This window comes from Lynx rufus, unplaced genomic scaffold (genome assembly GCF_022079265.1).
Source record: "Lynx rufus isolate CCGP_SWC_20201006 ecotype Redwood Valley unplaced genomic scaffold, mLynRuf1.p SCAF_2, whole genome shotgun sequence".
Lineage (NCBI taxonomy): Eukaryota > Metazoa > Chordata > Mammalia > Carnivora > Felidae > Lynx > Lynx rufus.
The window spans coordinates 201,474,771-201,593,416 of record NW_025814834.1 but is presented as its reverse complement, the minus strand read 5'-3'; the positions used below and the strand labels follow the sequence as shown (position 1 = coordinate 201,593,416).

The window sequence follows — 118,646 nt, the reverse complement described above, 5'->3', positions numbered from 1 at the left end:
CTGGAGCGACGCTAGTGTGTGCTGTTAACCTGCTGTGCTGCTAGGCTGGCAGGAGTAGCCACAAACGTCTTTAGTATCAGGAAGTGAGTACCAGAGCCTGGGTGAAGAAAGGTCTTTTTGCTGGGGGCTCAGGGAGCAGGTCAGTGAAGAGGCAGCTTAGGGGATGTGGGTGGTCAGTGATGCCAGGGAAGTGCAACTTTAGTTGCTCTGGAAGGTTTGGGGTTTGGGGAAACGAGGAAAAGGAAAAGGGCACTGGAGAGAAGAAAAGGTGCAGTCATCCCCTTGAGGGGACCCAGGATCGTCTCAGTTCTATTCATTTTAGTGCAGACACAATAAACAGGATAAATAAAACTGTATGAGAGAGTGTAAAAGAAGGAAAGGGCACAGGGAGAGGTGAATGCATGCTGTGGGTGGGAGTTAGAATTTTATATAATGGCCAGGGGATGTGTCCCTGAGAAATGGATTCAGCCCTGAAGGAGATGAGGGTCAGAACCACACAGGTGCACTGTATCCCAGAGACCAAATCAGCAGCGACTGGTGGGGGAGGCTTGTGCGGCTACACTGGCCTAGAGCCAAGGATGCCGGAGATCATGGTTGGGGCGGGGGGAGGGCGCGGGGAGGCCCTGCTTCCTGACATACATAGAAAGGTAAGGCTGAAAGGATCTCTAGGATCAATCCGCCCAGCGATTCCCAGATTTGAATTTCACGGATCCGTAAAATGGCCCACATGGCTACCAACTTAATTTTAACAGAAGGCAGTAAAAACTACCAACCAATATTTTCATCATCTCAGGATAGGATATTAACAGCCTCAGAAAAACAACCATTCTTTTGACTACATTTAAATACACAGAAACACATCCATAAGTAAAATCACTGTGATTTTTTTCAACTCACTGGGAATATCAAGGGTTGAGACCACAGTGGGTGGGCTTAACGCCCAAACTAGTCTCCGACATTTCCTAATGGTTTCACTAACACAAATATTGTGCTATTTACTTTTCCATGCTTCTTCCTGTCATACATGGAGATTGGGTTCAGGGGAGAGGCCATATATACTCAAAGAGAAGACAGTGTTTTAGGCAATTCCCCACTTTCCCCTGAGAAAAATCCAAAAAATGTGTTTTTACCGTTTTGGCTAAATCTATAATTACTGAATGAAATTATCAAATGATGGTAATATGTAATCAAATTGAAACAACATAGTGTACTACTTAAAACCTGTGGAACGAAGCAGTCACTTCTTCATTTGTATATAGTTTACAGTTTTTTTTTTTAACATTTATTTTTGAGACAGAGAGAGAGCATGAACAGGGGAGGGTCAGAGGAAGAGGGAGACACAGAATCTGAAACAGGCTCCAGGCTCTGAGCTGTCAGCACAGAGCCCGATGCGGGGCTCGAACCCACAGACCGCGAGATCATGACCTGTGCCGAAGTCGGACACTTAACCAACTGAGCCAGCCAGGCACCCCTATAGTTTACAGTTTTAAAAAGATGACAGTGACATTATTTACAATTAGAAATTTCAAGATTCCTATTAAGATTTTTTTTTTTTTTTTTGGTAGAGACAGAGAGCCCATGTGAGGGGCAGAGAGAGAGAATCCCAAGTAGGCTCCACGCCCAGTGCAGAGCTCAACCCGGGGCCTGATCTCATGACTGTGAGATCATGACCTAAGCTGAAATCCAGTTGGGACGCTTAACCGACTGAGCCACCCAGGGCCCCAAGGCAATGCCCTTTTCTAAGGGGGAATTGATCTGGGAAAAAATACATCTTACAGTCTGACATGTGTGGTACTTGGAAGCTATACCCAAATTCTGGCCTCCTTCAATGGAATAAAAGGCAAATAGATTCTCAACTGTTTTCCAAACCAGTGAGGGACAGACTCGAATCTGAAGAAATGAAATGAGAAAAAATAGTTGATGTGACATGAAATCAGGCCAAATCAAGCAAGGTTTGGTACCAGTTTGTCAGTTTTATTGCTTTTGCATTTTCAGCTCATCACAGCAAGGTATTGATTTCTCTTTAAGTTTTAGCACATTTGACAGCAAATGAAAGCTCTGATCATTCCAGTCCTAAACTTTAAAAAGCAATAGATTTTAGAAACAATTAAGAAATAAACTTTCCATTGCAAGTTATTTTAAAATATTTCTGTTATTTCCCCCATGTACATTTATTTATACCAAAAATTTTTTTTTTTTTTTTTTTTTTTTACTTTTTTGATGAAATTAATGACTGAATTATTGAAAGGGTGCCATCATTCTAATGAGCTCTTCAGATTTTCTTCTAATGAAGGCCTATTTAGAGCCTACTTTGCTGGGCAACTGGGCTGATCCTACTCAGAAAAGACACAGGAGCAAACTGTATAGAAAATAAAAACTTTATTCTTTCAAGTTTATAAGATAGTTCCCATTACATATAACATTATGGTCAAGGACTCTACACAGCCACGAATGCCCGCAGTCACATAAATATATCCAATCCACTCAATGCCTTCTCCTGCTAAGTGAGGCATCAGAAGTCCAGAGGGTCATGTTTTGAATAGAAGTTATCCTTAATGAGATGGCTCCTGTCAGTGCATCAGGAACTAGCCAAGGAGCCTTGCTTGTTGGAGCTGACTCAGAGAGGAAGGGACAGAGGGCCTGCTAATCAGGGATGGGACAGAACTAGATTTTCCCTCATAGTTTAAGATATTTTAGAATCCCAGAATTCAGATTTGGCTTCTTTGTAAGTGTGAACATCTGGAGAGTTCCAACTTTTGGATGAAAACGGAAACCAATTTAGTGGTAAGAAGTAGAAGCCTCCTCAAGAAGGCCCCTAACTGCCCCCCTTCTACAGGAGTTAGGAGAGGAAGACCCAAACTCACCACCGTTGGCTTAGACCAGGAAGGGGAAGAATGTGGCTCTGCCTCTATACTCCTCTCCCCCATGGTTCAGTGGCACTGACACCCATTCAAAGCAGTGAACATCTTGGTGCTCCACATGCTGCAGCTAGAGTTTGCCAATCAGGTTCTACCTGGAGCTTTAAAGTTGAGTTTGTGTAAACTGCGAACAAGCTGTGGCACAAGTCTCCTGGGACACTAGCTTTGCCCCCCACCCCCAACTTGCAGAAGACAGGAACACCCCAAACCAAATAAAAGCCCAAATAGGCATCTAAATCTGGAACAGGCATCTATTCTCCTGGACACCAGCAGCCGCCCCAGGGGCATTGGGACAGAGTGATGCTAAGGCACAGTCAGTTTTACATTCGAAAGTCAAGCCACCTCTTAAACCCAGGACACATCTGACAACTTCAGATCCCGTACTAGAGACAGTCCTCACCGTGAAATGTGCAGACCCATCTTATAGAACCCACAGTGCCCAGCTGGGGGACAGACTCATCACGTGGCTAATTTCCTGGGGACACTTTCACATAAAGAGGCTTCCCTCTTGAAGAAATGACCCACTGTATCCTTTGGCCCTCAGCTTCCAAGAGCTCTTGGTGCTACCCACTTACTTTCCTTTCCAGATCTTTGTGCTGGGGAGGAAGAAAACACAGGGTAAAAGAAGAACACTGCATTCTCTGGACAACTCACTTTGGCAAAGAGGAATCAGGGAGCTCCCACCTTCTGTCTGCCTTATAAGGAGGGCAGCAATAACCAGAAAAATGCAGAGGTTGTTCTGCTCAATAGAGCTTCCTCACCTCTTTTAGCCAATTTCAAGTTCCTTTTGCAAAGACTGAAGCTGGGCAGTCACGGCAGGGAGGAGGAAATGTCATTGAAAGAGGGGTCCAAGTCATATTACAGGGATAAAGAGCTTCTCCCAAAGGGCAGGGAGAGGGAAGTGTTTGCGTGTGGACCTATGTGCACGATGGGGGTACCCACATCCACAGCCTCACGAGCCTGAAGTATAGTGCCAACCAGATGGCCTATGTCCAGTGCAAGAAACCAACAGTTATACTGCCAGTATGGGGAGAGCTTGGGCCCTGGAAGAAAGACCCATCATGGAGATTTCTAGGATCAATTATCAAGCAAGGCAGAGCAGCATCTGGACAGCTATGCTGAACATAGACCATGGAAAGTTGGCCTCAGAGTACATGCCCCGTCTCTTCCCCCACCTGCCAATGGAATCAAGGCCAAAGAGGCAGCTGAGTCATGAGAACTGACTTCAACTCCTCCCCCAAAACTGTTCCCCTAAAATTGTGAGTAATGAAGCACTTTCTCAATCAGTTCTGAAGGAATGTGTATATCAGCCTTTCTCTGCTGCTATTTGGGTGGCCTGGCATTGGAAGGAGTCTGGCCGCTTTATGCTGCAACATCTCTGGAAATGGATATGCAGTATCTTGGAGGGCAGGCAATTATAGCTGGGGTTGGTCAAGGGATGCCTCCTACTGAGGACCCAGACTGCATACCTGAGGTGCTTAGATGATTACCTTTCTCCATGCAGCCTGGGAGAGGCTGAACTTCCTCAGCTCTAGGGAGTTGATTGTGCCTGAGCAGATGCCCTGGTTGGTCTTGGAGGGATGAAGCATCCACAAACACAGCTGGGCTGTAAGGCTGAGATTAGTTGCCCGGCACCCACCGATCTTCCCAGAGGTCAGGGTGAGAGATGTTCCTCCATTTGGCCCAGGAGTAAATGTTCAGGCATAGAATAGGGCTCCAGCACCCTCATTTAAATCAGGAAAGTCTTTCTGGCCTTCTGTTTTCCCATTTTATAATGGGATTTGAGAAGCAGGCAGAGATCTGGGTAAATATATGCCCAGAATACCTTTCTTGGCTTAAGGGCTTCAAAGGAAGTCAAATGTAGTTAGGAGTCTATTCTTAGACTTGATTTAACTTCTTGGGTCCAAAGCCGAAGGATTGGCCAGAGCTGCATGGAGGTGGATGTGAGGTACAGAAGGCAGGAAAGGGGCAAGAATCTAGTACTGATGACTAAGAAGGAAGAGAAGGCTGTAGGGGTGAGCATCTGTTGGGGAAGGGTGCTTCTCTGCAGGAGGAAAAGATGGAATCTTCTTGTTCCAAGAGCCAAAGCAGCAGAAATTCATACGAAGCCTTAGTCCTTTTCCTCCAGTTTGGAGGTAAGCCCACTGGGACACAGCCTTTGGATAGAGGCAAGCTGAAGGCTTAGAATTTACTGTCTTAAGAGGGGGAACTTCTAGGGTTGTGCCATTTGGTTAAAGGGGGACAGGGATTGGAAAAGCGACTAAGGCTTCTAGGATGGGAAACACCAAAGTCTAAAGTTAATCAGTGTCCAGTGCCCCACAGTTCAGCAAACTAGGAGATGGAAGAACAGGAAGGAAACCACCCTAGAGAGCAGACCACTGGAGCAGCTAAAGAGGTGCTACTGTCACAGAGAGGTATTTTAGATATTTCAATCGCTATTTTCCAAGGAAACTTTACACACCCCTTTCTTGCTAGAAAAAGAAAGGAGGGAAAACCTGCTTCAGAGACCAGACCCTTAACTATAAAAATAACATGTACATTCCCTGGGAATATGTTCTACAGCTAAGGAGATTACAAAGACTGCAAGAGATGGTGTCACAAAAGTCTGCCACATTTATCCTGTTAACTGCAAGTTCAGAGCAGTTCTCAAACTGGTCATGAACTAAGAGCGCAACTCCGCCCCAAGAATTTCCTTTTCTTTTCTTCATTTTTTGAAACAAAATCAAACAAAACAAAAACCAGAAGAATTAAAAGCACTGTAACTGCGGTGAGTCTATTGTTCTCTCAATCCAACTGTCTCCTGCCTCTACACGAGGATGAACACGGGCTGCAGCTCACTCTTAGCAAAAATAAGCTTCATCCCTTGCAGCTGTTGGTTCTGACTGTGTTCTCACCAGTGTTCCGTGGAGAAAGAGAGAGAGACGCGCACACACAGAGACAGAGACAGAGACAGAGACAGAGAGAGTTCCCAGACAGTTTCAGTCTCCAGCTCCCTTCAGGAGTGAAAAGGAGCTCATGGGGAAGGGTCTTCATTCCAGTTCTTAGAGAAAATCAAGCTCCAAAGCCTGGTGGAGGGACACTAGGTCTCCATGGTTTGTGATTCTCCAGAAAGGCATGTTGTGCTGGAAGAGAGGGGACAGTTGATAGTTGATTAACCCAACTTCTTTTGGGAGCTCATATTTATCCATATACCCATTCCTCTCACCAAGATACTTGGTACTCCTCTCTACTTCTGTCCACCTTCTAGGGCTATTATAAGGATCAAGTGAGTCATATGCGTAAGGACTTTGTACATTACAGAACACTTTACAAAAGTGAGAGATTTTTTATTAGGTCTTTAGTGGTAACTGTGCATTTATGATATATGCTCATTCTAGCTACTACATAGGGTCTTTAGGATCAAATAAAATGACCCACATAAGAAATCAGTATTAATATTACATTGCTTTTTTATAGATGGTTAGTAAGTTTCAGAGCTACAAAGCCCATATCTTGTTTACGGCTAAGATGCAGAATACATACATCTGAGAAATAATAATCCCATTTACTATGTTGTCAGAATCCTGTGCAGAATACTGTGTGTTCTGGAAGCCACTTAAAAAAAATTATTCAGCAAAACTAAAAGGCAACCAACAAAATGGGAGAAGATATTTGCAAACGACATATCAGATAAAGGGTTACTATCAAAATCTATAAAGAACTTATCAAAGTCAACACCCAAAAAACAAATAATCCAGAAGAAGAAATGGGCAAAAGACATGAATAGACACTTCTCCAAAGAAGACATCCAGATAGCCAACCGACACATGAAAAAATGCTCAACATCACTCATCATCAGGGAAATACAAATCAAAACCACAGTGAGATACCACCTCAAAACAGTCAGAATGGCTAACATGAACAGCTCAGGCAACAAGAGATGTTTGCAAGGATGTGGAGAAAGAGTATCTCTTTTGCACTACTGGTGGGAATGCAAACTGGTGCAGACACTCTGGAAAACAGTATGGAGGTTCCTCAAAAAACTAAAAATAGAACTACCCTACAACCCAGCAATTGCACTACTAGGTATTTATCCAAGGGATACGGGTGTACTGTTTCAAAGGGGCACATGCACCCCCATGTTTATAGCAGCACTATCGACAATAGCCAAAGTATGGAAAGAGCCCAAATGTCCACTGATGGATGAATGGATAAAGAAGATGAAGAAGATGTGTGTGTGTGTGTGTGTGTGTGTGTATACACACACACACAATGGAGTATTACTCAGCAATCAAAACTAGAGAAGACAAATATCATATGACTTCACTCATATGAGGACTTTAAGAGACAAAACAGATGAACGTAAGGGAAGGGAAACAAAAATATGTAAAAACAGGGAGGGGGACAAAGCATAAGAGACTCATAAATATGGAGAACAAACAGAGGGTTATTGGAGGGGTCGTGGGAGGGGGGAGGGGCTAAATGGGGAAGGGGCATTAAGGAACCTACTCCTGAAACCACTGTTGCCCTATATGCTAACTTGGATACAAATTAAAAAAAAAATTAAACTAAAAAAAATTTTTTTTTTCCTGGAAGCCACATTTTAAAGAAGGGATCTGAAAAATCCAAGTGTTGGAAACCATGTTCTATGAAGCTGAAGGGGATTAGCTCTACTGACTGTTTTGCTCAAATTGGTTGCAAATTACCTGGAACACGGAAGTCCTACAACAGTTATTTTGGCATGCAGCTCAGGGTTTTTTCGAGCATGCTGCTCACATATAATATTTAAAGGGCTTTTAATATGCAGAAGAGGAAACAGACGTGTTATGCTGTGCTCAGGACTAGGACCAGGATGTGAAAGTTAGAGACATGAGTTTTAGTTCTGTGGAAGGAGGAACATCCTAACAGCTTGGGTGGCCCCATGGTAGAACAGGATACCTAGGAAGCGGACTCCCCATTCTTGGGTTTATTCAAGCAAGAATCAGAATGTCTTCTGTCAAAGTGGCTGCAGAAAAGGTCCCTCACAGGGTAGAGGTTGAACCGGATGGAACTCTAAAGGCATTTTCCAGTGGGTATATCAATAATAGATGACTTTTTTTTTTTTAAAGAAGCCAGTTGGACATCACTTTGGCTTCTGCAGTTAATATTCTTTTTTGTTTTAATTGTTTACTTATTTATTTATTTTTAAATTCATTCACTTATTTTGAGACAGACAGAGAGCGCGCTTGCAGGGGAGGGGTAGAGAGAATCCCAAGCAGGCTCCGCACTGTCAGTGCAGAGCCTGACATGGGGCTCAGACTTACAAACTGTGAGATCATAACCTGAGCAGAAATCAAGAGTCAGGCACTTAACCAACTGAGCCACCCAGGTGCCCCTCAATGGTAGATGATTACAGGCATCAGCTTAGAGGCACCAACTCTGCTAATGACTGAAGTTGTTCTTTTTTTTTTTTTTAACTTTTTTTTTAATGTTTATTTATTTTTGAGACAGAGAGAGACAGAGCATGAACAGGGGAGGGGCAGAGAGAGCGGGAGACACAGAATCTGAAACAGTCTCCAGGCTCTGAGCTGTCAGCACAGAGCCCGACGCGGGGCTCGAACTCACGGACCGCGAGATCGTGACCTGAGCCGAAGTCGGCCGCTTAACCGACTGAGCCACCCAGGCGCCCCTGAAGTTGTTCTTTATCTCCCCCACTCCCTTCTTCAAACCAAGAAGCACTGATGCCTCCATCTACTAGTTTCTAGTGTCTTTCCCAGAGGGCAACAAGTACTTTAGAATCAAAGCCTCAGAGATAACACATGAGAAAAAAAGAAAAAGAAAGAAATGCTACATAAAATGGTAAATGAAAACATTATGAGGTAATCATGCCACCAGATTATCAATCACACAGTTTATTAAGAGTGGAAGTTTTTACATTAACTGGGTGAAGAAATCAGGACAGCTGGTCCTAGTTGGCAACCTACCACCTCCAAGTCTAAAAAACAGAGTTGCTGGAAAGAAACTAGGGTAGAGGAAAAGAACTTCTGCAGATCCATTTAATAAATGCAGAGGAGGATAAGTAAACTGTCCAAAGTCATACAGCTAAATAAACAGATGAGATCTGAACCAATCTACTGTTAGATTACAGAGCCAAGACTCTTTCATCTACTGTTTCCTGTATTAAGATGAGGTGACCTGGAGTTGGGACCTGCATAGTGAGGAGGTTAATGTCAGAAGAATCCTTCCTGGGCTTGGAAGCAGAAAGGATTTTATCTAAATTTCTACTTGATTGTAGTGGCTTTTTGAAGATCTAAAGCCTGGAAAAGTCAGAGTTATTTGCTTTTTTTTTTTTTTTTAAGAGAGAGAGAGAGAGAGAGAGAGAGTGCAAGCATGAGTGGGAGGGAGGGGAAGAGGGAGAGGGGGAGAGAGAAAGAGAATCCCGCTGAGAGGGGCTCAATCCCACGACCCTGGGATCGTGACCTGAGCCGAAATCAAGAGTCAGATGCTCAGCTGACTGAGCCACCCAGGCGCCCCTTTTTGTAGTGAAGTCTCATAGTCTTGGGAAGGCACTGCCCTCTAAGATGAAAATGGAAGATGGGGGTCCCTACAGCAGGGCTCAAAGATTTTAAAATTTGAGTGGCAAACAGAAGGGGGATAAGAAGGATCTAACAACTTATAGGGAAAGCTCTATTTGGGGAAACAAACGAACCTCTTTGAAGAAAAACGGGAGAGAAAGAGAAGGGAAAACACTAAAGACACAGCCGATTGCTAAGATTTCTGACTTTTACCATCTTTCTAATTGCTTCATGCATTCCCACACGCACTGTTCTCTTTACCTGTTTGGCTGCAATTTCTTCGTCTCGCCCATCTCCAATCACTACATACGTGACTTTCTTTCCAAACCTAGACACGATTCTCTCGAAGCAGCTCTCCTTACCTGATGAGAAAAAGAAATTTCCCATTAGGACATTCTCCCTACCTTTTTTCAACACCAAAGAGAAGGGCTACTGCTGGTTCACCTGCCTATGCTTGGACAGAACAAGTAGCAGCCCATGTGGGTAGTTTGGTGGGGAGTAAGCGTGACAGCTAGAGAGCCAGCAGGCCCGCTACCCAAAGAATGGGAAATTGGGCTATTTAGACAACAATGAAGACATCAGGCTTTCTAGGCATTGTGCTTTCTAGGTTCTTATTTTAATCTTCATATTTAGGGTAAAGCCCCTAAGATCTTAGTGTGGGGAATTTTTATAAATGGGAAGCAAAGGAGCCTAAAAAGTGTGACAGCTGGGATACCACTTCTCTTCTCCCTATCTCCTGTACTTTATAGCTTACAAAGCAGCTTTCAAGGGTACTCCTTTTTTTTTTTTTTTTAATTTTTTTTTTTCAACGTTTATTTATTTTTGGGACAGAGAGAGACAGAGCATGAACGGGGGAGGGGCAGAGACAGAGGGAGACACAGAATCGGAAACAGGCTCCAGGCTCTGAGCCATCAGCCCAGAGCCCGACGCGGGGCTCGAACTCCCGGACCGCGAGATCGTGACCTGGCTGAAGTCGGACGCTTAACCGACTGCGCCACCCAGGCGCCCCTCAAGGGTACTCCTTTAATGAATTCTCAAAATAATCAGTGAGATAACTACCATTTCATATTTACAGATGAAAATGAGACTGAAAAGATTAGAAACTTGTTCTAGATCACAAACAAGCTAGTAGCTACACTTTGGACTCCTGGTTCCAAGTCTAGGTTCTGGCTATTATGCCATGATGAAAGGATGATTTTGGAGGGAAACGTTTTAGTATAGGAAAAAAAAAAAAAAAAGTGGAAGCATAAGGTCCTGATTTGTTTGTAACAAGAAATGGGCTAACGGCCATTTTCCTCCCATTCTTCATTTTCCAGAAACAGTCCTAGGCATGGGTCTTATGTCTTTTAGTGGGGTAGAGCCCCAGAGTGCCAATGAATATGGCAGTAAATCTGTCACATCCAGAATATCCTATTATATGTTGTAACTGCAAGCAACTGAGATAGTGTATCTCTGAAATTGACCTTGGGAAAGGGTGATTTAAATCCATGCAGACAGTTGAAAAACACTGGCAATGTATCAAAATTCAAATCCCATGTGAAACACACCAGAAAGATGCACAGATGATACTGGTGTAGGAAAGATACTTTAGTTGCATAAGTAAACAAAAAGGCAATTATCTCCCTTGCTCTTTTCACCATCTTAGACTTTATTTCCCTGTTTCTGTTAGGCAAAGTCCTAACTCTGCTTTCTTCTTCATCCTGCTCCATTAACCTCATCCTTTCTTCTTACCAGACCAGTGACTTAGCACCAAGGTTCCTGAGTGAGGAAGAAAAAAGTGCCTCTTCCTCAAGGCACTTGACTGCCATCTGCTGGAAAACTGTTGCAATAAGTATATAAATACACGAACTGGAGAAGACTAGATCGTAATTGACAAGAAAACCTATACACCTTTACTCAGAAGTCCTGCTTGGCACATCTAAGCAACTGCAAGTCTTTGAAATCTCTAGCCCAACTGGCACCTCAAACCAGGTGAACTAGTCACCTGGACCAAACACTAGTCCACTTTGGGCTTCAGTCTCCCACTTGTAATAAAAAGCTTGGCTCAGGTGCCCTCACGTCCCTTTCAGTGCTAACACTTTGCAATAGCATTGTGATGTTGGACATTCGAATCAGGCAATTCAATGTTTGCAGAGTAAATGCATAATAATCTCATAAAAGATTCAGTAGATGACTATAATCCATGTTTTGAGCCCCGATTCAAATATTAAATATTTCCACTAATAATAAATTTTTATTATGTTCAAAGAGCTGTCTTAATTCCATTCCAAATATTACATCCTTATGACCTAAGCCAACCACTGCCAGACCCAGTCTACTTTATGATCTGTCTATAGAAAAAAACCTTAAATCAGATTTTAGACTTTTTTTCCCAAGACCCAACAAAGGAAATGTCTCCTATTTAGAGGACAAGGACACAAGAGATGTTTTCATCGTTCTGGCATGTAATGATCAAGGATGAAATACATTTAGGAATGTCTCCTCTAAAAGGATTAAGAGATGGAGAGAGTTATTAACAGCTCAAAGTGAAGAAGTAGCTACATGAAAAAATGACTCCCAATACCATTGGTAAATATACCTCCTCCATTTTACTCTCTCAAAAAAATTCTGGAGATGAGCTTTCCATTCAGGAGGGTATGGGCAATGGCCACTCAGCTTACCAAATGTCAAACAACTGCAAGACTTTAAACAAGCCTTTGGAGAATATTAGGTTTCTGGGCTTCCCCTATCAAAAACACTTATGACATTTTCAGAGATGATTTTGAGAAGTCTTGTTAATGTCCAAGATAACAGAGTGGCAATTAACAGAACCAAAGCTCTGAAATCATTTCAGAGGAAGGAGACAAATATTTCGTCTCCTTGCTCCCCATTTCACAGTTCTGTCAAGGAAAGCCTTAAGCCTCTCACTGTGGTTACCAAGGCACCAGGTACCACTATGGCTTCGCAAATCAGCTCTGGGTGAAATGAGATTGAGAAAAATTACCAAATAAGCACATGTACTGTCAAAGGGAATACAATCATTCCCACTCAATGGGTGTCAGGACTCAGTATAAAAAGCACTGCAGAAGATCTACCTTTCAAGTATGAAAGGCTTTAGCGAGTGCTCTGGGTTCTTATGAAATGCATAGTGAAGCAGTGGCAGCAACAGCAAAATATGAAGGGGGACTGGACTTCCCCTAATCTATTGTAAATGAAATCAACATACACACTCAAAAAAGAATAAAATAAATTCCTGTATACCTTCCACCAACCCACTTTTGTCAAATCTTAAACACTTTATCTTTGCTTTAGATAAAAAAATAAGAATAATGAGATATTAGATTTTTTTTGAAGTTTCCTGTGTATCCCCACCTGATGACCCTTCCTTTCTGCATATGTATCCATTAACAATATATGGTATATGGCTGTGAACATTTTTGACCTCTAGATAAACGATACATGCTGTACTTACCTATCTGCAATGTGTTTTTTGCGTTGAACATTGTTTTTCATATTAATCCTTGCAGATGTATGTAGGTTAGTTCATTCGCTTTTAACTGCCATATAGCATTCCATTGTTTGGATATATCTATTTATCCATTTTCTTTTCATGGACAGGTTCACAGATAGGCTGTCTCTAATTAGTTTCTATTATGAACAATGTAGCATCAAAAAAAAAAATTCTCACACATGTCTCCTTGTGGATGTGGGAATTACTTAAGGGCAGGGGTTGGCAAACTACCTGTATAGAGTCAGGTAGTAAATAGTTCAGGCTTTGCAGGTCATATGATCTCTGTTGCAACAACTGAATTCTGCTACTGTAGAGTGAAAGCAGCTATTGAAATGATCCGACATTGCTATGTTTCAATACAACTTTATAGAAACAGGCATTGGGCAGAATCTGGCACATGAGTTAGAGTCTGCAGACCCCTGTACTAAAGTGTATCTATCTAAAAGTGGAGTTGCTTAGGGGTGCGTGGGTGGCTCAGTCGGTTAAGCGTCTCAGGTCATGATCTCATGATAACTTTGGCTCAAGTCGTGATCTCACGGTTTGGGAGTTTAGGCCTCACATTGGGCTCTGTGCTGACAGTTCAGAGCCTGGAACCTGCTTCAGATTCTGTGTCTCCTTCTCTCTCTGCCCCTTCCCCACTCATGCTCTCTCTCAAAAATAAATAAATGTTAAAAAAAAATTATAAAAGTGGAGTTGCTTGATCACAGGGTTATGCACATCTCCAACTTTACAAGACATTGACAAACTGTTCTCCAAGAAGGGCTATATCCATTTTCAATCCCACAGATAGAGTGTTTCCATTTTCTTGACAAAATTGGGCACTGTCAGACTAAGTCTCTATCAATCTGATGAACAGGAAATGTATCAGATTTTAATTTGCATTTCTTTAATCTGAATATCCTTAATTGGTGAGGTTAAGGAACTCTTCATCTGCTTACTGGCAAACTGATTTTCCTTTTCTGCAAACTGGCTGTTCCAAGGTTTCTGTCCACTTTTCTAATATGTTGTCTGTTGCTTAATGATTTATAGTTCTTTATAGATTTTGTATACCAATTAACAAGTAAAAGGGTTGCAAATATCTTTTCCCAGTCTGGTTTGTTTTGTCACTTTATACTATCTTTCACTGGATATAAAATTAAAAGCTTCATCTAATCAAAACAATAATTTTTTGTTTTTTAGAACTATTTTTGGGGTCTATTTTTTTTAAGTTTATTTATTTTGAAAGAGAGAGAAAGAGAGAGAGACAGCGAGCAGGGGAGGGGCAGAGAGAGAGAATCCCAAGCAGGCTCCGCACCATCAGCATGGAGCCCTATGTGGGGCTTGAACTCACTAACTGTGAGATCATCACTGAGCTGAAACCAAGAGTCAGTGCTCAAGCCATGGAGCCACACAGGCACCCCTAATTTTGGGGTCTTTTAAATGAGATCCTTTTCTACTCTTCTGTATTTTCTTCTAAAAGTTAAACTTCTGCTTACCATGTTTTGTTTTGTTTTTTAATCCATTTGGGATTTATTTTTTCAAATAGCATAAAGAAGGAATATAATTCTGCTTTTCTCTTCATATGGATAGATAACCCAATTAGCACCAGCAAGTGAAGATAAGTTCCATGAGTACAGAGGATTTTGTAACTGCTGTATTCCTAGCGCCTTGGCAATACCTGACACACAGGAGGCATCGCTATTGTCCTTCCTCATGTGTGAATCATTTCCACCTGCATATCAACTTGGTAGAATTTCTCTTATGTTCGAAAATCTTCTTGAACCCATATACTTCTCCAATTACTGCCTCATTTCTTTGTTATTCTTTACAATTGATCTAAAGTGTTGTCATATGGTTGACTTCTCCAGCTCTTCCCATTCTCTCTTAAGTCCATTCCAATTAGGATTTCACCCCCATCATTTTGCTCAAACTGCACGTCAAGATTATTAATGACCTCCTCCATGTAGCTAAAAGCAACCTTATTTGATCCATCAGGAACATCTGACTGGAGCCTGGAACCTGCTTTGGATTCTGTGTTTCCCTCTCTCTCTCTCTGCTCCTCCCCTGCGCGTGCTCTCGCTCTCTCTCTCTCACTCAAAAATAAAAAAATTAGGGGCGCCTGGGTGGCTCAGTCAGTTAAGCGTCTGACTTTGGCTCAGGTCATGATCTGATGGTTCATGGGTTCGAGCCCTGCATTGGGCTGTGTGCTGATAGCTCGGAGCCTGGAGCCTGCTTCTGATTCTGTGTTTCCCTCTCTCTCTGTCCCTCCCCCGCTCATACTCCGTCTCTCTCTCTCTCAAAAATAAATAAAACATTAAAAAAAATTAAAAATTAAAAAAAAGAAACATGACTTTCTTTTCCTGATTGTCAGCCATAGTACTTATGACCATATGACATATGTAGTTTACTTACTTACTTATTTACTGACCAACAATTTCTTCCCACTAGGGGCAAGGATTTTTGTCTTTTTGGATCACTGCTGTATCCCCAACACCTAGCAAAATGCCTTGCATATAAAGGTGACCAAGAAATATTTGGTGAATGAAGGAAGAAAAATAAATGTCAAAAGGGCTTGGTGGGCTTATAACCTCCACAGGTCCTGGGATATAAAAAGAAAAAAAAAAATCAGACCTACTTTTTATGGAGAAAGCTGATCAGTAGGCATGTAGTAGATTAAAAAAATGAATAACCACAGCTCAGTTTCAAACTCTAGGAAGTACAATGGTACAATGTGGAAGTAGAAACTGTAAGCAGAAAGAGTCTGAACAGGCGAAGAGAGGGTTGTCATGTTCCTCTTTCCCTGACCGTGTGTAGCACACAAGAAGAAGAGTGAGAATTCTGCTGCCTTTTTTTTATTAAAAAAATATTTTTTTACATTTATTTATTTTTGAGAAACAGAGTGAGACAAAGCGTGAGCGGGGGAGGGGCAGAGAGAGAAGGAGACACCGAACCTGAAGCAGGCTCCAGGCTCTGAGCAAGCAGTCAGCACGCAGCCTGATGCGGAGCTCGAACCCACAAACTGTGAGATCATGACCTGAGCCGGAGTCAGACGCTTAACCCACTGAGCCACCCAGGTGCCCCTCTGCTGCCTTCTTAATAGAACAAGTTGGTCTTGTATAAACCTGGCACCAATTAATTAATTCAGCAGATGTTTACTGAGTACCTACTGTCTCACATATTTGGTACTGAATACATTTTTAGGGGTTAAAAAGTACCTTCATATAGTCTCATTTGATTTCACAACCTATCTGGAAGTTTCTCATTTTATATAAGAAAACTGAGGCTCAGGAGATAAAGTAATTTGCCTAAGGTAAGAACTAGTAACTGGGAGAGACAGGACTTGAATTCTAGTCCTTATTACTATTTTTTTCCTTTTCAAAAAACTGTGGTAAGAAACACATAACAGAAAATTTGCCATCTTCACCATTTCTAAATGTACACTTCAGTAGCGTAAAGTATACTCACATTGTTGCGCAACATGTATCTCTAGAAATTTTCATGGTGCAAAGTTGAAATTCTATACCCATTAAACAGCCAATTCCCCATTTCCCTCCCCTCCAAGCCCCTGTTCATCACCATTCTACTTTCTATTTCCATGAATCTGACTACTCTAAGAAGTATTTGTCTTTCTGTGACTGGCTTACCCCATTAGCAGAGTGCCTTCAAGGCTGATACGTGTGGCTGTATGTGACAAGAGTTTCTTCCCTTTTATGACTGAATAAAACCCCACTGTACGTATACACCACATCTTGTCGAGCCAATCATTTGATGGACATCTGAGCTGCTTCCATCTCTTGGCTACTATGAACACAAGTGTGCAAATATTTTTTTGAGAACCTGCATTCAATCCTTTTGGATATATACCCAGAAGTGGGATTGCTGATCATATGATAGTTCTATCTTTAATTTTTTTGAGGAACTGCTGTATGGTTTTCCATAGCAGTTTCAACATTTTATGTTCCCACCAAAAGGGCAGGAGCGTTCCAATTTACCCACATCTTTGTCAACACTTCTTATTCTTTTTCTTTTTAATTTTATTTTTAAGTAAACTCTATGCCCAATGTGGGGCTCGAAGTCATGACCCCGAGATCAAGAGTTACGTGCTCCACTGACTGAGCTAGCCAGGCACCCTTATTTGTCTTTTCTTTCTTTTTTCTTTTAAAGTGTATTATTTTGAGAGACACTGGAGAAAGGGAGAGAGAGAATCCCAAGCAGGCTCTGTGCTGTCAGAGTGGAGCCCAATGTGGGGCTCAATCCCACAAACCATGAGATCGTGACCTGAGCCAAAATCAAGAGTTGGACACTCAACCGACTGAACCACATGGGCTCCCTTATTTTTCTTTTTTTGACAGCAGCCATCCTAATGGGTGTGACAGATTTAACCATTTTTAAGTATGCAGCTTAGCCTTTGATTTTTAATCTAGTGCTTTTTCTATTATACTCTACTGCAGCACTCTCTCTGTGAAAAAGAAAAAGAAACTTGGAATGAGGCAAAGGAGATTTGTAGGGGCACCTGGATGCCTCAGTCAGTTGAGCATCTGACTCTTGATTTCGGCTCAGGTCATCTCAGTGAGATGAGCCCCGCATCAGGTTCCACACTGGGCATGGAGGCTGCTTAAGATATTCTCTCTCTCTCTCTCTCCCTCCCTCCCTCCCTCCCTCCCTCCCTCTCCCTCTGCCCCTTCTACCCTCCATGGCAGCATGCACTCATGTGCTCTCTCCCCCTCTCACAAAAAAAAGGTAGATTTCTAAGCTACCTGTATGTTCTTCCAATTATTATAAAAGGAAAGAACATGATAAATTTTAAGTTCTACAAACCTGGATTTGAATCCTGTTTATGCAACTTACTAGCTATGAAGGCTTGAGCAAGCTTACACAGCTGTTAAGCCTGAACTGGCCCATCACTAGTATTAGGAAGACTGCTGTGAGGGTTACAGATCGATCTCTCTCTCTCTCTCTCTCTCTCTCTCTCTAAAATGCCTAATTAAGGGGTTAGTAAATAATTAAGTGCATCATAAGTAGGTAGTATTATGTAAAGCAAGTGACAAGAAACAAAATAGAAACCATACCAATTTTGGTAGCACTATAGATGTTCTCAATAGGAAATATTTCTCCTAGCCCATATAGGAGAACTTTGGCCAGAGCTGGAACCAGCTGGGTTGTAGTGATCAGAACATTCACACAATTCTTTCTAGAAGAGAGAAAAAATAAAAAGAAAAAGGTGAAACCAAACTAACCTGGGAGCAAGAATTTGAACGGGCCTTCTCTTTGGGAACTAATTATTAAAAACTAACCTCAAAGGGCCTGATATTTGTTCAGGGCCATGTTCAGTTACTGGTCTAATTATCTCAGGTTTATTTATTTCCTATATTAAAGGACAGTGATTCTATATATATAGTGGGCACAGAGTAGCAACTTGATTCTTGCTTCATTTCCCTTCTAACCATTCTAGCTCACTGCACTCGTTAGCAAATAAACCACCAATCCATGTCACTGACCCTACACTCTAGGAAACCAGCAAAAAGGCTTATAGTCACAGTGCTATTTCATCTGAATGCAACTCAGCCCTTAATAAGATATGACTTAAGTCCTCTTTGCCTTTTACACAATAGCAGCACCAATTCCAGAATACATGTTAATTTCACATGTACTTTACCTTCAGGAATACCCACCCTTCAGTGTCAGTTTTACTGTTTGCTCTACTAAGTTGTAGATCTGGAATTCCTGCTTTGAGGGAGGGAGCAATAGGGTATTAGTGCAGACTGTATTTGACTGTATTTATTTCCCATTCTGAGCTTCAAGCTGAAATATCCCTAAACTGCTTAATATATTCCTTTTGAATCCTGCCTTCCTAAGTGGGTTTTGGTACATTTCTTCAGAGTGTCCTGTACCTAGAATATGTGATGTGTCTCCTACATGGATTCTATGATGTGACTGGGCCATCTCCTGGCTGGAGATTATTGGTCACTGAGCTTTAATTCTGTGAGAAAAAAGTAAGGAGAAAGAAAAAGGCTTTCATGTATAAATATTCTCTTAAAATTCGAAGGTGTGCTGTTAGCACAGAATGAGCTTACCTCCTACCTACCCTACATGTTTTCCTGCATCCTTTAAACTCCTCTTACCACGATCCCAAACCTATGTTAGAGAGTGGCCTATCACGGACTGGGGTAGTAAAGAGTGTTTCTTAGAGAGGGTGAGAACTAAAAGAAGTACCATACCTGGACTGGATGAGAAGTAAGGACTTTAATGCAGTTCCTAACCAGGAATCTGTTAAAACTTCAATTTCTGCTCTCAGTCTCTGCAGTGCTTCCTTTCTCTGGGGACTGAGCAGGCCTTTCAGAATAAAAGCAGACACATTTATCATTTGACAACAAATCCTTGCTGACACCGAGGAAGCAACTTCTAAATTCAATTTAGAAACACTGTGGGTCACTGAAATATTCTACTGAGCTAACAGGTTTCTCTTCCTGGTAAAACCCTAGAGTAGCCTACTTAATTAAGAGGTCTTTTTGACTTTATCAGAATGTTTTGCTAGGGGGTGGGGGGCAACCACCACAACAAAATCAGCTGAAAGAAACACTGTGATTAAATTCTGCAACAAGCTCACTCTTTTATCACCACCCAATAACATAATTTGCACACTAGTGGACCATCCTTTGAGGAGCACTGCTTTAGACGTGATATCAAGAATCAAAGGGGGCAAAATGAAGGTTATAGTTGGGAGCGTCTGCAGCATTTCCAATCTCTCTAAAGAAACCAAAGCCCGGGGAGGAAAAGGAGGTTGCCTAAGATCACAAAGCAGGTCAGTGGCTTTGGTTTCAGAAGTCTTTCAGAGCCTTGCACTGCTCCCGTGGGACTGTGCTTTCACAGCCCTGAGATTCCAGGTTCAACAACCAACTCTATGAACATCATTTATTTGTACATACTTACTTGTGAAACAACTCCAGATAAGAAGAGACTAAAACAGTGCTTAACATCAGACAATTAAACACAGAACAAAACAGAACTGATCTGATGGGAGCATGTTATCAGACACTTGAATTACAATATTCAAATAATCAATCTGGCCCTGTATTTTCTTATAGTGAAGGTAGAAAGAGAAATCCTATACTCTACTACAAATATTCCATAAAAATAGAAGGCATTTCTGTGAGAACTGTGCATAACATGTTTTCAGATTGATGGTTTCACAATGCAAGCCTAGAATTACAGGACTTTCAACATCTCTGATAAAACAACAAAACCAGTATGTGACCCACACATAAGTGTATATGTCACACTCTTAACTAATAATATGATGTGGCACTTTTGTTAATTCTTATTTTATAAAATACAGGTAGACAATAGTTTTAATATGTTTCCCAGGGTAGGCTCAGGGGATTCTCACAGAGCATCATATCACTTTCTTCAGAAAACCTGGTCCTGGCACTCACTGGGCAAAAAAAGGATCAGATACTTAGGTTGTATATGAAAACTAACAGAAGAAAGGCTAATGTCTGCAGAGAGTAAAAGCAAAAAGATGGAGGTGTCAAAATAAAAAGTACTGACTCTGAATCATTATAAAAAAATAGGCCATAAGAAGGGGAATCTAAAAAAAGCAAATTAGATTCCCAAAGCCCAGATGCCTGTGATTTTTATCTGGTACTGGAGGGCTCTAAAAGAAATGAAACAAATTATCTTTGAAGTCCTATTTTTACTTTTTGCACCAAAATGTAAAGCAGCATGGTGTGGCAGGAGGACTCTCTTGATCCGGGGTAACATACCACTAGACAGTGCATGGAATCCCCGAAACTTCATGCAACATTTTGTGTATATGCAGATCTTTGAGGGTAATGGTTCACAGTTTAATTTTTTTTCTTATAAGGGTACATCACTAAAGAAGGAACTGCATGAGGGTGCCTGGCTGCCTCAGTCATTAAGCATGCGACTCTTGATCTTGAGGTCGTGAGTTCAAGCCCCATATTGGGTGTAGAGCTTACTTAAAAAAAATAAAAATAAAAAAAAAGAATAAAAAAATAGATAAATCTCTTACACTTAAAAAAAAGGGGGGGGGACTGCATGAATGTAAAGGGCACTGGACCAAGAGTTAGGAGATTGGATTCCAGCTGTGACCATGGGTAAGCTGCCCTCAGTACTCTCATAATAAACATGTTTTCTCAAATGCAAAATGAGAAATGTCTCTTCTAATTTGAACAACCTATGGTTAATTAATTAATTACAAATAATGGAATTTTAGGCATAGTGACAGCCGATATTTGAGGTATTTCTGGGCAGAAAGGATTTCCAAGGTCCAACACCTGGCCACTGCCAACTATAATTCTGGACCTAGTTTTCCATCCACTAGAAACCTAGTCACTAGTTCTACCTGACAGAGGGAGACACACAATCCAAAGCTCCGAGCTGTCAGCAAAGAGCCCGACGTGGGACTCAAACTCTTGAACTGTGAGATGATGACCTGAACCACAGTTGGTTGTTTAACTGACTGAGCCACCCAGGAGCCCCTCTACCTGACTTGTTCTGATGGTTAAATAAATCAGTCAAAAAATATGGCAACCTATTAGTTAGTACTGACAATAGTTGTGAGTCCAGAATAAAACAAGTCATCAAACATAATCTCTGGAACACATTTCCTTTAAAAAGGTATTTGTCTAATAAACAGGAGAACTTTGCAAAGCAATGCTAAGAGAAGTGCATGAGAAATGGAAAGCTTCCTCTTCAAAGGGTTTCAATCAAACCTCAATTTTTTTAATACAAAATTAAAATGTTATTGCGGCCCCAATTCCTAAGCAGTTGCTAGGGAGTTCTAAGGGATGCCTGGAAAAGAATGCAAGAAGTCAGAAGGAAACCGAGTATCAGACTGGTCTATGCCACACTTACCACCCACATTGCTTTTGTGCTTATCGTAGATTTCTCTCACTTTTCGGTAGCGGAAAGCCAGTTTTCTCATCCAGTCCACACCTCCTTGGACACCCACAGAGGAACCATGGCTGCCACCGCCTCCTGATCCACTGAAACCATCTGTTGAGAAACTGTAGTTGCTGCAGAGAGAGAGGATGATGAGAATTAATACTGCTATTGTCTGAGGTTTTTGGCTGAATGCCACCTGGGATTCTCTGTCCTATTCCTGGCATCTGACATCAAGTCTAAAGGCTTTAAGAACCTTTTCCCTTAATCTCTGTGTGTCAGAATCTATCTTCCATTAGTCATCTCCCTCACCCCTATTACTGCTATCAAAGAAAGGGGGAGAGAGAGGGAACAAGAGGTAGGAACCATTCAAGCACCAACTTCCCCTAGAGGTGGTCTTGGTTTAGAGTGTCTTTTCATGAATGACAGCATATCTTACAGTGAAAAAAAAAACCCCAACACCCCGGAATATAACATTTTTGTGTACACACACACAGACATACACACAAATGATGGCAACTATGGAAAGTGGAGAAACATGTGAAGAAATAATGGAAGGAAATAACCCCAAATACTAGTAATTGCAAGATATAATGGAGATATTCTTCAGAGATGTTAGCTGGTTTATTAAGTTCATGGGTCATAGTGGTGACTTTAAAATGTCCTCAAATTCTTTAATACTGCTCTCTTCTAATTCTTCTCTCTATAGGTATGGACTGCATTTAAATATAAACAGGATGCGGTCGAAGCAAGGGTGTTAGACCTCAGAGACTAGGCTTCTCTTGCTCTCTCTTGGATCACTTGCTCTGAAAGACATCAGCTGTCACATGAGAACACTCAGACTGCCCTATGGAGAGGCGTACGGATAGTGAGGAAAAGGGGTCTCCCGCTACCAGCCGCAGGTGAGAGGTCGTGAGCAGCTCCTCCAGTTCTAATCAAGCCTTCAGATGATTGATTTTAGCTCCAGCCAATATCCTGATTTTAGTTTCAGAGACCCTGATTCAAAAGTACCCAGCTAAGTCACTTTCAAGTTCCTGTCCTATAAAAACTATGAGATGATAATGTTTACAACTTTAGGTTACTAGTTTTGGGGTCATGTTACACAGCAACAGTTAAGTAATACAGTGAAACAGGCTGGGAGAGATGAACACTTCCTAAGTAGAGACTGACAAAATGACCGACAGAATTAGGGACAACCTGGTTCAACTGAAAGTCAAAACTGAGTTCTATAGGTGTTAAGATTCTATATCTAAGGAAATAAAGTTGCCAAGACATTTTGGTAAGTACTGGTTAGCCATGTGTATAAAAGGAAAAAAAAACCACTAGGGTTTAGGTGGATCACAACTGCTTCAGACCAGGCTCTTTCCTAAAAAGTCCGGTGAAATCTTGCAGGAACGGTATGCTCCATGGCTGTGCAAGCACAACACGCGTGACTGGATGCTGTTCTTGATGTGGAACCTTCACCTCGTTCTCAGCCCTACAGGATTAGGCCCTCAGGGAGACGCATGCCCAGCTCTGCTCTATGTTTGAAAATTCACGGATGAAACAATTTTACAGGAGACACAGGAAAGAACTTTTTGCCTACTGAAAAGGGACAAACACCAAAACAAATGAACATGAAAAATGGGACGGTCTTTTTTTCTTAAAGTCTTCAAATATAAGCTAGATAAATTGTTGGATTATTCTTAGCCAAGACTGCTGGGCCAGGAGACAGCAGCCAAGAGAGATATGAGGAGGCCGAGCAAGCATTTTGCCACTGAGACCCAGTTGGTTTAGTGTTCCCTGTAGAACATTTTAAGATCGCCTCCCATAGGGTTAGTCCTGACCCCAGCAGACACCCACAATTAGGTTCCTTGGTAAAACTCATGCTTATTTGTATCTAAAACTAACCAGTGTGGAAGCACACTCCTCCTGACTGAAAATCTAGCCAAAGAGAAATGAGTGTACCCTTTACTTTGAAATGCTTTTTCCTCATCCTGTCATTGCTCCCCATTCAAGGCCATACTCAAATTCTGCACTGAGAAGGCCGCTCCAATGTTGGCAACCAGCTGCTCCCCGCAGACACCAGAATTATTTTCTTTTCTGTGCTCCATCACATTTTCTACCGTCACCTCTGCACACTGCCATCGTTAACTGTTTGTCTCTGTCTCCTCTACCAGACCGTGAGAACTTTTAGGGCCATGTCTTACTCATCTTTGTTTTCCTCTGAACCTAGACAGTGATTGTGTACAGGCATTCTGATGTTTAAGACATCACTGTTTCTATCACCTCAAGTCTTGGCCATTGTCATCAGAAGCCACATCTTCCACATGCACCTGGTCACACTCCTGTTAAAAGATAAAACCACACACTATTTCAGTCCAGGGAGTAGAAGCGCTATCACCACCATGACATATTGTAAAAAGACCACAAATTACGGCAGATGATGAAATACCTCATAGTCTCTCTTGTGTGTGGAGGATCACTCTCACCCCCCTGCTGTCCAACTTCTTTTAAGGCCTAATTCATATCCCACAGTCCACGAAATTTTCCTTAACCATCCCAACCTTCAGGTATGCTCTTATCTCAACAGTCATGGAGATAACACAATAGCTCATGGGAATAAACACAAGCTCCCTTACACTGTCAGGTAGGTCTATGTCCTATGCTAGACTACAGTGTAAGTTCTATTACACTGTAGCCCTCTGTTGGCACAACCCATATCTTACACCTCCTTTGTACCCTTCTAGTCTGGTCCTATGTAGCATGTGCTCTTACATGGTATGTACCCAACAAATTTTTGCAGATGAAAGAGATACTGGTAGAGTATGGTATCAAAACAGAATGACTGAAACAGAAACTTGTACATCCAAACACAGGAATTAGAAGTGGTCACCTAAGTTAATCTCCTCATGTTCTAAAAGTGAGGCGACATGAATGATCCAAGGTCACAGAACCAGTGATAGAAAGAAACTAAAAAGAGCCTCAGCCTTCTAATTTGAATCCAAGGTTCTTTCCACCACACCCGTGCTACTACTGACATAAAATGCCACCCCCTGCCTAACTCGGAGAGATTCACTCCTCTGACACCACCTAGGGCAATGTTGTGATGTCCACCTGCATCAGAATCCCCTGGGGAAGTTTTTAAAAAATGCATATTCTTGGGTCCACCCCAGACCTACTTGAATCAGAATTTCTGGGAGTGAAATCCTAGAATTTTCATTTTTAACAAGCTCCCCAGGTGATTCTTATGCCCCCTGAAGTTGAGAACCACTGACCTGGGGGGGCAGGAACACATTCAGGTCAAATTCTTCACAGAACTTTCAGTCCTGAGTGAGGACTATGTCTAGAAAATCATTACAAATACAATTTGGCAATAATTATTGGCACAAAGTAGGTTTTCAATAAATGTTTGCTGAATAAAAACTATGATGTCCTAACGTATCAACATGTGAAGTTGAGGAAGATTAAGCATTGTGGAGCTTAGACAAAAGTACTGGAGTTTAGAGCTCTGGTAATACAATTTGTTGGAGAACTGTCCACTGGGTAGAACTAGATTGTATTTAAAAAGAAACAGGATTACTTTGTGTTTATAAAATGCTATCTTATTCTTTATTTTTTTTAGTTTCTTTTTAATTGTATTGAAGTAATCTCAACACCCCATATGGGGCTCAAAGTCACAACCCTGAGATCAAGAGTTTCATGCTCTTCTGACTGAGCCAGCCAGGTGCCCCACTATCTTATTTTTAATTAAAAATTTTCACTGTTTTTAAAAACTAGGTTATATAAATAGTACACTGTTTGAAACTCAAAAGAACATAAAGTGACAAGTCTGCTCCTTCCAACCTCTGTGTCCCAGCAACACATCTTCTTCCCCAGGTAGAACAGCTGTTATTAGTTTCTGGTGTAGGATCACTGTTTAACTGAAGCCCAGAATGCGGAGATAACTTTCCTAACCTGGAACTCACTCTCTGGTCTTCTGACTTCCCAGTCTTGTGCTGTTTCTACTACACCATGGTTACCTCAAAGGTGAACTTAAATGTCAAAGCCAAAAATATTCACCAAGAAGCTCTCAGTGTTACTGGTTTTCCCTGCATCTAACTATAAAATGATTCTGGACATCAAGGTTAATGTACACATGGATAATAAGCATGTATAAATTATAATGAGTTAGTAGAGCAGCCATTCACAGATCTGACAAATCAAGAGATTTTATTTTAAGAAGGTAAAACCAAAAAATAGTCAAAATATAATTAAGAGTACAAAGAATCAAACCCACCTTGTATACATTATTTAAGATAGATGAATAAGTAGGAACGTTGGTTTACATTTCACTGTTTTTGCCTGATGGGCTGACATTTCCCCTAGATCTAGATCACTTCCAAATAGGCTAACAAAAATCAAATTTTTGAGCCAATAAAATTGAGGGCCAGTACCAAGACTGGTGACATAGCCAAGGCACTGTTCTTATAAGACTATGTATGCCTAAGTGGTCAGCTGACCTCTCCACAACCACCCTGTCTCACCACATTTCCTCTAAAAACAATAAGCTTGGCTCAATAAATAGCTATGGAACAAACAAAATGTTTTACTGAAGTACAGAAACAATTTAAAACGCTTACCTCTAAGTCATTGAAAAATAGATGTGTATCAGCCACTTCAAAAATCATTTCCTCCATTGTTAAACCTGAGCCAATCACTACTGTTGGGTCCTGGAAGGCAGTAAGTGAAAAATTTGTTTGACTTGGTACTAACAGCACTGGTTCCAATCTTTAAATATTTCAGAGTTATTCTGGGTCAAGGCCAAAACAATACAGGCCCACTAGCTATTACTGATGCAATTCCATTCACAGTTACAAGAATCTGGGATTGTGGAAAGTTAAAAATTTCAGGACTTCATTTTTAGAAAACTAAACCCACTTAAAAAAAAAACAACAATCTGTGTAGAAATTTCCTATTTTGTGAGAAATGCTATCTATTGCTAAAATATTACTATTGCAACACCCATTATCTCTCTTCTGCCTCCCCACCACACACATGCCTATACAGTATAATACCAGAAGTCAGTTTTCTGACAATCTCAATAGCCAGGAAATAAGAAAGCCTGAGAAGCCAAAATATTTGTAGGAAAACCAATATATTTAGCTTTAAAGTGCACCATCAAGAACTGGAAGGTATTATGCTAAGTGAACTAAATCAGTCAGAGAAAGACAGATATCACATGTTTTCACTCATATGTGGACCTTGAGAAACTTAACAGAAGACCACGGGGGAAGGGAAGGAGAAAAAAATAGTTACAAACAGACAGGGAGGGAGGCAAACCATAAGAGACTCTTAAATACAGAGAACAAATTGAGGGTTGATGGAGTGGGGGGGAGTGGGGGAGAGGGGAAAATGGGTGATGGGCATTGAGGAGGGCACTTGTTGGGATGAGCACTGGGTCTTGTATGTAAACGATGAACTATGGGAATCTACCCCAAAAACCAAGAGCACACTTTACGCACTGTATGTTAGCCAATCTGACAACAAATTCTATTAAAAAAAAAAAAAAAAAAAAATTAAAGTGAACCATCAGGTTTTCACTTAGAGGCTGTAAGTGAAAGGCTTTCACTTAGAGGCTCTTATTTTACATATTTTTATAACCACAGTGTATGAGTTCATATTAGCTAACTAGCCTAGATAATAAAAGCCTGTGGAAGGTACTTCTAACAGAAACATTAATGACAATAAGATAAATGGGAATAGTAAGAGAGCAAAGGAAGCAAATATTTTCGTAAAATTTATTCATAGAAACTGAAAAACAGAAGCCTGGAGATAATTCAGTGTAGAAATACACAGTTTATCCCTCTATTAAAACTGATGTTTAAAAACAAAACAAGGGGCGCCTGGGTGGCGCAGTCGGTTAAGCGTCCGACTTCAGCCAGGTCACGATCTCGCGGTCCGTGAGTTCGAGCCCCGCGTCGGGCTCTGGGCTGATGGCTCGGAGCCTGGAGCCTGTTTCCCATTCTGTGTCTCCCTCTCTCTCTGCCCCTCCCCCGTTCATGCTCTGTCTCTCTCTGTCCCAAAAATAAATAAACGTTGAAAAAAAAAAAATTTAAAAACAAAACAAAACCCTGATGTTTATACTGATGACTAAGTAAGTTAACTTCTGCTTGATATATTTAGTTTAAGAAGGCACGTAATCTATTTTAGAAAAATATTTTATACTTTTATATATTTTAAATTTACATATCTGGCTTACACTCAGCTAAATAAAATGCTTAGTTTGGGCTGTTAAAAGTGATGTAAAGGTTAAAAGATCAGTCTTTAGAATATATAATCCTGAGACTCCACTCTGTTTTGAGCTTCATTCCCATAACTTAGTCTTTATAAAATAGTACTCTTGAACAATGTCAGCTTTCAGCACTGGTTCTAGGTCTAGTCCCCAGCTTTATCAACTCTGCCTGACCATGTAGCCTGCCTGGTACAAGTCATCAGGAAAAGTTTTACATGGAAAGTGAAAGGTGAACAGGGTAAGTTGGGGGTGGCAGAGAAAGTGACTTTGGTTATCTGCCCATATAGTGAGGGGAAGGACAATTACAACAAATGAAGAAAGACTTAAATTACCTTTCCATACTTCTGGGCATAGGATCCAGTAAGAAGAGAGTGAAATATGATGATGGTTTCATCCAAGTCCCACAGAAATACCCGCTGAGGAAGGAAAACATAAAAAATAATGAGTGAGCATCTTTTCTAATCACAATGGAATGAGACAAGAAATCACTAACAAAAAGCTAAAAAAATTTACAAATATGTGAAAATTAAACAACACAATCTTAAACAACCAATGGATCAAAGAAAAAATTCCCAGTGAAATTATGCTGAGATGAATGAAAATTAAAACACAACATACCAAAATTTATAAGCTGCAGTGAAAGCGTTGTGGAGAGGGGAATTCACACCTGTAAATGCATGCCTTAAAAAAGAAGTAAGATCTCATTCAATAACATAACTGTACAATTTAAGAGCCAGCAGAAGGAAGGAAATACTAAAGGTTAGAATGGAGATAAATAAATCAGAAAGCAAAATAATAACAGAGAAAAACCAATAAAACCAAAAGTCGTTTCTTTGAAAAGATCTACAAAATTGACAACTTTTAGTTAGATTAACAAAGAAAAAAAAAGAAGACTCAAATTAGTAAAATCAGAAATGAAAGTAGGGATGTTATTATCAACTTTACAGAAATAAAAAGAAATATGAGAATATGATGAACAGTTGTACACCAACAAATAACCTAGATAGAAATGGACAACTTACTAGAAATACACAAAATGCCAAAATTGACTCAAGAAGAAATGGAAAATCTGAATAGACCCTTAACTTACTGGTAAGGAGGTTGAAATCAGTGATCAAAAAGATACCAAGAAAGAAAAGCCCAAGACCAGATAGTTTCACTGGTAAAGTCTACCAAATATTTAAAGAATATTTAACACCAATCCTTCTTTAACTCTTCCAAAAAGTCAAAGAGGAAGGAACACTTCCTAAATCATTCTATGAAGCCAGCATTACCCTGATACTGAAGTCAGATAAAGATACTGTAAGAAAACTGCAGACCAATATTTCTTACGAACATTGATGCAAAAATTCTCCACAAAATACTAACAAAATCCAGCAGCATACTGAAAGCATTATACATCATGACCATGTGGGATTTGTTCTTAGAATGCATGGATGGATCAACATAAAAAAATTAATTAATGTAATATGCTACCTTAAGAAAACAGAGGAAAAAGAACTCCAATGGTCATCTCAACTGATGCAGGAAAAGCATCTGACAAAATTCAACACTTCCATGATAAAAAAAGAAAACATCAAATAAACTAGGAATAGAAGTGAATTTCTTCACATAATAAAGGCTGTATATGAAAAACACAGAACTAATATCTTACTCAATGGTTGAAGACTGGAAGCATTACCCCTGAGATCAGGAATAGGACAAGTATGCCTGTTTTCACCACTGCTATTCAACATAGTACTAGAAATCCTAGCCAGAATAATTTGGCAAGAAATGGGGAAAAAAGGAACCCAAATTGGAAAGGAAAAAGTAAAATGATCTCTGTTCACAAATGACACAATCTTATAGGCAGAAAACCCTAAAGAACCCATAAAAAATTGAAAGAGCTAAAAAATGAATTCAGCAATGAGGTGTACTTCTATATACATGCAATGAATAATTCTCAAAGAAATTTAAAAAACAATTCCATTTACAATAGCATCAAAAATAATAAAATCCTTAAGAATAAATTTAACTGAGGAGGTGAAAGACTTGTACACTGAAAATTATAAAACACTGCTAAAGGAAATTAGACCTAAATAAATGGAAAGACAACTCATGTTCATGGATGAAAGACTTAACAATGTTAAAATAACATTCCTACCCAAAGTGATTTACAAATTCAACACAATCCCTATCAAAATCCCAACAGTGCTTTTTACAATTTCTTTTCATGTTTGAGAGTGTGTGCGTGTGTGTGCATGTGCACACATGTGCACGAGAGCAAGAAAAGGGCAGAGAAAGAGGGAGACGCAGAATCCTAAGCCCTAAGCAGGGCTCGAGCCCATGAACCACAAGATCATGACCTGAGCCAAATTCAAGAGTGAGACACTCAACTGACTGAGCCACCCAGGTGCCCCCTGCCAACAGTGCTTTTTAAAGAAATAGAAAAACTCATCCAAAAATTCATATGGAATCTCAAGGTACCCTAAATAGCCAAAATAATCTTGAAAAAGAACAAAGTTGGAAGATTCACACTTCCTGATTTCAAAACTTATTATAAAGCTACAGTAACCAATACAATGTTGTATTTGCATAAGGATAGACACATAGATCATTCAAAAAGACAAGATAGCTTAGAAATAAAGCCTTATATATATATGGTCAATTTTTGACAAGGATACTAAAACCATTCAACGGGGACAGGAAAGTATTTCCAACAACAGGTGCTAGGAAAATTGGCTATCCATATGCAAAAGAATGAAATTAGACCCTTACTTTACACCATACACAAAAATTAACTCAATATGAAGAAAAACTTAACTCAGTATGAATTCAAGACCTAAATTTATGAAACTTACAAACTAAAACAAATAAATTCTTAGAAGAAAACATAGGTAAATATCTTCATAACCTTGCATTTTTAACATTAAAAGCACAAACAAACAAACAAAAATATATAGGACTTAGCTGCACCTGGGTGGCTCAGTCAGTTGAGTCTGACCTCAGCTCAGGTCATGATCTCACGGTTCATGTGTTCGAGCCCCACTGGGCTGTGTGCTGACAGCTCAGAGCCTGGAGCCTGCTTCAGATTCTGTGTCTTTCTCTCTCTGCCCCTCCCCTGCTCGCACTCTGTCTCTCTCTCTCTCTCAAAAATAAACATTAAAAAACATTAAAAAAAAATAGGACTTCATCAAAATGTAAAACTTTTATGCATCAAAGAATACTATCAGATAGAGAGTAAAAAGAACCCACAGAATAGAAGAAAATATTTTGCAGATCATATATTTGATAAGTGATTAGTATCTAGAACATATAAAGAATTCCTAAAAGTCAACAACAAAATACCAAACACCCTAAATTAAAAACTGGGCAAAGGATTTGAACAGTTATTTCTCCAAAGAAAATAATACAAATAGCCAATAAACACATATAGATGTTCAACATTATTAGTCGTTAAGGAAATGTAAAAAAAAAAAACAAACCACAATGAGTTACTACTTCATATCCATTAGGATCACTATTATTTAAAAAAAATTTTTTTTAATGTTTGTTTATTTTTGAGACAATGCGAGAGACAGAGTGCAAGCAGTGGAGGGGCAGACAGAGGGAGACACAGAATCTGAAGCAGGCTCCAAGCTCTGAGCTGTCAGCACAGAGCCCAACACGGGGCTCGAACTCACGAACCGTGAGATTCAGGGGCCCCAGGATCGCTATTATTAACCAAAAAAAAAAAAAAGGAAATAACAGGTGTTGGTGAGGATATGGAAAAATAACTGAAAAGAAAGACTTAGAGATATCTGGATGGCAATCTTCATAGCAGCATTATTCACAATAACTCAAAGATGAAAAACTACTAGTGTCCATCAACAAATGAATGGGTAAACAAAATATGGTATATACATACAATGGAATATTATTCAGCCATAAAAAGAAATCAAGTTCTTTTTTTTTCTGTTTTAAGATTTTTTTTAACTTTATTTATTTTTGAGAGAGAGAGAGAGAGAGAGAGAGAGCGAGCAGGGGAGGGGCAGAGAGAGGAGGGGAGAGAGAATTCCAAGGAGACTCCACACTGTCAGCACAGAGCCCGATGAGGGGCTTGAACTCATGAACCCTGAGGTCATGACCTGAGCTGAAACCAAGAGTCAGACACTTAACCGACTGAGCCACCCAGGCACTCCCAAAATGAAGTTCTAATACATGCTATAACATAGATGAACCTTGAAAACATGCTAAGTAAAGTAAGCCTGACACAAAAGGGTAGATACTGCTATCATTCCATTTATATGAGATATCTAGAATATGCAAATTCATAGAAACGGAAAGTAAAACAGAAGTTACTAGGAACTAGTTAGTGGGAGGAGAGAATGATTAATGTGTGCAGAGTATTTGATTGGAATTATGAAAAAGTTCTGAAAACAGATAGTGGTAACAAACAACATTGTGAATGTACTTAATGTCACTGAGTTGTACACTTAAAAGTGGTTAAAATGGTAACTTTTATATTAGGTACATTTTTACCACAGTTAAAAAAACTAAGTGAGTTCTCAGTTTTCCCCAATAAGTGTATAGGACTTTAGATTTTCTTTCTTACTTTTCTTTTTAGGAACAAAGGGAAAGAGAGTCCCCAAACATAGCCTCAATTTAGTTATGTCTTAACACCTATCAATGATCTCATTTTTTTTTTAATGTTTATTTATTTTGAGAGTGAGAGAGTGAGTGCACAAGTGGGGGAGGGGTGACAGAGGGGACAAGAGAGAATCCCAAGCAGGTTCTGAGCTGTCAGCACGGAGCCCGACATGGGGCTTGATGTCATGGATCTCGAGATCATGACCTGAGCCAAAATCAAAAGTTGGATGCTTAACCAACTGAGTCACCCAGGCACCCCAATCATCTTTTAAGATTTTTTTTTAAAGTAATCTCTACACCCAATGTGGGGCTTGAACTCACAACCCTGAGATCAAGAGTCCAATGCTCTTCCTACTGAGCCAGTCAGGCACCCCAATGAACTCATTTTTAAATACAGCAACCCCTGCCCCATTAAATGATCATATTACAGAAAAATCGAAAATGAAAACAGAAGAACATAAAAAATCCACTATTATTAATGTTTTGTATGATTTTCTAATCTTTTAAATAATGAAGCCAAATGTATGCCCATAATAAATTCTTATTTATTATGTGTGCTTAACCACAAAATACATGAGTGCCAGTCTCATTAATAAGTTAGGAGATCTGGTCGCATGTCTCACAGAGGCTTGGCCTAAAGCACTCTCATCCTCTCATTTTACTTTCAGATTTTTAAATGGAGAACGGTATGAGATTATTTGTGGCACCCTCTGCTTTCTGAATATGATGGAACTGTTCCTTCTATTCTCTGGAACATAGAGAAGAGTTTGTTCTTTCTCTTAAAAAGTTACCCAGCTACCTAAATTCTAAAAAGCTTTTTTGACACTTTGGTGAAATGCATCTGAAAGTAATACAGTGAGTTATGGGCACAAAGAAATGTTTTTACATTTCTCTTTTCACTTGGCCAATTTCGTTTCTTTTGCCCGGGAATCAAGGGCCATACAACAAAGAACTACAGTACCTCCACGAGTTTCAGATATGTATGTTTGATAAACTTAAAAAATGAGAAAAAAGTAGGTAACTCAAATGAATTTCTTCCCATACTTCCAATTCACTGTCCTGGGAAGAGCTGGCATCAGCTTTCCTTTTGCCCCGGTTCTTGCCAGTCATGTTTTTTCTGGACTGATCATCAGCATCTTTATTTGGTGTAGTCTGGGACAAAGCCGGGCTTGTCGAAGGGTCTCCTGGAAAGGAAATCCGAGACATATGGCCAGTAGTCACAGGCTATAAGAACCAGAACAGGAAGATAGATAGTCAGCATGTTTTCTGTCCTTAAGAATCATATTGCAGGGATGAAAGGTTGGAAAACCAAACTTTACCTAAGTGATTTAGGAATGTAGACCTAAATCAACATGGAACATCAACAGCTTCTAACATCACAGAGGGAGTTATAATTAGTATACCTGTCTCTCAATGGAAGAACACAGTTATAAAGCTGTTTTGCCAAAAAAATTGAACCTGTTTCTCAAGTTTTTTAAATCAGAGTTTCTCAAGTTGGCACAACTGACATTTTGGGCCAGATAATTTTTGTTGGGTAGATGTCCTGTGCCTTGTAGGATGCGTGGTTAAGCAGTACCCTTGGCCTCTATCCACGAGATGCCAGTAGCACTCCCCACCCACAAGACAACCAAAAATGTTTCCACACATTGCCAAATGTCTTAGGTGAATGGGGGAGGGGAGCGTGGCACAAAAAAATCCCCTTTAGTTGAAAACCAGGACTCCAGATCTGTTTACCAATTTAAAATAAAATACAGAAGGCAGCAGGACATGTTGAACTACCTTATACAGATATAATCAGTAAAATTTGGACTGGGAAATGGTATGAGATAAACAGTCCAGTTTCTTCACAAATACAGTATACTTGGGAACAAAAAAAGGGGAATTTATAAGTTAAAAGAGACATAAAATATACATCCACCAATCCCAATGTATGGGACTTACTTTGATCCTAATTTAAATAAACCGTAAAGGAAAAATAAAACTCCTAACATTTATGAAAACACTAGAAATAATACCTTTTAGGATTTTATGATACTAAGGAATTACTATTGAATTATTTTAGATGGGATAATTGGCATTGTGGTTATGCTAACAAATATTTATTTATCTTTTACACATATGATGCCCGGAATTTGGGGAGAGAATTGGATGTAGCTGAAATATGAGTTGTTAATGTTGAAGATGGATGATGGATACATAAAGGTTCATTATACTATTCTGACAACTTCTAGGGTTTGAAATTCTCCATTATTAAAAAGTTAAAATTATGAAGAACAAAGATATTTAGAGATATGAATTCAAAACTAAGGCATCAACACATGTAATTATTTCAGTCATTAAGTCTGAAGCAGTGACCATCTGTACGTCTATTTACTTAGAAGACTGGTGAATGCAAGGTGCACAGAAAACTGCTTTAGCTGATATAGAGCCCTGTTTTTCAAAATGCATCAGTGTTAACAAAACAATAAACAGTCCTTCCTCCTGTTATGTGATGTGACAGCCAACCACCAAATTTTCCTGAAAGATAGAGACAAATAAGAAGCATATACATATGTTTACTAATGTGCTTAGTATAAAGCCTTTATGTCAGGTTTTTTTGTTTTAACCTGGACATCATAATTCATTGATACATTTCAAACCTAAATGTAAAGGTTTAAATTTGTAGGTTAAATTTTATGTATTTCTCTGAGAGGGAAAAGACCATAGCTTTCTTTAGAATCTTGGAGATCTATGACACAGAAAAAGTTAAGAACTACTGCTCTGAGGCCTCGGCAGGTGTCCAAAATATGCATAGAGTAAAACTGGAGTCCTCCACCTTTTACAAAATGTGCCAAGATTCTGAAGTTCCTGGTCACAAGCACATTAAAGCTAAAGGGTGGAGTGGGAGTCACAAATAGTCTTTTCATTCTTGGTACTTTTCTATTCATAGCATCAGGTATTACATCAGCCTGCCAATGACTCATCACACGGTCGGGTTCCAATGTTTAAATACTCCTCACCGGAGAGAGAAAGCCAAAAGCACAGTAACAGTGACTTAGAACACAACAAAATGAACTTCACTATCATCTCCTGAATGAAGTGCCCTTAAGCCAAAGTTTTTAGAGTGATGGCGCTTACCAGAAGAAAGTCTCTGTGCTGTAGGTGCGGGTACCATGACACTAGGCTTCTCGGTCTGGTATGTGGCTGCCGCTATTGTGGTACTCTCAGCATCACTGTTAGTCTGGCCTGTGACTCCAAAGCTGGAGCTAGGGTAGCACGTCTGGTACTGACTCTGACCAAGGATAGTATAGGTAGGATAGTCCTGTAGACCAAAGGGAGTAAGGGAGGAAGACAAGACTCTTAAAGCAAAAGCTGATTTCAACACAAGAGACTTTCATGATCCTCTTCTTCATAATCATTTTCCTAAAACAATTAATTTGACATCTCATTTACCCATCTATAGCTTCCATCTAAATCACTGATTTCCAAAATGCATTCTGTGGAAACCTAAGAGTCAAGAGGAGATACTTCAGGGGCTGTCTTTGGAATGACCAAAAGGATGAAAGTGAAGGGTCCCATGAACTCTACACACAATGTCTTTTTTTCTACTTCAACAGCTTTCTTTTTTTTTTTTTTCTATTTTAGGTACCGAATTTCTGTGTAAATTTTTTCACAGAATTTTGGAAGATTCTACTCTTTAGGAAGTTTATAAACCACTCTGCTAGATGCTAGTGCTTTCTAAGAACGGATGAGCTTAAACAAAAAAGTACATTATCCCACATAACTCTCATTAAGGTTTCCTAGTTTAAAATTGAGTATCTCTTTTTCTTTTTAAAATAATCAAGTTTTCTTTAAATATGAAGTTTCTTTAAAATATTTGGAGGGAATTTTTTATTGTTTAATGAGCACATACATGTCAAAATTTATCAAACTATAAATTTAAATCCATGCAGATTATTATATATCAATTATACCTTAATAAAACTGTACAAAAAATGCATATGATGTTTAGCTCAAATATATACCTTAAAAAATTTCCACTGATACTGATGTTAGTAATAAGTAGGAAGAAGCTAATCAACCAAACCAATTATAAGTAGTACTGAGCATCTATCATAAACCAAATACAACTCAGTATGTGTGTCCATGTATGAGCGGGAGAATGCAACATTAAAGAAAAGAATAAGTTGGGGGCACCTGGGTGGCTCAGTCAGTTAAGCATCTGACTCTTGATTTCGGCTCAGGTCATGATCTCACAATTTGTGAGATTGAGCCCCACGGCAGGCTCTGTGCTGACAACGTGCAGCTTGCTTGGGATTCTCTCTCTGCTCCTCCCCACAATGTGCACTCTCTCTCTCAAAATAAATAAATAAATAAGCTTAAAAAAAAAAAAAAGGAAAAAGTAAGTTGTACTGGCTGAACTCAAGGGAGTTAAAAATCTAGCAGGAAAAGACAAAAAAAATTCCAACAAATTGGCAATAAATTATATGTCAAAGGAGTGAAATACAGAGGAAGACAACTATCACTGCAGACTGGTAGTCAGAGAGCTTTTTTGAAATAAACAGATGGAGGGAATAAGAGGATGAATAAGCCCTGAAAAGGTTTTAAGGGACCAGAGTTGCTGAGTCTGGTTGAAACAAAGGATCTTGCAGGTTTGAATGAATTATGCAAGGCCACGAATGTGACTTGGATTCTTTAGGCGATGGTGTATAGTTTGTGTGGGGGCAGGAGATAGGGACTATCAAAATCAAACCAACAAATAAAAATACAAAAAGATTCTGGGGTGGGGGTTGCCTGGGTGGCTCAGTCAGTTAAGCATCTGACTTCTGCCCAGCTCGTGATCTTGTGGTTCACAAGTTCGAGCCCCACATCCAGCTCTGTGCTGACAGCTCAGAGCCTGGAGCCTGCTTCAGATTCTGTGTCTCTCCCTCTCTCTGCCCTTCCCCTGCTCCTGCTGTCTCTTTCAAAAATAAATAAACATTAAAAAAATTTTTTTAATAAAAAAAAGATTCTGGGCAGGTGACTGATGGGATAAAAGTGGACTTTTGAGAAAATTAATCAGATTGTGTTTTAAAATCTTTTTTTAAAAAAAAATTTTTAGTAACATGGGGGCTCGAACTCATGATCCTGAGAACAAGAGTTGCACGCTCCACCAACTGAGCCAGCCAATTAGTATTTTAGAAAATGGATAGGTAGAGGGAAAAACTGGAGATTAGATGAAAAATTAAGTCTGGTAATTCAGGATTAAAGGGGAAAAACTAAAACGAAACAGTTGGATTGGGAATTGGTGAGGGAAAAAAAACTGAAAACTGGTCTGGTTTGAGGCCTAGGTTTATTTAAAAATGGTCTCATTGATAATTGAGAAGTCATAGGGAAAAGTGGTTTTACTTTTTTAGAGGACAAGGAGACAAAAAATGGTAGAATGAAAGTCTGGTTTTTGCTATGATTAAGTTAGCGAAATAGCAGGACATTAAAGAAAAAAATGTCCATCAATCAGCAGGAAGCTTGTAGATATCATGAGGTCAGTATTAGAATGTTCATTTCAGAAATAGTAAATGGACATTGTGAATGTGGTAAAACATTTCTGGGGATGGAATAATAAGCATGTGGAAAACAAGATCAAAAAGAAAACCTATGAAAGGAAGAGAGATAAATGGTACACTGATGTATAGCAGAAACTCAGTAATTTGTGAACTATAAGAATGAACAGGGGCGCCTGGGTGGCGCAGTCGGTTAAGCGTCCGACTTCAGCCAGGTCGCGATCTCGCGGTCCGTGATTTCGAGCCCCGCGTCAGGCTCTGGGCTGATGGCTCAGAGCCTGGAGCCTGTTTCAGATTCTGTGTCTCCCTCTCTCTCTGCCCCTCCCCCGTTCATGCTCTGTCTCTCTCTGTCCCAAAAAAAATAAACGTTGAAAAAAAAAAAAAAAAAAAGAATGAACAAATGCAGGAACAGTCAAATGTAGAAAGATGAACCAGAACAGTCATGTTAATTACAGCCAGAAAAAGAGATTCATGGAGAAAAGATTCATTGCTACAGAGAAAACAAATAAAAACAGAACAAAAACAAAAAACCCTAAAACACTGAAAACATTGGCAGTGATCTAAACATAAAGAGTTAATAGAACAGTGACTGAGACCAGACCATAAGGAATTCACAAAGGAATGAATGGCTAAATAAAAATGTAGAAGGAACATGCATTTCATAAATATTTATTATGTGTCTTTAATGTGAGTACCAGGCATTTTTCTGAACTTTGGGTATGTATGAATGAACAAAACTGAAAAATAAATCCCTATCCCTATGAAGCTTCCATTCTAGTAGGAATTGGGTAGGAGGCAGACACATGTAGTAGGTAAAGGAGTAGATAGAACCATATCATTCAGAGGCTTAGCACAGTAATGAGAGAAATGGATGGCAGTCTGAGAAACCATCCAGTGTCCTAGTTCTGGTTGTTTCTTAGGTTGGCAAATTGACCATGGAGAGAAGAGCAAGCTTGAAGAACCATATCAAACAGGATGATTAGCACAGTACCTGGTTTGAGATGCTGGAAACTGCTGCTGTTGGAATATTAGCCATTGTAGATGAAGTGGATATCAGGCTGGCATTTGTGCTTGAAGCTATAGGATTGAGAATGTTAAAAGATATTAAAGATACCATGTAAAAGGCTACAAGAAATGGAAAGTATATTGTGTTTTAAGATCTACAAGGAGATAAAGAACATTGGCAAAGGAACAAATACTAATTTTACTCTTTTGGATGCCACACCTTACTCTAGTCTTGACTAGTCTTGTTTATTAGAAATAAAACAATTCAAACATTTTTCTGTTTCAGCTTGAGTCTTTAATTCTTCCTATTAAAGTCCTAGAAGGATTCACATATAATGTACTGGTTCATACTAATGATATCAATAGAATCAGAAGCTAAACCAAATCATTCCAGTCTATTTCCTGAAACAGCCATTGAAAAATGACTCACTGTCGGGGCTCCTGGGTGGCGCAGTCGGTTGAGCGTCCGACTTCAGCCAGGTCACGATCTCGCGGTCCGGGAGTTCGAGCCCCGCTTCAGGCTCTGGGCTGATGGCTCAGAGCCTGGAGCCTGTTTCTGATTCTGTGTCTCCCTCTCTCTCTGCCCCTCCCCCATTCATGCTCTGTCTCTCTCTGTCCCAAAAATAAATAAACGTTGAAAAAAAAAAAATTTAAAAAAATAAAAAGAAAAATGACTCACTGGCAATGTGACTTACTGACAGCCAACAGAAACAAGAGCTCTGGTAAATCCACAGGTAAGTCCTATACTGTGATATTTCTTATCACTTGCCCCAAATTATGCCTTTCCTAATGCAACATAATTATTTTGAGAAATAGAGCTGATCCCCCAAATTCTAACATGCCTGGAGTTGCTTCTTGGGCTCTACTCAAATAATGGATTACTAATGTGGATCAACAAACACAATGATCTGGCATTTAATGATTTTACCAATGAGCCTGGAAAAACTTGGAAAATATTGCGTATTATTCTCTCCAGGTAAAAATGTACCCTGTAAGCTATTTAGGCTGTCTGTCTTGGGACAGGAATCTGAGTTAGGTTTTTCATACTCTTCTATCACAGATCCCACCAGGGTTTTAATCAAATCTTCAGTGATTAGTATTTGTTACAGTGATTTTTTCAGGGGGACAGTGAAAATGAGACTGTGAGGTACTGGTCTTGAACTCCTCTCCCTCACTTACCATAAGCACTCTTAGACACGGTTCCCCTGCAGCCACACACACCATAAAGGTTTACCATCAGGTAGACCTGACTATCTGACTCCCCATCCCATTAGCAACAAAGTCCTTTGGAGGTAAAGTTAACAGGAAAACTTCCATAAGGAACAGGGCAGGTGAACAAATGAAGCAGAAACTTGAGAGTATTCATCAAAATCAGAGGGAATTCTTATTCCTTTCCCTAAGGGTACTCTGCTTAGAAGAAAACCTAGAAGAGATTAGAAAAGAAAGTCTAAGGAACAACTACTGCTACAACTCAGCTTTCAGATAAAGACCTGGGACCAAGAAGAGTTAAGATAATTTGTCTACTGTCATGGGAACTAGTGGTAGTCATGATGGCAACTGTGATCTTCCAACTGGATGAGCTAGGGATCAAATTTCCTGATTATCCAGGGAGATTTTCTTTTCTACACTACATCTTCCCCCAGGGGAACTAAAGGACTCTTAAGAGTTTACCTTCTTAAACCCAACAAGTAAATGATTTTATAACCTCATAGATGGTGTTTTCTTCTCACCAATATTCACTTTCTTCTCCACTATGGTCTGGCCCATTTTTCCCCACTAAGGGCAAGTACAAGGAATTACTGTCCAATACACAGGCTAGATGACTCTGTAAGTAGATTTTAATCACTACGGTGGGTAAAGAATTTTGAGTGGATCTGAGGTTCTATTACCAGTACTTTATGCTAGGCAGCCCTGCAATAAAACAGACAGAAGGACATGAGGTGATTTAAGGTGGGAAAGAAAATCAGTAATTTACTTAATCTATTAAGTCGAACTCTTCCAGCAAAGTCCATTTCTAGCTCAATTTTTCTTTGGTCCTCCTTCTAGCATATACTCCTCTTTTCCTCCTATTTACCTTTATTTTAATTCTGTTCTACCTTCTTACTAACTTACAAATGGTTAGCAGTACAACTCATTCATGTCTGATCTCTACATACATGGGGGAAGTACTCTGACTCACAAAGTGGTTTTATAAATTTAACAATTTTCAGACCACTTACTGAATTGGGCTAGAGGTAAAAAGGTAGACCTTACAAACGGCAGTCACATACTCTTACTATCTCTGCTAGGAAGTTTACTGACTTGATTAGCTGGCTGCTGATACTAAGTTATTAAAAGGTATCTTGGGGCGCCTGGGTGGCGCAGTCGGTTAAGCGTCCGACTTCAGCCAGGTCACGATCTCGCGGTCCGGGAGTTCGAGCCCCGCGTCGGGCTCTGGGCTGATGGCTCAGAGCCTGGAGCCTGTTTCCGATTCTGTGTCTCCCTCTCTCTCTGCCCCTCCCCCGTTCATGCTCTGTCTCTCTCTGTCCCACAAATAAATAAACGTTGAAAAAAAAAAAAATAAAAGGTATCTTACTAAAAATCATAAACTACTTTCAGCAATAGTGACTTCTATTATAGGAAATGTTGGCCTGCTGACCTAAAAGTTTATAGGACTCAGTAACTTCTTTCGCCAAATCAATCAAATCATTCCTAATATGTGCCATTAGTTCATTCATTCAGCAAACCATAGTTTACTATGTACCCATGAAGTTGTTCCAGTCACTGAGAAATAGAGTAGTGAACAAGGCAAAGTCCCCGCCCTCACCAAGTTTAGATTCTATTGACAGAGTTAGATGATACTTAAATAAACAATAAATACTTTTTAGGCTCTTGTTTAGCTTGAACCCAAGCTAAACTCACCCAAAAAAATGTACACAATCACTGTAAACCCTACCCTACACATAACTATGATTAAAAAGCCACAGATTTCAAAAAAAGTACTTATCATTTTGCACATATATAGATGTCTCAACAAATAATATTCAACTGCATATTTAAAAAACAAAGCAGCAATAGAAATTGCAACAAAAAGCACAAAACTCAAGTAGTAACTCCTATTGACATATATCTGAAGGCTATTAGCTCTCCCAATGCCAACAGCATGGCCAACTGTTTTTTGGATAGTCTCCACTCCTGTTCCAACAATGGAGCTGTGAAATCATTGAGAGATAAGCTTCTGAGAACCATGCCCCACTAGTGGTCCAATTAATACAGTCAATATACAGAAACAGCTTTAATCAGAAGACAGTGGTTACAGAACTGTGAGAGGCACAGCTAAATTAAACAACACTGTTCCAAAGCCAGAGGGTTAATCTAAGGGTTAATCGTACATAAAAGTTGGCACAAGACTTGCTTTCTACCCATTTCTAATTTTATATATCTCTCTCTCCCACCCTTGCTCACTTGGCTTTCAAGTTACTCAGAGTAAGACAAGCTCTTTCTCAATTGAGCACCTTTGCAATGTTGTTCACTCTGCCTGGACTGTGCTCCCCGGCCTGTCCCTCTCGCCTTCCCAGCATGATGGCTCCTCCCCAGCATGTCTACTTCCTCAGAGAGACACTCTCTGACCGCTATATTAAAAAACTAACTCCTTATTTTCCCAATCACAGCAATCTATTCTTTTTTTCTTTCAGAGAACTCTTCAAAATCTATTTAATTATTTACTTGCTTATTTCTGTTTCCCCCACACGTCTGTAAGCTCCATGAAGGCAGAATCTTACTATCTTATTCATGATCTCCAATATCTAGCAAAGCATCTGGCACAGAGTAGGTGATGCTCAATAAATACTTGCGGGATTCATGTATATCTTGTAGACATGTATATTCCCATATAATTTGTGGGATTCAAGTATAGCATGTCAAGGTCATCAAAAACAAGAAAAGCCTGCAAAACTGTATGTATAGTCAAGAGGAGCCTAAGTAGACATGACAATTAAATGAAATGTGGTATTCTGGATGGGACTCTGGAACAAAAAAGGGACTTAGTTAATAATAATGCACCAATATGGGGTCATGAATTGTAATAAATGGTCCGTTCTAATGTAAGATATCAATAATAGGGGAAATTATGTGCAAGATGGAGGGGTACATAACTCTGTGTATCATCTGCTCAATTTTTCTATAAATCTAAAACTACTCTAGGGGCGCCTGGGTGGCCCAGTTGGTTAAGCATCCAACTCTGGATTTTGGCTCAGGTCATGATCTCCCACTTCATGAGACCAAGCACCATGTCAGGCTCTGCACTGACAGCATGAAGCCTACTTGGGATTCTCTCTCCCCCTCTCTCTGCCCCTCCCCTACTCGCTTGCCCTCTCTCAAAAACAAATAAATAAACTTAAAATAAAACAAAACAAAACTATTCTAGGGGCACCTGGGTGGCTCAGTGGGTTGAGCATCCAACTCTTTTTTTCTTTTTGTTTCTTTATCTTCGAGAGACAGACAGAGTGTGAGCAGGGGAGGGGCAGAGAGTGAGGGAGACACAGAATCTGAAGCAGGCTCCAGGCTCTGAGCTGTCAGCACAGAGCCCAACTCGGGTCTCAAACTCACAAACTGAGATCATGACCTGAGCTGAAGTCGGATGCTTGACCAACTGAGACACCCAGGCGCCCTTGAGTGTCTAACTCTTGATTTTGGCTCAGGTCATGATCCCAGCGTGGGATCTGTGCTGAGTATAGAGCCTGCTTGAGATTCTCTGTCTCTCTCTTTCCCTCCCTCTGCCCCTCTCTCCTGCTTCTGTGCACTCTCTCTTAAACAAAAAAAAAAAGTCTTAAAAATAAAACTATTCTAAAAATTAAAGTTTCGGGTGTCTGCTGGCTCAGTGGGTAAAGCACACAACTCTTGATCTCAGGGTTGTGACTTTGAGCCCCACATTGGGTGTGGAGATTACTTAAAAATAAAATCTTAGAAAAAATAATTATAAAATAAAAACTAAAGTCTATTCAAAAACAAATCTCCTGGTCAATGAGAGACTATTGGAAAGAAGGAAGGAAGGGAGGAAAAAATAAAAACTATCATATGCTACCAACAATATTAGAAGCCAAACACATTCATTAAAAGTCAAGATTCAGTTAAAATTAATTTTGAAATTTCTGAAATTAATCTTAACACCTGAATACTAATCATTTAAACCATCTCAACTGAAGAAAAGAATCAGAGATTGGGTCACATAGTCACACCCTAGGAAAGAAACTGATATAAATAAGTTAGATCTACCTAACAAAGGGGTTTTATGAGCATTGTTGTATAAACTGAAGAAAGGTTTTGATCAGAGTTGATCAAGCCAGAAGTAGATTTTATTTTAGGCTGAAATAATACATTTTAAAAGAAATTGCAGTATGTTGACACACAATGTTACATTAGCTTCAGGTGTACAATATCGTGATTTGACAATTCTATATGTTATGTCAATTGTAGAATGCTTTGCGGTATGATGACGAGATACTGCTGTTTTGACTATTAAAAAAAATCTACAGAATGCTGTTTTTTTGGTGTGTGTGTGTGTGTGTGTGTGTGTGTGTGTGTGTGTGTGTGTGTAAGGATGGGGTGATTACATAGTGTAAGTGAAGCAGCCCTGGATAGTTAACATTCACTATTCATGATATGTGACATTAAAAGTGGGAGGGGGGGGCGCCTGGGTGGCTCAGTCGGTTAACCGTCTGACTTCAGCTCAGGTCATGATCTCGCGGTCCGTGAGTTCGAGCCCCGCGTCGGGCTCTGTGCTGACGGCTCAGAGCCTGGAGCCTGTTTCGGATTCTGTGTCTCCCTCTCTCTCTGACCCTCTCCCATTCATGCTCTGTCTCTCTCTGTCTCAAAAATAAATAAACATTAAAAAAAAGTTAAAAAAAAAAAAGTAGGAGGGGTTACCTGGGGGGGGCTCAGTCACGTAAGTGGCCTACTTTGGCTCAGCTCATGGTCTCATGGTTCGTGAGTTTGAGCCCTGTGTCAGGCTTGATAGCAGAAAACCCAGGTAATTCAACTCTGCCAATACTCGTATTTCATTTCAGCTAGTTGTTTCAACTTGTATTACACCAAGTTTTTCTTCAGAACAAATGGCAAAACTTGGTAACTTGATGGTAACCCTTCTGCCTTAAATTCTACCCTGTGCCAAAGTTCTAATGAACAACAAAATGGGCCAAGAGGCTAACCAGAAAAAGGGAGGAAGAATGAATTAGATACCTGTCAGTAAAGGTTCTTAATGAACAGAGTTGAAACTGATACCATGACTTCAACATTGAAAATCAAAAATACAGCACTCATGCTTTGGGGTCAGACTGCTTAGCTTACATGCTGACTTAATTATTTACTAATTCTGTGACCGTGGACAAATTACTTTGCTTTTCTTTATCTTATCTTCCCCATCTGTAGAACTGGATTAATAACAGTAGTTTCCTCATAGGTGTGTTGTGAAGATTACCTGAGTAGCACCTATCTGTTGCTCACACTGCTAAGTACATAGTAAGCACTTAATACCAACAATGATCATCACTAGCAAACAGGGGAAACCAAGAGTCCTAAGAGAACCTAAAAAGGTAGTTACTCTTATTTTACAAGGAGGAAGAAGTAAGCAAAACTATTAGGTTTCTCAAATTCAAGAGGAGTGGTGATTTTACAACTAGGAAGAGGGTTATTAATAAAAAACAAGAGAACTCCTTGCTTTTCTTTCATGACTTAGGTGCAGTCATCAGGAATGTATCTGTTTAGGAGGGACATGGCTAGTAGATTTGTCTGTAGATGGATCTAAAAGCCCTGTCACCTAGAAAAACACTTCATAAAAATGAAAGGGGATAGAGGAGAAGACAGACAAAGTCATACTCTTTAGTTTTTCCCCTCCTGCTTTATTCCCATTTGAGAAAGATAGGGAAGAGGCAAAGAAAGAAAGAAGGGAAAATAAATAAGAAAAGAGGAGACTCAGTAACCACTAGGAGGTAATCTTACTTAGAGCAAGATCTCAAGATGTAGTGACCAGTTTGTTCTCAATGGATCAAGCAGAAGTAGTTCTCAATCATTTAACTGAAAACAATTAAAACTAAGCATCAAAATATTTTATTTAATATAATCTACATCGGGGCTCCTGGGTGGCTCAGTTGGTTAAGCATCTGACTTCAGCTCAGGTCATGAACTCGTGGTTTGTGAGCTCGAGCCCCAGGTCGGGCTCTCTGCTGTCAGCACAGAGCCCACTTCAGATCCTCTGTCTCCCTCTCTCTGACCCCCCCCCCCACTTGCTTGTGCACGCTCTCTCTCTAAAGTACATGAACAAATAAAATAATCTACATCACCATCACTTTCTCATCAAGAGTACCTCAGACTCGTTTTTGCTGTCCCACCCATACTCCTCTAGCACCCATTTTAAAAGGAATAAAATTTAAAAGCTGGGAGACATCAGGAGAAAGGAGGCAGATGAGAAGCCAGGTACATGGACATTAACTCTCACTGTCGTGCAATAACAAATTGCCTGTGTTGGATCTGGAAGGGTAGGGAATTCATTCCATAGCACCTTCTGCGTTTCTGTCTTCGTTCCTAATAGTCCTGTCCTAATTCTAACCCTTTAGAAGAACAACTCAGGAAGGCAAAGGTGTTTAGAGTTGAAGCTTTAATGCTACACTTTCCATCACGAAAAAGAAACAAGACTGAACTTTTTGAGCAAGAAAAATGCTCTCACCACGAAACAGCAGGTGGGGGCAGAGGTATGGCAGCACTGCAGGAGAAAAGCAGCACATACCTCGTGTTTGGCGCCATGTGGACTCCATGTAAGAGAAGTCAGCAAGGTTCTAACCCATGGAGTCTTCTGCTCATTTATAGGACAAAATGCCACTGAGAACAGACTAAAACAAAAATCTGACAGGTTTTCGGGACACCAACGTACAAAAGGGAAGGCTTCAATTCTACCAAGTAGTTCACATTTAAAGGCTAAACTACGTATGAACCACAGTCCTGGGTTCTGGTCTACCTAACACAAAAAGCATGCACAAATGCAAACACCACCCCCTTCTATTTTATAGAACTCCTGTATTACCCAGTTAATTTGAAGATACAGGAAGACTGAAAGCAACAAAAACAACAATAATAAAACACACACAACCATGCCTATTTACCTTGAATGGGATAAGAATAATGTGCTGGGCTTGGCTGGCTTGTGGTTAACCCTGTAGTGCAGGTAAGAACACTGTGTTGACTTGGAGATGGAGTCTGAATTAAACCACTTTCAGGTTTCATACCTGGCCACAATGCACCTGAATCAGATAAATTGGACCAATTACAAACAATACACTGGGACTGAGGAGCATGGTCATGCTTTCAAATATCTGCCAGTAGGTTTAAAACCTCAATCTTAAAAACAAAAGTAAATTTGCTTGTAAGAGAAAGTTACTGATTCTCCCACTCATAATATACCACAAGCAAATACAATTTCAAAGACTGGGGAGGGGAGTTATAGAAACAAAAATCTTGCCAAAATCCCAATAATGATATGTATATAAGTTCATTTCAATGGCTGGGGAAGACTGACCAGGGTTCAGAAAAAAAAGCTACTGACACTCAACTGGAGTATTTGTTGTAGAGAGTGCCTGATGATCATGAACAGTGGTAAATCATTTATCCATTGTCAAGGTGGGAGACATTTCATATAAGTTTAAAATTCACTTACCCTTTAAATAAGCACCAAATTTCTTAAAAATGTATTAAGTAGTACTTTTCTGCCTTCTTAAGTTGGTTATTTTGTTACCTTCTGATTAGGAAAGACATACCTGCTTATTTTTATAAATTAAAACCATGACAGAAATATGTCAATTGGAAAAAATAAAGTCATATATAATCCCAGAACCCATACTTAACCACTATTACACTGTGCATAGAAGTGACTTAGATTTCTTCTATGTATTTTCTAATCTTTTTCTTTTTAATAAAAATGGGATGTTACACAGTTCATAATTTGCTTTTCCACATAATATCTATGAAAGACATTTTTCCACGTCAGAACATATAAATCTCTCATACCGATAGACATCATAGCTGTTCACTTTTATTTTTATCACAATGCTCCTGAATGACAATCTTTCTAAAACATATTTATATCCTTTCCTGCCTTCTCAGCAGGGAGGAAATAGTGAACATACCTTTACATTTTCTCAGTATTGTCACAAAGATGAATAGTGTGCTGTGCTATATATACATTACAGAGACACCGCCAGAGGCTATGGGGATTTGTGAAGATGGGACTAAACAGAACTCAATTACAGTTCTGTATCACTTTGTTTCTTTCTGTGATCTGTACTTGACAATCTCTTGTCTCTCGCTTTATCTCCTTTGTCATCTGCAGTAACCTGGGAAACCATAAATGAAGCTTTGCTTCTACATGACAGCCTAAGGATGCCCTTTATGGTGAATAGTGTTGGTGATAATTTTGGCTATGCAAAAGTCTATTTAGAAAAAAAGCTTACTGTCTGGTTGTGCACTGTGTTCTGAACAGCTATGGTTGCTGGATCAGTGTTGTTGAAGGTAATAATTAGGTCCAAGAAGGTTCATCAATCACATTTCAGGTAAGAAATTAATACCATGGTCAGCCACAGCTTCAAATTCAACAGTAACTCATTTCATTTACTCCTAATCTGATAGTGAATTTATAAAAATATAATGCATTGATAATAAAGCCCTCTGCTCACCAGGGCACTGAGATGTCTAGGTGCAACTCAGACCAGTAAAATTTGTTGATAAGTAAATGTAAGAGAGATGTGAAAATTTCAAATTTCCAAATTTCAAGGCAATTGCCTTGCCCCAAACTCTTAAAGCATAAAAAACAAAAGGGGTTTTCTTTTCTTACCTATCAAACACATGAAATAACTTATCTGAGAAGAACGAAGAATACCATTGTCTTTAGCATGCATTAGGAGGGTCGGCGCCCATTCCACGCTCAGTTTATGATCATTTAAAAAGTCTTGTCCAGGTTAGCCACAGTTAAACTCCTAACTATATCTAAATTTCAACACTAAAAATATTTGAATATGTTATTTTTTAAACATTTATAATGTGAAATTTGAGTATCAGTGCCATGATTCTTGGTGGTTGAGTATCACATTTTTTAGCAAACAAATTGCCATTTCAGTGTCATGGTAACTTTCAGGTTTATTGCAATCAAGGTGATTTTTTTTTCTAAATAGGTTCTGAATCTTAGGTGTTGGATTTGTGAACATGTTTATATTACACTATATTAAAATACTATCTTATTGAGAATAGTATTACCTGAAAATGTTTTGCTAGTCTCATTATTTAGTATATATAAATTTAAATAATTTTAAATATAGTTTTAAATTTTAAATAATTTTAAATAGAATTTTTTTTTTCTGGAAGTAAATTGACTTTATTTGGCAACCTTCAACAAATGGAAGCTTTTTCTGCCGGTTTTCTTGTGTGCAACTGACCAATGCTAAATAAGAAACAAACCTCAAACTCCTTTGCTTTCATTTTTTTGTCTGACCAGCAAACCAACCTAATGAATTATTTTATTTTTATAGAAGAGATTTGCAAAATAGATTGTCATCTGTAATTTTTTTTTTTTAACCCAGCACTCAGTAGTATAATTGGCTAAAATTTTGTTGTTGATGGAATCCTAATGGTAATTACAAACGGAATAGAAAAACTGGGAGATTGAAATCTGAGTAATTTGAAGCAGCATTTTTATTTTTATTTTTTTTTAATTTTTATTTTTTTAAGCCTCAAAATATTTCATTTTATTTTTTTTTTTAATATATGAAGTTTATTGTCAAATTGGTTTCCATACAACACCCAGTGCTCATCCCAAAAGGTGCCCTCCTCAATACCCATCACCCACCCTCCCCTCCCTCCCACCCCCCATCAGCCCTCAGTTTGTTCTCAGTTTTTAAGAGTCTCTTATGCTTTGGCTCTCTTCCACTCTAACCTCTTTTTTTTTTTTTTTCCTTCCCCTCCCCCATGGGTTTCTGTTAAGTTTCTCAGGATCCACATAAGAGTGAAACCATATGGTATCTGTCTTTCTCTGTATGGCTTATTTCACTTAGCATCACACTCTCCAGTTCCATCCACGTTGCTACAAAGGGCCATATTTCATTCTTTCTCATTGCCACGTAGTACTCCATTGTGTATATAAACCCACAATTTCTTTATCCATTCATCAGTTGATGGCCATTTAGGCTCTTTCCATAATTTGGCTATTGTTGAGAGTGCTGCTATAAACATTGGGGTACAAGTGCCCCTATGCATCAGTACTCCTGTGTCCCTTGGGTAAATTCCTAGCAGTGCTACTGCTGGGTCATAGGGTAGGTTTAAATAGAATTTTAAATAAACTTTAAATAAAATTTCAAAGTATAAAATGTCTATAAACTGGCTCCTTTATAAAGTCAAAAACCAGGGCAAAAAGTCCAAGAAAAGTAGTGGAAGAGCTACTTACAGTAGTTTTCAATGTTTTTGACCAGAAACATGAAGTTGATATTTAATATATAATTATTTTATGAAGAACAGAAGAATAAAAGACCATATGAACACCGCCTCCAGCATCACAGTAGCCTGGCTCTTTAAGCATATAAATACCTTCCTTTAAAAGCACCCTTCCCAGAATTCCAAGTAATAGGGAACATGACCAAATGGTCTGACTATACAGCAATACTACCCACAGAGAAGAGGAAACCAAATCCTGGCTTCCTGACTCCTAGTCCACTGCTCTATGTCTACAACTACAAAGCTTATCAATTTGTTTTAAGCACCAAGATCCTGATGTGGAAGAACAGCTGGTCTAACAGTGGCAAATGAAGTCGAGTGCTATCCTTTTGCTGCCCCACACTGGGGTCTTATCACAAACTATACCCAAGTTTTCTCACCACAAATATTTCACTATTGGTTAGTCACTAACCAAACTAATTTGAGCAGCTCAGTTTATAGTAATACGTATCAGACTAGTAGATCTTTAGAGAAAGTTAGTTTGGTTAGGAACTGAAGTATATGCCAATGGTTAGGGGAAAAACACATGAAAGAATATCTTGGTTTGTTGATATGACCGCTCATTGGAATGACTTACTATAAATACTAAGTAATTTAATCTGAATACTTTTCCTAATTATAAAGCGAGTAGATGTATTTATAGAGAATTAAGAAAACATAGAAAGTATAAAGAAAAAAAACCGCACAGTCTCACTGCACAGGAAAAAACTACAGGCAGTTCTTGCTTTTGTACGGGACTGTGTTAACTGAAACCTGTACACGCTGGAGCAGTGGCCTCACTTGGTATGGCGCCATGGTAACGGAGATCAAATCTGTAGTGCCTACACTGTGAACATTCACATTTTTTCTTCCAAATTATTCTTTATGTATACATTTTTAAAAATACTAACCTGGCATATTATATTGCTTTTAGTTTTACATGTTGCTTTTTAAAATTAATAAGAAACTTTTCTCAAGATGCTGAATATTCTTTAAGAATGTGAATTTATTAGGGGCGCCTCGGTGGCTCATTAGGTTAGGCATCTGACTCTTGATTTCAGCTCAGGTCATGATCTTGCAGCTCAATGAGTTCAAGCCTCACATGGGGCTCTGTGCTGACACCTCAAAACCTGGTTGGGATTCTCTTCCTGCCTCTCCCCTGCTTTCTCCCTCTTGCTCTCTCAAAAATAAACTTTAAAAAAAAGAATGTAAATTTATTAGAATATGATTTATAGTTTTCCATTCTATAAATTGCAATGTAACATACACATTTCAATTCAATGTGTAGGCTGTTTCCAATCTTTTGCTGTTATAAATGCTATGGTAAATATCTTAGTAAAATTTTTGTGGGTATCTCTAATTAGTTCCATGGGCTGAATCCCTAGAAGTGAAATTACTGAGGGAAATAGCAAAAACTTAATCCTTAAGGCTATTAATACATATTATCAAATCTCCATCTCACATAGAGTTCTTTTAAATGAAGCTGCAACAGTGGCAGCTAAGGCAATCTTTTATGAGCCCCTAAAAATAAATGCGTGTCCCTTTCCTCCACTGAGATCACTGGAAGTTAACTGTCTAATCCTTTCTGCTGTCCTACAACATTTCTATGTAGCTCTTAAAAAGAATATGACCACTATTCCTTTATTTTTACAGACTGTTTACAATATAAGCTTTCCCTTAGTCTTCTCCTTTCATTAAGAGAAGGAACATTTTTGGGGCGCCTGGGTGGCTCAGTTGGTTAAGCGTCCGACTTCAGCTCAGGTCATGATCTCGTGGTCCATGGGTTCGAACCCTGTGTCGGGCTCTGTGTTGACAGCTCAGAGCCTGGAGCCTGCTTTAGATTCTGTGTCTCCTTCTCTCTCTGCCCCTTCCCCACTCACACTCTCTTTCTCTCTCAAAAATGAATAAACATTAAAAAAAAAAAATTTTTTTTTTTAAAGAGAAGAAACATTTTTAACTGCAAACTCAACTCTCAGACACAGACCAAATTTATGAGCACTTCTGAATTAAACAGACCTGGGTTCAATTCTAACCCCAGGCATTTACTTAATTCTATGACCCCAGGCTAGTCACTTGATCCTTCTAACAAGCCTGTTTCCTCATCTATAAAAAGGGATAATGCTACTACTTACTCCCTAGGACTGTTTTAAAGATTAAATAAGACAATAATGTAAAGTGTGAGGTACTTATTCTCAGCATACTGCACGGTATATAAGGCACTTCATAAACATTAGATAACGTTACTACAATGAGATTTTCTGAAGCTAACTGCATCTGAAATAACAGACTACCAAATCTAGTTTTGGTGCTAATAGGCAGCACTACGATAAAATTGCCAAATCTTCATTAGAAAAAATAGTGTTTTATATTTGAGTGAACACATTTATAAAAAGAAAAAAAAGCCATATCTGTAATTTCCTTAATAAATTCTGAGAATATGCCATATCTATCACTCACATTACCCCAACCTAAATCTCTCTCCAGTAAGTTTCATATATTACTTAAGTCAATTTAGCTGATTCTCTTCTCTTAGAAATACTGATGGAAGAATTTATGAAACAAGTCTCCCTCATTCCCAAATATAAAACAAAACCAAATTAACAGAAGAGCCTATTTATAAATACTTCTTTACAATATAAAGTTTCCTTCAAGTTTTTAACAAGGATCTATCATACAATTTTCTTTTTTTCTTTAATACAAGGGAAATACAGCGATCATAAAAGATACTACAATATGCACACAGCATTATGTTAGGTATTCCATAATCTGAGTTCAGAGATATAATAGGAGTTTTATTTAATACTGAACGGCAGGAATGACCAACTGTTCAACAATGTCATAAAGGGCTCTGGAATTGATGATAATGAATTTAAATCAAAACAGAAGGTAAAAAACCAATATAAAAATACTTACTTTATACTTGCTAGTTGTTACTAGTTAGCTGTTGAAAAATTAGCTTTCACATACCCACAAAGATATAAGCACAAACATATACTGAGAGTTCTGTTTCCAAAAGGACTGCTCAGTTTTGGCTGGTTACATATATAACAAATTTAAGATTTTAGTAAACTGGCTGATACTGACATGCATGGAGGCATAGACTTACAAACAGGGAAACAAGAGCTGTTTGTCTTCTCTCATGAAGTTATCAACTACCACTATCATTAAACATAACCCCCATTTTTGTTTCTAGTAGTTTTCAGAAGCCAAGGAGTGCTAACAAGCCTAAAACTAAGAAAGCTGTCACTATTGGGGCGCCTGGGTGGCGCAGTCGGTTAAGCGTCCGACTTCAGCCAGGTCACGATCTCGCGGTCCGTGAGTTCGAGCCCCGTGTCAGGCTCTGGACTGATGGCTCGGAGCCTGGAGCCTGTTTCCGATTCTGTGTCTCCCTCTCTCTCTGCCCCTCCCCCGTTCATGCTCTGTCTCTCTCTGTCCCAAAAATAAATAAAAACGTTGAAAAAAAAATTAAAAAAAAAAATGTTTAAAAAAAAGAAAGCTGTCACTATCATAAAGACTGGCCTTGGGGCGCCTGGGTGGCTCAGTCGGTTAAGCGTCCGACTTCGGCTCAGGTCATGATCTCACGGTCCGTGAGTTCGAGCCCCGCATCGGGCTCTGGGCTGACGGCTCGGAGCCTGGAGCCTGCTTCAGATTCTGTGCCTCCCTCTCTCTCTGACCCTCCCCCGTTCATGCTCTGTCTCTGTCTCAAAAATAAATAAACATTAAAAAAAAAAATTAAAAAGGGGCGCCTGGGTGGCGCAGTCGGTTGAGCGTCCGACTTCAGCCAGGTCATGATCTCACGGTCCATGAGTTCGAGCCCCGCGTCGGGCTCTGGGCTGACAGCTCAGAGCCTGGAGCCCGTTTCCGATTCTGTGTCTCCCTCTCTCTCTGCCCCTCCCCCGTTCATGCTCTGTCTCTCTCTGTCCCAAAAATAAAAATTAAAAAAAAAAAAAAAAAAAAAAAAGTTGAAAAAAAAAATTAAAAAAAAAAAAAAAAAAAAAAAAAAAGACTGGCCAAATGGGCCAGGAAAAGTAGGAATGTAGAAACCAAAGGCAGGCAGCACTAATACATCCAGAATCTGTGGCAATCTGTTTAGATGATTTTTTTAATTTCCAACTAGTTTCGGTAAAGGTTACAGAGATATAATTTTAACACGCTGCATATGTGAAAATAATATAGGATTCTCTCAATTTTCTAAAACTAGTTTCTAGGAAACCAGGGAATGGGCAATAAAGCACCCTACACATATCAATTTACACACACAAAGAAAAATCAGCACAGATATTAAGCGCTCAAAGAGTTTCAAATTGGCTTCGAGTAAAGCATTCTAATTCGCAGTTCATGTCCAAGATGCCTAAAACCAAAGAACAAACTATGCACAAAATAAGGCTATGCAATATTGGGGGTTCTCCTCATTCTAAGATGACTTTTTGGTTCAGCAGAGTAACAATTGATCAGTTTGGGGCAGAGGGAGGAAAGAGGGAGAAACTGACAAAAAGAAAAAAAAGAGAGAGAGTAAACTAGAAGGCATATTCTATCTGGATATTTAGATTACTTGGTTTTAGCAAGAAACTGAATCACCTTAAAATGTATTAATTATGCTTACCTAACCATGGTAACATGTTTTATAATAAAGAAACTAATAGTAATTCTTCAAAGAGTTTCCCAAACACTTAAAGATTCCAAGCTTTACAGTCAAGGTTTAGTACCTTGGAAATAGCTAAATGTTAATAGATAAACAAGTGAGTACTGAAAGTTTTAATTTTATTTAACATGCATCAAATATACCGTTGGAAAAGTTGCACACCCAACTTTTATCACACTTGTAACTGAGTAGGTACTCTGTAAAGAATAACCCATCTTTCAGCATCCTGATGAGCCATTCTTGACTTTTGGGGAAAGATCGAAGTTTTGGGGGGATAAAATCAATAGTCTTAGAAACTGCTTATAATAAGATGCCTTACCAAAAGGAGGTAGTCCATACGTTTGGGTTGCCTGAGGGTAGACAGCATAGGGTTGAGACTGCTGTAGTGTCTGGTACTGAGTCTGCCCAGGGTAAGCAGTTTCCGAAACAGGAACTGAGAGGATATGTGCATAAGGTCTAGAAAAGTTCAAGAAAACAAAAACTTTCATGTGTGATTTATTTTTAATGAATAATAGAGGAAATAGCTAATACCACTAAAAGCAAAGAATCAGCAATGAGGAAACTAACCTTCCACATAAAATGTCTCTTACTATGGCCAGAAAAAACTAATTTTTCCTTTCCAAGTTCTACAATCACCTAAGAAACAATTTTATGGAAAATGTAATATCCTCCCAAGGTCCAATTACCATGCTGTGACCATTTTTGATATACTATATGCAAGGCCCCTTGTGAGATACAAAGACAGATAAACTTATCTACATAGAGAATAAACCCCAACATAACAGAAGACTGGACAGAATGGGATTCACAAATGGCTCTTATTCTCCACCCAGCCCTCTGGGCCAAACTAAGAGGGAAAGTAGGACTTGAAAAAGAGGGTTAGGCTGGTAAAGAAAAAGCAAGCGACCACTACACATCAAAGAACAGGGAGCAGAGGTGGGCCCCAATATCCCCAGATCAAGTCTACAAAATAGAAGCCAGGTAACTAATAAAATGTGACATGTCCCAGACAGGACTCGGAATCTCCCCACAGACATTCAAGCCAGAATACACCTGCCACTAGTTGCAGCCAACCACATCAGGTTTAGCAGGAATTTGAATTCAGCAGTGGAACTTCTGGGACTTTTAGCTAGATGACCTGGTCATTTCGTCCATGCAATAAAATGGTCCCACATTTTATGCACTGAATTTTTAGATACAAGTTATTTTATTTGGTGAGTTATACTGTACTTATAATGTAATCAAGTGTTTTATGTATCACATAAGTCTTAACAATAAAATACTGTAAGGAAGGGGTGTTTCAGAACAGGAAAGATTTTTTCCAGCTTTGGGGGAAAGCAAAATGAAGAAAGGCTGTGTGAGCTGAGCAGATAAAATGTGCAGAAATGGGACAGAATGGGTATTTAAGGAAAAGAGAAAAACTCTGGCAAAGGTATAGAGGAAGGAAAACAAGGGCTTAAGCTTGCAAGGACAAGAGATTATATTAAAGGATGTACGTAAAGGGGAGCAGCAAGAAAAAGAAAGACAGCAAAGACCTCGAACACCAGGCTAAAAGAGTTCAGACCAATCGGAAACAACTAGGAGTCACTGAAATTGTTGAGCAAAGAATGACAAGATCAGAGCTGTTCTTTAATAAAGATTAATTTGACATTGCTTTGTAACATGGATTAGAAGGGGGAGAAAGTCAAAATAGAGGTTCGGTTAAAAAATAGCTATAATGCAATGGTTCATGTAAGTGCTAAAGATGTCTGAATTAAGATAGAAGGCATAGCAAATAAGGTGTTCTGAACGCAACAGGTATGTAAATATTTTGTGAGTAGGCAAATGAATTTGGAATATGCAACATATTCACATCTATTCTTCCTAGTCAGATATGAGACCAAGAAATAGCTCAGGTTGTAGTTGTGAATCAAGTCACATGGGAAAAATTTTAAATCTTGGTGACTTCAAATGACTGATCTCCAGATATGCTAAATATCACAATATCCTTTTTTCCTATAGTGTCTTTATAGCTCAAAGTATTTTCTTATCTCCTTCATAATGATCTCAGAGAATAATAAGTTCAGTCATTTCACAGAAGAAAATCACATGAAAATGACTGGCCCAAAGGTGCTCTTAGTATTCCAGATCAGATTAGAATTTGAAGAACTCATTGAGTTGACCTTTTAGTTATTTCTTAACTGATTAAAAATTCAAAAGGTAAAAATGGGCACAAAAAGGAAAAAAAATTATCAGTTTTCTTTTTTTAACAGTCCCATGGGTATCACACACCTCTGTTACCAATTTCTTTGTGTTCTGCCTATGTAAGCACCTGGGAATTCATCCTACTTTAATAACACACCCATGTATATCAATTTATGTGCAGGCTCACCCTTTATTAACACACAATTGGTAGTCTGGCATATGCACGGTTCTGCACCTACTCATGCCGGAGATGATTAACTTATGGATCTTAAATGCTGATCTTACCTGTTGAAGGCCCAAAATGTTGCCTCTTAGTGACTGCAACCCACTAAGCCTAACTTCAAGCCTAGTTCTACTTTCAGGACATTCCTAAAACAATTAAGCTGAGAAGTCCCGCTAGAAGACTGGCTTGAGCTGTGTTTATTGATTTATCAAGGTAGACGAAAGCGAGAATGATCAGAGGTCAATCAGTATTATGCTTTGATAACTAACAGTATTTTCATTTTCAGTGACTATTCACTTAGAGCAAGCTCCTGGGCAACAGTGATCTATTCCAGGCAACTATCTACTTTTTCAAAGTATGTTACAGAGACTCTACATTTAGAGGGAATAAAAAAATTGGTGTAGGAACAGAAACAAGAGAGGTGAAATTAAGTTAAATGTCAACTTAATAAGCTAAGTATCAAATTAAATTTTGAAATGAACCTAAAGGCATATAGATTTTTGAAATAATTATTGAACTTACTTTGCAGAATACATTTGTGAGGTATAATCATTGGATGAGCGAGGGATGTAATCGGTGCATGTCATAACTGAAAGAAAGATATCACCAGGTAAAAAGTTAGAACATTCCAAAAATGAAATGAGAAAACCACATATCTCACTGTATAGTCTTTCAAATAACAGAATACAGCTTGGACATCAGAAATTGAGGAAGACTATGCAATAGAAAATACTTCTCTCTTACAGTAATGGGTTTAGAGACTTTTAGAGACAGTGAAAGAAGCCAGAATGTGGGGGCTATGGAAAAGAGCTGAAGGTTAGTTCCAGCTCATCTCTAGCTTCATCCATCACTGAGCTAAAACCATAGATGAAGCAACCTCCCAAGTGTTCACTGTATTCACAGGCAAACTTCAAAAGTAAGATCCAGATCTAAGAAACCACAATGTATTTCTTCAGCTTGTTCATTCTCTGGGTGCTTCCACTATTCTGAGTAAAAGGCCCTAAGAATGACTTGCAGGAAGACAGATTTGGGGGGAAGTACCCAGTTTTATTAGAAAACTGTTGCTAGTGCTGTGTATAATGCAGCAAAAGATGCAAGTATGCTTCTATACCACTATTTTTTCAGCTTTGTAGTTAAGGCTTTAAGTTTGGCAAAGCAAAGACAGATCCGAGGAACTGATGTGATTCTCTGATGAACCATCAAGTAAAGAGACTTTCACAGCTAGTGTCCTCTTTGACCCCCATGACTTCATCTAAAATAGCTTCTGTGAAGGCTGGACCCTCATGATTTCATCTGTAAATATTCAGCTCAAGTCTGACAGGTAGCAGAATCCTATTTATTAGGCACCATTTCAGGCCATGTTGTAGACAGAATTATATGATAAAGAACTTGTACCAGGCCCCTGAACTGTCCAAGAACTTCCTTTAACATCTATAAAGGAGGTTGCTCTATTATAGGGATTAAGAGTAAACCAACTAACTTTACATCTAGCTGGGTTTCCCGAATGTCTGAAGTAAAAAGGGAACTCTGGTCATGATGAGGGGCCAATTCATGCCCAACAGTGAGACAAATCGACATCTGTGAGTTAGGCATAAAAGATCTTATCCACTGTCATTGTTCAAGGTCTTTAAAAACACTGGAAATTAGGGGTGCCTGGGTGGCTCAGTTGGTTGGGCATCCGACTTCAGCTCAGGTCATGATCTCGCGGTTCGTGAGTTCAAGCCCGCGTCGGACTCTGTGCTGACAGCTCAGAGCGTGGAGCCTGCTTCAGATTCTATGTCTCCCCCTCTCTCTGCCCCTCCCCTGCTCACACTCTGTTTCTGTCTCTCAAAGATGAACAAATGTTAAAAAATTTTTTTAAAAGTAGTTACTGTTGTAGATCACATTCATCCATAATCATTTTGACAAAAATGAAGGAGATCTCAATTAGGTCTAAAGTTCTTACCATCCATCACATAAAACATAATTTCATTTGAATTCTGCATAATGGTTCCTTCTCTGCTGACAAGTACTTTCAAAACCCCAACCCCTCTCCTCCTCTAATTTAATTTAATTCTCGAAGAGATTGACAAAACATCCTGGGAGATTTAGGTTCAATATTAACTTCTCTATAGAATGAATGAGGCTTTATCTTTGCTGGACTTAAGAACCATGAAAGGATTATAAACAGTCAAGGCATAAGCTGCTATAATACTAGAATAGCAGCAGTGAAGATGAGGCACAACCTTGAAACATATTCTGAAGGTAAAACTAACAGGACATTCTGATGGATTTGTATATAAGGAATGAGGAAAACAGGGGAATACAGGATAATTCCTATGTCTTCAACTTGAACAACTAGAGGGACGATGAAACCACTTCCTAAAATGGGGAAGTTTGGGACAAGAGGTTTGATAGGGGCTAAGGGAATAAAATACTTTCACACATTTTAAGTACGAATTTCCTTTCAGATATCTAAGTGGAAATGTCAAATAGGCAGTTAAATCAGGGGAGAGGTCAGACTGGAAATAAAAATTTGGAATTCATTAACAATGTATACAATATTTGTTTTATTTTTTAATGTTTATTTATCTTTGAGAGAAAGCGCAAATGAGTAGAGGAGGGACAGAGAGAGGGAGACATAAGGTCCAAAGTGGGCTCTATGCTGTCAGTGCAGAGCCCGATGTGGGGCTCAAACTCATGAACCGTCAGATCACGACCTGAGCTGAAGTCAGATGCTTAACCAACAGAGCCACCCAGGCACCCCAACAATGTATACAATATTTAAAGTAATATAATAATGTAATGGATGAGAGGATGCAGAAAGAGAAAAGATGGTGGACTCAAAATAAATCCTGAAGCCCACCTACATTCGGAGTTCAGACAGAGGAAGAAGGGCCAAGAAAGGAGAAAGGCGGGAGGAAAAATGGTGAGGCAGAATATGAGAAGAGAGAAACATGCACTAGAACTAGTACTCTCACAGTAACTGAAAATAACTGATGACCTTGACAAGAGCAATTTCATTGGAAGAGTGGTGACAGGAGCAAAATTTGAGAGGGCTGAAGAATTAATGGGAGACAAGAAAACAAAAGGGCAACTCTAGGGGCTCCTGGGTGGCTCAGTCGGTAGAACGTCCGACTTCGGCTCAGGTCATGATCTCACGGTTTGTGAGTTCAAGCCCTGCGACGGGCTCTGTGCTGACAGCTCAGAGCCTGGAGCCTGCTTCGGATTCTGTGTCTCCCTCTCTCTCTGCTCCTTTCTCTCTCTCTCTCTCTCTCTCTCAAAAATAAATAAACATTAAAAAAAATTAAAAAGAAAAAAAAAAAAGAAAAAAGAAAAGAAAAGGGCAACTCTTTCCAGAGGTTCCAATGGGTCATGGGACAAAGAAAAGGCATGAAACTAGTGGGGAATACAGAACCAAAGGAAGATTTTGTTTGTGTTTTAAGACCACAGATACTGGGTCATGTCTCTTTACTGAGAGGAAGAATTAAGAAGAGAAGAAGAATGTGGGGCACCTGGGTGGCTCAGTCAGTTAACCATCCAACTCTTGATTTCGGCTCAGATCATGATCTCACAGTTCATGGGACCAAGCCCTGTATTGGGCTGTGTGCTGACAGCATAGAGCCTGCTTGGGATTCTCTCTCTGCCCCTCCCCCACTTACGTGCACATTTTCTCTCTCAAAATAAATAAACTTAAAAAAAATGTTTAAAAGAAGAGAAGAAGAATGTGATGATACAGGAGTGGTCTTAGGGGAGGGTAAGAAGGGATTGGACACAGAGCACAAAAGGTCTTACCTCTGGAGCAAGAATACTATTTCCATTCTGATGAGAATGAAGCAAGAAAACACGGGTACAAACACAGGTAGGTTTGAAGATTTGGTGGTGGAGGGATGATAAGGGAGTTTCTTGTCTGACAACTGCTATTTGCAAAGGAGCCATCAATTAAGGATGAGGAAAGGTGAGTGAGGGTATAGGTACTTTAAGAGGAAAAGAGGTGGGGCGCCTGGGTGGCTCAGTCGGTTAAGCGTCAGACTTCAGCTCGGGTCACAATCTTGCGGTCTGTGGGTTCGAGCCCCGCGTCAGGCTCTGTCTGGGCTGATGGCTCAGAGCCTGGAGCCTGCTTCCGATTCTGTGTCTCCCTCTCTCTCTGCCCCTCCCCCATTCATGCTCTGTCTCTCTCTGTCCCCAAAATAAATAAACATTAAAAAAAAAATTAAAAAAAAAAAGAGGAAAAGAGGTGTGAATTATCAAAAGGTAAAACTCATTAGGGAAATGGGGAAATGCAATAGGATTTCTAAGCATGATGGGTGCCTACTTGAGGCGTTGTAATAAGTCAACTAGGTATATAATTTAGCCATATTTAGCTATTTGAATACACTATGGAGAAGATGGGGAGTTATATTAAATTAGCAAGAAGGGTTAGCAAGGAGAGGCTTTGCAAGAAGGCTTAGCAAGAATAGCTCAAGAGGCAAAGTTACCGAAAGTATCTGTAATAGAATTATTATAATAAAGAGCCACAGAATATCTGCTGAGTAAAATGGGACATCAAGGCAGGCAGATGTGATGATGGGTACTGATTGGATAAGTCATCTACATGGATTTTGAAATCACTAAGAACAGTAAGGGTTTGGATGGAGAAGAAAACAAAGATCTAGTTTTTAAAGAGCAAAATGACTAGGAGTTCAGTCTAGGGTAAAAAGAAAGGTAGGGGGAGGCATAAATATAGACTTCAAAGGAACTAGAGTTTTTGAAGGAAAAAAGAGAAAAATCATTTAGAAGCAGCAAGAGATTCAACTTAATTCCTGGCCTTCGAATATAAAAGGAACAGGTTTATTTCTTGGGGATGAGTGGGACATTAAAAAAATTAGAGAGACTTTTCACTGATTAGAGCAGTTTCCCACAGAATGAACAGTTTCTCACATGCATCAGAATCACCTAGCTATCTTCTTGAAAATATAGATTCCCATCCGCATCAGATCTATTGAATGTGATAATCTATGAAAATGAGGCTGGAATTCTACACTACAAATAAGCACTCCAGATGATTCTTAAGTATGCTAAAAGTTTGAGAACCACTAGAATAATATATACAACTCAAGACATATCATTTTCTAATATATGGAAGTATATAAGGTGAAGCATAACCTGTTAAGAGAAGAAACATCCCCTAAACAAGTATCTTTTTAAAGAATACAATAAAGAATACAAATTTATTCTTTTAAAGTGTGTGGTAAAATATGGAGGGGCAATGAGATTTAATTTCAGGGAGCACTATTTGCCCTATGGAGGCAATCTGGAGGAGTATGTGGGTATGCCAGAGAAACTTACATCTCTGCAAGAATAAATCAGAACACTCTACAAACTTTTGGCCATGCATGAATGCATCTGTTCTATCAGAGAAAGTAGGCTGGTAAATGGAGGATGTATCTTATTGAGCTGGATCTCCCTTAGGGCCCACTATCAATCTCGGGTTCTGAGGGGATTACTTTTCTTTTTTGGCATAAATTGACAGGTAGAATCATTTGGTTATTAGAAAGGTGGAAAAACATCAAAGCCTCCAGAAGAGCAGTCAGAGGTTGGCCTACAAACTTTTCTGATGGTAAGGCATATTACCTATAGAACATCCAACTTCTTTTTTTAATTTTTTTCAATGTTTACTTATTTTTGAGACAGAGAGAGACAGAGCATGAACGGGGGACGGGCAGAGAGAGAGGGAGACACAGAATCCGAAGCAGGCTCCAGACTCTGAGCTGTCAGCATAGAGCCCAACGCGGGGCTTGAACTCACAGACCGTGAGATCATGACCTGAGCCGAAGTTGGAGGCTCAACCGACTGAGCCACCCAGGCGCCCCACGAACATCCAACTTCAAAACAAAAATAAAGTCAAGTGTGACTCCTCAGGTAAGTGGATTCCATGCGATTTTGTCCCTCAGCTGGTATGTCAATAAAGTTTATATGGGAGCACGGGGATGAACACACACACACACACACACGGAAAGGAAAGGCTTCTGTACATATGGGACAAAAAAGGCAGTCAGTGAAAACCAATTATAAAAGAACAGCATTACCTATAGGAATACCTCTTCCATCATGCACAGAATATAGTACTTACTTTCCTCTGACATGGTAAGGTTTGAAGCAAGGCTTGAAGTTTCAGGTTTCTGATCACTGACTTCAGGGCTGCTCACTTGACTGAGAGAACCAAAATGAATACATTAGTCCCTCATGGACTTGCTGCATTGCTTAAAGTGATTACATCAAACCCATTTCTTCCTAGGCTATACAAGTAGGAGGCAAAGTAAGTCTTCCTCATGGTATTATTATTATTGGTTTTAGCAGCTACCTGAAGAGCTAGGGTCAAGGGTAGTGTACCCTCAGCATGTGACTGTTCTTTCTCATATCACTAGACCCCTTCCACTTTCATATCATTCAGAAATTCTAGCTAAGTTATAGGCAAGTCAGAGTTTTTCTAAAGACCATGTGGTAGGGAAAAAAAAAAAAAAAACACCTCCACAACACTTAAAACTGCACTGTTGCTTTGTTTCCAAAGTTCCACAGGGAAGTAGAGAGATGTCTGATTTCAGAAAGTGATTCTCATAATCACTTGAAAAGTTTTTTCAAATTACATATGCTTGCTTCCCAGAAGGGGATTCTGAACCTTAAAATGGTTCATTCTGCTATATTTTTCTTCTCTAATTAAAAAAATGTTTTTCTAAATTTGTTATCATATCCCAGACTGAAAAATACCTTTTTTTTTTTAAGTTATAAGGGAAATTCAGAGAAATTGCAAAAGGTAAATCACACAAACTGGGAGAACAAGTCCTTATGTCACACACTTCAATGTTGGCAAGAGTCTCACTGAAATTCTGGAATGATGATTTTACTAACTAACTCCCTCTTCCTTCTACTTTACTTTCCACTCTTTAGTTATTCCCTCAACTACCAGGTTAGCATAATGATTAAGACTACAGATTCTAGAGCCAGACTGCTTGCGTTCATATTCCACTCTGCCAAAACTAGCTTAATGACTTTGGGTACTTCTTTGCACTCCAGTTTCAACTGTCAAAGAGGGATAATAATAGAGCCTAACTCATAGGGTAGTTGTAGGGATTAATTAATTAATATATAAAACGTACTGAGAGACTAGAACACAGACAATTTAACTGTAGCCATTATTATTATATTACAACTTCTCCCCAGCCCAGGCATCCTTTCCATATTCGTGTTTCCTAGAAAGAAATCCACTTTGCTATTCTACACTCTAGGGAAAAGTAGAGGACACTGTACGAGAGGCTCCATATATCTGGAAAGGTAAGACTGACTAATAAAAAACAAGAATAGTTTCTACGCAGCAAAACTTTTAAAATAAATGTTATTTATACTAAAAATACACAGCATCAAAATTTTTAATGTTTATTTATTTTTGAGAGAGAGAGAGAGAGAGAGAGAGAGAATATGAGTGGGGAAGGGGCAGAGAGAGAGGGAGACAGAGAATCCAAAGCAGGTTCTGCACTGTCAGCAGAGAGCCCAGTGCAGGGCCTGAACTCACAAACCATGAGATCATGATTTGAGCTGAAGTCAGATGCTCTACCGACTGAGCCACATGGACACCACCACAGCATCAAAACTCTTAAGGCTCTCATATCTTTTCTGAATGGACCACTAATATTCAAGTGTAATATCAATATAGTTTTTTTTTCCTGGTATATTCTGAATGTTCAAACAACTTTTCCTCAAATGTAATTAACTTTTTATTTATTTTTAAAAAATTTTAAATGTTTATTTATATTTAAGAGAGAGAGAGAGAGACAGAGAGCAAGCAGGGGAGGGGCAGAGAGAGGGGGAGACAGAATCCAAAGCAGGCTCCAAGCTCTGAGCTGTCAGCAGCGATGAAACCAAGAGTCGGATGCCCAGTTGGACTGAACCACCCAGGTGCCCCTAGTACTTTGTTAAACATTTAAAATTTTAGATCTAGGGGCGCCTGGGTGGTTCAGTAGGTTAAGTGTCCGACTTTGGCCCAGGTCATGATCTTGCAGTCTGTGAGTTCGAGCCCCACATGGGGCTCTGTGCTGACAGCTTGGAGCCTGGAGCCTGCTTCTGATTCTGTATCTCCCTCCACTTGCACTCTGTCTGTCCCTCTCAAAAATAAACATTAAAAATTTTTTAAAAAATAAATGAAATTATTAAATCTAGAAAAATTATGTACTATCTCAACATCTATTTTCACAGTTATATAAACATAAATTTTGCTTAATAGTTGTGCATGGTGAAAAAAAAAGGATGTTCTCAAATAAAAGGACTTCTCCCTCTAAAAAGCAAAAACACCCAAACTCTTCAAAAAGTGAGAAGCATCACAAATGCTTGATTCTTATTCAGTAGAACTCTTGTCAATAATCAACACAGGGGCACTTGGATGGCTCAGTTGGTTTAAGCATCCGACTCTGGTTTTGGCTCAGGCCATGATCTCATGGTTCATGGGTTCGAGCCCCATGTCAGGTTCCATGCTGTCTCTCCCTCTCTCTCTGCTCATTCCCTTCTCTCTCTCGCTCTCTCTGATAAATAATGAACACAATCAACCAATAATGAATAAACAAAATTAGGTTTGGACGTACAATGGAATATTATTCAGCCTTAAAAAGGAAGGAAATCCTGACACATGCTATGACATAAATGAACCCTGAAGACACTGCACTAAATAAAACAAGCTAGTCCCATAAAGACAAATACTGTCTGATTCCACTAAAAGGAGGTACTCAGAGTAGTCAAAATCACAGAGACAAAGTAGAACAGTGGTTGCCAGCAGTTAGGAGAACAGGGAAATGGGGAACTATTATTTAATGAATACAGAGTTTCAGTTTAGGAAGATGAAAAAAGTTCTAGAGATGGATGGTGGTGATGGTTGCACAACAATGTGAATATAATAATGCCGCTGATTTATACACTTAAAAATGAATGAATGGTGAAGTTTATGTTATATATATTTTATCATAATAAAGAAACTGAAGGAGAGAGAAGGGATAATTATAGGAAAAGACAAAGGTGGTAGGTTCCATAATATAACTGGAAGGATCAGCCTTAGATATAAGCAGAGGAATTAACTTCAGAGGATAGGGTAAAAGAGAATATTGTAGAGAAGCAGATAAATGGGTAGATGTGGTGACAGACAAATGAGACAGTTTCTATCTAAATGTTTCTAAGTTCTCTTTGAATTAGGGAGCAAGATCCCCAGCTGGGTAAATGGGAGCAAAGTAAAGGGCAAGAAAGATGAAAGGAAGGGGAGGAGGCAGGAGGCAAGGAGGAAGGGAGGGAGGGAAAGAAAGATGATTTTACAGCCTAAGATAAAACACACTAGGAAGGGTGGCTGGACCACCAGGAGTGCTTAAGTGCCTGTTTCCGATGTAATCATAAATGAAAACAGTTTTGTGTTTTTCTCTGACAATGTTCAGGTGACTGGAAGTAAGAATGGAATAGGTGAACAGGTGGTCTACCCAGGGTTGTGGTTTTGCTAAGGAAGCATGACACAGGGGAAAAGGAGAACAAGGTAGAAATGTTTGCAAGGGACTGATTAATAGATCTTATAATTTAAAAAGCGTAAGAAAAATATTGAAATCTTTGTGGGAAGCGTCAATGGGTAAGAGTGAAAATATGATAGCTCATTTAACGGAAAATGTACAGGAAGATATCACATGGCTGGTGTGGCAGTAGTGGAAATGAGCTGGAATGGGGTGTGTGGTACTGAAAGAGTAGGATTCTGGAAGTTCAGATGTTAGAGGTGGTGCAGTTACTGGTTCATAGACAAACAGAAGTAAGGACTGTGGAAAACTGAAAACTCTGGTGTTGTGGAAGCCGGAGTATGAGGGGCAAAGAAGCTGTCTCTTATCGACAGGGAGTGGAGCTAATGATTAAGGCATCCCATGTCCATTTGGTGATTAATGCCAAATCCTTTGGATTTCCCTTATTTCTGCTTCTTTTTCCCATTTTGTACCCTCTACATCTGACTGAAGAATGTTCACCATCATGTCTCTTCCGTATATTGCAGGACCTGATAGATAACATGAGTTCAGTACAAATTCCTAAACAAATAATGAATGAATAAGACAAAAATCAGCACTTATTTGTTTCAAGGACAAACCAGTGGAAGGATATTTTCACCTTAAACTAAATAATTTCAAAACCTAAAGACTGATGCTAAAATTCAAAACTAGCGTAGTCAACCCAAAATGTACCCATATACTTATAAATAGCAGGTGAAAAAAAACTAAGTAGATCATTAAAAAGAAATTTAACTTTTCATACCTTAAAGTTTGCTCTCCTGATTCCTGCATCTTGGCTTTTTTCACCTGCAAAAATAAATATACAAAGGCATCAATATAGTGCTCTGTTTCTGAAATCATCTACCTATTCAAATGGCAGGCTGATATTAACTAATAATTTACGGGGTAACTATTTCATTTTGTTTTGTTTACATTTATTTAATTAACCTTTGTTTAGAGTTAGAGATGGGCTTCTTTGTTTTTCACATGAGCTCTTTCTTTTCAATGAAAAAATTGTTTTTCAGATTCAAGGTAAAATGTTTACCAGGATTTTTACTCAAGATACAATGTTTACCAGAGTAAAGTATCCAAACTTGGGTACAAATTAGTTGGTTTTAAATTTTAACAGACTCATAATTATATTATCAAACAGTAAGTATGGCATATTCAACAACATCAACTCATTTATTACTTTATGAAACAGAAATGTCTTTATACTTAAATTACATGCCAAAAATAAAGATAAATTCTTATCAGGTTATGAGTAATTTAAAAAATATTCTTTATGCTATTCTGTTTTATTCCAGATTTTCATCTTTTTCTAATTCATTCTGAGGTAAAAACATTTCCACTGAAACAGTTTAAGAATCCCAAACAGAAGATCAACAACATTTAACAGTACCAGTGGATTTCCTTGCTTTCATATATATTACAAAGAATCTGATTTTAGAGTTCTCTGATTAGAATAACTAGTCACAGTAGAAACACGCTTAGTATGCTTAGCCATACAAAATTACAAAATTATGGATTGAGAGTATCTCAAGCTAATAAAAAGCTGAAAATCTACTAAATAATCTTAAACAAAAATATCAGGTGGGAATATAGCTATTTAATATGATTAAATTTAACATTTCAGACATTGTTTGCCTTGATTTGGGCAATTATGTCCCCCTATAAATCAGAGATAGGAAGCATCTGCTGCCTGGCATTCCAAGCAGGTAAACTAACTCAAAAAGATACAGACAGATATTACAAAAGTACGGGTTGAAATAGTACAATCCAGAAACTGAATGTAAAATAGTGTAGCTACTTTGGAAAAGTTTAGTAGTTCCTCAAGGGATTAAATACAGAGTTACCATATAATCCAGCAATTTGACTCCTAGCTATATAACCAAAAACCAAAAAAACAAACAAACAAACAAACAAAAAAAAAAAAAAAGGAAAAAGAAAAAAAAAAAAAAAGAAAGAAAACATATGTCCAGGAATGTTCCTAACAACACTATTTAAAATAGCCAAAAAGTGAAAACAACCCCAATGCTCATGAATGAACAGATAAATGGATAAATACAATGTTAAAATAATGATAAATAAAACAATGAATGATAAATAAAATAAATTCATACAGTATTATTCAGCAATAAAAGGGAATGAAGTACTGGTACATAATATATGCTACAATGTAAATGAACCCTGAAAAGATTATGCTAAGTGGAGAACGCCAGTCACAAAGAACCACATAATGTATGATTCCATTTACATGAAATGTCTACAAACAGGCAAATTTTTAGACAGAAGTTAGATCAGTAGTTACCTAGGGGTGCAGGGGATGAGGGAGTTGGGGGGTGGCTGCCAATGGGTATGGAGTTTCTTTTTGGAATGATGAAAATGTTTTAAAATTGATTCTAGTGATAACTAAAAAACATTGCGAATATATTAAAAACCACTACTTTAAAATGGATATGTCAATTTTTCTCAAAGCTTTTATTTTAAAAAAACGATATAATCTTACGGGCATGTTATAACTGAAGATAACATAAAAAAAAAGAACCAATGGCAAATTTGTGAAATCAGGGTTCTATTTGTACCTCTGCTAAAAAAAAAAAAAAAAAAATCATGCCTTAAAGGAAAGGAAATATCCATGTTTTGTTTCAAGCATTTCCTTACTCTGATTTTTCAGATGATCAAGGCTGGCTTTGCACTGATGTCTCTAAGTTTTAGGCTTATGGTATAAAACTGCTATTAGTCTGGAGGAACAGAACTCATTTGAAAGAAGTTAGGTACTTGCTTATAAATATGGGAATAAAAACATTTTTAAACTTTGAGGTATGCTATCCTTTACCTAAGTTTATCCTCCTTGATAAAGAAGACACAAAAGAAATCAGGGGTGTTGAGTCAAGAAGTTGTCTCTTCACCACCTGTTCTACCTCTTCTTCTCCTTCCCCTCCAAGTCCAAAACACAATTTTAAAGTCCTTTTTATTGTTCTCAAAAATGGTTCCCAAGCTACACTCCTGTTCTACATCCTAGCCTGGAGAGTATACTATGGTTATAAAGCATTTGCCACTTGTGTTGTCTACAGTAAGCATTAGTAATTTCTTTTTAAAATTTTAATACAAAAGGCATACATGCTCTTATTTTTAAAAATTCAAACCATTCAGATATGTATAAAATAGAAAAGACTTCATTCTGCCTCATTCCTCCATGAAATAATCAGTATTAAGTTTGCTGTATATTCTTCTAAAATTTTTCCTATGCATGTAGGTCCTTTCAAAACTTGAATTCAGAGAGCACACCTGATAGCCATAAAAGCAGGTATTTTTATGTGCTTCCAGCTTAGCAGGGACAATCTTGGTTTATACCTCTTATCCCGGAACCAAGTCTGTTTAGTGTCCCCTTTTACTCTTCAAAAGAGTTCCAGTTTGGACAATAATACAACTGTTTCAGAGTATTTGAAAAAGATAAAGACTGGGGGTCAAGGAAGGGGAAAGACAATAATTTCAAGGTAACTGGTGAACACAGAGTGAACCATTTCCAAATGCAGAAGACTGAGGATTGATCGGCAATAATCAATTGACAGAAAACCCAAAACTAAAATTTATGTTGCATGTCAACAATGACCTGAATAAAGCTTAAGACAGGGCAAGTAATTAGTAGAGAAACAAGAAAGGGATAATTCAGCAGGAAAGAGACAAGAAGAGATAGTGAGATTAAAATAATTCTTGTAATAATGTCACTAGTAACATCTATATATACAAGTAACAGTAGGGTTAAAACTCTTGGTTTTATTTATCATCATTAACTTGGAATAGAATCATTCTTTCTACTCAAATTTTAGACCTCTACTACAGCCTGTGAAGACTTGTTTTTCTCTTCAAAGTATAACATTTACTCTTTCCATTGTAATTATTTTGAACAGTCTTAAATATTCTGTTCTCAGATTCTGTATTTGTCCATTTGGCAGCCATTAGTCACAGGCCAAACTAAGCCATTAGCCAAACTAAGGACCAAGCTGTGTACATCTTCCCTGTGATCCAGAGCCCATACTCTGATCCATCTCCTTTATCCAACTTACACACCAAGCCAATACTTCCCCTGCTCTGAGTCACCCCAGAGCCAGACACCAGCACCCAGTAACATCCTTGATACCCCAAAAGCCCTTGGAATTATTCAGACTACACAAACCTAAATCGTTTACCCTGCCTTGCCTTGCCTCTGGAAACTCCAATAATGGCTATGGCCAAGCTTTCCCCTAGCTCCTTTTTGCCTCCTAACTGACATTGGTGCCTCCCCCTGTGGCCCTGTGTGATGTGCCATGCCTTTCACTTTTAAGGACATTAAGCTTTTCCTTCAATGGCACTGACTTCCCTGTGTTATCACTCACTTACCTTTAAAAATTAAGACCCAAGGGGTGCCTGGGTGGCTTAGTCAGTTAAGCCTCCAACTTTGGCTCAGGCCATGATCTCATGGTTTGTGTGTTCAAGCCCTGCGTCGGGCTCTGCGATGACACTGCAGAGCCTGCTTGGGATTTTCTCTCTCTCCCTCTCTCTATCCCTCTCCCACTTGTTTTCTCTCTCTCCCCCCCCCCTCTCTCTCTCTCTCTCTATATATATATATATATATATACCTCTAATTAAGATAAGATAAAAATAAAAATAAAAATAAAAATAAAAATAAAAATTAAGGCCCAGGAACAAATCAATAAAAAAATGATGCTCTGTGACAATCACCATTTATAGTCAGCAGAAAATGTTTTTAAAATGGTTTCATTTCTCACCTTCTTAAGTAACAATCAGGTTTTGGACATCATGTTATAGAAACTGAATAGAAGAGCAAGGAAATAAAGCAGAGTAGAAAAGACAACTCACCAGCAGGTCAGCCTCACAATTCTACTTTAAATACATAAGGAGTTACTGACAACAATACCCATTTCAACAGTATGTCAACACATAAGTCTTTTGAAACTAGACCTCTTGACCAGACTTCTGTCTTACTACATTAAAAACTCAATGCCATCATTTTCTTTGGTACATTTAATGTCTCTAACCCAGCTATTTGTTCTCACAGTACATATCCTAGGAACACTGCTGAGGATGATTTTTAATTCTACCATTTCCTTGATTATCGATGTCCCAACAGGGATAAGGGATGACATTTCAAATGTTCCAAGGTCATTTTACCAATTGCTATATCTTTCTGGTTTTATACTTGCCTTAAGTGAGAGGGCTAAAAGAAAAATGGCAAAGTAATCATCAGTATGTACTTCTCAACATAAAGAAAATATTAAAAATGTATTAAAGGACTTCTTGTGAGCACATGTCCATCTTTCTGTGATATAAAGAATACATCTGGAACATGAAAAACATACCCTATTACCTGCTTTCAAAATTCAAATTTTTCTAAGCTGGATTTTCATAAAGGTAAACATGTATCATTCTGCATTCTTCCTTAATATAAAATGCAAGAGGCTCATTCAGGATAGTAAACTGACTCAGTATTTATCTAACTTCAGAAAAATCTCAACACAAAAGAAAAACATCCTTTAATACAAAAGTATCTACGAGAATGATTACTATTGCCTTTCCTTATTTATTTATTTATTATTTATTTATTTTGCTTTTTTATTTTTATTTATTTTTTTTTAATTTTTTTTTAACGTTTATTTTATTTTTGAGACAGAGAGAGACAGAGCATGAACGGGGAGGGGCAGAGAGAGAGGGAGACACAGAATCGGAAACAGGCTCCAGGCTCCGAGCCATCAGCCCAGAGCCCGACACGGGGCTCGAACCCACGGACCGTGAGATTGTGACCTGAGCTGAAGTCGGACGCCCAACCGACTGAGCCACCCAGGCGCCCCTATTTTGCTTTTTTAAATGCTAAGGGTCAAAACACAGAAAGACCAAAATATACAAAAAAAAAAAAAGGCCACAACAAGGCAATAAATCTGTATCACTTGAGGACATTTAAAATTATTTTATTTATTTATGTTAAATATTTAAAAGAAATTAAGAATCTAACCTGGACTCTAGGGTCTTATCTATTTTTTATCTACTTTTTAAAATAAGTATTTTAGTATTTAAAAATACTTACCTATTTTTAACAATTAGTAATCAAATTATACTTTCTTCAACTACTACTACTTTTTAAAAACTTAATCAGAAAAATTTAGGTAAAGATAAAAAGTACGTTTTCTGGCACAAATGATAATATATACTGTTTTACTGGTAAACAGACATCCTCTTTTATTTTCTAAAAACTGTAAGGATAGCAATTTTGGGTTTTTTTTAATGGCATTTACAAATACAGTACTTTTTTTATTTTTATTTTTTAATGTTTATTCTTTTTTGAAAGACAGAGAGAGACAGAGCACAAGTGGGGTGGGGTGGAGAGAGAGGGGGACACAGAATCTGAAGCAGGCTCCAGGTTCTGAGCTGTCAGCACAAAGCCCAACGCAGGGCTCGAACTCATGTACCGCAAGATCATAACCTGAGCCAGAGTCAGATGCTTAACCGACTGAGCCATCCAGGCGCCCATGCAATACTCAGTTTGTAATACTGAATTTTCTAAGCAGACTCCCAGGTATTGACAAAATGTGAATTAAAGGACACGAAATTGTTTTCTTAGAAGGAAAGTATTAAGAAGTCTCTTCCTTATTTTTATTTCTAAATTGGAATCTGCAGTATAACTGAGTGATCTTTAAAATCTCTTAAGATTAGCTTTTCTATAAAGAACTTTAAATTGTTAAAGGAAATACTTACTGGTTGTTCTGGTAAATCTTGCTCTTCTTCCATGAGGACCAATATTTCTTTCTTACACTTATGTGACTGGATTGCAAGTGTCTGTCAAGCAGTCTTCACAGTCTGTTTAAAAAAGAGGGGGGATCCAAAGCTTTATGTCCTCTTTTATCATTGAGGCCATCAGATAATAGTTTTTTTAATTTTTGTTACCTCAAGCTTTCTACGTGAGTCCCAATCTCAAAATCTCAACCTGCACGTGGCTTTTCCAAACTGACATGCTGTACCAAGTCAAGACAGGTATACCCAATGACCTTTATACTACATCGCAAAAGCCAACACGTGGAAGCCCTTCTGGTTTACTTAAAACGTGGTTACTATAGTGCCCAATGCATTAAACATTTTATAATGACAGCTGTGTGCAGATAACTAAAACATTATTTTTGAGGATTATTGTTACATTAAAAAATGATAAAAACTAGCCTAGCAAGTCAGTATGTTATGATAACATCTAACCTGCTTGAATCTGGAACATTTACATAATTGTTAACACAGACACACCAAATCACTTTAAATAGGACAAAATGGACTATCAATTAAATACTTTCACAACCAACTATCTATATATATGTTATTAATTTAAAGGCAAGTTCTTCTGGATTTATTTTAATAATGCAAATAAATAAGTAAAGCAAAACCTTGAATTATAGAATTAAGGAAAAATAATCATGTAAAGCCAAGACCCAATTTTATTCTGAAATAACAAGCTCCACTAAATATACTACTGTGTCAATTTTGTTTTTAATTTTTTCAATGTTTATTTATTTTTGAGAGAGAGTTTGAGCAGGGGAAGGGCAGAGAGAGAGGGAGACAGAATTCTAAGCAGGTCCCAGGCTCTGAGCTATCAGCACAGAGCCCGATATGGGGCTCAAACTTATGAACTGTGAGATCATGTTCTGAGCCAAAGCTGGACACTTAACCAACTGAGTCACCCAGGTGCCCCAAAGCAAACTCTTTACCTTCTCAAACCCTGCTCTTCTTGACCTGATTTCCAAACTAAGAAAGAAAAATAAAGGACTCGAAGACCCCAATTAATGGTAAGAACATTTTACTGTGGCCTGCTGGCAAGAAATAGGTAGATATTAGAAAACTAAACACATTGGAAAAACAAAAACTCCATTTCCATTTAACCCAAATGAAACGGACACTTCTCCAAAACAGATGTGACTGCTTCTGGTTTTAATTAAGGTCACTCCTGTTTTCACTTCTACCAACCACTGTACCTAACTTAACCTATAAAGCTAAAGCAAGTATAGAATCTTATTGGCAAAGTAATGGAAACATATAAAAAACACGAAAAAAGAAATGAAAAACTTCAGTAGTGCCAATAACACCACCCCTCCACTTCTACTGCTCCATCTCGATGCAATACAGCATGCTTTATTTTAGAGCCACACTCCAGAATGGGAAAAAGAGAGAAAACATGTGTCTTTTTAGATGCAAAATTGTCCCACTCTACCACAGCTTTAATCCCTTCCCAGACCTAGAATGTCGTAAGAAAAAAGTTTAAAGGTCAGAAGCATGTGATCATCAATACTCACGTGGAGTCGTACACAGAGCCTCAAAAGCTAAGTTCTCAAACTACATGACGTAGATAACTAGTGCTGCAGAATTACGGAGCACAATAACTAAAGCCCACAGGGGCTATCTTGCCTGAACTTGTTTTGCTCTACTCGGAAGAGTATAATCAATGTGACGTGAAACTGATTACAATTGTGAAAGATGAAACATTTTTATGTTTTACCAGCTCCTTCCCATCTTAGTTTTAAATTGAAATGTCTTTATTTTATGGGATTTTAATAACATCTAAATGTACATAATATGCATACATAATTTCATCCCAAAACAGGAGCAAAATCTGGCCAAATCATGAGGTAAATGTAATGCCTTTAATACCTCATTTGTTGAATTTTTGTGTGACCAGCTCTCACCTAAACAAAAAGTGTTTACTTAAGTAAAACAAAAGTGTTTTACTTAATTGAAGGCCATACTGTAATAACTGTAATCTCTAATTTGTAGATTCTCAGCACGGGAGAGGGAAGGGATGTTCCTTCTCATGGGGGAAGGGTTATAAAATCTACTTCTGGGCAAGACAGAAGGTAAGAAAAATTATTTTAAGAAAAGGATACTCATAACGTGCTTTAATTTTAAACATAAGAACTAATTGATTTAAAAAATATGAACATCAAAGGAGAACAGACATTTTTTATCGATTAAAAGGGATCATGGGTTTTAGAAAGTAAGAAATACTACTCTTAATTGTGGGGAAATAAATTCTCAAGCCAGACAAAACTAAATGTTCAATCTTGAATTTTGTTTTTTAGAAATATGGCAATATTATGGTGATCTTATTATGAAAAGGAACAAATTTTTTTATTTTTCTTAGGATAAAATCTATGGTGAGTTGCAAAAAAACTTTAAGGGAAAAACTGGAAGACATTCTACCTCCTCTATTTTTCTTTGAAAATAAGCACCCTTTGTTATTTCCATCTTAAAAATCCCTTTTAGTTTCTCAGCTTTTCAATTTAGGGAAATAAAAGGGGCATAATTTTTATAGTTAGAAAACATTTTTTTAAATCAAGTAATCAATCAAGTGATCAATGATCACCAATAATTTTGATCATTTTAGAACAAACAAACAAAAAAAAACGATCTACAAGGAAAGCACATGATTTGTTACAGAATCTTCTGGGATTCTACTGGCAACGTGTAACGTGTATAAAGTTGCAAACATTCATTCTGGTACATTTGTGTATACAATATATTAATTATATTAATAATGACTATAAATTATGTATTTTCCTCACAACATGCATCTAAGACACTACTTTCTATCAATACAGTAGTCTTCTATCCAATAATTTATAACTTGAATAACCTGAAAAATATAAGGATATACTAAATATAAGAATGCAAGTATTTGTCACATTCCTAGCACTTCTCAATGTGCTAAAACCTTAATATTAAGACCTCACACCATTTTCTGTAATTGGCACATGCTTACAATCAAGTCACGTTTACTAGCAACAGACGGAAGTGCTGTATAACACAGATACAGTGCTCTGATACTTAATATCAAAAAAAGTACAGAATTACTATACTAATCTTAATATTCTCATTTCCATGTATGAGTTCTAGCATTTAATCGAATTGTAGGTTTTTAATGTAACCTGATATTATTCTACACTTACTGAAATTCATCTTTTAAAATATCCAAAAATAGGACTTGACAAGGACTTGACATAGAAATGGAAAGTGGATTCTTATTGCAATTTAAATGAATACAATTACTTACAACTTAGTCAAACGGCCAGTGAAATTACAAAACATGCTCTGAGTCAATCTTTTAAGTACCTTCGAGCATTTGGACAGTAATGTCTTCTCCTAATTTTCTAGTTTCAATTCTTACTATTGATTTCTAAAAACAGCTTTTTAATCACCTTTTTGGGTGAGAGTTTGTCAGTATCTATATATCATCATGGACAGACATCTGGGAAAATCTACATTTGAGAACAGAAATAGTATTATTTCCTAAGACTTTCCCTACCTGTAAACGCTGACAACGAAAAAATAGGGAATTCTGTTTGGATTTGAAAGGTCAATTTTAAATACTGTGATTTCACATGTTTATAAATAAAGCAGGATACTTTTGTAACATGGCAGTCATAATTTAAAAAAAATTGTTTTTTAATGTTTATTTATTTTTGAGAGAGAGTCAGAGCATGAGCAGGGAAGGAGCATTGAAGAGAGGGAGACACAGAATCTGAAGCAAGCTCCAGGCTTTGAGCTGTCAGTGGAGAGCCAATACGGGGCTCGAACCCACCAAGTGCAAGATCATGACCTAAGCTGAAGTCAGATGCTTAACTGGCTGAGCACCGAGGCCCCCCGGCAGCCATAATTTTTATTTTTAATCTTTAGAAATTAGAAGGGAAATTATTAGTAAATATTTTATTTCAAAATTCTAATTAAGATTCCTATGTCATAATTTCTGTTTTGCACCAAGTTAAACATTCTATTCACCCTGTAACTATAAATGGCTACAGGTAAGAACTTACGTTACTGCAATGTTATTATAGCTCTTAAGTATAGGAAGGGAAACACACACACACACACACAGCACAGAATAAAGGTCAAATTGCTTTCAATGAAAATAAAGTATATGTTACTCTTGATTATGTGTCTAAATAGAGCACAACATTCTGATTATAAGTCCTAGAAGGGGAACTTGCATGTGGCTACGTGTGCACAGATTAAGTGAGTATCTTTGATACAGTTCTAAAGAGAAAACAGGTAGCTCATAAATTTAATCACTGACTACACTGTATTTTAGAAGTCTACTTACTATTTCTTCCAAAGCCTTATAGATAAATTTTTAGAACACACCAAACAAAAGGCTACAGTTTTCCTGGGGAAAATTAACAGCATCATTCCCCAAATTAAATATATCTCAGCAAGGGGCGCCTGGGTGGCTTAGTCAGTTAAGTGTCAGCTCAGGTCGTGATCTTGTGGTCTGGGAGTTCGAGCCCCTCGTCGGGCTTTGCGCTGACTGCTTGGAGCCTGGACCCTTCGGATTCTGTCTCTCTCTCTCTCAAAAAAGTAAACATTAAAAAACTAAAAAAAAAAAAAAAAAAAAAACAAAACTATATCTCAGCAATAGTTATAAACAATAGTAATCTAAAGAAGTGTCAAAAAAGTGCTACATCATTACTTAAGATTAACATGTGGATTACTTTAGGATTTAAAAGTACGTAGTTAGCAAAAAAAGAGTACATAATTAGCAAATGTCTATCATGGTATCCTCAAATATAATTATGTGTATGCCTTGAAGAATGAAAACAGTAAGCAAAATACTGTCTTTTAATGGCTTTAAGATAACTGCTTCAAGTATTGTTATTCAATAATAACTTATCTATTTAAAGGAGATCATAAATGAATTAAGAAACTAGGGTCCTAACACCCAAAGTACCAAACATAAAATCTAAAGACACCTCTTCCAAATAAACTCTAATTTATCAACTAGGAGGCCTTACAAGGCAAAATCAGAAAAGGTGTCAGGAGAAATGGTTTCAAAACATAAGAATACATCTCTGTGGTCTCTTGTGAAACATTGCTTAGTAGTAAGCGGCAGAGGGCAAGTAGTAATTTGGGATTCCTAATCCACAAAACATACACATTAATTTCAAACATAAAGTGAACAAATGTTTATTCTAATACTTACAAATATCTTATTGAAATTAGGCAACAATAACAATGAGTATCTTGGAGGAGAAGAGAATAATTGAGGGAATTAAGAAAGATGTACCCTACACCAACCAGTCTTTAAAACCAATTATAGTGGGAAGGACGAGAGAGCAATCATTTACTAAGCATATATAATACCCCAATTATTTTTAAGTTTATTGTCTTACCTAGTTTTATTTCCACAACTATCCTCATACAGGACAACTATCCTATCCACGGACAGGGCAGCTAGGACTGAGAGATTTAAACAATTTGCCTGAGAATAACAGCAATAATGTTTCAGGTTAAGGTAGAAATACATCAAATAAAGATATTACCACCAGAGGATGGTGGTAATAGTTGCACAACACCATGAATGTACTTAATGACACTGAATGCTGTATTTAAAAGTGGGTAAGGGAGCCTGGGTGACTCAGTCGGTTAAGTTTCTGACTTTGACTCAGGTCATAATCTCATTGTTCCCAAGTCTGAGCCCTGTGTCGGGCTCTGTGCTGACAGCTCAGAGCCTGGAGCCTGCTTGGGATTCTATGTCTCCTTCTCTCTCTCTGTCCTCTCTCTTCCCTGCTCGTGCTCTCTCACTCTCAAAATTAACATTAAAAAAATTTTTTTAAATAAAAGTGGGTAAAATAGTTAATTCTGCTATGTGTACTTACCACAATAAAAAAATACTAAAAGACCCACGAGGGGCGCCTGGGTGGCTTAGTCAGCTAAGCATCTGACTTGGGCTCAGGTCATGATCTCGCAGTCTGGGAGTTTGAGCCCCACGTCGGGCTCTGTGCTGACAACTCAGAGCCTGGAGCCTGCTTCAGATTCTGTGTCTCCCTCTCTCTCTGCCCCTACCCCACACACACTCTCTCTCTCTCTCTCTCTCAAAAATAAATAAACATAAAAAAATTTTTTTTAATAAACAAAAAGACCCATGAGACAAGAAATCCCAAAGCAATGATCAAATCTAAAAAGTGCTTATAAGTAGAGAAAAATCAATATTTAAAAACTATTGCCAGGGCACCTGGCTGGCTCAGTTGGAGCCACATGTGACTCTTGATCTTGGGGTTGTGAATTTGAGCCTTACAGTGGGTATAGATTACTTAAAACAATTTTTTTTGATGTTTATTTATTTTTGAGGGAGACAGAGACAGAATGCGAGTGGGTTGGGGCAGACAGAGAGGGAGTCATAGAATCTGAAGCAGGCTGCAGGCTCCAAGCTGTCAGCACAGAGTCCGACATGGGGCTCAAACTTACGAGCTGTGAGACTGTGACCTGAGCCGAAGTCGGACGCTCAACCGACTGAGCCACCCAGGCACCCCTACTTTAAAAAAATAAAATCTTAAAAAAATACTGCCAGAAAAATCGTATCAATGTGGAGAAAAACATGACTAATTCTAAATATATGAAGAACTAAGCATTCAAGAAATTTTGGAGAAAGTAGATTAGCATACTTATCTGTAGAAAAGAGATAAAAATTTTGTGCAACAGAAGAAAGCATAAGCAACAAATCAACAGAGCCAGTTATTAAAATGCACTTTCATGCAATGAGAAAAAACAAATCTAAGATTAAAGGGATATAACAAATATAATTATGATAAACCTTAATGTCTATAAAATAAACCCAACAATTCAACAATATGATAATTTGTTATGTGGCAAACCATGACTAACATCCATCAAGGATGGATGCTTCTGTATCCATCAAAGGATACAGACAGTTTAAGTAACCACCAAGATCAAATCAGCACTTGGGAAAAAAGATTCTCACCACTAACTGAATAAACTGTAATATTTTTAAGATACTACTTTCTACCAATGAAATACCAAAAATATATATATAAGCAACAAAACCGAGTGTTCTCTGAACTATAAGAAAATAAGAAATATTCAGGGGTGCCTGGGTGGCTCAGTCAGTTGAGCATCCGACTTGGGCTCAGGTCATGATCTCACAGTTCATGAGTTCAAGCTCTGCATTGGGCTCTGTGCTGATGGCTCGGAGCCTGGAGCCTGCTTCAGATTTTGTGTCTCCCTCTCTCTCTGCCCCTCCACAGCTCACACTCTGACTCTCTCTCAAAAGTAAATAAACATTAAAAAAGATTTAAAAAAATATTCAGGCACAGCTGTAAAATCATATTATCTTCAGACTATCCTCTGGTTAGAGTCAGGTCATAAAATTGCCCATGGCCTGATTCGTTTCCTAATTTTTCCCCCAAAATTAAGTAGAGGGGTAAAAAGTCAACTCTATTCCACTATTTCAAAAAATAGAGTAAGTTTGTTCAGAGAAATGAAAAATCAGAAACAACCAACTTGTGGAGAATGGTTTACCTATGCTCCAATTGCACTAATGAACATTCTTTATTCTTTTTAATTGTTTTCAATGTTTATTTTTGAGAAAGAGCGAGAGAGACAGAGCGTGAGCAGGGGTGGGGGAGGGCAGAGTGGGAGGCAGACACAGAATCTGAAGCAGGCTCCAGGCTGTGAGCTGTCAGCACAGAGCCCAACATGGGGCTCGAACTCACGAAACCGTGAGATCATGACCTGAGCCGAACTCGGAGGCTTAACCGACTGAGCCACCCAGGTGCCACTAAAATATTACTCTGCATATATACAGGAAAGATGTTGTATTAGTACTTTTGTAAACTGCCACTTTACCAGAATCTCATTCTTTCTAATAATGAGAACAGTAAGAGAGTTGATTGTTGAGTTTCAGCTATATATTTTCCCTTGCTGCATAAAAATAGTTTCCTTCCTCTTTCCCAATATTAACCTCTTTATTTCTTCTTACTACCTAATGATATTGGTTTACACCTCCACTATAATATTAAGTAACAATACTAAATGTTGGGCATCCATTTCTTGTTCCTCACATTAATGAGAATACTTCTACCATACCACTGTTAAGTGTGATATTGGTTTTGGTCTGAAATAAATTTGGGGTGCCTGCCTGGCTTAGTTTATAGAGCATGTGATGCTTGATCTTGGGGTCATGAATTCAAGCCCCACATTGGGCACAGAGGTTACTTAAAAAAAAAAAAAAAGAAAAAAAAAGGAAAGGAAAAGAAAAATGAAATAAGTTCTCTTTAATCGTGTCAAATAAGAATTCATCAATTTTAATTAAATGAAGAACATTTATCAGGAAAAGATATTAATTTGGTCAATGCTTTTTTGGCATCCAAAATGATGATGACCATATGGTTTTTCTTTCATCTATTAAAACATGTTAACAGATCTAATATTGAACCATATGGGCATTTATTTCAGAAATTAAACTCTTGGGTTGTAGAATATTATTTTAACATACTGTTGAATTCTATTTTCTAGTACTGAATGTAAGATTTTTACATTAATAATTGGAAGATTCTTCCATGGTTTCCTATTTTGTGTTGTCCATGAAGTTTTAGAATCAACATTTCATTGGCTTCCTTAAAAGAGCTATAAACTCTCTTATCCATGCTCTGGTTCAGCTATCTATTCCTTGGCTATTTGAAATAACATACCTATGAAAACACCTAGGTCTAAAAGTTTTTATGGAGCAGTCCTTTGTTAACTTTACGGATTCCCTTTATTGTTATTGGTCTACTGAATTTCTTTCTTCTGGGGTCAAATTTGGCAACATTTTCTAAAAATATCCATTTCATCCAGATTGTCAAGTTTATTTGCATAAGGTTTTAAACCATAATGCATGTGTGTAGTCTTTTCATTCTCTTTAGAATGAATTCTACCATAAAACCTCCCAAACTTCGGGGCGCCTGGGTGGCTCAGTGGGTTAAACACCCAACTTCGGCTCAGGTCATGATCTCGCGGTTTGTGGGTTCGAGCTCCGCATCAAGCTCTGTGCTGACAGCTCAGAGCCTGGAGCCTGCTTCGGATTCTGTGTCTCCCTCTCTCTCTGTGCCCCTCCTTTGCTCATGTTCTATCTCCCTCCCTCTCAAAAAATAAATAAACATTAAAAAATTTAGAAGAAAAAAAAACCCTCCCAAACTTCATCCAAATCAGTTTACTCTCAGTGAACTTCCTATTGATCAAAATCAGTAATCAGAACATTCTGATTCAAGAGAGCTGAAGAAGCACACCCATTTATGTCCTCTCTCCAGAAATCCACTTCATAAAAATAATAGCAAAGGAATGAAAGAGATAAAAGACACAACAACAAAATAAAAACAGTGGGGCATCTGACTGGCTCAGTCAGAAGAGCATGCGGCTCTTAATGTCAGGGTCATGAGTTTGAGCCTCACATGGGGTGTAGAGATTACTTAAATAAATAAAACTTGAATAAAATTTTAAAAAAGAAAAGAAAAACAGTGATTTCAAGAGGCAAAAGATTCAACAAATTTCTAGAAGACAGAAAGTATATAGAGAATTGATATCTGAGTCATCCATTTTCTCATCATTTCAAGAAATATTTTAGGGGCACCTGGCTGGCTCAGTTGGTAGAATATGTGACTCTTGATCTGGGAGTTGCAAGTTCAAGCCCCACAATAGGTGCAGGGCTTACTTTAAAAAAAATAAATATTTTATGTACTAGGCATTATTCTAGGCACTGGAGATAAAGAACTGTGCACAAAGACTCCCTGCTCTTAGTATGTTTATATTCTAACTGGTAAGAGACAGATAAAAAGTAAATTATTATTCAAGCAGTGGTAAGAAATATAAAATAGGACAAGGAAATAGAGAAACTAATTTCCTACAGAGTCTGGATTCTTTGTTCCATGTGGCCACTGAAGTCTCTGATGTTAGTTTAATGGTCAGCTAATGATTAGACAGAGATTTCCTTAGACTCCTGGAACCAGTAAATCTCCCAGTCTTCATGGATGGGCTCTGTATATGTATTAGGGCACACTTTTAACACTAAGCCAGTTTATAATTTCTCCTTAGCCTTCACTATCCGTTGGCACAGAGCCTCAACATGAACTAGAACTAAGAACTTAGGGCCTTCTCAGGTCCTTTCTAAAGATGCACACAGCTCAACATATGGGCACAGCCTTCTGGATTCCCAGGAATATATCAAAGCTTTACAAATCCCCTATGGACATCTACTCCCCAGCTTTTCCTTTTAAGCTTTTTGGTTAGTCTGTTTGCCCCAACCGTTACTCACTACCACAGGCAGCTGAGACGTTCAATTGCCTCTAATTGTTTTCAATGAATACCCTGGGCAGAAAAGGCTCCAAGTCTGGTCAAATATATGCAAGTTTGCAAATGAGGTCTTTTAAGGAACCACCAGACAGGTCAATTAATAACAAATAATAACAAGTCAAATAATGACAATTCTCTGGAACAGGGCTTTGAAAAAGCTCCAGTCTTGGTCTGTAGCTTCCAGTTGGCTTCTGGGCTGCTAGTTTTCACCATGATTAGGGACTGTTGGTTTTCAAAGCTACTGTGGAACTGGAGAGAGGACGGCACCTGGGCAAGTTAAAACATTACAAAGTTCACAGTGTTCCTGAGATTTGGCCATTTTTCTTGAATAAATGTTCCTAGTTTGCTACAAGCCTATGGTTAATGTTCAGAGTTCTGAAACAGTTGATTTTGACTATGTCTGCCAGTGTCCTCATTGTTTTTATAAAGTATTTCCAGAGGTTCTTCCTCTGCCATGACTGCCGACATCCTGCATTTTAATTGAGAAACTCCTTTTTTTTTAAATGTTTATTTTATTTCTGTGAAAGAGACAGAGCATGAGCAGGAAAGGGGCAGAGAGACAGGAGACACAGAATCTGAAGCAGGCTCCAGGCTGTAAGCTGTCAGCACAGAGCCTGACACGGGGCTCGAACTCACAAACTGTGAGATCATGACCTGAACCAAAGTTGGACACTTAACCGACTGAGTCATTCAGGTGCCCCAAGGAACTTATATTCTAATAGAAAGATGAACAAATAATAAGGTAATATGATTTCACAAAGCAATAAGTACTATGGAAAATAACACAAAGAATAGAGAGTGACTACAGGGGAGCTATTTCAGATAGGGTGATAATTTCTGTGAGATGGTAACATTTCAGCAGAAATGTTAATAATGAAAAGGATGGAGTTATAAGAAGATGCAAAGGAAGAGGTTTCAGAAGGAAAACAAGTGTAAAGAAACTGAAAGGATGACATCTGGGCATGTCGAGAAATGGCAAAAAGGCCAATGTTAGCAAGTGAATGAGTGGTTGGAAAAGAAGACTCAGATGCAGGCAAGGGCCAGATGACACACAGCCTTGTAACACATGATACGAAGTTTGGGAACGCAATGAGTGCTTCAAGCAAAACAATGACATAATTTGAGGGGTACCTGGTGGCTCAGTCGGTTAAGCATCCGACTTCGGCTCAGGCCACGAACTCGTGTTTCGTGAGTTTGAGCCCGGCCTCAGTCTCTGTGCTGACAGCTTGGAGCCTGCAGCCTGCTTCATATTGTGTCTCCCTCTCTCTCTGCCTCTCCCCTGCTCGCACTCTCTCTCCCTCTCTCTCTCTCTCAAAAATAAAGATTTTTTTGAAAATTAAAAAGAAAAAAGAATTACATACTTTGATTAATAAACACTAAACACCATGGGGAGAATAGACCATATGGATACACTTGCCCTCCTCAGGCAGACCATTCAATGTGTCTGGAAAGTATTTCTCCAGGCTTTATCCAGGGGACAAACACCAGATGCTCAAAATCAAGAGCAAGGGCCAGAACACTGATTTAAGCTCCAGGCACCCTTCATTTCTTCATAACTGTTTACTTGAATCTGGTACATTTCTAAAACTTCTACATATACTTTCATCTGTGATTTCTTCTCCTAGTCTCTATTGACCCAATCTCCTTGTTTCTCATCTTTCAGAAATTTGAAAGTCTCATCAACTGATGGTAACCTTTCTTGATATACTAAAACATCTAACATATCTAACATATTACTCAGAGTCCTTCATACTCAAGAGTCCTCCTTTGTGTAGACACAAATATCCAGTAGACCTATACTCAGTGATCTCCCTTAAAGCTCTATTTATTTATTTTAGAGACAGCAAGAGAGCACACACGAGCTGGGGAGAGGGGCAGAGGGAGAGACAGAATCTCAAGAAGGCTCCACACTCAGTGCAGAGCCCAACGACTCTGTGATCATGACCTGAGACAAAATCAAGAGTCAGACACTCAACCAACTGAGCCACTCAGGAGCCCCAGGCTCTCTCTCTTTTAAGTGACCCTAAGAGAGCCCTTTAGCTCTCACAATTCAGGCATCAGCACAAATCACATTTCTGTGGCCAAAAAAATTGCAACCAACTACATCTTCCAGGCTGAACTGTCTGTGGATAGACAAAAGCCATCACCATGCTGGTGAACTCCCTCCATAAATAAACAGCCCAGCCAAGTGACTGTGGTAAAATTGGGAATTCTTCTGGTTACTTTATTTGGGAGGTATGCCTGACCAACATATCATGGTATTGTCAGCTGTAGGAATATTTATAGTAACTTTACACTTAATAGAATACTTATCTGAACTTACTGAGAATTTTTTTTTAATTCATTTAGTCTGTACCAAATTCTTAATAGAAACAAAACACTTTATTGGGAAGAGATTCTCTAAGAAGAATTGTTCTTATGATTTCTAGTATTATTTCTTAGAAAATCATCCTTTGAAGTTGTCTATAAAACAATCTTTGGGGCATCAGGGTGCCTCAGCCGGTTGAGCATCTACCTCTTGGTTTTGGCTTGGGTCATGATCCCGAGGTCACTGGGCTCTGCACTGAGCATAGAGCCTGCTTACAATTCTCTCTCTCAGGGCACGTGGGTGGCTCAGTCAGCTGAGCATCCGTCCAACTTTGGCTCAGGTCATGATCTCATGGTTCGTGGGTTCAAGCCCCATGTCGGGCTCTGTGCTGACAGCTCAGAGCCTGGAGCCTGCTTCGGATTCTGTGTCTCCTTCTCTCTGCCCCTCCCCACCCCACCCCTCTCAAGAATAAATAAACATTAAAAAAAAAAAAAAAAAGATTCTCTGGGGCACCTGGGTGGCTCAGTTGGTTAAGCACCTGACTTCGGCTCAGGTCATGATCTCACAGTTCATGAGTTCGAGCCCCACATCAGGCTCTGTGCTGACAGCTCGGAGCCTGGAGCCTGCTTTGGATTCTGTGTCTGTCTCCCTCTCTCTCTCTCTCTCTCTCTCTCTCTCTCTCTCTCTTTCTCTGTGCCCCTCCCCACTTGTGTTGTGTCTCTCTTAAAAATAAACAGTAAAAAAAAAAAAAAAAAAGATTCTCTTTCTCTCCCTCTCTAAACAATAAAAACTAAAATATTAAAATCAAATATTATTTAATAAAAATTAACAAAAACTTTTCCCCATAAGCTTCCAATAAAATAGGGAGATGTGTTCTATAGGAAAAATTCCAAAACCAGGGTAAAAAGTATTGAAAAGGAATGAGTTCATCTGAATTAGATTTGTCAAAGTGAGTTTAATAATAATCCAAAGTTCTATTACGTTCCTTCCAACTCTCCTACATTTTAGTAACTTGTCAGTCACAAGCCTAAGAATTTAATGTATAGAGAACCAGACTCCATGGTACTCAAAACCCCCAAAATTTTATCTTCATCCTCTCTTAAATCTGTGAAGTTAACTAAGAGAATCACAACTTTTTTCTGCAGGTGCTACAGACTGATACATGGTTTATACCAACATGAATATCCTGTGCATTGCTTCCACTTACATAGAAAAATTTGTACCCTACTTCATCAAAATTCACAAGTCAAAACTCTATATATCATTCTATAAATCTGTATACCATGTTTATACATCAATTAGCTCTCCATTATTCAGATAAAATTTATCTTACACCATACTAACAGAACTAAGTCTTTTGAAATGTATGTCCTTACCTGTAAGAACTATAAAATCTAAGTTAGGTTCTTTGATCAATGTTTTATTTCTCCAAACTTATTTACTCCTTCAAGAATCCATGAGCCAAAAATTCAGTGCTGTCATTTCAGCACAGAATGAGGAATAGTAAAGGTTTCTTTTTTCATATTAAAAAATTTTTAATTCCAGTGTAGTTAACATACAGTGTTGTATTAGTTTCAGAATGACAGTGAAGTTTTAACACTTGTTATTTTACAATTTTCAACCTAATTCACCTCTGTTGGAGGCAAGTTTGGCAAGCTTAGAGCACTGACTCTGGAGCCAGACTACTTAGGTTCAAATTCCAGCTCTGCACTGATGAGTGCTGTGGGAGTTTAATTATTCAACTCTCCTGTGCCTCAGTTACCCCATCTGTAAAATGGGAATAATAATAATAATATATTATCTTTGTCATAAGGTTTAAATGAGTTAATATTTGTGAAGCTCTCAGAATAGTGCCTGGCACCATAGTAAACATGACAAAGCTGTTTGCTGAAGAAAAATTAAATTAATAAATATCTTAGACATAAGACAAATTCAGGAAGGAAATCTGGTCTTGAGTGAAAGTCAACTCATTAACTCGTTGCTCTTAGTTTTTCAAAGGGAAAAATATTAAAATTATTAAGGATAAGGCCCAAATAGCAAGAGATTCCTATGAGAGATTAACAAGTTGGACCTGTAGTTTTGCTTTTGTCACTTGGCTTGATTCCACATACCCTACACGAGAACTTTCCCTATAAGTCCTTTGCAAGGAAAGTGGTTTTTAAGCTCCTGGACAATAAAACATTAAATGTCAATCACATCCTGTTACTTAGCAAATACACAGAACTCATCATGGTCACAAATACTTTCAGGAGATCCAACTGTGAGTTGTGAGTTATTAATAGCTAACATTTATGGAATGTTTTTTATGGGTCAGACACTGTTCTAAGTATGTTACATGTATAATTCATTTAATCCTCTCAGTAAGTCTGTAAGATAGGTGCTATTGATTATTATTACCATTTTAGAGATAAGAAAAAGTACAGAGAGTAACTTGGCCAGGGTATTTACCTAGTAAGTCACCAACCTGGAATTCAAGCCCAGGCAGCCAAGCTTCAAAGCCTGAGGTTTCAAACCACAGCCATGTGCCATTCAATATGAAACATCACAGACAGGACTGATGACTTTAAAAAGCTGACCAAGCTAAAAATCTATGCTATGTCATGCTATTCACAAGCCAGATAATGAGAAGATACTAAGGCAAGTTTCCTTCTTTATCCTCTCTCATTTTTGTTCTCCCAGGCCTCCCAAGTGAATATGAGTTAATAAAGTGAAGTGCTTTACACAGTGCCTGGAACATAGTAAGTGTTCATTAAGTGTTAGGAGGAGGTGATGATAAAAACAGTAGAGTATGTTGCTGACCCTGCCTCACTCTAATGGCTATGATACGCTAGGAACTGCTGAGATCTCTACTACCTTTCCTCCTTTATGATTACAGAAAAGGAGTTGGGACAATACATACATGCAGTCCACTCTTCAACCGTGTTACTTTCACCTGACCATATACACAAGAGACACTGCTTCACTGCTCAGTTCTCTCTTCTGGTTTACAAAGACTGGATTGGGGCCAGAAGAAAGTAGAATAAAACAGCTTTGTAACCTTTGGACTAGTTGCTAAGAGCAGAAGCAAAGTTCGCAAAACGCAACTTCATCAACTTCAACTTTTGACTATAAGATGGAACCTAGCAAATGATTCTCATGATGGAAGCTCTGCATGTGACCAAGTGTTTTCAACCTCATGATTCTATATTATTGCAGTCTTTAAAATGATGTGCCTAACCACAGTAAAGAACAGAGATGACAGCAATGACAATCAGGGCAATAGGGTCTCCCTCTCAAATGTTCTGCAGTTATTTAGATTAAAAGCATGGGGCGCCTGGGTGGCGCAGTCGGTTAAGCGTCCGACTTCAGCCAGGTCACGATCTCGCGGTCCGTGAGTTCGAGCCCCGCGTCAGGCTCTGGGCTGATGGCTCAGAGCCTGGAGCCTGTTTCCGATTCTGTGTCTCCCTCTCTCTCTGCCCCTCCCCCGTTCATGCTCTGTCTCTCTCTGTCAAAAATAAATAAACATTGAAAAAAAAATTAAAAAAAAAAAAAAAGCTTAACAGAATCAAGATACATTTCAGAGAAAAAAAAAACTAACAAACCCAAACATTTTCAATTCCAAAAAACAATATTAGAAAAAAATCTAGCAGTCATTTGAATTTTTCAAACTCCAGGTATAATGCATTAATGTTGTCTTATTAACTGAGTGAAGACTAACAGTTTTTAATGAAATACACTAAAGCAAAATAGAACAGAAAATATTACAATGTATCACCAGTAGTAAAGATAATATTGTTCCACAAAACTTCTGTTTCAATTTTAAACATTAATATGTACATATACATGTATAAGTACTGGATAATGTATACATACGTGTGTAAGTACTGGGTAACAATGAAAAAATGCATCTTATAGTGGGTCATGATCAAAAAAATTTGAAAGCCACTTTATCAGAATATAAAAAACTGACCAGTCAAGGAGGAAAATATCCACTTCAAACTACACAGGAAATAACATTCAGAGTTCTGGTGGTTCTCTTAGTTAAAAAAAAAAATTTTTTTTCATTTTGTTTATTTAAAAAAAAAATTTTTTTTCAACGTTTATTTATTTTTGGGACAGAGAGAAACAGAGCATGAACGGGGGAGGGGCAGAGAGAGAGGTAGACACAGAATGGGAAACAGGCTCCAGGCTCTGAGCCATCAGTCCAGAGCCTGACGCGGGGCTCGAACTCACGGACCGCGAGATCGTGACCTGGCTGAAGTCGGACGCTTAACCGACTGCGCCACCCAGGCGCCCCTTCATTTTGTTTATTTTAGAGAGAGAGAAAGAGAGGTGGAAGGGGCAGAGGGAGAAAAAGAAAATCTTAAGCAGGGTCCACACTCAGTGCAGAGCCACAGAGCCAAACTCAGGGCTGGATCCCACAACCCTGGGATCATGACCACAGTCTAAACCAAGAGCCGGAGTCTAAACCAAAAGTTGCGGGGCGCTTGAATGGCGCAGTCGGTTAAGTGTCCGACTTCAACTCAGGTCACGATCTCGCGGTCCGTGAGTTCGAGCCCCGCGTCGGGCTCTGGGCTGATGGCTTGGAGCCTGGAGCCTGTTTCAGATTCTGTGTCTCCCTCTCTCTCTGCCCCTCCCCCGTTCATGCTCTGTCTCTCTCTGTCTCAAAAATAAATAAACGTTAAAAAAAAAAAAATTTTTTTTAAATAAACCAAAAGTTGGTTGGGATGTGCAACCAACTCTTAATTAGGTTTTTAAAGGCAACCCTTTACTCTGAAAAAGAATTTAAAAAGGAGAAGAAAACCATCTATAAGAATCAATAGTTTAACAGTTACTCCAAATAAACAAATTTCACAGAATGTGAGGTGCCAACACTAAATAAATATATACTAACAGGAGATACACAGGAATGAGAGAAAGCAAACATTTTCAGTTCATCTAGCTATTAAATGCCACACCAATATTAGAGATGGCTTATACTCTTTGCAAAAGCTCTCATTCCCAATCTCAAGAACACTTATTCATCAGTTATCTGATAGCTGCTTCCCAACCTACAGCAAAGATTTGGTAAAAGGGAAAAGTAGATTTGAAAAGTTCAGTGAAGTAATAACACACTGATTCCTGGAGGATGTGTTGTTGTTGTTTTTTTTTAACGTTTATTTATTTTTTGAGAGACAGAGAGAGACAGAGCGTGAGCAAGGGAAGGGCAGAGAGAGAGAGGGAGACACAAAATCTGAAGCAGGATCCAGGTCTGAGCTGTCAGCACAGAGCCTCACACAGGCCTCGAACCCAAGAACCTTGAGATCATGACCTGAGCTCAAGTCGGACATTCAATCGACTAAGCTACCCAGACGCGTCCTGGAGAATGTTTTTTAATAAGACAGGTATATACTACTTTTTACCCTAAAATGTTCTCTTAATTCTGAAATTTTCTAAAAAAACAAATCATATACACATTTTGGATTATGCTGTCGACAAAGAGTGAAACTGCCATATTAATATTATCAATCTAGTAGGAAAAAATTAACATTATTGTCTTAAATTAAAATTCCCTCTTATTTTAGGGGCGCCTGGGTAGCTCAGTCGGTTAAGCGTCCTATTTCAGCTCAGGTCATGATCTCATGGCTTGTGAGTTTGAGCCCCGCATCGGGCTCTGGGCTGACAGCTCAGAGCCTGGAGCCTGTTTCAGATTCTGTGTCTCCCTCTCTCTGGCCCTCCCCTGTCCACACTCTGTCTCTGTCTCTCTCAAAAATAAATAAACATTAAAAAAAATTTTTTTAATAAAAAATAAAATTCCCTCTTATTTTGAAAAAAGGAGGAACAACAGGTGAAACTGACCTAAATCTTTTTCAACTACTATGGAAACTTAAGAATAAAGTTCAATTCTACCTAAGAGCTAATCATTCTAATTTATTCCCATAGTAACAGTGCTGCTAGCAGAAACAATTTTCCTAAATTCAGTAATTGCTACATTATTCAATTTCAGGTGAAAAAAAAACTATTGAAATTTTAGGAGATAAACTAATTATCAAACCCATATATAAAAAAGAATTGCTTCTGAAACAAAAATTAAATGTTTAAACCAAAATAAGGAATATTCTAAATCACCATAGCAAAGCTTCTCAGATCCATATTTTTCCCACCAAAAAGAAAAAAAATCAAGACAAAAGCTACTATGAAAAATGGTGTACTAAATTAATGTCTGAATTAATAAAAGGAGTTAATATATAAGAAATAAAATTAGTATCCCTAACCAAGTGTCCCTTCTTACCAGAAAATAACTATAGTTTTCTTCTGCTAACCAGATTCCATGATTCTCAATTGTTTCAAAAACTCAGAAAAATAACTTCTCATATCTCAGTCCCAGACTCCTACATTAATTAAACTACACTTCAAATGATATAAAATCATCTCCTTCCCTTAGAGATGCAACAAGAATTTTTACATTTGGGAATAATAAAAGCACAAAAGAAGTAATATTAATATAATTAGTAATATTCTAAATGACTACATGCATTTTTTAATTTATAAAGGAAATGGTTTGTGAAAGTTCTCCTCGTTTCTAAGTCAAACTAAAAACACTCTTTTCTAAGAAAAACTAAAAACACTAATTTAAATATATTAATCTCAACATAACAGTCCTAAGGAAATGGAAGTACTTAATTTTGCACAAATTTCCAACTTTTCCAAATTTACTACAGGTAAATCAGAAATCTCAGTTTGTTTTCTATTTCATATTTCGAAGTTGTTAAATTCATAGTGGACACATTAAGATTTCAGAGTTTAAGACTATTACATAAATTTAATACTCTGCAGATCAAAGAAAGGAAGTATAATAAGATCAAGAGGTAGGACATTTTAGGGGCGCCTGGGTGGTTCAGTCAGTTAAGCTTCGGACTTCAGCTCAACTCATCATCTCATGGCTTGTGTGCTCGAACCCCACTGACAGCTCAGCCTGGAACCTGCTTCTGATTCTGTGTCTCCCTCTTTCTCTGCCCCTCTCCCACTCACGCTCTGTCTCTCTCACTCTCTCTCTCAAAAATAATAAACATTAAAAAAATAGAGGAAGACATTTTAGTAATATAGAATACATTTTATTAAATATGCTACCTTTTCTCCAAATAACTCAAAAGTAACCAACTTCCACACAATAATTTTTTAGTATATGTGCTGCCGAAGCGAGCACCACACAATAATTTTTTAAAGAGGGAAAGATATGGTCCTGCTTTCCTTTTTTAATACATGATTTTTGCCATCTAAGAAACACAGGTGGTAAAAGGGTTTGCAATTTGCCTTAGGCCAGCCCATGTAAAACCCCTCTCTAAGGTTCCCAAGCCCAAAGTGGTCCTCTGATAACAGTTTCCGGCAAACTGGATTTTTAACCTTAACCTACAAAGGAAGAAATCACTAAATTAGTATAACGCTGTACAAAAAGGTCATGAACTCTAAAGCCAGAAAAACTAAGTTCAAATCCAGCTCTCTGGCTAACTAGCTGTGTTACTTTGGGCAAGTTATATAACTTCCATGCCTTGGTTTCCTCATTGGTAAAATGGAGATAAGAACAGTATTTACTTCACAGTGTTGTACAGCTTAAGGAGTTCATACATGTAAACCACTCAGAGTAGTTCCTGGCACATAGTAAGAGCTATATAAAGCTGCTTTTATTTTTTACTGTTTTACCAATACAGATTTTTACAGTTCAGTTGCAAAAGTTTCCCAAATGAAATTTATTTAATTGTACCTATAAAAAAAATATATAATTTTATATTAAACAGTGATGCAAATTAATGTAAGAACCTTAAAATCAAATAATGATGAGAAATCACTGTTTTGAAAACAATAGAAAATCACAAAATCTAGCTTAAAAAAATCATATACAATTGTCACTGAGAAGTGACACTTTCTTAGGATTAAGCTTATTTTAATTCTAATTATATTTTCTTCTTTTTTTCCTACACCCTGGTGATACAGGTTATGTTAAATCTTATGGTTTAATTCAAATATGTACAAAGAAAACCAAATTCAGGATTTAAGTGTAAACGCCAGCCTTATGTATAATGCTACCTAGTTCACATGAACAGCCTATATACGTATTACTAAAACTGTACATAGTAGGTACCCAAAAGAAACTTGCTAAAAGAAATATATTCTTTTTGCCCTATTTTCTAGGGCAAATAAAAGTAAATCTACCTAGTACAAATATTAACCAAGCTGATAAGTTAAAGTGCATCCAACACAATTGGTAGTAAGATCTGTAAGATATTAAGTACTATTTTTTTTATTTTTCTTTTTGTTTTGTTTTTTTAATTTTTCCACCCAAATTTTGGAATCATTTGTTCCAGTTCTATGAAAAATGCCACTGGAATCTGTAGATTACTTTGGGTAGTATGGACATTGTAACAATATTAGTTCTTCCAGTATATGAGCATGGACTACCTTTCCATTATTTATGACATCTTCAGTTTTTTTATTTTTTATTAAAAAAAATTTTTTTTAACCTTTATTTAATTTTTAAGAGACAGAAAGAGACAGAGCATAACCGGGGAAGGGGCAGAGAGAGAGAGGGAGACACAGAATCCAAAGCAGGCTCCAGGCTCTGAGCTGTCAGCACAGAGCCCGAAGTGGGGCTCGAACTCACAAAACGTGAGATCATGACTCAGGCCGAAGTCGGACACTTAACTGACTGAGCCACCCAGGCACCCCTACATCCTACATCTTCAGTTTTTTAATCAATGTCTTACAGTTTTCTGTGTACAGGTATTTCACCTCCTTGGTTAAATTTACTCCTAGACATTTTATTCTTTTTGATGCTATTGTAAATGGGATTGTTTTCTCAGTTCTTCTTCTTTTTTTTTAATCTTTATTTATTTTTGAGAGAGAGAGAGAGAGAGAGAGCGAGCAGGGGAGGGGCAGAGAAAGAGGGAGACACAGAATCTGAAGCAGGCTCTAGGCTCTGAGCTGTCAACACAGAGCCCGATGCGGGGCTCGAACTCATGGACTGCAAGATCATGACCTGAGCCAAAGTCAGACGCCCAACCAACTGAGCCACCCAGGAGCCCCTCAGTTACTCTTTTTTGACAGTTCATTATCAGTGTGTAGAAATGCAACAGATTTTTGTACATTGATATTTTATCTTGCAAATTTACTGAATCCATTAATTGTAACAGTTTTTTGTGGAGACTTTAGGTTTTCTACAGGTAGAATTAGGTCACTTGCAAACAGTAACAGTTTAACTTATTCCCTTACTAACTTGGATACATTTTCTTTTCCTTTTTCTGCCTAATTGCTGTGGCTAGGACTTCAATACTATGTTGAATAAAAATGGTGAGAATGGACATCCTTGTCTTGTTCCTGATTTTAAAGAAAAAGCAGTTGACTGTTTGTGATGGGTTTGTCACATATGGTCTTTGTTATATTGAGGTATGTTTCCTCTATTCCTATTTTGTTAAAAGTTTTAAATCATGAGTTTTACAATTTCAATGGATGTTGAAAGGTTAGGACTACTTATACATTTCCTTTTTTGATTTAAAATACTACTATGGGGCACCTGGCCGGCTCAGTCGGTGGAGTATATGATTCTTGATAATCTCAGGGTTATGAGTTCAAGCCCTATATTGAGCATAGAAATTACTTAAAAAAAAAAAAAAAAGTAAAATACAACTACATATTTAAAAGAAGAAAACAGTAAAGTTTTCTTAAAAACATAAAATTTTATGAAGTCCATATTTCAAATATGTTTTTAAATATACTACAAATAAAGAAGATACTCTAATTATTTTTACATTTAAAAATTAGATACCTTAGGACCTAGGTTGATGGGACCAAATAAAAATATTGAGATGATGATGTGGTTGCTGCTCCATTATCTATGTTCTCTGTCAATAAGACATATTAATAAGGCAGTTCGTAGCTTAAGCCATATATTCTGTATAAGAACATACACCTGTATTTTTACGTTAATCGGCAAAAAGTCCACCTATTTTCAACTTTATTACAAATAAAATAAATAACCCCCTAATATAAATGAATGTAGGGGAAGAATAAGCTTTTCCTAATATTCTTAAATGCATTTTGAACTTTTAAAAAAATGTTTATTTATTTTGAGAGAGAAAAACAGCATGCACAGGAGAGCAAGGGGAGGGGAAGAGAGGGAGGAGAGAATCCCAAGCAGGCTCTGTGCTGTCAGCATGAAGCCCAAAGCCGCGCTCAATCTCACAAACCATGAGATCATGACCTGAGCCGAAATCAAGAGTCCAACGCTTAACCATCTGAGCCACCCAGGCGCCCCACTTTGAATTATTTCTATGTTGAACTAGTCTACGTTAACTATTTTGAACTAGTCTTCCTCCATTTAAAATACACATAAGTTAAGATATCTCCTTGTTATATGTAGAACACAAAAATCTCTTAGACAACTACCGAAAAAGAAGTTCTATCAGCCTTTTATCTGAAAGCAAAACAAAAAGAACGAAGTTATGAAGTGGTTTAGGCAGATCATAGAAACCATCACACCACAAGGTAAGGATGTGGTGTGGGTGTACTTTGTTTCTTATATTTTTAATATTTTTTTAACGTTTATTTATTTTTGAGACAGAGAGAGACAGAGCATGAACGGGGAGGGGCAGAGAGAGAGGGAGACACAGAACCGGAAGCAGGCTCCAGGCTCTGAGCCATCAGCCCAGAGCCCGATGCGGGGCTCGAACTCACAGACCGCGAGATCATGACCTGAGCTGAAGTTGGCGCTTAACCAACTGAGCCACCCAGGCGCCCCAGTTTCTTATATTTTTAAAGCTGCATTTTCCTTAAAACATATCCTAGGGTTCAAGAATAAAAGTTTAAATATGTAAAACAACATACAGTAACAAGTAAAATGACAAAAAATAATCAAAAATAATTGAACCAAATAAAAATAGAAAACCTGGTATGCATAAACTAATATGAGAAATTTATTTTAAATGGAGTCCTCAGGGTTACAAAATAAGACTGCCAAACTGAAGGAGAAATTTCTATGGAAAACTGACATCAATTCCTCTCCTGAGCTTTACAAACACATACACTAAGCTGTCTCTAGTGATAATTTTTGTTGTTGTTTGGAAGCTGGGTAGGACATGCACACTTTTCAGAAATTAGAAAGTCTATTAGTGTTTGGTAGAAAGACAGGAGCACGAACACAAATGCTCCAGTGAGACCACAGGATGTTCATGTAAAGGCTTTTAGGCAGCATTCATATCATAATGGGCTAAAATGATTTTAGAAGAAAAGAGAGAAAGAGACTCCCTAAGACTTTTCAACTTTTACTTCTGCACAACAGTTTCTTTCTAGGGGCCGTCTTTGAAGGCAGCCTTGAATTTAAAAATCTGTCATAAATTCCTTCTCCTAGAATTCATTCCTATGGCACAAATGTATTGAAATGAACCACTAGGGGCACCTGGGTGGCTCAGTACGTTAAGCTTCCAACTGACTTTGGATCAGGTCATGATCTCACAGTTTGTGAGTTTGAGCCCCACTCTGTGCTGACAGTACAGTGCCTACTTGAGATTCTCTCCCTCCTTCTCTCTCTGCCCCTCCCCTGTACTCTCTCTCTCTCAAAAACAAATAAATAAACTTAAAAAAAAAAAAGAAGAAGAAGAAGAAACGAACCACTAAATACTACATTGTGCTCTCTGGCCTACAACTTTGAGAGAACTAAAACCCACTTCTCTGAGTGCATGACTCTGAGTACAAGACTTCTGTATTTGTAAAAACTGACCTTGGAAAAATCACCAATTCTTTAAGTCTTGATTTCCTTATTTGTAAAATAAAAGGGTAAGTTTGAGCTCTACAGAACCCTCCAGCTGTAACCTGTAGAAATCCATCTAGGTTTAGACTTAGACATGCTCAAGAAATAGAAAGTTCAGAAGAATGTGGAAAGATGGTCTTGCATCAATCCAAATATAAATCTATCTATGGAGTGCCCACGGCTAAAAAAAAAAAAAAAAAGTCCACAAACTTAGAGGTAAAGAAGCAGTTAGAGGGAGTCAGCCCATACTCACTGGGGTTAGTTTTTAAGGATGTGAAATGAGGAGACCCAGGTTGAACAGAAGCTGGAGTTTCCAATGTAGGTGCTGGGGAGAAGGTATGGGTAAAGAGCTTTCCAAAGGGCTTCCCTCAGCAGTTAGATAAGGACTGAAAACCACCCAAAGGGTCCTTCTCTGTGGCTTCTAGGACTAATATGGCCAAGCTCCAAAGTCCCTTGCTAAAAATAGCTGAAGGGAGCAGCCCCATTCTGGAATGAGCAAGGTCTATGCTCTGCTTGTGTATGTATATGCATCATATAATGAGAGAAACTCTTCTCTAACTCACCAGTCAAACGTGAAGCAGACACTTCACTTAAATACTAAATCTCAGAGCACAATTTATATTTCAAAAGCAGATCACATAAAAGTATTTGCAATCAAATGCCAGACATACACCACAAACACTGGAAAAACAAAAATAAAAATTATCCAACGCTGTGTCTCAAAATATACCTCGGATCACAAAATTTGAGACACTAACCCCTATTAAGTCCAATCTCTTCATCTTGGAGGTGACTAAAAGCCATCAGAGAAACTTTAAAAATTTAAGAGAAACCTAACTCTCAAATGAGAAAACGATGGTTTTTAAGACTAAGGTGGAGGGGCGCCCGGATGGCTCAGCTGGTTAAGCGTCAGACTTCGCTCAGGCCTTGATCTGGCAGTGGTGAGTTCGAGCCCCCGTCGGCATCTGCGCTGACAGCTCAGAGCCTGGAGCCTGCTTGGGATTCTGTGTCTCCCTCCCTCTCTCTGCCCCTCCCCCGCTCGCACTCTATCAATCTCTCAAAAATAAACATTAAAAAAAAAAAAGACTAAGGTGGAAACAGTAAGGAAAAAATAAAAGAACAGTCGAAGTAATAAAGTAGTGTAATGGCTGGCTTATGAAGAAACAGGAAGAAAAACAGAAAACTTGTCAATACGGTAAAAGCGAAGAAACCATCTGTAAGAGGTTAAAGATAAAGGTACATTTGCACCCGGAGTTCAATTAATGAAAACGTACTCTGAAACTACTAGAGTGCACTCTTTGGCAGAAAACGTTTCAGTAACTCTAAAATTTCTGGCAAGGAGCTTGTAAATCTGGGGCTAAAAATCTCCCAAGAAACTCTCGTCTTCTGTCATAGCACCTTGTCCTGTAAGTAAAGCCCATGCAGAACACAGAGCTGATCGTCCGCATTTTTGCCTCAGCTGTGCACATCCACTCTCATGGGGCAGAAAACCCAAAAATGACAGCACGTCCTCATGGCCTGTCAGTTAACAAGACCACACAAGCCCAACCGCTAGCTGTTCCGTGTGCCTGCCACCTGTTAGCCTGCTCCAGAGAGAGCCCCCCAAACTGTGGTCCAGCAAAGAAAAAGGGAACGCCTTTGTTGTTCCCCAACTACGGAAGCTACCAGAGTCTAACCCTACGCCTCAAGGCAAAACTTCCCCCAAGCCGGATGAATCGGCCGACACTGGGGCTTTGGCTAAGCCCTTCTCTAGCTAAGAAAAGGCGGGAGAACCCCAGGCGAAGCACAGATGTCACCTACTAGTCCCGGGAGGGGACAGGGATGGAAGGTGACGGAAGTTGGGGGGCCGGACCTAGGACCCTAGAGAGACGAGCTCAGTTTCGCAGTGGAGGAGGGGAAGCACAATGAGGAGGTGGGCCGTCCCGCTGCGGGAAAGAACAGCGAGAACCCCGGGAGGTGCTAACGTGAGAAGCAAGGGAAAAAGCGAGAGGCAGTGGTGAGGGAAGCGCTGAGGCGAAAGGCAAGAAACCCGGGCTTGTAACGGGGGGATGAGGAAAACAGCGAGGCGAGAGGTGCGCGGAGGCCAGCAAAGCTAAGGGGGAGGTGAAAGAGTCGAGGCCGGCGAGGGAAAGGGCTGGAGTGAGGGAAGCACTGCAGGGACAAGGGACAGGCAAAGAAAACCCCCACCCACAGGGACCGGGACAGAACTCTTGACCCGTCCCCGTACGGGCTGTACTCTACCGGCCGCACTCTGACCCTGTCGCGGCGGTGACTCACCCTAAGGTTGCAGAGGCCCCAGAGCAGGACATGGGTACTGGTCCAGACCCACAGCAGAACCCAGCGGATGGAGGAAACCGCGGCGTTAGCGTGACCCGGATGCGCATCCCTAGGAACCGGAAGTCAGCGGCCAGGGTCACCTCACAATCCACACCTCTTTCCACCAGAAGCCTCTGGGCGCATGTGTCAGGCCTCACGGGGCGGGGCGGGGCAGGGAGGCGCCTAGATCCCGCCCACTCCGCCGTTCCGGGAGCTCCGCCCCTGGTTACGCCCCACCGCGCGCCATGGAGCGGCTTAGTGCTGAGGGGCTGATTTCTTGCTTCGCCCAGGAACTGGTGGTGCTTCTGCGGCACAAGCAGCCACGACAAAAACAAACAAAAAAACAAAAACTTAACGCTTTCATATTTTTAGAAAGGCTTTTAGAATGCATGTAATGCGTGCCTCCCTAAAGCGATCGTGAGAAGAAATGCTGGTTGTATCTGGTAGTTTTAGAAAAAGTGCGGGAGGAAGAATGGGTGGGAAGTTTTGGAAGACGCTGGTGGGGAGGCGAACCCAATATTGGTTTATTCCCAACGTCTATTGGTCTTACAGTACCTTCTATTGCGTGCACGCTATTTTATGTGATAATTTTATCAGAAACAAAATTTATAGATGCTTCACTAACTTTAAGTTACTACCCAAATAGGAGCAGGGTTGAATTCAGGCATGTGGAGACCTGAAATTTATTCAATTTGAGGGCCCTGTTAAAGAAAATCCAAAATTACAAATACAATATTAGGTATAAAAATGAGTCTTTGGAATGAGAAAAGAAATTACAAATTACAAATTTTAAAACTTCACAAATAACACAAAATCCAGAAAAATTACACACTGTTTTTAAACTGATAACACCTCTAAAATACTTCTTTTCTACATTTTTTGGGCTGTATACTCTTTGATCACCTCTTCCTATGACAACTTATTAAGTAATATCATTTATTAAAATCCTTGACTCCTCTCTTTCACACCCTTCATCTAACTCATCAGTGAGTTCTGCATAATCTGCCTTTAAAATTTGTTCAGAATCTGACCATTTACTGCCTCTACTGGTACAAACCACAGTCGATGTGCGACTGCTCTTTTTATATGCTTCCTTTTCCACAATCTGTTAATACCACATCAACAGGCTTCTGTTAACACCTTAAGCAGATCCTGTCCCCGCTCCAATGGATTCCTGTTTCCAAGTGAAAACAAAAAATCCTTGTACTGCCCTAGAGGACCCTCAAGATGTGACACTACCTACCCACCCCCAAGTACAACTAACCTTATCTCCTACTCTCCATTCTACCACCACGTCAAGGCACATTGGGCTCTTTGCTATTCCTCAAACCTGCACGTGAACTCAGGACCTTCATGCTTGCTGGTCTCTGCCTGGAATCTCTTCCCCCAAACACCTGCATCATTCACCAGGTCACCTCCTTTACATCTTTGTTCAAATGTTACCCTCTCAATGAGAACTTCCTTGCCACTGTATTTGTATTATTTATTTGTCTGTCTGTTTGTTTTATTTTGAGAGAGAGTGAGAGGCAGAGAGAGAGGGAGAGAGAGAATCTCAAGAAGGCTCCACACTGTCAGCATGGAGCCTGATGCGGGACTTGAACTCACGAATAACGAGATCATGACCCGAGCTGAAACCAAGAGTTCAACGCCTAAACCAACTGAGCCACCCAGGCATCCCCCTGCCACTGTATTTAAAACTGAAGCACCATCACCCTCGCCAAAATTTTTAGCCCAGTTTCCTACTTATTTTTTCTCGAATAACATTTATCCCATCTAACAATTTGCTGATGAATTTGGTTAAATGTCTTTCTCCCGCATATACACACCAAAATGTAAGCCCCAGGAGATGTCTGTGTTTGTTCACGGATGTATTTCAGCACCAGAGCCTAGCACATTGTAGGTGCCCAATATGTTTGTTGAGTGAAGGGATAAATTGCCCATTTATTTGCTTTTGCTCATCTGAAACCATGCAAACTGAGCCACCTTTTCCACCAGGGGGAGCCCGTGAGTAACCAATGTGGTATCCCCAGAAAAGTTACTCTGAAAGTGTGTAGTATGCATAATTCTAGAACAGAGTCACAGGAAAGCGCATAAATTCCTCCCCAGAGTAAAGACTGCTGTATCTACTAACAATAAAAACCTCCGATGTCTTCACAATCCTTTAAGAATAAAATCTAGGTGTGCCTGGGTGGCTTATTCGGTTGAGCGTCTGACTTTGGTTCAGGTCACAATCTCACGGTTTGTGAGTTGGAGCCCCGCATCGGGCTCCATGCTGACTGCGTGAAGCCTGCTTGGGATTCTCTCTCTCTCTTTCTCTTTCTCTCTCTCTCTCTCTCTTTCTCTGCCCATCCTCACTTGTGTTTCTCTTGTTTCTCTCTCTCTCAAAATAAATAAACCTTAAAAAATAAAATAAAATAGGGGCACCTGGGTGGCTCAGTCGGTTAAGTGTCAGACTTCGGCTCAGGTCATGATCTCCCGATTCGTGAGTTCGAGCCCCACATCGGGCTCTCTGCTGACAGCCCCAATCCTAGAGCCTGCTTCAGATTCTGTGTGTGTCTCTCTCTGGCCCTCCCCCTCTCTCTCAAAAATAAACATTAAAAAAATTTTTTTTAATAAAAATAAAATAAGATAAAATCTAAAAAAAAAAGAAAAGAATAAAATCTAAACTCTATACTATGATCCACAAGGCCCTTCTTGACCTGTTCTCCCCCTCAGATGTTATGCTCAGCCTCCCTTCCCCTCACATACAGTTCCAGTCTCCCTGTCCTTTTTTCCTATACAAACTTTCTTAGCTCAGAGCCTAAGCACGTACCGTTCCTCTTCTCTTGAACACTCTTCCCCAAACTTTCCAATGATTGCTTCCTTCTGCTACTCTCATTTTTACAAAAAAAATTTTAATGTTTATTTATTTTTGAGAGAGAGAGAGAGAGCATGAGCAGGGGAGGGCCAGAGAGAAAGAGACTGAGACACAGAACTTGAAGCAGGCTCCAGGCTCCATGCTGTCAGTACAGAGCCTGATATAGGGCTCGAACTCAACAGCAGTGAGATCACGACCTGAGCAGAAGTTGGACGCTCAACCGACTGAGCCACCCAGGCGCCCCTCTGCTACTCTCAGTTAAATTTCACCTTTCAAGTCTTCCCACAGGCCTCCCATGGCCTCCTGGCTGCTGTCTAAAGTAGCTCCTGTCTCCCCATGCTTTTTCTTCATGATCCCTCTCACTATCTGAAATTACCTCGTTTGTTTATTGTCCATCACTAGAAAGTAAGCACCATGGGGGTCTTTATCTCTCTTGTTCCCTGCTGACGTCTCAGTACTAGAAGAGTGATTGGCATACTGTAGGTGCTCAATACATAAAATCAGTAATTACTAATATTTATTGAAGACTTGCTGTGTGTTGCTTACTGTACATGGTAAATATATAAGTGCTCGTGTTTCTTTTTCAATCCTCCCAACAAACTTAGGGAGTATTATGACTAGCTCCATTTTACAGATTAAAAACCCAAGGCACAGATAGGTTAAGGAACTTGCTCAAGGCCACACAACTGTCAAGAAGCAAACCCAAGGCTTGAACCCAGATCTGTGTGACTTCAGAGCCCATGATTTCTCTCAAACTACAGGAAGAGAAACAGGTAGCCACGTATGAATTCGTTTTACTTATTAGTTTCCTTTCTCTGATTTCAGGCATCTTCACTTACTATCATAGTTAGTAGAAGTGGAAATGTTTATTGTTTTCTTTTTTTCCTGACCTATGTACCACTCTTGGGGACAGATATAAAGAAATATGCCAAAAAATATGGTTTTGTTCAAGTTGAGTTTAAATACTTAAATACTTGTTATTTTCTGTAGATTTGAAATATTTCAGATATTACATTCAAAATTCAATACATAAGAAAGGCTATTAAAATTGTCTAAAATGGGGCGCCTGGGTGGCTCAGTTGAGTGTTCGACTTCGGCTCAGGTCATGATCTCACAGCTTGTGAGTTCGAGTCCTGCGTTGGGCTCTGTGCTGACAGCTCAGAGCCTGGAGCCTGCTTCTGATTCTGTGTCTCCCTCTCTCTCTGCCCCTCCCCTGCTCACACTCTGTCTCTCTGTCTCAAAAATAAACATTAAAAAAATTTTTTAAATAGTCTAAAATATTATAGCCAGATCTTTTTTTTTTTAATTTTATTTATTTATTTTTAAGTAACCTCTACACCCAACGTGGGCCTCGAATTCATGACCCGAGATCAAGAGTTGTGTGCTTTTCCAATTGAGCCAGCCAGGTGCTCCTATAGCCAGGTCTTTCCAAACACATCCGAAATATAAATCAAGGGGTGCCTGGGTGGCTCAATCAGTTAAGCATCTGACTCTCGATTTCAGCTCAGGTCATGATCTCACAGTCATGAGGTTGAGCCCCATGTCCACTGAGTGTAGAGCCTCACCATGTCCATTGAACCCCATGTCCACTGAGTGTGGAGACTGCTTGGGATTCTCTCTCCCCCTCTCTCTGCCCCTCTCCTGCTCTCGCTCGCGTGCTCTCTCTCTCTCAAAGTAAATAGGTAAGTATTTAAAAAATAAAACAAGACATAAGGAATGTATGACCAGTGGTTTGTTAACGCTTATCCATTTGAACTCTCCTAATACATCTGAAGCAGAGCGGTCTGGGTTTTGTTTCTGTTCACTTCTCTATCGTACTTAAGGCAATATCTTATTATACACATGACAGTGAACCTCTAAAAGCAATGTATAGTTGGTGGGATAAATATAGGATTACTGTATGATCTAGCACTCCATTTCTGTGTATATATCCAAAAGAATTGAAAGCCAAGTGTCAAAGAGATATTTGCGCACCTGTGTTCATGGTAGCATTTTTCACATAGCCAAGAGGTGGGAGTAACCCAAGTGTGCATCAGCAGATGAATGTATAAACAAGATGTGGTACATACGTACCACAGAATACCATGGATCCTTAGAACGGAAGGGAATCCTGTCACCTTCTACGATAGGGATGCAACTTGAGGACATGCTAAGTGAAATAAGCCAGCCACAAAAGAACAAATACTGTATGATTCCACTTACATGACGTATCTAAAGTAGTCAAACGTATAAATATAGAAAGGAGTAGTGGTTGCCAGGGGCTAGAGGGAGGGGACAGAGGGAAATCGTTGTTTGGCATACGCTGAACTACACAATTAAAATGACAAAAATAGGGGCGCCTGGGTGGCTCAGTCAGTTGGGCGTCCGGCTTCGGCTCAGGTCATGATCTCGCGGTCCATGGGTTCAAGCCCCGCGTCGGGCTCTGTGCTGACAGCTCAGAGCCTGGAGCCTGTTTCAGATTCTGTGTCTCCCTCTCTCTGACCCTCCCCCGTTCATGCTCTGTCTCTCTGTCTCAAAAATAAATAAACGTTAAAAAAAATTATAAAAAAAATAAAATGACGAAGATAGTAAATTTTGTGATATGTGTTGTTTACCACAGTAATTAATTTTTTAAAAAGCAACATAAAATAGACTACCCTACAATCCAGCAATCACACTATGAGGTGTTTATCCAAAGGATACAAAAATACTGATTCAAAGGGATACACGTACCCCAGTGTTTGTAGCAACATGATCTACAATAACCAGATTATGGAAACGGTTCATGTGTCCATCGACTGATGAATGGATAAAGAGGATCTATATAGATACAATGGAATATTCCTCAGTCATAAAAAGAATCAAATCACGCCCTTTGCAATGACATGGATGGAGCTAGAGAGTATTATGCTAAGTGAAATAAGTCAGTCAGAGAAAGACAAATACCAAGTGATTTCATTCAGATGTGAAATTTAAGAAACAAAACAAATGTGCCAAGGGGGGGAAAGGAGAGAGAGGCAAACCAAGAAACAGACTCTTAACTACAGGGAACAAACTGATGGTTGCCAGAAGGGAGGAGGATGGGGTTAAATGTGACGGGGATTAAGGAGTGCACTTGTGGTAAGTACCAGGTGTTGTATGGAAGTGTTGAATCACTATATTGTATACCTAAAACCAATATTACAACTCTACGTTAACTAACTGGAATTTAAATAAAAACTTTTTTTAAAAAAGCAATCTATAACAATCTAATCATTGCCGTAACAAGAATGTGGGTCACTTTATGCCTACTTGGCCCTACATGGTATTAGAGTCATTTTCACAGTTTGGTCCAAATTTCCACCAGTAAGAAGACATTGAAGTGGAATAAACTCACATTTTTAAGATAAGCGGTAACCATTACTGTCTTCAGAGCAAAGCATTTCCAGGCTCCTGAGTATATTATCTTCATTTTACCCACAGGCATCTTAACCCACATGGTTACTGTTATTGTGCATATTTTCCCCCTAACAAATCAGTATCATTTGGAAACATCCAAGATCTCTTGCTTTACGGAGGATGATTCTTGTACAAAACTCAGGGTTTTTGTTTTTTTTAATGTTTATTGATTTTTGAAAGAGAAAGCACGAGAGCAGGATAGGGCAGATTGAGAGGTCAGAGGATCCAAAGCAGGCTCTGCGCTGACAGCAGAGAGCCCAAGGTGGGGCTCGAACTCACAAACTGTGAGATCATGACCTGAGCCAAAGTCAGAGGCTTAACTGACTGAGCCACCCAGGCACTCGCAAAACTCAGGTGTTTTAGGAACACCTCACAACAATGCATACGGGATTAAAATTATAGCCCTGGAAATCTACCTGGGATATAAATGGAACATTTTCTGCATTCCTACTACGGTCAGCTTTGTATTCAGTAAGATCACACTTGAAGTGTATTCTGATTATCTATTGGTATGTAACAAACTATCCCCCAAATCAATGGTTTTAAACAACTGCTGTATCTCACGAGTTTGGAGTCAGAAGTTTGGACGGGGTTGACTCCTCTCTTCTGCGTGACATCAGTTAGAGTCAGCCAGTAGTATTCTATTTTTTTTTTTCAACGTTTATTTATTTTTGGGACAGAGAGAGACAGAGCATGAACGGGGGAGGGGCAGAGAGAGAGGGAGACACAGAATCAGAAACAGGCTCCAGGCTCTGAGCCATCAGCCCAGAGCCTGACGCGGGGCTCGAACTCACGGACCGCGAGATCGTGACCTGGCTGAAGTCGGACGCTTAACCGACTGCGCCACCCAGGCGCCCCAGCCAGTAGTATTCTAACTGGCAGCTAGGCAGCTAGACTGGTCTGACAGGTCCAACATGGACTCAGTCATGTGCCTGACACTTGATAGATTGGCTGAAAGGCTGGCTTCAGCTAGCCTCCTGGCGACATAGTCTCAGAGCCTCTCCACATAGTCTCTCCACGAGGGTAGTTGAACTTTTTTACATGGCAGTTGAGGTCTCCATAGAGACAGGTCTTGGAAGCCACCATTCTTAAGGCCAGCCTTAACTGACACAGCAACACTTCCATCCCGGCCTATGGTCAAGGCAGCCATAGAGGTCACCCAGATTCAATGGGGGCAACACAGACCCAGCCATTGTCAGAGTCACAGACCTATTGCCACTACTGTAGCCTGCCTGATGTTGACCAGAAGAGCTCCTGGGGAAACATTCAGTTTGATGTGGCTCTACCTGTTTAGTTAGCAGGTACTTTGTGATAGTCTAGGCTCTCAGGACACAGCAGAAAACCAATCAGCCCAGACTTCTGCCCTCATGGAGTTCACATTCCCATCAATCCGTGGTCAGAAGTGTTGTGTATTGCATTTGTTCAGCTCAACATCCATTCCCACATCCTTCTCATGAGCCTTACTCCCCTACACTGCAAAAGTGGGAAGGTTAAAGATGGGCACTTCTCGGGATCCCTTACAGCTAGGGTTCTGGATGAAAACTAGGTATTGAGAGGCACTTGGGTCAGATTTAAGAGAAATGAGAAAGAAGCCATGTTCCTGCACCTTGGCTGTTTCTACTGGCCAATAGGATCATCGCTGGAGACGTGGGTTTTTCCTGTAGCATTCTTTCCATTTCTATCTCCAGCTTTACAAGTTGGAAAGGTAGTTGTAGGAACAGCAACCAGGAAGGCAGTTCCCCCATCCTAGTTTTCTGATTCCTGACCCTTAGTTACAGAGATAAGATCTTGAAACCAGCAATCCCTGAGTTGGCCTCCTGAGTCTCTCTCCTTTAGATTTTCCAATGATTTCGTAAACATCTACTTTCCTAAAACAATTGCTTTCTGTTTCAAACACCTAGAATGATTTCTTTCCTGTGCAGAAACCTGAGAAGGTATAACACTAAAGTCGAAAATACTTGGTTCCCATTATCTCTGCCTTCTAGGTACACTCTTCCATGTTTACCTCATGATTACATTAGAACTCTTCACGTGGAAATCTGAGCATCTGATGTCCTTGCCTTTAACTCCTCCCAGACAGTCTGGAGTCCCAGACAGTTCTACAGCTTTCCTGGGGCTGGGTGAACATGACCAGCAACCCCCGCCCGCCCCCCCCCCCACCCCCAGCAGAGAGAAAGCCAAGAGCAGGATGCCAAATGTTACAGTAGACAGCTACAGGAATCCCAGGAAGTCCCAGGAATCACTGAAAGCTTGGCAAGTGCAGTCGCCCGCAGTGAAGGGGCCCAGGGCACCATGTCAACGTGAGCTCTTCAGAGGCAGGGTCCCTTCCCTGCTGGGTCGCTCCCCTGTTCCACAGCAGTGTGCTTTTCAGCTACACAATGGGAATAAGAATATTTATCCTGATTCAAGGAGCTTTGTAAACTATACAGTACTGCCTAAATATAAGATGCTACGTATTATCTAGACCAACAGTTCTTAAACTCTCCAAAGCACTATCAGGGAGTACGTGAAATAAAAACTATTATTTTAAAATAACTAACTCATGGGGCCCCTGGGTGGCTCAGCTGGTTGAGCGTTCTACTTCGGCTCAGGTCATGATCTCACGGTTCATGAGTTCGAGCCCCGCATCGGGCTCTGTGCTGACAGCTTAGAGCCTGGAGCCTGCTTCGAATTCTGTGTCTCCCTCTCTCTCTGCTCCTCCCCCACTCATGCTCTGTATCTCTCTCCTTCAAAAATAAATTCTAAAAAAAAAATAAAATAATACTAACTCAGTATTTCACTTTTCACTCTTTTTTTTTTTTTTTTTTTTGAGAGAGAGAGAGAGAGAGAGTGCACTACTAGTGGGGGAGAGGCAGAGAGAGCGAGAATCCCAAGCAGGCTCCACGCAGATCTCACCTGTGGCAAAAATCAAGAGTTGGATGCTTAACCAACTGAGCCACCCAGGCACACCTTCACTTTTTCACTCTTATTCTCCCAAAAGTGTGGTGGAGTTTTTCAGAGATTATGCAATGATGTCATTGCTCTGATGGCTAAGGAATATGTGTTCAAATATGCACTTTGCTTTTTTGTAAGTTTTTAAAAAAGTGTTGATTTATTTATTTTGAGGGAGGGAGAGAGAGAGAGAGAGAGAGCAGGGGAGGGGCAGAGAGAGAGATAGAGAATCCCAAGCAGGTTTGTGCTATCATCGCAGAGCCCAACCCGGGGCTCAATTTCACAGTCTGTGAGAGCATGACCTAAGCCGAGATCAAGAGTTGGATGTTTAACCGATTGAGCCACCCAGGCGCCCCTAAAACAGAAATTTTAATTTTTTAAAAATGTTTATTTATTTTTGAGAGAGAGAGAGACAGACAGAGCATGAGTGGGGGAGGGGCAGAGAGAGAGGGAGACACAGAATCAGAAGCGGGCTCCAGGCTCTGAGCTGTCAGCACAGAGCCCAACACGGGGCTCGAACTCAAGAGCCGTGAGATCATGACCTGAGCCAAAGTCAGACACTCAACCAACTGAGCCACCCAGGCGCCCCCAGAAATTTTAAATTTTTTTTTTTCAACGTTTATTTATTTTTGGGACAGAGAGAGACAGAGCATGAACGGGGGAGGGGCAGAGAGAGAGGGAGACACAGAATCGGAAACAGGCTCCAGGCTCTGAGCCGTCAGCACAGAGCCCGACGCGGGGCTCGAACTCACGGACCGCGAGATCGTGACCTGGTTGAAGTCGGACGCTTAACCGACTGCGCCACCCAGGCGCCCCCAGAAATTTTAAAAGTAAAGCACAAAGGGGGCACCTGGGTGGCTCAGCCGGTTGAGCGTCTGACTTCGGCTGGGGTCATGATCTCACAGTCCATGAGTTCAAGCCTGGCATCAGAGTCTGTGCTGACAGCTCAGAGCCTGGAGCCTAGTTCAGATTCTGTGTCTCCCTCTCTCTCTGCCTCTCCCCTGCTTGCACTCTGTCTATCTCTCTATGTCTCAAAAATAAATAAACATTAAAAAAATTTTTTTTTTAAAGTAAAGCACAGGAGTGCCTGGGTGGCTCAGTCGGTTAAGTGTCTGACTCTTGATCTCGGCTCAGGTCTTGTTCTCAGGGTCATAAGTTCAAGCCCCATGTTGGACTCTGCCCTGCACGTGGAGCCTACTTAAATTTTTTTAAATTTCTGTTTTAATTTGTGAAAGAGCAAAAATTAATACCTGTAACCTATTTAAACAAAAGCTCTTTCTCAATAATTTTTAGGAGTGTTAAGGGATCCTAAGATCAAAACATTTGAAAACTGCTGACTTAGGCAATTGTAACACCCATCGCTGTACTATCTATAGCGGCCTCCACTTTAACCACTTCCGGATGCCTGCTTCTCACTCATGGCCATATCGTTGCTGCATCCAACACCCTTCTACTAGGATGCCTTTCTATTTTGATTAACACACTTGAGATAGTATCTTTTTGCACATATGTCCAATAGCAGCTGTCTTGGCACAGCCTTGCAACTCCACATAACTGTGAGCTGTCTTTCTGGGCAACACGATGCCCACTGACCAACTCCTTCCCTTACCAGCACTGGGTCATCCTTTCTGGCTGGATTCATCTGGGATACCTGGTCTCTGCCCCTCCTTTCACCCTATTTAACGTTAGTCTGACCCCCTTCGGCCTCCTGTTCCCACTTTTGGTTCCCCTCTTGTTCAGGTGATCCCTTGCTAGGGGGATCATGGCTACCTGCCCACAAGTCAGTTGATCCCCACCCCTTATTGATGTCCAATTCCAGTCATCCCCAACCCTTCCTCATTCCTGACTAGAGATGGGTCAAACTGAAGCTCTTGGAAGTTTCCTGCCGACCAGATAATAGATTAACATTTGCTTTTAATTATGGCTGTATCCTCCCCCAAGAATGCTGTTATCTGTGTATTTATAGTCTGTTAGACTTAAAATGAAAACATAGGGGCACCTGGCTGGCTCACTCAGAAGGGCACCCATCTCTTGATCTCAGAGTTGTGAGTTCAAGCCCCATGTTGCGTGTAGGGATTACTTAAATAAATAAAACTTTAAAACAAAACAAAACAAAACAATAAAAAAATGAAAATAAACAGCAATGGATAATTCTTGTGGATAAGGATGAAAGAGACTATTCGTTTCCATGTTATATTTATCAGGCAAATTTTCTGGTTGTTTGGGGTTTTGTTTGTTTGTTTGTTTTTTGGTCTGTTTCTTTTTTCCTAGAGTGAGAATGTATAGAGATTAAGAACAAGGGCTCTGGAGAGATTGTGTCTGTGTCTGCTCTCCCAGAATTTGCTGGCTCTCTCACTGATAACCTCTCAGTACCTCATATTTCTCACTTCCAAAATGGAGATTTGAAAAAGAATCTATTGAAGAAGGAGGAGGAGGAGGAAGAGGAGGGGAAAAGTCTTTATCTCATAGAGTTGTATGAGAGTTAAAAATATGTAAAGTGTTTGGAATTATACAGATACACTCCTGTATAAGTGATTAAAAATCAAAAGAATGGAGATATGGAAGCTAGGCTATGAAGCTTTCATGAGTTTAGAGATACAGAAAAAAAAAATTGTAATGGGCCCTAAAGTCTGGATCTTTATAAGGAAACTTGAGAAGTAAGAAACCATTCATCCAAGTGCCTTGGAGAATGCCAAATACGGGATGATCCATTCTACTTTGTTTAGAAAGATAAGAAGGCTAGTGAATTTTTACATAGGAGTTACTGTAAAATTTAAGACAGATCTAGGGGCACCTGGGTGGCTCAGTGCATTGAGCATCTGACTTCAGTTCAGGTCATGATCTCACGTTCTGTGAAAGCCCCAGCATCAGGCTCTGTCCTGACAGCTCAGAGCCTGGAGCCTGCGTCGGATTCTGTGTCTCCTTCTCTCTTTGCCCCTCCCTCGCTTGTGCCCTCTCTCTCTCTCTCAAAAACAAATAAGCATTTTAAAAAATTAAAAAAAAAAAGCAAATCTAAATGAATTCTGAATTGTGTCGTTATAAAAATAGACTAAGTCTTTTAATTAAAAAGACAAAGAGATTATCTGCAATATTGGAATCTTTGTTTTAATTAGTCTAGGAAGCATTTACTTATAATCTTGAGGCTAATAATGTTTATAATAGGAAGCCACATTTTTAAAAAAATGTTTCCTGTAGAAAACAATGATTATTCGCTTAAAGCTGTAAACTATGTTTGTTATAGAAGATTAATTTTATTCTAATTTAGTGATAAAGTAAGCCACTGACTATGACCTTGCTGATCTACACCTAATTAACCCGACCAGTATAAAAGTCTGGGCAGATTTTTTTACATTTAGAAATACATACTTTGTGTGAAAAAAGTTATAAGAAAATAAATATAAGACTCTAATAGATTACAGAGTTTCTGTTTGGGATGATAAAAACGTTCTAAAAATAGATAGTGGTGATGATTGTACAACATTGCCAATGTACTTAATGCCACTGACTTGTACACTTAAAAATGGCTAAAATGAAGTGGAACCTGGGTGGATCAGTTGGTTAAGCATCCAACTTCGGCTCAGGTCATGATCTCACAGTTCGTGAGTTCAAGCCACATGTCAGGCTCTGTGCTGACAGCTCAGAGCCTCAAGCCTGCTTCAGATTCTGTGTCTCCCTCTCACTCTGCCCCTCCCTGGCTCATGCTCTGTCTCTCTCTCAAAAATAAATAAAACATTAAAAAAATTTTAATGGCTAAAATGGCAAATGTTATCTTATGTATATATTACCAAATAAAATACATGCCAAAAAAAAAATCAATGCAAGGGAAACAGTGTAATTTTTTTTTTTGCAAGACAACTAGTCTCAGCTCTTCAAAATGTCTGTCATGAAAAATCCAAAAATGTAGAGGAATTGCTCTACATTAAAATAGAACAAAGAGACCCAGCAACCAAGTGCAATGAGTGAACTTTGATTGGATCTTTGACTTGAGAAAAAAAAAAATCTATAAAATGCATTCTTGTATCAATTGAGGAAATTTGAACATGGACTTTTTGTGAGAACAGACTATAGAATATTTATGAACTTGTTTAGGTGTGGTAATGGTATTGCATTTATGTAGGAGAGTGGTGTTATCCTCAGGAGATACATGAAGTATTTAAAGGGTAAAGGGCCATAATGTCTGCAGTTGTCAAATAGTTCACCAAATTTAAAAATGCAGAGCAAAATTAAAGCAAATGTAGCAAAATGTTAGCATTGTCAAATTTAGATGAAGGACATATAAGTGTTCATTGTTTTAGTCTTCCAACAAGTCAGCATATTTGAGAACACTTGAAAAATTCTGAATCCTGATATGTCAACAAAGAAAGAACAATATTTGTAGAGGACACCTGCTATATGTGTTCACTCAGCATATACACCTCTCTTCTGGTAACAGCACCTCCACCTACCTTCTGGTACTCTCCCCCACGGTATGCTCACTTATTGTGAATTTCAATCAAGGTGGCCTCTCCTGCCTTCCCTGGACAAGGGGGTAGATACCCAACACAAGTCAGGTCAATCAGACGCTCTCTTATAAGAAATACACCTTGGATAGATCAACACAAGGCACATCTGATAGTTCCTGGAGAAATTGCTCATCATTTCCTGCTACCTAGATTCCTAGGGCCACCCTGTGTGCTTTTGCTGAGGCTTGGAGTCCAGCTTTTTCTTCAGTAAGTTATTCCATATCTTCCAAATAACATATTTTTGTTGTTCTTGTTGTCTTTAAGGCCAGCATTGGCCACTGATGTTTTTAACCAATGAACCATAGCTGATCCTATGTTTTGTCTACAAAAGCATAGAAACATGGTATAGAGAAAATTCCTAGCATGAAAAATCTCTTGCTTTTATGTGACAGTTAAAATCATTCAGGCAAGAGACCAATCACCATTGGGAAATGAGCTGTGAACCATAAAACCAATAAAAAGCTTTGTGTGAACGAGGGAAAAGGGAAAGAGGCATTAAATTTAGTCCTTCATTGAAACAGTCTCACTTACCTACCAAAGTAGGCAATGAGAGCGAAAGTGAGTGGAAAGTAGAAAAAGGCTCACCTGCTCCACTGAGGATGGGATCTCAAAGTAATACGGCTGCCATTTACCAAGAGCTTGGGGTCCCGGCCACTGGGTCAGTCCTTCATGTCCATCACCTTACTGAATTCTCCCAATGGCACAATGACCATTTATTATTTGACTGTATATACTCGGATTATCTCCACTTTACAGAAAACTGGGGCTTAAGTTTGTTAAATCACTAAGCCAAAGTCCCAGAACGAGGAGAGGCAGGATTCCAACACAGGTGTGTGACTCCATCGCTCTGGGGCGGTAGCACCTGGAGGGCCATTGAGCTCCAGCTTCCTGGTCTAGCCTCATCACAGCATCCCTGAAGGTTGAGCCCCTACTTGTCAAGTTCCTGAGCCATTCTGGAGAGAAGTCAATGGACACTGACAGAGGCTCTTCTTCTCTCCACCCACTCTGGTCCTCAGACTTCTTCTACAGCACGCCACTGCTGGCTCCCAAGAGTCCCCTGAGTCACCTCTGCTGCCCAAAAGAACCGAGTCTGAGGGAGCCCTAGCCCCCCCTATGCCACACCCTCTCAAGTTATGGCACTTGCTAACCCCCACTTTGCCATGTGAACTTCATCCACAGGCACTAGATTTCTCCCACTCCTATTCTCCTGGAATGAGTAAAGCCTAATGGTTAAAAGCAATGGCTTTGGAGCCAAACACACCCAGGATTCAAGTCTCTGCATCACTACTGCCTCCCTGTATGTAGGTTTCTTTATCTTCAGGCTCCCAACTTAAAATAGGAATGCTAATGCTATCTTTTTAGTAGAGTTGTTAGGAGATTAAGATGCATTAACCTACAGAAAGCATTACGGTCCTTTGTAAGCACTCAATACATAGTCCTTGTTATTTTCATTGCTTTCATTGTTCTCCTTATGATGTACTTTGCCCAGCCTCTCAACCCCAATTTTCTAGCTTGGGGCCTAGATCTCCTGTTTTCTCTTGTCGTTTCTCTCTCTCTCTCTCTCTCTGTCTCTCTCTCTAGAAGTGAATCCCAACCCTGGGAGGGCTCTCAGCTCACTGGTGGGTCTTCTTCATTTAGACATATCTTCCAGAAATAAGTCTTTAGCCTGCCTGACGTTTTCATTTATTAAAGCAATTTCCAGGTGGAATTTTACTGTGATGCCCACCAATTTTCATCTAGAACTTCAATGTAGGTGACATGTCCCTTGAGAGAACCACTCAAGGATGGGGTACCCTGAGATGAGTTAGAGCGTGGGTCTCAAGTCAGCTGGGCCTTGACCTGAATGCTCACTGCCTTTCATTTCAGTACCTCAGTTTCCCCAGTTTTTAAATTTTTTTTTCATGTTTATTATTTATTTTTGAGAGGTGGGGGGCAGAGTGAGAGAGAGAGAGACAAAGAATCCAAAGCAGGCTCCTGGCTCTGAGCTGTCAGCACAGAGCCCAATGCAGGGCTTGAACCCACGAGCCGTGAGATCATCACCTGAGCTGAAGTCAGACGCTTAACTGACTGAGCCATCCAGGCACCTGTTCTCAGCTTTATATAAAGTGGGGGGTCTGGCTTTTAACCTGAAGAGATGTAGTGAGGATTCCATGAGATAACGGCCAGAAAGCCCACATGCCTGACACAGAGTAGGCATGCATAGGCATGCATTTCCTTCCCTCTGGGAGACCATCACCATCTTGAAATACAGTAGAACCTTGGATTGCAAGTAACTTGTTCTGTGAGTGTTCCGCGAGATGAGCAAACATTTCTAATAAATTTTAACTTGATAAACGAGAGATGTCTTGCTATACAAGTAGTATGTGATGCCAGATGTCTTATGATCACAACTGAGCCAATGATCCTCTCTCTCTCTCTCTCTCTGTGGGGGATTGTGGGTGATCGTCTCCCATGCTTGGATGCTCCGTCTCAGGCCACAGTGTTTGGCAGAAATCAGTGAATTTTTAGAACGTTGGAAGGTGCCCACACTGCCACTAGTATAGTTTTTTGTCACTTCAAAGCATCTATAGACAGACCTTTGCTTTTCCGTACAAGAGTAAGCTTAGGAATGTTTTGCTTCATTCCAGGTCAGGCTGCCTGCAGATATAGACCCTTTCCTCTTCTGCCTTATCGTCACTTACATTAAATACAGTCGATGACAAGAGTTTATTTTATTTTATTTTTTTAATTTTTTTAACGTTTATTTATTTTTGAGACAGAGAGAGACAGAGCATGAACAGGGGAGGGTCAGAGAGAGGGAGACACAGAATCTGAAACAGGCTCCAGGCTCTGAGCTGTCAGCACAGAGCCCGACGCGGGGCTTGAACTCACGGACCGCGAGATCATGACCTGAGCCAAAGTCGGCCGCTTAACCGACTGAGCCACCCAGGCGCCCCATAATACTATACTATAGTCAACATCCATGCGAGCGTATACAATGGCCCCCGTGCAGAAAAAGATTCCAATGAGTCAATAGAAAGCAGTGATTCCATTAGTCATAGTGAAAGTCATCCTACACAATAACCCTCCTTTCTTGTTTCCCTCACACCAGGCACGAAGGTTTTCAAAGGGTAAGTACAGGTCATTTTTCTTTATGTTTTGTATTTTCTTTATTATTTTGTATTATGTTACAGTACTGTAATCATTTTTATCTGAATATTTTTGGGTTGTGGAATGAATTATCTGAGTTTCCATTATTTCTTATGGGAAATTCGCTTTGACATACAAGTGCTTTAGATTGCAAGCATGTTTCCAGAACGAATTATACTCCCAAACCAAGGTTTTACCGTATTGCATCCGCATCCTAACAGACGGGTCCCATCCCTAGGGAAATAGCAAGGCCCCCCTCTCTCCTGTTGCCCCTCTCCCTGCTTTCTAGTCACTCCTTTTATTTCTCCAAACCTTTGTCATTCTGAAGTTGGGGTGGAGTGAAACAGTGCAGAGAAGCTGTCCCTGGAGTTTAGCCAGCTCTGAAGTGGCCCCGTTCTGATGCCATTTGGTCAGGAGCCAGATTTGCTTCTTAGAAAAACACATCCGTCCTGGATACCACTACTGAAGGGAAAACTCTGAGAAACGTCAAAAACAGCAGTTAAGATGATTAAAGAGTTCGAGAATAGAACCTTCGGGTTAAGGAAGTGAAGGCAGGATGGGAAGGCTAGGCTGCTGAGAAACAGAGCCAAATAAAGTACAAAAAAATATGCTGGTGCGTCTATGCTGTAGATGGCAGGGGTGAGTGAGGGGCTGTGAAAAGGTCTTGGCAGGTCATTGAGAAGTCTTGGCAGGTCCGTTGAGAAGTCTAAGGACCTCTTTAAGAAAAAGAACATAAGGAGCACCTGGGACTGGGTAGTTCAGTCCGTTCAGTGTCCGACTTCAGATCAGGTCATGATCTCACAGTTTGTGAGTTCTAGCCCCACATCGGGCTCTGTGCTGACAGCTGGGAGCCTGGAGCCTGCTTTGTATTCTGTGTCTCCCTCTCTCTCTGTTCCTCCCCTGCTTGTGCTGCTCTGTCTCTCAAAAATAAATAAACACTTAAAAACTTTTAAGAAAAAAAATATTTTTAATTCTCGTCTAGGGACTCCTGGGTGGCTCAGTTAAGCGTCTGACTTCGGCTCG

General features: G+C 39.3%; 1 protein-coding gene across 2 annotated transcripts; it reads right to left on the bottom strand.

Moving 5' to 3' along the window:
* Positions 1-2,362: 2,362 nt before the first annotated feature.
* Positions 2,363-100,859, bottom strand: EYA3 (EYA transcriptional coactivator and phosphatase 3). Of its 2 annotated transcripts, XM_047082536.1 has the most exons (18): positions 100,749-100,859; positions 74,008-74,109; positions 68,018-68,061; positions 63,834-63,913; positions 58,265-58,331; positions 55,655-55,791; positions 47,342-47,479; positions 39,196-39,281; positions 35,803-35,986; positions 33,730-33,869; positions 28,410-28,493; positions 26,426-26,515; positions 24,093-24,151; positions 21,798-21,958; positions 19,139-19,253; positions 17,990-18,111; positions 9,713-9,813; positions 2,363-6,040 (listed from the first exon to the last, which is right to left on the bottom strand). In XM_047082536.1, exons 2-18 carry the CDS (start codon positions 74,038-74,040, stop codon positions 5,960-5,962), a joined length of 1,722 nt encoding a protein of 573 aa, XP_046938492.1. In that variant the 5' UTR covers positions 74,041-74,109; positions 100,749-100,859; the 3' UTR covers positions 2,363-5,959. The 2 variants fall into 2 exon arrangements, with proteins under 2 accessions (XP_046938492.1, XP_046938493.1); XM_047082537.1 differs by lacking the exon at positions 47,342-47,479 and having other exon boundaries at positions 100,749-100,857.
* Positions 100,860-118,646: the final 17,787 nt, after the last annotated feature.

Excerpts from the sequence above, each read along its gene's own strand:
- EYA3 (XM_047082536.1), bottom strand. The coding sequence starts at position 74,040 with ATGGAAGAAGAGCAAGATTTACCAGAACAACCA. Across the intron at positions 21,959-24,092 it reads GACAATGGCCAAGACTTGAG|CAACTACAGTTTCTCAACAG; the intron begins GTGATAGAAACA and ends CTCTCTCTGCAG. Across the intron at positions 19,254-21,797 it reads GCACAAAAGCAATGTGGGTG|GCCTGCTCAGTCCCCAGAGA; the intron begins GTAAGTGTGGCA and ends TTATTCTGAAAG.